At 44.2% G+C, this 144,179-nt stretch overlaps 2 protein-coding genes across 2 annotated transcripts; both read left to right on the top strand.

Moving 5' to 3' along the window:
* Positions 1–3,946: 3,946 nt before the first annotated feature.
* Msgn1 (mesogenin 1) lies at positions 3,947–4,693 on the top strand. Its single transcript, XM_051153478.1, has one exon. The coding sequence runs from the start codon at positions 3,947–3,949 to the stop codon at positions 4,514–4,516; it is 570 nt and encodes a 189-aa protein (XP_051009435.1). The 3' UTR covers positions 4,517–4,693.
* Positions 4,694–49,271: 44,578 nt separating this feature from the next.
* Kcns3 (potassium voltage-gated channel modifier subfamily S member 3) lies at positions 49,272–103,752 on the top strand. Its single transcript, XM_051143432.1, has 3 exons — positions 49,272–49,428; positions 77,457–77,647; positions 101,958–103,752. Exon 3 carries the CDS (start codon positions 102,017–102,019, stop codon positions 103,490–103,492), a length of 1,476 nt encoding a protein of 491 aa, XP_050999389.1. The 5' UTR covers positions 49,272–49,428; positions 77,457–77,647; positions 101,958–102,016; the 3' UTR covers positions 103,493–103,752.
* Positions 103,753–144,179: the final 40,427 nt, after the last annotated feature.

Raw genomic sequence — 144,179 nt, 5'->3', positions numbered from 1 at the left:
TTAATACTTTTCGAGATCTATTTCAAGCTTGGATGCTGGCCTCACCAGATCTACAAGAGATGCCCATCTGATGTCTTTAGTTGCCCCAAGCAAGTAGCAAAACCAGTGGTTACTATCAAGAGTCCAGTCAGCTCTAATCCAAGAGATATCAGACTTCGGGTGTGCTACATTGGAGAAACTACAGAGAAACCATATGCCTCGGTTTCCCTTTTACATAGCAGGAGTGGTGGTGATAATGTTAGACATTATCAATTCTCCATAATCACATTCATTGCATGTGTGGGTGGTTAGCTTGTTACATCTCAGCATGCTACAAGAGGCCGAGAAGATTATTTATTTAATCTATTTGTTTGATGAAGTCAAAAGATGTTTAACTTACTTTCTGTCCTTGGCACCCAAAATGAGCCAAATGGGAAACATAGATCTATAGAGACATATTACCATAATGGCAGGCAGAAAGATGTGGCCCGATCAAGTGTTGTTTATTGGAGAATGGCAGAGATCTGAGGTCTGATGCTGGCAGGAACAACTTCCTGGAGAGGCTGGGCTTCGAATCAAGCCTTGTACCTTGTAGTTATCAGCTGTGTTTATGCTCCACGTGTGACAGATTCTAAGGTGGAGACCCTGTACAATATGGACTCTATCTGTAAGTTGTTTCTCACAGGACAAGTTTTGCATCTGAACCATCCTCCATAAGGACTCGCCTGGTGTAGCCTAGCACAGAAATGCCATTGTGTTTGAAATGGATAATTCCATAGTGAGACTAATTTTTTTTATTAGCCTTGGAAATATTAGGACAGTCTGTGATGATCATAGCCACAGACACTCACAAGTACCAGAAGAATGATGGGCATTAAATTAAATACTAAAGCCTTATCCTAGTAACTCACTCAGTGGGAAGTAAGCAGTCTACTTCGTATGAAAACACAGCACATAGTCCACATCAGTTCCAGGAGAAGAGAAAAGCTGTGTCTTGAAGCCAGGTAGTTTGGGATCATCTTTTGCTCCCATCCCTGTCACTGACCTTCCCTGGAATGAAGAAGGAACCAGGGACTCTGCTCCCTAGGCCTTCATGCTGTTATGGTACTCTTTGAATTAAGTATGTTCACACTCTAGCGACAAGCAGACTTTTTCATGTTTTAGAGCCAGGAAAGAGTTTGATGGAGCATTTCATATAGAAGATAAGACAGGTCATAAGTCCATTATCCCAGCACATACACCTGAGAGGGTAGGACAGCTACTGTGAAGGAGGCTCACCCTTCCTCTACAGTACACTCTGGGTCCCAGCTAGGCTGGATGAAGTCTCTGCTTTAGGACACTTGATAGACAGTAGTGAGGAGGAAGAGGAACCAGCATCATAAACTCAAAGATAGGCCTTCTAATTCTAGGGATCCCACATTGCGTTTCACCTTTTGTTTTCTTCAGATGGAGCAAAGAATGACTCATGGAGACAGGCCAGATCAGTGCGAATGTGGACCAGCATTGGAAAAGCACACATTCAGAACATGGAAGCCAGGCCATTTTCTTATTCTAATTATATGCTTTTGGGGTCAGAATTGTTAGAGACCCAGGTCAGAAGCAGTACAGTCAATGACACCTGTACTAATGGCATGGCTGTGCTAAGTGACAATAGTCACAGAACCAACTCCAATTCAGCATCTACAATGCACCAAAGATTTTTTTGTTGTTGTTGTTAGTTTTGTTTGAGACAGGGTCTCATGAATCTTAGGCTGTCTTTGAGTTTAACGTTGGTTGAGAAGGATCTCGAACTTCTAATCCTCCTGTTTCCAAGTGTGTGCAACTGTACCCAGTTCATTCTGCGTTGAAGGTCCAACCCGGTACCTCAGGAGTGAATGCTAGGCAAGCATTCTACCAACTGAGCTACATTCCCTGCCCATGTGAACCAAGGATTTAAAAGGCATTTTCTTATATAGAAAATGAAACTTGGGCTGGGGATGGTGTCACATGCCTTTAATCTCAGCACTAGAAGGCAGAAGTCAGCACTTCCTAGAGAGAGCTTGTCTCAAAACACCAAAACTAAAATAAAAAATAAAAATAAATAAATATATAAAAGAAGAAGTTGCTTAAGAATTAGTTATTTGAGACAGAATATATGGAAAGGGGGAAATATGAAACTTTTAGAGCAGAAATGGTATTATAAGTTAACCTGTATAGAAAGAAGATGGACAGTTCATGTTGACTCAGGGAGTGGCCATCTGAGCCACTGGTGTTCTTAAGTCACACTCATGTCACCTGCCTGACGTGACTGGCATAGGGAAGCATTACTTTTTAAAAAGTTTTGGAGTTTTATGTTTGCCACTTTCTGCTGAGTGTGCCACTTCCTGTTGGGGATTATAACTTAAGTCTCTTAAGCTTTGAGAAACTCAACCTTATGTTTACAATGTTGGAAAATTTAAATCTGGAGATTATTTATAATACACAAAAAGTTCTTGGAAAATTTTCACTGCACTCTGGGCTTCTGGACCAGAGTAGAACGGGGGGGGGGGGGGGGGCGGGGAGGGGAGAGAAAAAGGTCGGGGAGAGGGAGAGAGAGAGAGAGGAGAGAGGAGAGAGAGAGAGAGAGAGAGAGAGAGAGAGAGAGAGAGAGAGAGAGAGAGAGAGAGAGACACAGACACAGACACAGAGAGACAGAGACAGAGACAGAGGACCTGGTTCAGGGTTCTTCAGCAAATGGTAAAGCTATGTGCATTTTTCTTCAGATTACATGCTTCAGATGTTTATTTCCTGAGCCTTGCTAATTAAGAAATACCACAACTGTTCTAATTAGGTCCTTGACATTTCTTTCTAACAATTGCAAAGGGACTGAAATAGCCATGTTAAAGGACAAGTCCATGTGAAGCTGAAGGTGACTCTGATGCTAATAGTCTTTTGAACAATGAGTTGCACGCAGAATAAGTTCTGTTCCTGGGACAAATGGGGGAATCTGGAACTCCTTTTCCAAAGTGCAGGGTCTGTAGGAACATATAGGAAATGAAGCTAACTAGCAAGGCCATCCAACTTAACACATTTGGTGGCATTTGGAGCGGTGGTGGGGGAAAATGACTCTCTTGTTAATTTCCCACTTCCTCTATACATTTCAAAAAACGAGGTGTGACTGGATTTTTAAAAAGACATTCATCAGGCTAAATGCCAGCCAGGTACACTTGCAAGTTGCTGGTTTTAAGGAGTGTTGTGTCTTCTGGCGCCTGTTTGCTACTGGGGTTCCAGCCCTGATTATTTAAAGCAGGGGATATTTCTACACACTAAGGCCCTCAGCTTCCTGGATCTGCTGCTTTGTCCTTCTGTGGATAGGAAGGAATTCTTCAAAACCTGGGGCGGTTAACCACAGTGGAGGGATAAGAAGTGTGCGTCCACAGCCTGTGCCAGCCCCAGGAAATAGGAGCCATAATTGTCTGCATTTGACACAGGAGAAAATCAAAGCTCAGGGGACTCGTGTTATTTCAGTCCTGCGCTGCCCCTTCTCTGGTACCACTTCATATATTCTGTAATACCCCCGCAGTGTGGGTGGGGGAGTCCTCCTGGCCCAAAGTCCCCCAGGAGCCCCTCCTTGCCGCAGATGCACAGGTTTGTTTTCTTTGGCTCCCCCATTAATGAGTTCCACAGGACAATGTTAAACCTGGTTATGCAGCCTTAATTGGTTTAGTTACAACAAGATAATTCCTTTTTTCTTCTCTTGGAGGCCGGTCTGTTTAAAGACATTTTAGCTGGAAGATGCTAATTATCAACGAGGAGAAAGTGACACCTGAGGAGTTCATCTTCCATCTTGGTCCTTGGTTCTTCCTTTGAACTCCCTCCAGCAGGGGCCTCTTTCCCACTTTGTCCCGATCCCCCACCATCATAAAAGAAAGCTGTCCTCTGGCCAGGCAGCACAACTTTGTTTCACATTTGCCAAGGAGTCCTCCTTCTACTGTGTTGCCTCGGGGGTATGGACAACCTGGGTGAGACCTTCCTCAGCCTGGAGGATGGCCTGGACTCTTCAGACACTTCAGGCCTGCTGGCCTCCTGGGACTGGAAAAGCAGAGCCAGGCCTCTGGAGCTGAGCCAGGCATCCCCGGCTCAGAGCCTCTCCCCAGTTCCTTCTTTGGAGTCCTACCCTGAGGTTGCACTGCCCTGTGGGCACAGTGGGGCCAGCACAGGAGGCAGAGATGGCTACAGCAGCCACGGGACTGGTGGCTTAGTAGAGCTGGATTACAGCATGTTAGCTTTCCAACCGGCCTACCTGCAAGCTGCTGGTGGTCTCAAAGGCCAGAAGGGCAGCAGCAAAGTTAAAATGTCTGTCCAGCGGAGACGCAAGGCCAGCGAGAGAGAGAAACTCAGGATGCGGACCTTGGCAGATGCCCTCCACACACTCCGGAATTACCTGCCACCTGTCTACAGCCAGAGAGGCCAGCCGCTCACCAAGATCCAGACACTCAAGTACACCATCAAGTACATCGGGGAACTCACAGACCTCCTCAACAGCGGCGGGAGAGAGCCCAGGCCCCAGAGCGTGTGACCTGTGCTTCTGGAGAATCCCACCGGTTCCAGACCTATGGCCAGGCACAGAGGAGTTCTGAAGACCCGGAACCTGTCTTCCAGGACAATAGCACAGCGTTATCTGTGGACACTTAGTGTGGCAAGTCGTGAGATCTACTAAGTTGAAAGGGACTTCCGTCTGACCTATTGGAGCTGCCAGGACATTCACTTGACAGACAAACAGGACACTTCCGGTTGTCTCATCATGTCTCCAGTGATGCAGCTTTTTTGCAAAGAGACTATTTTGCCCTGTGTCTTTTCAAGGTACTTTTAAAGGGTCAATACTACTTAGACATACTCTTCTGTTAGTGTTAAATACCTGCAGTTACATTCCCCTACCATTTTCGTGTTGGCAGTTTTCTTTCTCTTGGAACTAAACTTGTATTTTGTACAGGACCCAGTGTGGCATTTGGATTCCTATTTAGAAAGACTGTGTCAAGTGAGGAGTTAGTGGTCTCTCGGTTCTCTCTTTCCCTCTCCCTCACTCCCCCTCTCTAATCCTCACGGTGTGGTGTGTGTGTGTGTGTGTGTGTGTGTGTGTGTGTGTGTGTGCGCGCGCGTGCGCGTGCGCACGCACGCGTTTGAAAGCATACCTTTACTTTTGCTGAGAGTAAAATTACTTCAGTGCAGAAGGAGTTTCTATAGCAACAAGTAGGAAGTAAGGAGCAGGCCGGACAAGTAGGAAGTAAGGAGCAGGCCGGCCGACTGGGCTGAGCTAAGACATTAAAGATACTGTGACCAGAGTTTCCCCTGTAAGGCACAGGAAGGAAGGACTGGGGCACAGACTACTGGGTCTTGGGGAACAGGAGAAAGGAAGAAGGCAGGAAGGGTCCCAGCATCACAGGTGCCTCTTCTTGTCCCAGGCCTGCTGTGAATGTGAGCTTGTTGCTTAACATATTCATTTGTTTGCTTTCTTTCTTTCTTTCTTTCTTTCTTTCTTTCTTTCTCTCTCTCTTTCTTTCTTTCTTTCTCTCTGGTTTTCGAGACAGGGTTTCTCTGTGTTAGCCTTGCCTGTCCTGGACTTGCTTTGTAGACTTATAGCTAACCACCTGCCTCTGCTTCCTGAGTGCTGGGATTAAAGGCGTGTGCCCCCACACCCAGTCCCACATCTTCATTTCTTAAAACAAGAGATTGGCTTAAAACAAAGTCAACTTGGACTCCATAGATAATAAGTGAAAAGGCGTTCTCTGACGTCTCGAAAGGAATTTGCTTCGAGCAAAACATCTAGCTGCCCTGCCCACTCACGCCCTCCATCCCATATCCTCCCTTCACTCCATGTCCCCCACTATCTCACAAGTCTCTATTCGGGATCACATGCTCTCTTCCAGGTGCCTGTCCTGCTGGGTTTAGTTAATCTGGATACACAGGGCATCCTATGGAAGGGGCTTCAGTTTAAGTAGGTTCTTTTCCTTGTTGGGGTCCTTCACCATCTGCGTCAGTCCCCAGTGCCTCACTAGTCTGTTCATCTTTCCTGTTGATGGGCTCCCCGCTCCCCCCTTTGTCTTTTCCTTTTTAATTATATACATTACAAAAAGAGTAACTGTGTTTACAATCTCGCATATAACCTCTTCCCATTATTTCTTCATTGATGCAAATACACACAAATAAATATGTGCACATGTATACTTTGAGGAGTACATTCTGATTTTGACCTAGTGATGTAAGCTTGCATAAATATAGGTGTGACATAAGTACCTCTACTATTTTGATTTTATAGAAGAGAAAATTGAAGCATGGCTTTCCTAGTCCAACAATGCTCCCAGCACAGTTTTGGCATAATTTTCTTAAGTAGAGCACCTTCTGAATGATATTTAAGTTCTTTTGTGCTATTTCATCACACACAAAATATGCTTTGACAAATAGAGACAAAAGCTTTGTATAACAGTAATTTTAAAATTACCCTTAGAAGTCCTTAGGAAGAGCATTCCGAGGTCAGAATGTGAGCATGTTTTACATTTTAATAAATATTGTTTGATCACTTTCGTAAATGTTTGCAGTTCTTTATCTTTCCACTGATTTCATGTGTTGAAACTAGTGGTCCCACATGATTTCTGCCTAGAAACCACCTCAAAAATTGGCAATGGGCAAATAAAGTGACATCATTGTTGTGGTGATTGTAATTCATCCATCTATTTGTTGAGATGGAATGTCTTTATTTGATGAAATTACTACTCATTTTGGTTCCTCTGCTGTAATGTGGCAATTTATATTCTTTGCAATGTTTCAGTTGATTATCTTCTTGTTAATTTGAGAAAGTGCATTACATTGGAAAATATTTGCTTACAATTTTTTGTTTGTTTTTAAACATTTGCATTTATGTTTTATATATATATACACTTTTGATTATGTTTATTTTGCTCTTTAAAGGTTTGCATTTTTATATGATCATATCTTTTTGTTGTTGTTTTATGGTTTATATGATTTGTTTTCCTTTGCTTAATTTTTCCTAGTTCTAAAAGGTTAAAATTTCTTTTTAAAACATTTTTTATTGTTGCAATTTTAACAATTGATTCTTTAATGCAACTGAAATTAATTTCTCTGCATATTGTGTCTAGGAAGAATTTAACTTCACTTATGGACTGGTGTTTTTGTAACTGAAGAATGGTCTGTATTGTTTCCAAGGGGTAGTAGATGCTGGGGCCTGGTGATTAAAATGCCATACTATTTATGTGAATTTTTTATCACTTTTTTATATTTCAATTTTTTTGGTGTTTGGTGAAGAAACTAAGAAAGATTGATCTATATCAAGATTTTTTTTCTTAAGGGACTGTGGATGAGATAGTATTGCACACGTGTGTTTGTGTGTGGGCTTGTATGCATTGCACACATGCTGTGCCACTGTGGATGAGATAGTATTGCACACGTGTGTTTGTGTGTGGGCTTGTATGCATTGCACACATGCTGTGCCACTGTGGATGAGATAGTATTGCACACTTGTGTTTGTGTGTGGGCTTGTATGCATTGCACACATGCTGTGCCACTGTGGATGAGATAGTATTGCACACGTGTGTTTGTGTGTGGGCTTGTATGAATTGCACACATGCTGTGCCACTGTGGATGAGATAGTATTGCACACGTGTGTTTGTGTGTGGGCTTGTATGCATTGCACACATGCTGTGCCACTGTGGATGAGATAGTATTGCACACGTGTGTTTGTGTGTGGGCTTGTATGCATTGCACACATGCTGTGCCACTGTGGATGAGATAGTATTGCACACGTGTGTTTGTGTGTGGGCTTGTATGCATTGCACACATGCTGTACCATGTGTTAGAATAGAAGAAAGCAGAGAGTAATATGGGGCTTACAGAGAGCCAGCTGGTCTTAGAACCAACTTTAAGAACAAACATTATTTTCTTCTTCTTTTTTCTTTTTGTTGTTTTGGGTTTTTCTGTTGTTTGTTTTGTTTTGTTTGAGACACGGTTTCTCTGTGTAACCCCGGCTGTCCTGGAACTCTCTTTGTTGACCAGGCTGATCTCGAACTCACAATGATCCATCTGCCTCTGCCTGAAGTGCTAGGATTAAAGGAGTGCACCACCACACTTAGGCCCCACCCCCACTTTTTTGTTTTTGTCCCCCGCCCCCAGACGGGAAGTGGGGGGGGGTGTTTTCCTTGCTGACTTAAACTAGTGAGAACCAAGAGCCAAGAGTTTGCATGTTCAATATTTAGAATGAGTCAGTAATTTGGGACATTTTGGTTGTTCTAGGGTCAAGGTAATGCAAATGAATTAGAAACTCCCTGCTTTTACTTTCAAAAGTTCGAGCAAGGAGTTGGGAGGGATGGGAGGCAAGGGGTGTCAGTGAAGTGCTTGTCATGCTAATTTAAGGGCCAGGATTTGGATCCCAAGCATCCGCATATAAAACAAACAAACAAATGACAGACAGACAGACAAAAAATTGGTGTGATGGTTCAAGTCTGTAATCCTAGTTCAGGGATGGTAAAGACAGAAAGATCCTGCAGTTTACTGGCTATGCTGCAGGCCTGAAGGGGTGAACTTCAGGGCTTTGTGAGAGAATCTATCTCAAGCATAGGATATTGTTGAGGAAGACACTTGAAACTGACCTCTCACATCCACACCAGAACACATCAATCTGTATACACACAGATTGAGACACACACACACACACACATACACACACACACACACAGAGAGAGAGAGAGAGAGAGAGAGAGAGAGAGAGAGCGAGCTCCGCTGTCCCCTGCTAGTTGGGCCTGAGCTCAAGAACTTCTAATGGAAAAGGCCTCTGAAAAGCCAGGAGAATTTGGACTTCCGGAAGGTTGCCTATGGCACAGAGCTTTGCCCTCACTCACCCCAGGCAGCCGGCTTGCAGCATAATTCTATTATGGAAAGGCAAAGGTCAGGGGACATTTGATCCTGCAACAAGCCTCCTCTGAGAAGCTGCATCCCTTGTAGGGAGCAGAACTGGAACAGGTCCCTGATCTCTCCGGGGAGTGGCAAAAAGCATTTGGCCCAGGCAAAGCTTCAGAACAAGGATATGCTATTTCCGGTGCTTGGAGAAGGAAGGGGCTGTGGAAACACTATCCACGTGTCTGGCTATGGGTTATATTTCCGTACTGACTCTTTTACACGATTCTCCTTGACAGCCCTGGAGGCAGGCGGACACTGAGTCTTCTATTTTGAGTGCGTGGAAACTGAGGTTCAGGCTGGATAAGCCCCCACTGTTAGCTGGCAGCATGCTTCATGCTTAACTCATGGCTCAGCTCAGAGCTCTTGGCCTGTTGTTGTACTGCCTTCCTTCCCAGCTTGCTTTGCGAGCTCGGCTTGGCTCTCAGAGGGTTCTCAGCAAAGGCTCAAGTTCCTTGGCTTCCCTTCTTCTGGGGCCCTCGTCTCTCCCACCACATGGAGGATTTCATCTCAACCTCTGAGTTATTTCTCTTTGAACTTCTTCCCCCATCTTCTCTAACGTTTCCGCAGAATTTCCTTTTGTTTCCTTTGCTGGCGCTTAGAGTCTTAATCAAAAGATGCAATCTGCCATCTGGTCACTTGTGTTCAATAAAGTGTTCCACAACGCAGCAGAGCCCGGGGTCTCCTGTTCTGCTTGCACTTGGGCCACTGGAGCTGAATAGCAGAGAAACCCAAAGCAGGGTTGTGAGAGGCACGCAGAAAGGGATGAGGAGTGGGGAGCTTGCAAAATGGCAAGCTGGCAGGATTTCTTTTGTGTTAAAATGCCTTAAAAAATATAATAATAGTGAGAGCTGGAGATGTAATTTAATGATGGAAAGCTTGCTGGCCTCCATCCTGGGTACTGCAACAAATGAACACCCCCAACCACCAAGAGAGCAGGAGACAGACGAATGCGAGTGTACCACTGAGATTTTCCTGCATGGGCTTTGCATACAAACCCCAAGTCCCTGGCGGCGGGGATGGGGATCTCTGCCAGGCTTGGGCCTTGACCCCTTTTTGGGCTCAGCTCATGGTGGCTCGAAAGGAACCAAAGTCTGGCTACCTCCTCCTCCCCCTTCCTCTCCCTTCTCCTTCTCTCCCCTCCTTTTTGCTGTTGTTTGTTTGTTTTCTCCCTTCCATAAAGCTGCCGAGAACCTGGGAAGATGCCTGATGGCCAAGGAAATGCAGACACTAAAGAGCACCTGTGTCACTACCAGGGAGGACTTGATCTTGACATTTTGCTCCCACACAAAACCTTGTACTCCAAGAAGAAAGCACAGAGTTCTGAGATGGCTAGGCAGAGGCATCTGGGCAGCGACTTGCCTCCTGGTGTAGAAGGAGAAAGACTAGAAACCATTCTCTATCTGGAATGCTAATTTAAATGACCTTTATAGGACTTTATGGCCCAGGGCTTGGAGGTTTTTCCCTCATCTCACAAGCCCATCCCCATTCTCAGGGGTGTTCCCCTCTTTTTTGTTTTTGTTTTGTTTTGTTTTGAGACAGGGTCTCTCTGTGTAGCCTTGGCTATCCTGGACTCGCTTTGTAGACCAGGCTGATCTCAAACTGACAGCGATTCGCCTGCCTTCACCTCCAGAGTTCTGGGATTAAAGGCGTGTTCCACCACACCCAGCTGTTTTCCATTCTTAATAAACTGTCCCTGGCCTAAGTCTTTGCTGCGGAACAGGAGAACCCGTGTACTCAAGTCTGTGTCTCTAACACTGCATATGGATATGGAGGCTGTTCCCTCCTGTCAATTATTGTCTTCACATGAACCCTACTGACTTGTTTCTTTTCATTAAGCTGATTGGACAGACCTGATAGGGGGCAGGACCAGGGACTTTGCACAAGAAGTGTGCTTTGAAAGCACTGAATGGGCTATTCTAGTCTAGCCCAAGAGAGCAGTGTAGACCCATTGTCTGAGGTGTTAGCTTCGCTGTTCACAAGATCCTTTATTGGATCTTTCCTTTCATCTCTACAGTCAGCATTAGGAAGCAGTTACCCACAAACCAAGAAACCTTGCCAAAAGTCCTATAGCTGGTGCAGAGCCAAGTTCCACCCAGGTCTGTGTGACCCATTTTCTCATCAGTACTAAGTACATGTGGCCAAACTATGTAGCAGTGAAGAGAGGTTGTGGCATTCAGCTTTCTCAGGCTGTGCCTTCCCTTGGTGAAACTTTTGAGCTAGTCCCCAAACTTAGTAGAATATAGTTTATTTTGTTACTGTTTTTATATGTATTTGTGTATATTTTGTTATTGTTTTTGTGTGCGTGCATGTGTTTGTGTGTGCACGCGTGCGCATTTGTCTGCGTGAAGTCAGAGGAGGATGTCAGATGTCCTGTTCTATCATCCTCTACCTTACTCCTTTGAAACAGGCTCTCTCACTTGAATTCGAACCTAGGCTGGTGGCCAACTAAGTGTTTGTTCTTCTTTTCGGACCATGGTGGGGTTATAGGCATCTGTTCTGGATAGTTGTATGTCAACTTAAGCTAGAGTTAACTGAAAGGAGAAAAACTCAGTTGAGAAAATGCCCCTATAAGGTCCAGCTGTAGCACATTTTCTTAATGATCAGTTGGGGAGATCCCAGCCCCTTGTGGGCGATGAGATCCCTGGTCTGGTGGTCCTGGGTTCTATAAGAAAGCAGCCTGAGGGCTTAGCTGTTAAAGGCTAGGCTTATAACCAAAAATATAAGAAAACAGGCTGAGCAAGCCATGAGGAGCAAGCCAGTAAGCAGCACCCCTCCATTGCCTCTGCATCAGCTCCTGCCTCCAGATTCCTGGCCTGTTTGAGGTCCTATCCTGGCTTCCTTAGGTGATGCACAGAGATGTGGAAGTGTAAGCTGAATAAACTCTTTCCTCACCAACTTGCTTTTGGGTCACAGTGTTTCATTGCAGCAACAGAAACCCTGTTAGAAAAAACAAACAAATAAACAAACCCTGTTAGACATCCAATGTGGCCTAAACTGACCCCAAAGACATCCTCAGAGTGTGCTCCACGGAACACTAATTCAAGGTGGACTTTTCATTCTTCCTTTCAGAATTTTTATATTTATTTATTTATTTATTTATTTATTTATTTATTTATTTGTCACTCAGTTCTCTCTCTCTCCCTCCCTCCCCCCTCTCTCCTCATCTCTTTCTCCTCTCTTTCCCCTCTCTCTCTAGGCAGAGATATGCCTGCCTCTACCTCACAAGTGCTGGCATTAAATGCATGTGCCACGACACCCAGCTTGTTGTTTTGGTTTTCAAAGCACGGTCTTGAGCAGAGAGGGTCCTTTACTAGATTTGCCCTGCTGTGCTGGGAAATTGGATGTCTGGGCCTCCACAACTGTGAGCAATTAACATGCTGTTTACACATTGCTCAGTCTAGCTGGGCATTGTGGCGCACACCTTTAATCTCAGCACTCAGGGAGTCAGAGGCAAGCTGATCTCTGTGAGTTGGAGATCAGCTTCTGGTACACAAAGCAAGTCAGCCAAAGCTACATAGAGAAATTCTGTCTTGAAAAATCACCAACCAAACCAAACCAAACCAAACAAAATAAATTTTCCAGTTTTGTATTTTCACAGCAACAGGAACAGACAATGGCAGAGAGAGACAGTTCTGTTTCGTGGGTCACCTGTTTCCTGGATGAAATGTGCCTGGACCTAGAGAAAAAAGTGATACTTGGCTAGGGGAGAGGAGCCTTGAGGTGAGAGAGTAAGGACAATGGACCGGCTCCAGGAGTCAGCAGGAGGCCTGTTGTGGTGCAGATAAGAACAGTGACAGAAGGCAGGAAGTAAGTTTAAACACAGATTACAAAGGGCTGAGATTCAAGGTGAGGGAGTCACCCTCATTTTTGAGACTTTGTGAAGATAGCGCATTTGTTAGCTGAACACACGTTTCATAAACTGATACCATGAAGCTCTCAGGAGCTACAGAGTCCACAAACTCAGATATTGATGGCCAAGTCTTAAAGGGGTGGATTCTGGAAACTGGAAACTGAGGAGCGTCCCTTTGAGAATGAGTCACTAGTAGCTTACCTTGGAGGGACATCTTTGGGAACCAGAAGCACAATAGTGGTTTAAGGTGACAAAAGGAGAGAGGTGGGCCAAAGTGTGTGTGTGAGTGTTGCGGGGGTGGGGGTGGGGTGGGGTGGTGGGTGGGGGTGGGGTGGGTGGTGTGTGGGTTGGGGTGGGTGGTGGGTGGGCTGGGGTGGGGTCAGGAGCAGTAACACAGAAAACATTTTCAGTAATGCTGGGGAAATTTTGGTCTTTTGAAGTCCTTGGTCTCATTACTAAAAGAACTTAAGAATTATTATACAAGTGACAGCGCAAGGACAATTTTATTAGAGTGTAAAAGAAAACTCCGAGGCGGGGCAAGCTGAAATGTTAGCTTTCACCCCAAGAGGACTGGAAGAGAGGAGGAAGAACCTGACCCATGCCCTTTAAACAAGCAGCCACAGGGCAGGCAGGAAGAAAGGCTTTAGATAAAGAGTAAGGAACCCGCCCCCCCCCATCTCTCACCCCCCCCATCCCCACTCCCCACTCCCTGTCAAAGTGTTAAGGAAAGTAATGTGACTGTGGCCAGTTATCTTCTGCACTTGGGGGAAGGGATTCTGGGAAGGAAAAGTAGAATATCTCATTAAAGAATAAACTATCTGGCCTATCTCTTATCGAGGCTTGCGGTGAGCCATCCTTCCTCTTAGCTAAAATAGTTGAACCACCACCACTGAATGTGAGGTCTTCCCCAGGCCAGACAGTTTTTGACCTGGAGGTGTTTTTTGTTTTGTTTTGTTTCCTACCCTAATACTTGAGAATAAAGCAAACAAGAGAGCCTGAGAAATAGTCACCAGGGAAAGGTACATGAAGTTTTGAGTGCATTGGGAAATACAGTACCAAAGATGCTACATCATTGTGATCTGTGAGGTTTGCTTCAGGGTGTAAAGGCCACACCCTGTCTTTTCTACCAACACTAGGAGGTGAGCGCCAGTACCCCAGCTGATGATGTATGGCTGCTTTCTTTTTTTGTTTGTTTTTTGTCTTTTGCTTTTGAAGACAAGGTTTCTCTGTGTAGCCATGGCTGTCCTGGAACTCACTTTGTAGGCCAGTCTGGCCTCGAACTCACAGAGATCTGCCTGTCTCTGCCTCCCGCGTGCTGGGATTATAGGTGTGCGCCACCAGGACCGGCTGAGTTTAGCACAGGTGAAGCAAGGCCTTCAAGCTTCCCTGGAGTACCTCCTGGGGCCTTATCAGCAGTACAGACCCCACGGACATGGCAAATCTCAAGGCGACTAACTTGGCCTCTGTGACCCAGTCCGGGCGCAGATATACTTAAGAAAATTCAAAAGCCAGATGGGTTCGCAGGAAAGAATAGGTGAGAGTTGGTATAAGTAGCCCAGAAGGTATTTGGCAACTGAGACAATAAAGAAGACCAAAGAGCCAAAAAGGTGGGGCAACCCATGATGGCAGCACTGTATAATCCAGCTGCTTCAAAGAAATCAACGCGCCTACTGTAGAGGGATGGGGCATTGGAAGAAGGAATGCCAAGAGTGGAAACAAATGAACTCTAGTGGCTAGTACTGGAAGAGCGGATGCCCTCCCAGGAGGCAGGAAGGGGTTTTAGAGAGCAGCCTTGGTACTGGCGTTTTTTGAGGTTCCTTATACGGAGATAAGCTAAGGTTAATAGGAAACAGCTGCAAACATGTTTCCTGGTGTGAGATAATTGCTTTTTTTTTTTTTTTTTTTTTTTAAAAGAAGGGAGACAATGAAAGGTAAGAGTAAAAGGGAGGGGGTAGATCGTGTGGAAGGGGAGTCATACATTCTGGGGTAGGTAGTCACAGGGATAGATCAAGGAATCCTGAAAACATGTGGTAGGGAAGACAAAGGATAGTCACATGTCATGAGGTGAGTTCAGCAAGGTACTCATGGGGTCACGAGGTCAGTGCTGGTTGGAAAACACGTTTCGCAGCTTACATCAGCTTTAGGGAAAAAGCTTAACTAAAAATGGAAACCGATTCTTGTGCGGTATGGGGACTTAGTGACAAAACAAAAACTGGTTACAAAGCTTCTTTATAGGATGGCCCTTAACTTAGATGAAGGAGCTCAGAGCAGAGCTGCAGGCTTCTTGACGCAATGTGGCTCCTGTTCTGGTTTCACACTTCCACGAAGGGAGCCACAGTTAGGCCACTTTACAGATGAGACAACCCTGTGTGCGGAGGAGAAGAAAGCTTCCCCTGGGACTGGGAAGTTGGCTAGTTACGGCCTTCTTAAACTCAAGCTAATCAAATTTTCAGCAAGAATAGGGGAGCCCCTCCCCCAACCTTGTCAGTTGATGCCTGCTGAGGGAGAGTGCCCAGAGGTGGCCCACTCCCCAGTGGGTGGCCGTGTGTGTGTGTGTGTGTGTGTGTGTGTGTGTGTGTGTGTGTGTGTGTGTGTGTGTGTGTGATGAAATAAGGAGGAGATGAAGTCAGGGTGCTAGGAAGTAGCAGTAAGTGGATATGTCCAAAATACAGTATACAAATGTATGAGGTTTTCAAAGCATAAATATGGTGGCACATCCCAGCACTAGGGGAGGCAGAGGCAGGTGGATCTCTGTGTTTGAGGCCAGTTTGCTCTAAAGAGTGAGTTCCAGGTCAGCCAGGGCTACACAGAGAAACCCTGTCTGGGGTGGTGGTGGTGGTGGTGGTGGTGGTGGTGAAAAGCCTGAAAAACAAGGCCAAGCTCGTGGCCATTTGACCCCTGCCCTAGTTCCAAGAAACCAGCAAAACAAAACACCACCTGCAGCTTTAGGAAAACACCCCTTGAGGAAAGCCCCCCCCCCCCACAGCTTGCTCTCTGCCCCCAGTTAACCCAGCCCAAGCCAATCATCCTGGTCACACACCTCAGATACAGCAGCCCAACCTATCAGTTTAAAGGGCAGGCCCTCCCCCTGGCTTGCGGTTTTAGCCTTTATAAGCAGTCTGTAATAACTACTCGGTGTCCTTTGCCTCCCGAGTGCTGACAGACCCTGACACATCAACAATTGGGACTTCTGGTGTGTCAGTAATAAATTTTACCTATACCTCTCAGCTGGTGTGACTTGAGTGGTTTCTCCCAGCGATGCCCTTACCTAATTGGACTCCCAGGGTCCAACATTTTGGGCCAGGGTCCAACAGTGGTGGTGGTGATGGTGGTGGTGGCCCATGTGGTGGTGGTGGTGATGGTGGTGGTGGTGGTCCAGGTGGTAGTGCTGGTGGTGGTATAAAACACATTGTCTCCCTTAAAACAGAACAAAAACTGGTTATACAGCTTTTTTAGCAGGATGGCCCCTAACTTAAATGAAGGACCTCACAGCAGAGCTGTAGGCTGATGACCTGGTTGGAGGGCTTGTGAGCTCAGTTGGTTACTGTTTTGAGCCCTGCAGCAGAGGAGAGCCCTGAGTCTGTGTCCAGGCATGTCCACACCTCCTTTAGTTCCACTAGTGACTCTTTCCAAAGATTTAAACAGCCGCAATTGTTTATTTGATCTGATAAAATTTCTCAAGACTTCCCCAGGCTCCACTCTTGACAAAGAAGCTTTTGAAGTGTGTAATCCCAGTAGAGTCAGGCAGATCTCTGTGAGTTCGAGGCCAGCCTGATCTACAAACTGAGTCCAGGACAGCCAGGGCTGCACAAGGAAACCCTGTTTAAAAAAAAAAAAAAAGGCTATTGGAGTATATCCTACTTTCCCAACTTTCTCCGTTACGAGTGTCCGAAGTGCCCCTACCGTTTATTTTTCTCCCTGTTAAAGAGTCTGCTGGATACACCAAAGTGTGACCTTGGGGGCCAGGGAGACTGTGAGGCTCTGCTTAAAAGGAACAAAAGGTGCTGGCAAATCAAGGGTTTGTTTTTGTTTGTTGTGTATTTTAAAAGGACAGAAGGAATAACTGAGGCCCCCATTTCTCAGCCCCATCTTTGCCAGTGGGAGCGTGAGCTGTCTGCTCTGTCTGTCCTTGACCCTCCTTTGTCTTTTTCTTTGGCCGCAGAGCTCCTGGAAGCAGAAACCTTAACCCCACTTTTGTAAGCCTCTCTTGGTTGCCTGAGCAGCAGCCGGCCTCTTGGCTAGCGCGGCTTGCGCGCCCCCTCCTGAGCAGCACAAGAACTGCAGATCCTAGTTGCAGAGGGTGAGTGATCGTCACAGTGATCAGAATGGGTGACAAAGCTCAAGGAACCTGCTCAGCAGTTGATTTCTTTTGGAGGTACAGACTGTTATTCAGACATGGTTCAAGACTATAGAAAGCAAAGAGCAGGGAATGAACCGGAGGGTGCAGCCAGCGCGAGCCTGTAGTGTCCGGTGCTCCTGGGATCTGCGGGAGGGAAGGGTGAGCTGTGTCCTGCCTGTCACGGGGTAAAAAGATGAGTATCAGAGTTAAAGGACCAGTTTCAAGGCCCTCATTGAGAAACCGAGACGCTGAAAACTCGCTTGCTTCAGGGGAAAGCACAGTGTTAAAGCTAATTAGCAAATCTCTAAAACCGACGTGGTTTATAAAGTCTAGGTAAATTTCGGCAAAACAGAAACAAAGTTTGCTTTCTCACTGGTGAAGCAAGAACATTAGTCTCCTCACTCAGTGACTGATGGAGTAAATGATTTTTTCTTCCGATCAATTGAGGAGCTCTCACAAATGATCTTTCTTTAATTTTTCCTACAAAAGTTTGGTCAGCATGCTTGGTGGAGGTTAGTGGGTGGCGAATGATTTCTTGCCCAATGGGGTGTGTAGGGAATGCCAAGACGTTGGGGGTTGGTCACTGTAAGACAAGGGAGGCAGAGAGACCAAGTATCAATCGCAAAAGAAGCTGTTGTCCTTTCTCCAGTGTAGAGATCATGAAATCATTAAAACTGTATTCAATGGAGTATACATGAAAAGAGAGAAAGAAGTTTCAGACTATATGGAAAACTGAAAATAAACCCAAACTTTGCACCTCATCTTTACCTAGACAGTACCCATACTTTACTTCTTTGAGAGGTTACTGCTTTGGGAAACGGCACGGGTCTGGAAGGCTAGTTACTAGCGTGGGAAATTCTTTTACTAAGAGAGAAAAAGGGAAGAGTTTATTAGATACACTGTAGCACCGCAGTAGCCAGCAAGGCAGTGGGGGGCGGGGAAGACGTCAGTGCAGAGGCATCCTGGAGGCAGTTTTAATGAGGATTTCTTCAGGAGCAGTGAGCTCCAGTGTCACTGTGTCCTGGAGCAATTACAGCTGGGGCGTATCAGGGTTAGCTTTCATTCTAGGCAACGGTCCTGGTATGAGGCAACAGTGGCTTTGCTCTGAGCCCAGCCTGCTGTGGGCAATAACAGCCAGCCTTGTTTGTGAGGCTAGAACAGCTTGAGACAGCTGCTGACCTCTACCAGTTGCTTGTGATTTAAAAATGATATGAAACATTAAGTTTACATTTCTCCCTTTATAAACATTCTGTCTCATCTCCTAGTTAATTCCACTTCTCTTAAAAAATTAAAAAAAAAAGGGGGGGGGGAGTTTGCACAAGTTGACCTCAAGCTTGCAATACTCCTAATCCCCCTTCCATTCTGAATGTTGAGACCACAGGTATGTGCCACCGTGCCTTATTTGACTTACAATTAATCATATTTACCATGGGTTGCTTTTACTCATTTGTTTGTTTTTGCTTACAGAGTATTGAACCCAGAGCCTCACACATGCGAGGCAAAAGCTTGACCACTGAGCTATTTCCTCCGCCTGTGCTGCTGCTGTGTTAACCCTTGCTCACTCAGGCGCCCTCCTTGTATAATACTGACCTAGTTCATTCAAAGACTTAAATGAAATCACATGATGGTAAAGATACACTTCGTAAGGTCTGGTGTTTCTAAAGTTTTGGAAGATGGTAGCCATTCAGAAGATGTTACATAGTTTGTTGTGCAAATATTCAAATATATGTATATGGTTATAGAGAAAGACTTCATGTGCTAGGCGTAAACTACCCTGAAATGTCTGAAGTAAAAAGATAGTAAGTGGGCTGCGTGGTGGTGGCCCACAACTTTAATCACAGCACTTTGGAGGTAGAGGCAGGTAGGGCTCAGTGAGTTCGAGGCCAGCCTGATCAACAAAGCAAGTCCAGGACAGGCAAGGCTACACATAAAAACCCTGTCCCGGGAAACAAAAAAACAAACAAAAAAAAGGTAATAAGTGGAGCTGAAGAGGTTAAGAGCACTTGCTCATCCTCCTGAGGACCTGAGTTCAGTTCCTAGCACACTTTTTTGGGGGGTGGCGATGGTAGTGGTGGAACCTTCTCACTGCCACAGAAGACTCTAAGTGGAGATTTCCTTTCAAGAGGAGCGATAATAAATCAATAAAGCAGACTGTGTTGCCTTCTGATTGCTACAGTTCTGAATGAGTGAGCCAGTAATGCAGTACTCTAAGCCTTTGTCCGTGAAGCAGACAACAGCTACTTGTGACAACAGACAGGAGAAGTGACGGGAAGGACTGTGAACTCCCCATCACCTTCTTAGTATCAGAGTGCTGACAGAGCTTACCCATCAGTGGCAGGACGGGAAAGCACCAGGGAAGAGGGATGTGTTGAATAGCCTATCTCTCAGAGGGAGTCGGCTGAAGAATTTGTTCCTTGGTTTCCGTAAAACATAAGAAAGCCACAAGTCACAAGATTAGCTCAGATGACAGCAACTGTTTCGACACGTGCATTGGAAAACGTTACATCTGAACAGCACCACACAAGATTGGAAAAATGAGTGAATAATGGTTTACTGTGACACAATTCCATTTCTGGACCTGTGATTTGCTTTAGGTTTCCTCCAATGGGACATGAAGGCCAAATGCCTAGAGAGACGCAAATTGGAAGGTAGGCTCTTCAGGGTTGCCTGAACTTGCTGGAAAGTATAGAGTGCTATCATGTGCCTGCAGTTCAGGAACCAGAGTGAATGGTAGAACTGAACTGAGCTGTTTATTGCAAGACAGGCAGCCATATTTTGGACAGGATGATTTCCAAGTTCCAAACTGATAGATGGTGGTTAGACAGTGTCTGTGATGCCTTCCATCATCTGTCAGCCATGTCCCCAACACGAGCATGCCCTACTCTGTACTGATTCCTGATTGCATGTGGCTCTACAGAGCCTTGTCCTCTGGACCTACATCATTTGTCTCCCCCTTTGTGGCTTCTATTTGCTTTATTATCATATGCAGTGTTGTGTAATTTCTTCCCATTGAAACAGAAGTAAGGAAAAAATAGAAGCTTCATCTTTTTCATGCACTGATTCATACCCCAAAGTTATACCTGGACATAAGCAAATGAAAAAACTGGTTTAGACACAGAATGCGTGGGTCTTCATCAGAACAACTCACCTGGATATACAGGTCGTAAGTGCTGATTGCCAGCAGCTTCATAGTTTACTTTTTTTTTTTTTTTTTTTTTTTTTTGCTGTTGTCCTTACCTTAAGACACATTACAACACAGAATAGTAGTTGCACAAAGCTTCTGGTTTTCCATAGCAGAAGCTTCTGCAGGCCAACAGATTTCTCTCCCCAGGAAGGGAGAGCTTAGAACCAAGGGCCATCATTTGTGGTGATGTGTTGAAATTAATTTCTACTCCGCACATGTTTATGTTGATTTGTCAGCTTCATAAAGATCTTCTAATGCTTTCAGGACACGGTTTGGTAAGTGTTTTAAGAAGCAAGGTGGAGGATGTTCTTCATACTCAAGGCTTTGGGTCAATTTAAATGTTTGTTTAGTTTGAAGGATGGTGGGAAGAGTAAAGCACTTAGACCTCAGTGTTAGAGACCACCTATGACCATCTGCAGCTGAAGTCTAGACATCAATCCCAGGAATGTGTAGGCATGCCGTAAAGGCCAGCAGGCTGTGAGGCCTGGAGTCAGTTTGGCATTACTTGTCAATAGTGCTGTATGCATGCTTCTCTTGGGTTGTTGGCCAAGGGTAAACCTGCAGTCCTTTAGACACAACCCAGGAGTGGGCCTTCAGAGTGCACATGCTCAGTATTGATAAACAAACAAACAAACAAACAAACCAAAAACCAACCAAACAAAAACCCTCCTTTCTTAAATATCTCATGACCAGACATTCTGCAGCTGTGTAGAATTTGGATACAATGAACTTCTAAGAATAAATTTGGAAGTCATTCTTTTTTAAAACATTTTTTTACTTTTTATATATGCATTTAGATTATTACACATATATAATAAACTACCTAAAGCAAGAACTATGACACAATCAGGAATTATATAAATGTTACATTCTTAGTGTTTTGGCTATTTATATTTGTCAACCTTGAAGAAAACATCTTTTCTATCTTGGTGCATCTAAAATTCTGAATGTAAATCAGTATCTATCATATCTTGTCATTATCAATTTAAAACATCTATCTAGACCTAAAAACATCTTAACCCTTAAACAACTAAGCTTAATTGTAAAACTAAATTATCTGGTCTTCAACCCAATCAGAGACTTGAGAAGGAATAAAATTGATTACCTGAGTACAGCGGGAGTGCAGGTTAGTAGCTTTCCAAATGAGAAGATGACAGAGACAGTTTGCTACCTGAATAGTCACCCAAAACTCTCTATAACATTGGAGCATCATCTTCAGCCTTCTGGCCCAATATATCTGATAGATATATTTGTGAGGCAAGAACTATTGAGGACCTACTTACCCTGTCTTGGCAGAGTTTGGCTGTTGATTCTGCCTGCATCCAAGCTTGCCCTTTTTTAGGCAGAAGTATGTCTTTGGTAGAAATGAGGACATTTTGCTGAGTGGCTTATTTGCCACACTTGAAGCCATCTCCATAAGGAGGTTCTTTGGTGCTCATCATCCTCTTTGAGGTAGGCTGGGTATTGCCAGGAGTTAACCTGTCTTATTGTCAGTGAATCTTTAAAATAAAAAAAATAAAAAAATAAAAACATCTTTAAATGCTGTTTTTGAAGATGGAAGACATTCTTTCAATTATAGACTTAACGGAAATTTTAGTTTAAAAGTTTATTGACAGTTCACCATTTTGCCTGTGTGTATGTCTGTGTACTGTCTATGTACCTGCCGAGCCATCTCTCTAAGTCTCCCTAAAGTATTTTGAACCACAGTAATGAAAGCATTTTGTGCCTGTTAAATCTGTTCCATTCCCATTTGCTGACATGGGCTAAGTCTTGTGATTGTCATACTTTAGGAATGTGTAGGCATGTTGTAAAGGCCAGCAGGCTCTGAGGCTAATTCTGATGCCAAACCAGTGTGCACACATGGGTCGCAAATCAAAAGTCTATGAGTTTAAGTGCTACAGCTGACATGAACCAACATGTCTCAGTATCATGTGTGTAGGTCTGCAGCCTTCTTTCTAGTGCTCCATTACGGTTAGATAAACCAACGGCAACAAGTTCTTTGGTATACACATATGGTGGAAAGTCTCAACAGGAAGAAAAGTTTCTAGTTAACATTCAATGGCTGTAGAAAGTTGAAAAGTATAAGGGAAACTTCAAGTGTCAGATGTTATACCTTGTAAATAATGAGAAATGAGGAGTCTGAAGGCCTAGTTGCCTGAGATTGTCTTGGAACCAGCAGCCATGCTTCTGTGCAGCATTGGGCATAAGGCACAAAACAGGCGTGAGACCAGTCCTAGTCAGTGTTATCTCTAGTGACAGTGAGGAGAGGTCAGTGTTAACCATCTCAATGTCCATCCACCTTGGCCAACCCTAGCCTGAGGACTACATTGGCTACTTTTCTTTTGCATTGTCTTTTTCTTTTCATTTTTATTGAAAGCATTTTCCATATAATATATTTTGATGATGCTTTCTCCCTCCTGCCAATTCCTTTCAGATTCTTTCTATCTCTTACCTACCCAACTTCATATACTTTCTCTTTAAAAAAACAAATGAAGCTAAAACCAACTAACCCCCCCCCCAAAAAAAGCACAAGAAACACACACAAACTCCTCTCAATGACATGAAAATAGAAACCAAAATGAATGAGCAAAGGCCAATAAGGAAAAAAAATCCCAAACAAATTAAACGACACAGAAATTCTACAAAAATGCCATCGAGTTCATTTTGCGTTGGCCAACTACTCCTGGACATGGGGCCTTTCCCAAAACTCCATTGGCAGAAGCTGATTTCCCCATACCAGCAGGTATCAATTGCAGATAGCTTTTTGGTTAGGAGCAGGAGCCATGTCTACCCCCACATCTCAGTGCTGCGACCTCCATCTGGCTTGAACCTGTGCAGGTTAATTGTACAAGCCCTGCTTACTGGGGTACTCCAATGCCAGGAATTTGCTTTTAAAAAGCCCCCCCCCCCCTTTTTTTAACCTACTATAGTAGCAGAAAGGACTATGAACATTGGAATAGATAGTGAGTCTACCATGAAGTTCAAGGTCCTGTTCAGAACAATACCCCGTATTTCCTGCATATTGACTGTGCTGATGCTTAAGGGAAGCCTCCTGGAAGGAAATAGGACAGAGCGACAGACAGTGCGACTTCTGGAATCATTTAAACTAAACTGCAGACCAGCGCAGATACAGATGACAGAGTCTGACCACAAGGTGGAGCGTGTGGCTCTCTGATGGCATTTAGCAGGCCAGAGCACAACTGCTATGCTCAGGCTGTGAGTAGACTTGGGATCTGAGAGGGCTCAAGCCTTTATAATCCGATCTGGCCTCATTTAGGGTTGGATGCTAATCACCTCCACCTTGTGGTGTGGCTCTGTGGCAAGCCACCAGGCCTCTGACTTACTCTCTTGAGTGTTCAGGGCTGTTCCTTTGCTGTAAGCACTATAGGAGTTAGAGTGAGGGGGAAAAAAATAACAGTGGAAGAAGGTGCACTTATGGCCTCTCACATAGGAAGTGAGAGGAAGGTGAGCTTGGTCCCTGATTACAATGGCACGCAGCTGCCAGGCTGTGACTGCAGAACTGTCTCCAGAGGCCAGTTACTAGAGAAAGCACCAAGAGTTTCCGGTGGGGTCTGTCAGAGGGGAGGAAGCAGTGAAGGGTGATGCTTCACCCTTACCCTTTTGTGTGAGGAGGAGGATGGCTTTTCCAAGGCATGCTGGGAAGGTTTCCCTCAAGGAGACTTGTGAATTTGTGTTGTGGAGAGGCAGGAAGATAGTAAGAGAAAGGGGAAATGGGTAGGGGAGAGCAGAAGATCTAGACCCGAAGCTCCCACCACAGTCAAAGGGTAGGGACTTCCCTGAAGTGTGCAACAACTAGAAACATGGGTCTCTCCTACTTGTACCCTTTACCTCTGCAGAAGGTGTTTGTTACACAGAAGCAAAGATGACTTCTTGGTGGTGCCCAGAGAAGAGTGATCAATTCAATACCTCCTACTCCCTACACAACTGCCTGTTTTCCTTCTCCAAACCACAGCAAGCTGGAGGGCTGGGCCCTAGAGAGAAGAGGACCTGAGAACAGGAAAGCACAAGTCACCTTAGATACTGCACGGTGCTACAAGGGCAGCCCGTAGGTCAACGCCACACCTGTCTCCCAGCTTGACTCCCCTGCCACAGGGAGAAAGGAGAAGCCACCAGCATCTGCATATGAAATATGACTGTTTATTAGCAACTCAACAACCAGTTTACCAGAGAGGTTGCAAAGTTTTCCCAGTACACCCCAAAGGGAGGGAAAAAGACTCATTTGACAGTGGAAGTTGAAGCTGGGGCTTGAGGTAAATATGCCCTCCCCCACTGAGGCATTTGCTCTCAGCTTTGTTTGTCCTCTTGGTTGTGAAAATTTCAGAGTATAGCAACTGTGATCCTAAGTGACCACTAAGTGGTGTCCTGAAGGGGCAGGTGTTAAGAGTCACACAGCTTCCACATGATGGTGTGAGAAGAGCTCCGTCTGAGCCAATCACCTTGCCACAGAGGAAGACAGCTGGCAGATGTCATCAGCAAAGACAATGTGTAGGCCCAGGAGCCAGGCAAGGGCTAGGGTGCAATGGTGGGAACAAGTGTTCCTTCCTGAGCTCAGCTTAGCTTCCTGCCATGCCCTGCCTGCTGGGAAGACAGAGGAAGCATCCCAGGGCCTCTCTTCATTGTATGTAACAAGGGCCATTCCTTACAATCGCGGTCCTTAGCTGCGGCACAGTTAAATTCCTGTTCAGTAGCCACATAGATAGATTTCATTCATTTATTCAATCAGCTCAACTTGGCCATGCATAATGGCAACCTCATGTGTGATCCCCAAGTGGTTAGCAGAGTCTGCACCCTGTCTTCTGTGTCTCCTCCTCTGTTTGCTCTCCCTAGCACAGCTTTTCCGCCAGCAGTGGGCGGGGAACAGGTATACCGTTAAGTGGTCAACACAAGTTTTCCCGGTTCAGCCAAAAGTGCATGTCTCTTCCTGACATTCATTAGTTGAAATTCTAACCCATGGCACATGAAGCCGGTGAAACTATGGGGAGTGGTGGGGTCCTTAGGAAAGGACCCAGAGAGCTGCTTTGCCCTTTTGGCCCCATGTGACAAGTGAGACAGAGTCATCTGAGAATTGAGAAGTGGGACCACACCCAACATTGAATCTGCCAGGACCTTGATCTTGGACTTTCCAGCCTCTGGAGACTCAAGGAATGAGTATCTCTTGTTTATGAAGTATGCAGTTGGTGGTAGTTTGTCATAGCAGCCATTGAACTAAGACAAGCCTTCTACTCTTTCCTGTATCCTTCATGCTCTTTAGAAGCCCTGGAATAGGTCAACAAATCTGTATGCCAGTGGAGCCAAACCAGGGAACAAGCTACTCCACTGTTTCCTGGAGGAGCTTCTGAATAAGGGGGGATGTAGAGGGGGAGTGTTGATGGAGAGGCAGCTCATTCAGTATAGTGTCTGCCCAGCGTGTAGGAACCACTGCATTCTGTCCTCAGGATTAGGCATGGTGACATGAGTCTTTAATACCAGCTCTTGGGAGGTGGAGGCAAGAGCATCATGACCACCCTCTCCTACACGTCAAGTTCAAGGTCAGCTTAGGCTACTCATATACATACTGCCTTGTGTTAGAATTCCAAACGGGTGGTAGGAGGACCTGAGTTACCTGGGAACAAAGTACTTACTCGGTTCTGTCCCAGGGCCAGGCCTTGAGCACTTCTTCGTTCCTGGAATGCAGCTCTGCTGCATGGCCTGAAGCTAATGATGGTGCCTAAGAGCTGTCAGACACTGAAAAACTGTCTAGCTTACTAAGGGCTCCATGGAGTTAGCTACAGTCATCATTGCAAAGCCCTCTTTTAATTATCTGAACTTGAAAGTCTGATCTTTCTTCAGGAGGGGCCGTTCAGACAATACCTATCAAGAAGGCGACTTGGCAAGTGGAAATGCAGTCATCTTGCATGTTGTAAACACAGTTGTCTCCCTGCAAGACCAGTAGCACACTAAGGGTAGAAACTGTCGTACCCATCTTTGTACTCCCGTTTCCGTTTGCATTCCTCAGTAGCCTGCGTCTTTGATTTATTGGAGTTTTTTTTTTTTTTTTTTTTTTTTTTTTTTTTTTTTTTTTAATGCTGAACTGTCAAAAGCCTTTGTAAAGCTAAAAGCCTGCAGTACAGGAGCCTACCATTTCTGCTGAAAGGCTGGCAGAGTCCCCCAGTACTTGGGTCCAAGGGTACTGTAAACTGGAGTATGGCGGGTCTTACTGTGACAGCTCCTAGCAGCGTGATGCCCAGGAGGCTGAGAAGTGAGGACTCACCCTGAGCAAGGTTCACATCTCAGCATCAGAGCCTTGCTGAGAATGGATGTTTCAATCAGGATCTTGGACCTTGGTTTTCCCGTGTGAATGATCTGGCAGCTACCCGCACACAATCTCCTACGGAGGAAGTGACTCATAGGGGTGCGTTTAGAAATGGGCACCCTTCCATAGGAGATCTTTAGAGAAAGTTGGATTTGTTTAGTAGGAGAGGTGAGAGATCTTTTGCAATGTGGCAGAACTGGTAGAAGGATATGTATGAGCTGTCCTAAGTGGCTAGAATCATGCAGGGAGCCTGGGCAGGTTCCCAAAGGGCAGTGTAGTCTGTTAGCAGCTATCTAAGGCGACGGGTTTGTGTGCATATGGTGCTAATGGAGGACAAGGCCATAAATATATGCACAGGCAGGAGATAAATTGCCATATATATATATTTGTATGTGTGTATAAAATATATAATACATGTATGTGTATACTTATATGTCTGTGTATATGATGCATCTTTACAATTTTTAGTGTACATATATACAATGCAATGTTTGGAGAATCCTTGAAAAGAATCATTCTATCAGAACAACGATTAAAGGGAAGATAATGGAGCTGGATAGATGGTTCAACACTTAAGAACACAGCTTGGGGGCTGGAGAGATGGCTCAGCGGTTAAGAGCACCGTCTGCTCTTCCAGAGGTCCTGAGTTCAAGTCCCAGCAACCACATGGTGGCTCACAACCATCTATCATGAGATCTGGTTCCCTCTTCTGGTGTGCAGGTGTACATGCAGGCAGAACACTGTATATGTAATAAATAAATACATCTTTATTTTTAAAATAAAAGAACACAGCCTGCTCTCCCAGAGAACCCTAGTTCAGTTCCCAGTACCCATGTCAGATGGTTCATAACGTCCCGTAACTCTGGTTCTAGGGGTTCTGAGCCTCTAGCCTCCATGGGGGACTGCATGCTAATGCACAAACCCACAACGTGAATTCATGTGTATAAACAGGATTAAAAATTCTTAAAGGGAGGGTAGTAACACAATCAGTGGTGATACAGATGTTCTTTGACACCCCCACGTACACTGGGACCCAAAAGATATGAATGATTAAAATACTTGTCAATTGGTAAATGGATCGTAAACGGACACAAACCGATCTGCTCAGTGGTGACTCAGGGTTCTCAGCTTTGATTTTAGATGTATTGTTGGATAAATCTGGGTGGAAGAAGAGAAGGGACACCATAACTTCCTCCTGGTGTCATTATTTTGGTCTCCTTCAGAAAGCCAGCCTTGTTCTCACATCTGACTGAAGAAAAGTTTGAGACTACAAGGTGTTTGTGGATTTTATCTTATGGAGAAGTGGGAGGCTATTAGAAATCACTTTCTGCATGCTAGTCTTCCCAGGAGGCAGGGCTGGCGCTCCTCCGACAAGTGAGAAATTGACAGTCTCCCAACAAATCAATGGCAGACAGCTCCAGTGTAGGAGGGAGTCTTGATCTGGAAGGCTTCTTCCCTCAGCAAGGGAAGAGGAACAAAATCCAGATGACTATGTAAATAAACATGCATTTGTAGACTTTCCTCCAGTCCACACTGGACAGGTGTTGAGAGGAATGGTGGGTGGGTAGATGGGTGGATGGGTGGGTAGGTAGATGGGTGGGTGGGTGGATGAGTGGGTGGATAGGTGGGTGGGTAGATGGATGGGTGGGTGGATGGTAGGTGGGTAGATGAGTGGGTGGGTGGGTGGGTGACTGGAAGCATTAGCCTTTGGTCTCACTTTGGAGAGAGATGAACTTAGACTTGTAAGATGGAGTCTGAACTTATTTCTTTTGAGTCAGGGTCTCACTTGTGTAGTCCTGACTGGCCTGGAGCTCACTAGGTAGACAAGGCTAGCCTCAAAATCACAGAAATTTGCCTGCCTCTGCCTCTGCCTCTTTATTGCTGGAATTAGTAGATCAGTAGGGTGTAACTACCGTGGTCAGGTTTTTAATTTTTTAAAATTTATTTTTATCTCATATGTATGTGTAACTGCTTGCATGTATTCATGTGTACTGTGTATGTGCTCCGGCTTATGGAAGCCAGAATAAGGCATTAGATCTCCTGGACCCGGACTTACAGAGTGAGCTGCTGTGTGGATGCTGGAAACTGAGTCAGGAGCAACAAGGGCTTGTAATAGCTGAACCATCTCTCTGGCCTCAGCAGTGTGAACTTTGATAGAATGGGTAGGAAATGATTTGACCTTGATGTTACGTGGCTTTATTTGTTTGTTTGTTTGCTTGAGTTTCTCTGGGTAGCCTTGGCTGTCCTGGACTCACTTTGTAGATCAGGCTGGCCTCAAACTCACAGAGATCTGCTTATCTGCCTCCCTGAGTGCTGGGATTGCAGGTGTGCACTACTGCCCCTGGCTTTGATGACTTTTTTCTTTTTTTTAATTTAGCCTCAGAAGCTTGTTTATTTATTTAATTCACTTATTAATTTATATATTTACTTTATATCTGGAAAGAAGTTCCCTTCCCTCTTTTCCTTTCAGTCCCTCCTCTTCACCTCCTCTCTCCTTCTCTTGTGCGCTCTCCCTTTCTTCTCAGAGAAGGGGCGACTTCCCAAAGATCCCAACTTACCTTGGCATATCAAGTAGGACTGTGCCCATCTTCTTCTATTGATATTAGGTGGCTTTAAAAAGCGTTTTATGTATGGGGTGGGTTTGGGGCTCATGACTTTATTCCCAGCACTCCATGGCCAGGGCTACACAGAGAAACCCTGTCTTGAAAAACCAAAGATAAATAAGTAAATAGATCAATCAATTGCCTTTCATTTGATACACTAATACCAATTTCAAAGGCTTGGGCATGGCATTTAATCCAGAGAAAGATACAGAAAAGGATTTTTTGGGTGGTGGTATGATAATTTTTTGTTGACTTGACACAAACCAGAGTCACCTGGGTAGAGGGGACCTAAATGGAGGAACTGCCTCCATGGGCTTGTGGGGCAGTTTCTGAATTACTAATTGACATAGCAAGGCCCAACCCACTGTGGGCGGTGCCTGGGCTGTGAGCTAGTAAGCACAGTTTCTTTGTGGTCTCTGCTTCATTCAGTTCCTGCCTCCTGGTTTTTGATGGAGTCTATCCTCTAAAACCTAACCAGTCCTTTCCTCCTCAAGTTGTTTTCCCCATGATGTTTATCACAGCAATAGAAACCAAACAGCTTAGTTAGGAAAGCGCTTGTCTCAGAAATATGAGGAACTGATTTTGATCCTCAAAGCACACACAAAAATAATCTGGGCATGGTTGCATGTGCGTGAAATGTGAGCACTGGGGAAGCAGAGGCAGGCAGAGACTTGGGGCTTATGGGACAACTAGCCTAGCTTACTTGGTGAGTTCCAGCCATCGAGAGATACGGTCTCAAACAAACAAACAAACAAACAAACAAACAAACCCCAACACAACCCAAACAACCACAAAACCAGAAATAAAACCCAAAAAGCCCAAGGAAGGTGGCAGCTGAGGAGTAACAGACAAGGAGGTTAGACTTGTAACCCTCACATGTTCCAACCCGCCAAGACAGAGAGGAAGTGAAGCTCGCCAAGGAGTCTGCTGGACGTGGGGATGTTGGTAGCTGTAGGAAGAAAAAAGCAGGTCTCTCTGGTGTCTAATTTGATCAATTTCCTGGCTGCAAGTAACTGAAAAATGACTGGCTAATTTAATCAGAGGGTAATTTCTTGGGAGCTGACAGAGTTCACGAGAATCAAAGGCGGTCTGGATGGTCACAAAGTAAAGATCACTGTATAGAATTGGTCCCCAGATGTCACCACTGTCATTCTGAGCAATAGTGCCATATGCCCATGCTTGTATCTCATTAGTAACACAAAGCACTGGGAGAAAATGGCTGATGGTCTGAATCTGTGACTTCACCCATTTCATTCTCTTGGGATGGCATATGAACATGAACATTCCTGTGTCACCTGGTGCTGAGGATAGCACCCAGGGTATTGTGTATAGTAGGCAAATATTCTGCAGACTGTGCTACAATCTCAGCCTGAGATAATATTTTTAAAAAATAATTTACTTTTATTACATGTGCATTGGTGTGAGGGTGTCAGATCCCCTGGAACAGGAGTTACAGAAAATTGTGAGCTGCCATGTGGGTACTGGAGCTGCCATGTGGGTCCTCTGGAAGAGCAGCCAGTCCTAACTGCCGAGCCATCTCTCTAGCCCCTGAGATAATATTTTTAATATTAACTAGGAGGGGGTTTTGTTTGTTTGTTTGTTTGTTTGTTTGTTTTTGGTATGCAATCATTCATATATTTAGTCAGAGGCCTTTGGGTGGACTGGGGCTGTATTTTTATAGAAAAACAAAGAGGAAGAAAAGTCTAAGTTTCACTTTAGTCTTGCAAAATAAATTCTTAATATAACCTAAGCCCATTAAAGTGACTCTTACAGAAAGATTAACAAGAGTCTAAGTTGGAGGTCATTGGGTATGGACTACTCCCTCCACATCAGTAAAGTTAGAACAAGGAACTATGGGGCTGGAGAGACGGCTCAGTGGTAAAGAGCACTGGTTCAAAGGACCTGGGTTCAATTCCCAGGATCCACATGGTCGCTCACAACTGTGTGTAACTCCAATTCTAGGGACTCTGATGGACACCCTGTTCTGGCCTCTGGAAGCACAGCCATGCCAAGGGATGCACAGGCATAAATGCAGGCAAACACCCATACACATAAAAAAATAAAAATAAAAATAAAACAAAAAACTTCAAGACTCTCACTAGTGCTTAAAAGAACGGGGACCTGAGTCAGATTATGGCAGGAGAGTAGAGACTGAAGAAAACACAGCAAGATTAACATACATAATGGGGCTTGGTGGTGGTATATGCCTTTGCCTTTAATCCCAGCACTTAGGAGACAGAGGCAAGTGGATCTCTGAGTTCTAGGTCAGCCTGGTCAACAGAGTGAGGCAGCACAAAGAAACCCCACCTCAAAAGACAAGCAAATAAAATTAACATACCAAAGACAGTTGGCAGAGACAGGCTGGAAACCCCCGCTTCACCCAGACTTCATATAAAAGCAGGATGTGCTTGTGAAAAGCCCAGGACACACAAATATGGAAGGGGTAGATGCTGTGAATCCTATTGCGTGTGCGACACGCGTGCGCGTGTGCTGCCATTCCATCAGCTCATTAGTCTACTGCCATTCTTGTTTTCTTCCCTTTCTTTATTAACTTCCTCCTTTCCTGGCACTCTGTTTATCTGTACACTTTAGGAAGAGGCATGAGAACTTGGAAAACCCCTGCAGGTACTCTGGGGTTCAAATCTACGCCAGTAACAATATCTCTGTCTCTGATATTCTGAATTGTCTGGAAGGTCATGAGATTGAGGTCAGCAGGAGTCTGGTGAAGAACTGGGACCTACCATTGTCCCCCTTACAGTGACAATCAGTTCAGGCTGGTTTGTCCATCATGGGGCAGGAAGAAAACTCAAGAGGCTTTAGAAATAATATGAAACCAGGGTCACCCCCATAGACTCTCAGGAGCCTCTCCAGTCCTCTTTCTCTCTCCCAGGCCTCCCTGCTCCAAGTCTCCCCACACCTGATCCCCACCCATTTCCCTCCCGACCTCCTCTCCCACCCAGTTCCCTCCCTCCATCTACTTCGGATGTCTATTTTATTTCCCCTTCTGAGTGAGATTCAAGCACCCTCCCTTGGGCCTTCCTTGTAACTTAGCGTCTTTGGATCTGTGGATTGTAGCATGGCTAGCCTGTACTTTATGGTAATATCCACTTATAAGTGAATACATACCATGTGTGTCTTTCTGAGTCTGGGTTACCTCACTCTGGATGATCTTTTCTAGTTCCATCCACTTGCCTGCTAATTGCATGATGTTTTTGTTTTTAATAGCTGAGTATTATTCCATTGTATAAATGTACCACATTTTCTGTATTCTTCAGTTGAGGGACAAATAGGTTGTGTCTAGTTTTGGCCTATTACAAATAAAGCTGTTATGAACATAGTTGAGCAAGTATCCTTGTGGTATGGTGGAGCACCTTTTGGGTATATGCCAAGGAGTGGTATAGCTGGGTTTTGAGGTAGAATTATTCTCAATTTTCTGAGATACTGCCAGATTGATTTTCACAGTGGTTGTATAAGTTTGCATTCCTGCGTTATCTGGTCTCAGTGGGAGAGGATGCACTTAGTTTTGCTGTGACTTCATGTGCCAGGGTGGGTTGGTACACATGGGGCGCCCCCTTTCTCTGAGAAGAAAGGGAGTGGGAAGGGGGAGTGGGATTTAAGGATGGTATTGGGAGGAGAGGAGGGTGGGGGCTGCGATCAGGCAGTAAAGTGATTATATAAATGCATAAATGAAAAAAAAAAAAAAAAGAAGTAACAGGAAGCAGATCTGAAATGTAGGTCCCTGTAACTGTCTCTTGGAATGCTGTTTGCTCTTACCCCTCGAGTTTGCGCACTTGTGTTCTCTGGAATAGACTTGCCTTGCCTTTTGCACTGTGCTGTGTGTGCCTTATCTTAATTCTTTTGGAAGCTGAGGGGAGTCCACACAAGGTCCTGGTGATGAACGTACCTCCTCCATGGGCATGCTTCGTGCCCCATGCAGTAGCACTGAAGGAGCTGAGAGTTTCTGAGTCTTGCAGTGGCATTCCAGTGCCGTATGTGAGTTGCCAGACAAAAAGCAGAGACGTGAGACTTTGGAGGGAACAGAAAGTTCCTTTTGAGTGTGGATATCAGTGTTGAGCAATGGTGCAGGGATGAGGGTCAAGCAGTGGGAAGCCCACCCCCAGCACAGACCATAGCAGACACAGAAAGACCCACCACAGAGGCTCCGGTACTGTCAGTGAATGTAGAATGAAGCAATCGAATGGGGAGGAGAGAGAAAGGTTGTCAGTTCACCGAATTTCACTCTATACTATAGTCACTAGATTTCCCCAGAGTTACTGAGGTTGTTCTCTGTTGCTATAAGGCCACTGATAGGGGAAAAAAAAAGAAGCATTCACAAATTTGTACCCTGAAATTTACATTTAACAGTCAGATTTTTGCCCTGGGCCTGGTAACTGTGCTAACATCAGAAAACACACGTTGACTAGGGAAAAACTTCAGTGAAAATGTAGCTCCTCTGTCTGGGTGGGGAGCTGTTTGCAAACCTCACAAACAGTCCTCTACCCTAGGGTTCTCCTGTTTGTCATCATATGACAGTGCTTGCCAAGGATGCTCCAGAACGGTTTATACACAATGAAAATGTAGTTGAACAAGGCTTCTCAGATCGTAGGACTGCATTACGAAGTGGAAGGGTATGCCTTGAAGTTTGTTCAGGATTTATACTGATGATTTTCCTTTTCCAAGTAGGAATTTGTCTTGTTTATGAGAGACAACACTTTATATACCGAAAAGGAGTTTGGTTATGAAGGGTCAGGAGAAAAAGTGGAGGATAACGCTTGCTTATTACTCCCTGTTGTGCTTAGATGGACCACTGAAGCCTCAAGGAAAACGTGTAAGTTAGAATTAGCATCACTCCATTTTGTCAAGGCTAAGTTGTAGCTTTAATTAGTTCACTTACTACTCAACAGACCCTGTGATACTGGTTGAATGAATTAATGAATGAATAAAAGCTGACTTGGATGCTCCCGGCTCCCCAGGCTACTGTGGTAGAGCTGGAAGTGATCCCAAAGCCTGTGGATTTCTGCTGTTCTAGGAAGGGCATGCTACAGTTGTAAATCAGTTCTTTGGAGGCTGTCTCAGTTTATTTCTTCGGATATAACAAAATATATGATTATGATCAATTCATAAATAGCATGCATTTGTTTTTGTAGTCCTAGATGTGCCAGTGTGTCCTGTTTCTGCCTCCAAGGTGGTGTCTTCTCTACAGAATCGTCATGGTAGAAGACAGAGGAGAAAGAGTCCACTCCTTTAAGCTCTTTTATAAGGGGTTTGATTCTACTCACTAATGTGAAGATACTAATTCTTACTTAGTATAGCCTTAATATCCTCTTAGTAATATCAAAATGGCATTAAAGATTGTCTACCTGTAAGTTATGTGGATAGAAAGTATTATTTTCAAATAGTGAATGAGAAAACTGAGGTTTCCCCTACAGTCCTACAAGTACTGTGGCATTTCAGACTTGTATCCACTCTGGTAATCACCCTTAATGTTTTTTTTTTTTTTAGAAAGTTGGCTCTTAATATGTATTTCTCAAAAAATATTTATTTCTCAATAAATTATTTGATCGAATGTTCTCTTGAGAGCAGAGACTGTGGAGTCTTCATGTTTTTCCAAGTTCCTAGCGCACTGTACAGCTCAGATGGGTTCTCAAAGGATTGGGCTAGAGTTAGAGGCTCACCTCACAGAGGGGTCAAGATATAGAAGAAGTAACTGAACTTACCTCTGAGCTCTCCAAGGAGGAGACCTGGTGACAGCACAGGCTCAGGTAGGAGCTTACTTTACTCTTTGGATGTATTCACCCATAATGATGAGTCGTCATGAAGTCCAAGGCTCTATGGATTCTTCCTTTGACTGTAGAAGTCCCATGTGCGTCATCATCTTCTTCCTGTTCCATCTGTGCTCGTGCTGTGAGTACCTAGCCACCTCTACAGTCGCAATCAACTACCAAGCTCTCTTGCTCTCGCTTTTAATGACTGCAGACTTGTTATATACAAGGTTATTGAAAATAATAACTCAGCAGAACCTAGTGTTCTGATGGAAGAAAAATCTGGGGCCTTTGCCATTGTGGGAAATGCACCAAGAGCCTTCTCCTCATTATGGATACAAGGAAGTGGCACTGTGTGTGTGTGTGTGTGTGTGTGTGTGTGTGTGTGTCTAGTTACCTGCCTGAGAGCACTCAATTTATGACTTCTTTTTTACTTTATAATGCAGAGTGTATTTATACGAACCTGTTTTCTTCACTTCTACTGTAGTCGATCAGTTACAAGAGCTACTCATTACTGCATTATAAATTAGGCCATGTGTATGGCTTTGGCCAACTGTAGGCAAGTGTAAATGTTCTGACTATGCTTAAGTTTAGCTAGGTGAAGCTTTGACATTTAGTGGGTTAGTGACATTGAATGTGTTTAAAAATTATTGTTTATTACTGGGCATGCTTTTAATGGCAGCACTTGGGAGGCAAAGGCAGGCTGATCTCTGTGAGTTTGAGGCCAGCCTTGTCTGGGGAATGAGTTTCAGGATATCCAGAGCTACACAGAAAAATCCTGCCTCAAAAAGCTAAACAAGCAAACAAACAAAAATTATTACTATTGTCACCATGTGTGTAGGTTCATACATTTCAAACACATGAGTGGAGCTCAGAAGACAACGTTCAGGAGTGGGTTTTCTCAACTTCACATGGGTACTAGAGGTCAGGCCCAGGTCATTAGCTTTGTGCCGTGGCTTTCCTCATAGAGCCATCTCACTGGCTTGCAAATGCAGGTTTGACTTATGATATTTCCAATGTGTGGTGTCTTTATCAGGATTATGACCCATTACAAGTTGAGGAGCACATGATGTGTTTATCAAAGAGGATGCACATGAGCTTAAGTCCCATGCAGCTGATTTGCTGTTCTAGAAGTTTGCCTGCTAGTTCAGAAGAAAGAATTTTCCAGATTCCTCTGTCACACGATGACCTGAACCTACTCATTGATTTGGGTCCACCGACGGCAGTTTTGAAAATGCCTTCATTGTTCAGCATCACCATACTGGACCTTTTGGGTCTGGAGAGATGCCTGGCAGTTAAGACTGAGCACTGGTCTTGAAGCGGAGGACTCTAGCTCAGTTCCCAGGCTCCCAACACCCATGCTGGGGGGGGGGGGGCTCACAGCAGCCTGTAACTTTAGCTTCTGGGAATCTGATGGCTTCTTTTGGCTTCGTCAGGCACCTGAACTCATGTGCTTATGCACACACAGAGATGCACACACAGACACATAATTAAAAAAAACCTTAAAAGCATCTTTATTTTAAAATTCCTTAAGGCCAGAAGCTAAAATAGTGGCTATTTGTGATGCTAATGTTAAATACTGTCTGTATCAATTGAGATTGGGATCAATGGCATTTACGTTCATGCACACGTGCACACACAAGCAGAGACAGCGATACATTAGGTAGGTAGATAGATAGATAGATAGATGATAGATAAATCAATAGATAGATTCATAAGTACACCAGCAGTTTGCTTCCTAATTAAAGAAACATGCAACATTGACATACTAGCCTTATGATCGGGGATGTCTCCAGGTTCCTCCAGTTCATACTATGCCATCCCCAGGCTGTACCCTTTGTTCTCATGGACCCCAAGAGCTGCTAGCGTGCTAAATGGCTCACCACATTCTATGCAAGTGGGTGGAGGAAAGATGATACCTTTTCCCATACAACAGGCTCCTGGGAAGCATTACAAAGTATGAGAGATTACACCTGACTGTAAAAGCTGACATGGCTACACTGCTTCCAGGAGAAGTTAGAAAACATAATGTGTATAGTTGGACATGTGATTACCCATAAATATTGGTATTCTCTTAGTAAGACAGCTGAGAAGAATGGGCATTGGGTGGCACACGCAGTCCCTGTCACATTACCCAGTTCCCTTATCTCTCAACACAGTAGCCCTAAAGGCCATCTGAGCTCTCTGGCTCTGAGAGGTGGCATGTGGTTATTGCATTCTGAGCTCTCATGGGAAGAAATTGGCTGTCAGGCTTCTCCTTCCTGAGTTTTGAGCTCCCATCATCAGCTTAGTATCTGGTATGGTAGTAACTTCAAAACCCACATTTTCTAAGTCAAGGGGGGAAACCAGAGAGGTGAGGTGACTTACAGTGAAGATTAATGATGGTTCATCACCACCAGCCCCCTGACTATTTATCTTCCAAGGGTGCCATGACTTTCAGAGACCCAGCATCTTCCTCAAGTTGTGGAGACTCTGGGGGTGGGAAGCAGTCATTATTTTACACTGGCATATTTCAGGTTCCGAGAATGCAGTAATGTAGTCTGTTTGAGTACTTACGATTTCAGCGATGAACAACTGCATTTCTCATTGTGCCAAGAAAAAGACGAACCCTTTTCTTACATGACAAGGAAAACAGTAAGTTATGCAGCTGTTTCTTTGTTAATTTGGTTCAGACTGGATCTTATCTATTCCAGGCTGGTCTCAAGCTCACTATGTAGACAAGCAAGATCTTGAGCTACTGATATTTCCGCCTCCACTTTCTGAGTGCTGATATTAATAAGTGTACAACAACACTGGAAGTGAGTTGAGGTTTTTTTTCCCATTTAAGAAAGTTCCTGGTAGATTCCCAGCCAGAGGCCAGCACACCTTCACCCTCTTACTAACCCCTACATTCTGCCTTGGTTTGTATGAGCTTCAGCCAGGGATTAGGTCTTCATTTGTATCAACCCCTCTAACTTTACAACACATTTGTTATAGGCGTCTGTTTTAGAGACCTCAAGAGGAATAGAGCCAGTTTCAGGCTGTTAAACCACAGGTGTCCAGTCATCAATAGTAGTCATCTCCCTGCCAGAGAGGCAGAGAACATGGTAGATGCTCCAATCCAAAGTCCCAATCTAGTGATGAAGACAGAAGTTTCCTAGGCATCACTGGTGTTGAGTTCACCATTAAAGGGCTAAAGAAGCTGGGGTCTGAGAATGGGAGGACAGAGAGTGATGGCTGCAGTGGTACCCTTACACCTTCAGGAAGTAAATGGAGGTCTCCCTGTGCTTGTCAGCTCCTTCTTCCTCTAACTTTCTTCCATCTGGACCCCCAACCCATTGCAAAGTGATGTCTACATTACTTTCCCCCCATTCACTGTCTCACACACTAATCCATTCTGTAAACGCCTGACAGAGATGTGCAGGTGCACTCCAGCCATCCCAAACATCTTAATTCAGTCACGTTGACAACCAAGAGCAACTACCACGTCACGTGCTCTACTTAGCCACCCACTCCACCAGTTAAGGCTCCTCTACCTTAACAGTATGAGATGGAGGAGCACAGAACCCTGGACTTCAGACATGTGGCACTGATGGCAGCTTGGCAGTCACTTGTATGAACAGTCCTGAGGAGGAGGGTGCTACATGTTTCATGGGTCTGCACACGGTGGCACCCAGGGGCAGACTGGGCTCATAGGGACTCGGGAAGCAGGCTGTATAGTGATAAGAACATAGGCTACCTTCTCTCATCTTTGGGGGAGATGTCATGGACTGGTTGAGTAGTTCTGTTGTCTGGCAGGGAGGTGAAGCCCATTAGGTTTAGGACAAAGTGAAGTACAGTTGTCCCAGCTGGCAGAAAAACTAGCTAGGGGGACTGCCTTTCCCACTGGACGGGAGGCATATATAAGGCACAGGAACTACAGCTAAACCTCTGGGCCCCTGACGGGCTCGAAGATGTCACTGCAGCATATAGAACCTCAGATGTTGTACTATAATGCGCCATCTTCATTTTATATCAGAAGAGGCAAGACAAAGAAAGTGCCAATATATGTGATGTGGAGTTTGACAGCAAAAGACATTTTTATGGCTCTAAATTTCTCTGCAACACATTGTTATCTTATGTGAGTCACATTTTAACTCCATGGAAGAATGTGTGTAGATGAAGAGACTAGTCGGGGGCGGGGGAGAGGGAGAGAGAGAAAGGGAGAGAGAGAGAGGAACAGAACTAAGTTGTCTTAGGGTTTTATTGTTGTGAGGAGACACCATGATATGGCAACTCTTATAAAGAGAACATTTAGTTGGGGCTGGCTTACAGTTTCAGAGGTTAGTCCATTATCATCATGGTGAAAAGCATGGCAGAGTGCAGGCAGCCATGGTGCCGGAGAAGGAGCTGAGGCTTCTACACATTGATCCGCAGGCAGCAGAAGGTGACTGAGTGCACACTAGTTCTGGCTTGAGCATCTGAGACCTCAAAGCCCACCCACAGTGACACTTCCTCCAACAAGGCCACACCTCCTAATAATGCCACTTTCTATGGGCCAAGCATTGACATACACAAATCTATGAGTTTTCAAACCATCACAGAAGTTGAACCTTAAGGTGTTTATCTTGGAGCCCTTCACTCGTCAGGATACCTGTCTCTAGTGTTGAGCACTAGGAGAAGAGAGTCAGCAGTCTGCTGTCCCCTGCAGATGAAGTAGGATACAACCTAACAATATAGATAGACATACCAGTGGGGATCTATATTTCTGAGAATTTCTAAACTATAAGACAAGTGACTAAACTGAACTCTTCAGGGAGGTCTTCACTTTCAGCTGTTTTATGTCAAAATAAAGCCCAAGAGGGTCACACTAATAAGATGTATATGCATGGGTGAAAATAAAGATATTAAGCAGAGTACTGTCAGTGTTAGCTGGTGTAGATATTGGCCTTATGGTTTATACATGGAAGAATGTTCTGGAGGATCCTTGGGAGGACAAAGGACATGGCTATTGATCAATCAATGTAGAAATGATTTCTGTCTACATCAGCCATACTCTTACCCTATGGCTACCAATCTCATTTTTCTTTCTTTTTTTTTTTTTTTTAAAGATTTATTTATTATGTATACAGTGTTCTGCCTGCACACCAGAAGAGGGCACCAGATCTCATTATAGATGGTTGTGGGCTACCATGTGGTTGCTGGGAATTGAACTCAGGACCTCTGGAAGAGCAGACAGTGCTCTTAACATCTGAGCCATCTCTCCCGCCTCATTTTTCGATATATATATTCCCCTCAAATTCTCCACAGGTCTAAAAGGTGATGTGTTCAAGGCTGTTCAGGGTTGCCTGTGGTGGAGCATCACTTGTCCATCTCTAGGAAATAGATGTTCCATGTGAGTGATGCACATGATAACAAAGAAACTGAGTAATGCTGGCCATGGTGGCACACGCCTTTAATCCCAGCACTTGAGAAGCAGAGGCAGGTGGATCACTGTGAGTTTGAGGCCAACGTGGTCTCCAGGACAGCCAAGGCTACACAGAGAAACCTTGTCTCGAAAAACCAAAAAAATAATAAATAAATAAATAAATAAATAAAAAATAAAAAAATAAAAAAATAAAATAAAATAAATTAAAAAAAAAATAGAAAAGAAAAGAAACCAAGTAATCATATGCAGAGCCCTAGGGCTAAAGTTAAAGCAGCCCACTATCTTGAATGGAACCCAAGAGAAGAGCCAGAGGAAGGACAGATCGCCACTTAGATCAACTAAAGGTGTATGCATTCTCAGGAGCTGGGGAGATGGCTCAGTATGTAAGGTGCTTGTCATGTAAGCAGGAGGACCTGAGTTCAAATGCCAGCACTCATGTATAACAATCCAGAGACAGGAGGATCCCTGCGGCTTGCAGACTAATTAGTGTAGCTGAATCTGAGCTCTAGGCTCAGTGACAAAATCTATCTCAAAAAGTGAGATAGAGCAATATAAGAAGGCTGCTGATGCTGACCTCTCACCTCTACATAAACGTGTACACACATGCACATAAATGTGTACACATAGGCAAGTATGCATACGGGAAGGAGCACAGGGAATTCCACTTAGAGTAGCACAAAACTTCAAATTGCAATAGTTTAAATAAGACTCAAGTTTATTTCTCTTGTATAAGTGAAGGGACTTCAGGGCTCAGATGACCCAATCCCTGCCTGTGCCCTTGCTCTGCCTTTCTTATTACATGGCATTTACTTGTGGGTCCAGACATCAAGTCCATGCCCAGCTGTCTTTTCTGCATTTCAAAGAGCCTGAAGGCAAAAAGGAAGAGGCACTCGCCCCACTTCCTTTGAGGATACGTTCAAGAAACTGAATGCACCATTTCCACTGATGTCCTACCGCGAAGAGTTCCGTTATATGCTTTCTTGCTGCTCATGGAATGCCAGAATATGAACGTTTTATCTTGCACAGAATTATGTCTGGGAGGATAGCCAACCGTCCCAGTTTGCCCTGGGCTGATGGTGTTCCTGGGATGCTGGACTTTCAGTTTAAAACTGGAATCTTTCCAGACAAAAGACAAGACTCACTCACTTAGGCAATGACTTCAGACACTGTTACTGAGAAAGCAGAAAACCCCGGTGGGTGTGTCCAGCAGTGTCTGCCCTAGAGATACCCTTCACTCTTCTAGTTGTACATAGGAGCTAGACCCTAAGTTCCAGCCCACAAGTGAAAGCTATTAAAGGTGAGAGCTCCCCTTGGGGAAAAGTTATGAAGTTAACATCACCGGTCTTTGATGGCCTTAGCTTGATTTTCTGCATCTTTTAAAAAAATTCTCTCACACAACACATCCTAATCACAGTTTCCTCTCCCTCCCTCCACCTACCCCAACTCCTCTTCCCAAGATCTACAGCTCTTCCATTTCCTTTCACAAAACAGCAGATCTCCCAGAGATTATCAGCCAGACATAGCATAACAAGATACAATAAAATGAGGCACAAACCCTCATATCAAATCTGATTGAGGCAACTGAATAGGAGGAAAAGGGTTCTAAGAGCAGGCAAAGGAGTCAGAGACATTCGACTCCCACCATGCCGCAAACCCACCAACCTAACGACTTTAACATATATTTGATTTTCTGCCTCTTTCTCTGCAGTCTCTGAAACATCCACCCACCATCTATCATCCGTCATCCTGTTCAGCATCTGTAATGGATTCTGAAGGCACTGACACTAATGGCATCAGATAGTTCTTGCCCTCAACGAGCTCACGAGTCAACACAAAAGACTCCAATGAAAAAATGCACAGTGGTACAGGAGTGTGACTTTGATGAATTCTGTAGGAAGTGTAACGGAGAGGAGCAGAGAAAATGGCTACATCTGTTCCATGAGGACATCAATTGCTTTCCTCATAAATGGGACAGAATATTTCCATAAACAACACACTGCAGACACTGTTACTGAGAAAGCAGAAAACCCTGTTGGGTGTGTTCAGCAGTGTCTGCCCTAGAGATACCCTTCACTCTTCTAGTTGTACATAGGAGCTGGGGGGGGGGATATTTATTTAAAAATTTCTATTTTTATCTATGTGTGTGCACATGTCTGTATTAGTTTGTGTGTACCACATGTGTGCAAGTGCCTTTGAGCTAGAGGGTGTTGAGTCTTCTGGAACTGGAGTAACAGACGGTTGTGTGTCTCCTGACCAAGGTGTTGGAAAAACAACAACACCCACCACAATAACAAAAATAAACCCTGGGTCCTCTGCAAGAGCAGTAAGTGTTCTTTATGGATGATTATCAGTAGTCATCCATCACGATTTATCCAGCCCTGGAAAGGTTTATCTTAGCTCATGGCTTCAAAGGTCTCAGTCCACAGCCTTTGGCTTCTTTGATCCTGGGTCCATAGCGAGGCTGAATATCATGATGGCTGGAGCATGTTGAGGAGTAGTATGTTCATCTCATAGACACTAGGACACACAGAGTAAAGGAGGTACCGGGGTCAGGTGAAACCTTCAATTTGCAGCCCACAGTGACTTCCTTTTGCCATCTAGGAACAATCGTTGACGTTTCCACCACTTGCCAAAATAGCACCATGTGGGAAGGATTGTAAGCTTTGTCCCAGGTGAAAGCAGTCTTGGCGGGCTATATACCTTTTGGAAACACCACAGATAGTCTGAATGGAGCCATCCTGGGTCTGAAATTCAGGCAGTGAACTGGGGTACTCCAGCCTGGCTATTGTGTTTCTAATTGACACTGATGGGGGCAGGGATCCTGAGCCAGACCAGCCATTGCAGGCCCGAGAGAGATGCAGGCACAGGCAGAACAAAGAGGAGAAGGCTGCAGTTTTTGGAGCAGGATCGCATGTGGATTTGGGGAGAGACCAGCTTACAAGCCAGACCAGCGTGCAGGCCAGACACACCTGGGGATCCGTCCTGTGCAACAGATACCAGAAGATTTACTCTTGTTTCCCTTTAATCCCTTTTTCCTTCTTGTACAGGATTGTTGGATTGTATAATAAAGTCTAATTGTTAAGAAACAGAGCCAACAGCACCATAAATTGGAGACCAGGGGCTAAAAACCTGGCCCCCAGGAGACATGTTCTAATCCAACTGTAACATCCACCACGGGCCCCCAAAGGATTACTGCTTTTCATTATGCAAACTGTACTGAGTTCACCTCCTGGAGTCCCCCAGAGAGTCTGAAAATTTCCAGTATTATTCAAAAGTCCAAGTCCAAAGTGTTTTCTGAGACTTGAGAAAAGCCTTTCACTGTGACTCCCTGTAAAGGAAAGGAGCAAGTCTTGATTGTAAGGTACACAAGCACAGGGTAAACACACTCATTTCAAAATGGAGGACCGAGAAGATGCCTCCAACCAAGGATCAGACCACACGAAATCCTGCAGATTCATGTCTATCATCCAGGGCATGTGGACTGATTCTGTGAGCTCCTGAGTACTTCTGGAAGGTTCCACCTCTATGGCCTGGATGCTTATGGCCCAAATGGTCTTTTCTTGAGCTGACTCTGCTTATTGCCTATGACTTTCCTTGGCAGTTGTTCCATTTGTTTGGCATCTTCAACATCTCGTCATCTCTATGGTAGGTGCATGACCTAGTCTTCATCCTGTATCCATTGTCCTCTCAATGGATTCCCTGTGGGGACTCTGACCCAGCCATATATTGTTTGGCCCCCTAACCGGTTGCTCCTCGAAATCTTGGTGGATACCTCTACGATCAGAAGGCTGTGGCGTTTTCAGATGCTTACAAAAGCAGCTCCACATGAGTCCAGTCTTTCCACCCACATTTTATCAGCATTCTAATATCTTCAAATCTCCACAAAATACCACATTAAGCTACATTTACAGTGGTCTCAAACATTTTTAAGCCCTGTCTCTAACCTCTTCCAAATTCTCCCCTCCACAAACCATTTACAAAGTCCTAAGAACCACACAGTCAGGTTTAGTCACAGCCATGACCTTGCTCCTAGCACAATTTTTGCACAAGTTGTTACTTCTTGTAATTTCTGTACAAAAATCCTTGGCACAAATGAATTAATGGGGAATGATTATTTCAGCTCACACTTCATTGTTCTGTGAGTGTGCTTAGGAGCAGGAAGCAGAGAGAAAGAGAGGAAGGAATTGGGGATGTCCTCCTATCCCCAAGACCCTGAACCCATCCTATAAGCTTTATCACCTATTATATTAGCAAGTCTTGGGACCCAACATTCAGTGCATAAAACTCAGGGGGACAGTTCATATTCACACCATAGCAGTGAGTGAGAGAAAGCCATTTTGGATGAGCGACCCTGAGTTTTACTTTGTTTTCTAAAAATTAAATTTTATTTTATTTATTCATTTTCCATTCTGATTCTAGCACCGCCCTCCCTCCTCTCCTCCTGGTCTCACCTTCCCTCCCTCTTCCTGTACTTCCTTCCTTACTCCTCAGAAAAAGGGAGGCCCTCCCACATTAAGTGACATGAGGACTGAGCGCATCCTCTTTCCCTGTGGCCTGGCAAGGCAGCTCTGCCAGGAGAAAGTGATCAAAAAAGCAAGCAACAGAGTCCATGTTAGAGACAGCCCCTGCTCACCTCACTGGGAAACCCACATGAAGACTAAGCTGCCCGTCAGTTACATATGTGTAGGAGGCCTAGGTGCAGTTCATGGTTGGTGCTTCAGTCTCCATAAGCTCCCTTGGGCCAAGGTTATTTGACTCTGTTGGTCTTCTTGTGGAGTTCTTGTCCCCTCCGATCCTTCTATTGATACCCCTGACATTTTTTTCTTTAAGTATAGACAGGAAACATTAAGGAACAGCATTAAGCACTGACAAGGCCAAGACTCAGAGCTCTGGAGTCCGAAGGCTGATGATGGGATGAGTAATGCAGAGAGAAAGATGTAAAAAGCTGGAGAGGTGATGAGAAATCAACTGGTATCCACTGAAAGGCCACTCACTTAGGGTGTTTTCATGGCCTTACTTGTCAAAGTCCTTGTTTAGTTAAGTGGGTAAAGAATCCCTACCAGGGAATGCAGGGAATACTGTGCTCTTCAGGACTCACCTTGGCTGGCTCTATGGGGCCCTTAAAGGGTGTCCCTCCATACCCAAAGAAGGGTGTATTCCTTTGTGCCTAGAGACTTGAGCCATATTCTGTCACAAGATTCTTTCATTAATAATTTATAAACTGTCTCCTTTTATCTATAGAAGTATAAAGCTTTTAGAGCTGGCAAAGACCATGAATATCATATGGCCCAAGCCCAAAGCTAGCCAGGAAGAAATACTGCTGAGCTTGTCAGAGGCGGAGGAGAGTTGGACTTCAAGTCTTTGTACCTTTAAGAACAAAACTTTAAGGTATGCTCAATGAAACAACAACAACAACAAACAATGACAACAACAGAACTATAACATAAGACACCAGGTAAATACACCATAGTTTCATGAAAGAGGCATCAGCATCATTGAAATAATATGGAACAAGAACACTTCAGCTAATTAAGTGCTAAATTTAATTTATATAAATTTAGTTCTGAGCTTCCCAGCAACCAAGCGAAACGAGAGTTGTGATGGCTCATGTTTCCTTTCTACCTGGCAAAAGGCAGCATAGAAACAAAAGATTTAAGTACCCATGAGGAGCAGATGGAACTTGTGGGCTCCCTGACAGAGCCTTCAGTCAATCACTGCACAAACATGAAGAGCCTACATGCCTGAAATGTGGTTGCCAAGGAGCTCCTTAGCTAGTGGGGGACAACAGTTAAAAGCCAGCGTGTGAGGGGCTGTGCAGTGGGGAAGCACAGGGTGCTGAGGTTGGGGGGAGAGGAGATTCATAACCCACGAGGGGGGCGGAACCTCCCAGGGGATCTTAATTGTTAATGGAGTCCCACCAACCATCTGTGCTGCAACGAAGGTACCTGGGAATAGAGAACCAATTGTGAGGGGGGCAGACCTGAAGAGCCTGGTGGCTTGGGGGAGGTGTTTTCTGCACTCACATTGGCCACAGTGGCACTCACACTGCAGGGTAAAGAGTGGCGATGAGCAAGGCACCAACTTGACACATGTTGCCCATTGTTACCAATACACACGCCCTCTCTGTCCTGCTGCCTGAGATGAGGACATCTTCACCCTCACTTGCAGACCTGTCCCTGTTTCATACAGGAACAAAGGTGGACCACTAGTCTCTTACCTTTAGGGGTGGTGCCCAATTTTTCTGTCATTTGGACTTTGGAAATGAAAAATCAAGGAGAGGTTTGGGTAGGCAGAGGAAGGATGTGAGGATGTGAGTTGATGGTAGTATCTGGAGAGAGAGGGGGGGGGAGAGACAGAGAAAGAGAGAGAGAGATTGAGAAATTGATTGATTTAATTTTCATGAGCAAATGTGCTTTCTTGTTTATTATTTCATGTACTTTACTTGATGAAGGAATTTCCCTTTCAGGTGACACACCACAACTGCAGGACTGTGTGGCTCCTCACAGGATTCAGGAGGATAACAATGGCTGACCCACTGCCTCAGACCGGTGGCCCCTTACACGCCCTGCACTAGATGCTCACAGTGAGTCTCACACCCCTTACATTCCCTGCACTAGATGCTCACAGTGAGGCTCACACCCCTTACACGCCCTGCACTAGATGCTCACAGTGAGGGTCACACCCCTTACATTCCCTGCACTAGATGCTCACAGTGAGGCTCACACCCCTTACACGCTCTGCACTAGATGCTCACAGTGAGGCTCATACCCCTTACACGCCCTGCACTAGATGCTCACAGTGAGGCTCACACCCCTTACACGCCCTGCACTAGATGCTCACAGTGAGGCTCACACTCCTTACACGCCCTGCTCTAGATGCTCACAGTGAGGCTCACACCCCTTACACGCCCTGCTCTAGATGCTCACAGTGAGGGTCACACCCCTTACACGCCCTGCAGTAGATGCTCACAGTGAGACTCACGCTTTCTGTGCCTGGCTCCTTCTCTTCTGTTCACCCTCGCCACCCAGATCTCAGGATAAGGATCCACAGCCCACTCTGCACTGCAGACGCCTTCTGCAGACCACAGACTGACGATCTGCGCTTGTCCTTCTTAGGCAAACAAGGCTGGATTTGCAGGATAAACTGAGTGCTTTAGAAATTCTCCAGTAGCTAACTGCTGGGGGAGATCCGGGATTATTGATTCCATGACGCTGATAAAATGTAAACGTTTAGAATTAATTTAGATCTTAGGTTAAAGACGATGAATTGTTTATGAAAATTACCTACCACAGACACCTGCAAACATCAGAGTAGACAAATGCCTTGGGTCTTCTGTGATGTGAGAGGGGCAGGCCTGAGGGAATCAAACGATGAAGGTGAAAGGGGCAGAGGTCCAAATAGGCCTCTACAGTGGCCTGCAACTTCGTTTTGTCTTCTGTGAACCAGAGTGTTCAGGGGCTTCTGCCCACTGCTTGCGACCCTCTTCTCTGGGCCAGACCTCCTGCGAAGATGCAGGCTTCAGGGGCTAGTAAGATGGCTCAGTGGGTAAAGACACCTCCCACCAAGCCTGACACTCTGCATTCAATCCACAGCATCTCAATGATGGAAACAGGGGACCAACCACTGAAAGTTGTCCTCTGAGTCCCTCCTTTCATGTGCCAACATGTGAACGCACCCACACATATAGATACAGATAAATAAAAAGTAATAAAAATAAATAAGGAACACGGTTCACCTTTTTGACTCAATTTAGGGTTTGATGGACAAAGGGCAGTTACGGAGCCCACAGACACCATAGGGCCCTTCCATGAGATCAGAAAAGTATCTTTCTTCTTTTGTCCCCATCCTTCTTGTCTCCATGGTAAAGGTGCCTGCTTTGGCTAGGTGTCTGAGGTGACTGTCATCAAGTCTGGGTTAGGGGCAGCCAGCAAAGCTTCTGATGTCTGGTGGGAACCTTGAGAACACTGGGCGCCCACACTCTGAGCAGCTGGCCTTGAGGAAGGGTTGCGTGTCTGCACAACTTAAAAATCTGCAGTTTGGGGGCGGGAGGGGGAGCGCGGGGGGGGGGGTGAGTCCCCGCGCGCGCCTCATTTCTCTTCCGGGCTGTTGATTGTGTTTTCACTCGGTGCCAGTGCGGGTAGGCCAGGCGTGTCTTCTGGACCACTCGCTGCCCTTGCAGAGGTTATTAATTCAACCCCAACTGGAGCCGTCTCTGGATGACTCCCTCTCCCCTTCCTGGCTCTCCACTCATGCAGTTCCTTTCCTTTCTCCACACGCAGAGCATATGTTTGGTGCATATGTCCAGCCATCTCTTCTGACTTGGTAAGTCGAGGAAAGGAACAAACCAACTTGTTCCTGTGTATGAGTCTTCAGGGAGCGGGTGGTGGCAAACAGTGGCAGAAAGGGGGTCGTTTTCTCCTTCGCACTTTGTTGTAAAACAAGTTGGGGCCTCGTGACAGCTCAAGAAAACCCCGGCAGTTTTGCAAAGTGTTGCTTTGGACACGACTTTCGAGAGTCATTTTGCTCAGGCCACGCGAGAGGTTATTTTTCTTCTGCCCTACTGCGGTTCTCTCCCTGGCGTGCTCTAGGTGGGAGGCGAAGGACGTGAGGCTTGGGATGTGACCTTGGCCTCCCTCTGGGGCAGGGCGGGACACTCCTGAGGTGACTCGGCAGTAGGGCCTGGACCGATATGCCGGTCTTGCACTGCTGTGTCTGGGTCCAAACATCCGTGCGTGGGGCTCGCCGTGGGACCCCCTCAGTCCCCAGCGGTCCGCGTGGGTGCGAGCGGCGCGCCCTGGGCCGGGGAAACCCAGTGGGAGAGATGGACGCCAGGCAGCAGGAGGAGCGGAGGGCAGAGGGGCGTTGACTGAGAAACTGGCCCCGCCCGGTCCCGCCCGCCTCTCTAGGCACCCTGCTTCGGCCGGGCGGGATCCGCGGACTCTACGACTCACGCGGGCTATGCCGCTCTCCTGCCGCCGCGGCGGCCGCGGTGCCGGGCCGCGCGGCGAGACCGAATCCCTGCAGCGCGGGCAGGCGGCGTCGCAGAGCCCAGCCATCCAGACGCGCCAGGACTCCCAACTCCTGCAGGTACCTGCTACGGTCTCCACCTCCCTGCGCCCGTGGCACTTCTCCATGAGACCCCTCAACTTTATTCTACCTTCCCCCACCTTTTGCTGTTCCAGTCTCAGGTGGCTTAGGTCGCAGGTGCACGACTTCACAGGTCTCTGTTGCTTAGGGACTTTGCATCTAGCCGGGCGCCTGGTTTGCGGCTTCAGTCCGGGAGCCGGTAACCCGCCGTCGCTGGATCCTCGGCTCTGCCTGTTGCGCGAGCTGCAGACTACCCAAACCGAGTGTGGGTCTCTTTGGGCACCTGGGGAAGGCAGCTAGGATCAGCTTTTGGGGCAGGAGGTTAAGTGGAGGACCGACTGGAGACTGGAGAACGGGTGAACCAGGGAAAGGCGGCACCTCGCGTGGGGGCATCCCCGGGGCGTTTCCTAAGCCGGGAAGCCCTTCCTTTCCTTTCTTCGGAGGAGGCGCTTTCCTGGCAAATGTTAGTATTTCCCCGGCCGCCTGCTCCGCCTTCTCTACCATATCTCCCCCTCCCCTCTGCCCTGCAGTATTGCAAGGCGCCCCACGACAGTTGCAGGCAAGAGAGTACCCAGGGCGCTTGCCCTGGTGCGGCGCTGCGCCCGGGGACAGTCAGCGCGCGCTAGGTGGGGCGGATTGGGGCTCACTGGGCCCTTGTGGAATGGTCCCCAGACTCTCTGCACTTGAATCTGCAGTAGTGGCGCGAGGTGGGTCCGCAGAGTCTGGAGCTCTAATTTCTTTTCATTCTCGCTGGTGGCTCCAGTCAGACCTCAGGGGGGCCCTGGAACGAACTAGACCTGCCGGCAGGGGCCGCGGCGAGCCTGACCGGGACGCCTTTCGCATTGCAGAGCTTGTGTCCCCTTGCGCCTCTCTCTTCCCCATCCCAAGCCTTCTAGTCAGATTTAGGATAGGAGCACCTTATACGACCTTGGTTCCTCCTTTACATCTGTCTCGTCTGGAGAGACCAAGGTGATAGCTTAATTTTAGCGGCTTTGGCAAGGACAGAATTCTGCCGAAAATTCTGTCGAACCTGTGAGAGTGACTTGGGGGGCCCTGGTGCTTAAGGAGAGGACGTGTGTGTGTGTGTGTGTGTGTGTGTGTTCCTTTTGGGAGAGTGGATTTGTGGTTCTTCCAAGCTGTTGGGTTTTCTCTCACTGAGTCTGCTGAAGGCTGTGAGACCGGTGAGAGGGGAAACTCTATTAGAAACCTTCCCACTCTTTGCATATATTTGTTTACACTATTTGCATAACCATCAGTGTAGGCCCATGTGTTACTGCTCTAGACTCCTTGCAAATACCCTCTCAGGTAAACAGGAAGCAAGCCTTTGCCTCCTGCCAAGGTACTGGTTTGCAAGAGTATCTGCTGAGTCTGGGTCCATAGCTCTTTGAGGAGACCGATTCCTTTGGTGTGCGCTTGGCTAGCAATAGTGAAAGATGCCAGAGTTAGCCTTGCTCTTTTCCTTCCTCACAGTTGTCTTCCCTCTCCTCTTACACTGTTTGTCATTTCAGGACTAGCAGTAGCCAGTGTTGGGATGAGGAGGAGAAGGTTATGCTGAAACAAATAGGGCCTCTTGAGTCGAAAGCATGGTGTGCACACACATGCTAAGGGTTTTGTGTGGGAGCCCACAATGCCTACACACAGCCATGAATGAAGGCAGCCTAGCTGTGTGGTTTGCTTGGGTTTGCCTAGGAGATCAAGTCAGGGAGTCCAAACTGTCTTGGACTTGTTCAGAAATGTTAAAATTCTAAAAACCCCAAGTATGGAATTGGTGTCCCAGCTCTTTTCTGATAAATTACTCACAGAGCAACTTGAAAGTGCATTCAGCTTACAATTCCAGTGCATCGTGGCAGCCCCCAGCTTGAGAGAACTGGTCACATTGTATTCGCAGTCAAGAGCAAAGAGGGATGGATTACTAGCCACAAGTCCAGGGAATGGTGCTGCCCAAGGTGGACAGGTCAACTCACATCAATAAATGTAACTGAGACAATGCTTCACAGACATTCTTAGAGGCCCATCTCCCCGGGTGAGTCCAGACTGTGTCAAATTGACAGTTAAAAGTAACCATCACATTTGGAGTTGCCAGCAAATCCCCAACCAAGGGTTTCCCTCTCCTCTTTTTTCTTGGGAAATGGCAAAAAGGCGTTTCCTGTTTTTGACTGATGAAGTGTTCTGTGCACCGTAATCCTTTACAGACACAGCATGGCCTCTCTCTCTTCTTCCACAGATTCCAGTCTGCTCTTAACGCGGCATGCGGTATTGGAATGTGTGTCTGCTTGGAGAAAGTAGGTACCATAGAGCTTTCCTCCTCTTTCTTTTAAAATAGATAATATTTATTGGCTGTGTGCAGTATGGGCTGGGTACCCTGCTCGGTGCTTTTCTGGGGATTGCCCCATGCGGAGATGTAAGGCTTACACTCTTCATTTCACTGCAGCATTGATGGAGGAGCTTGCAGTGACCAGAGCTCTCTAGGTGCTTCGGGAGTCTTGACGGAGGCCAACCAGAGGGTGGCCTGACGTTTCCCTAGGAGGGAAGGATTGCTGTCTATGTAGGTCCAGGCAGAGGGATAGATGGGTCTTAGGATTACTTCTGTTTTTCAGACACCAGGGTAGTGGATCCTTACGTCACTAGTAAGACATATCTTTTCTAAAACCCTTTTTAAATTTTGAGGCAGGGTCACGTGTACCCCAGGCTAGTCTCTGACTCATTATATAGTCAAAAGATGACCTTGAACTTATGACTGACCTCTGAGTACTGGAATTTCAGATGCATGATCCATGCCTGGTTTATACTGTGCTGGGGGAATCTACCCAGGGCTTCCTGTATGCTGGGCGAACACTCCACTAACTGCACTACAGCGTCTTCCCTCTTATGTGAAATATCTACAAGAAGGCATCAAAGACTTACCAACCCTGATAGATGGTTCTTTGTGGCTCCTTGACATAGGTCACTTCTCTGCATCTTTTCTGCTTGGCTACAAAGACTTAGATTGCTAATATTGGTATCTTGTACTAAGTGCCAAATACTAACTTTTTTTCTTTTTTAAACATGGCTTGACTCATTTATTTCTGAGGATAACCACAGGAGATAGGCTTTAATCATTGCCCTGTTTCAGTTCAGTACAAAGAGACAAGGCCACCCAGGGAGGAAAATGTAAAGGCAGAAGTCTGACTCCTGCAGTCTGCCTGCAGAGCCCCTGTGAGTCTCCACACCCTATGTGTGGTCCTGTGGCTCCAATTCTGTGTCTTCTCTGTAGTGGAATTTTGGACTGAGTTTGGTGAAGGGACTGGGGGAGGAGGCCCAAATTTATCAAGTGCTTGTGTGTTCTGTGTCTCAACCTTAAGAGGAAGCTTGAAGACTAGAATTTAATTTTTATTTTTTGTAAATATTTATTTATTTATTACATACACAGTGTTCTGCCTCCTTATACACCTGTACATCAGAAGAGGATACCAGATCTTATAATAGATGGTTGTTAGCCTTCATATGGTTGCTGGGAATTGAACTCAGGATCCCTGGAAGAGCAGAAGTGCTCTTAACCACTGAGCCATCTCTCCAGCCCCGAAGACTAGAATTTAAAAGCTCAGCTGATGCTTAAAAGAACTAGGACCTGAGTCATATTATGGCAAGAGAATAGAGACTGGTGAAAACATACCAAAATTAATAGACAAAGTCAGGCAGTGGTAGTGCATGCTGAATGCCTTTAATCCCAGCACTCAGGAGGCAGAGGGAGGCAGAACTCTATAAGTTTGAGGTCAGCCTGGTCTGCTGAATGAGATCGAGGACATCCAAGGCTTCACAGAGAAACCCTGTTTTAACCACTACCACCGCTGCTGCTTCCGCCGCCACCACCACCAAAACATAACAAAACAAACAACAAGAAAAAGATAGAATTTAAAAGCTTTTGTCTTTTCCAGCCTGCTTCTCACTGGTCTCTGCTTGGCTGATTTGAAAGGAAAAGAAGGAAGGCAGAAACTAAAAATCACCAACTAGACAAACATCATGGTGGTTTCCAGATAATACATGAGAAACTGAGAAAACTCGAAGAGAATACTTCATCCCTGACTTAAATTCATTAAATTCAGTACGCTGGGCACTGAGGGCAGGTGGCATCTGAGATGTGACCTTTGTGGATCTGGGTACTGAGGAGAAACACAGGCTGAGCAACTTAGATGCTACCTGTGTGATACCTGGGCGCAGCCACGTGGACACATGCCCTAACTTTACCCAGCTTTGTCTCATGGAGGCCTGGGGGCATCTTGAGTATGGTAATTCACAGCGGGGCAGGGCTGGGAGGATGGCGGGATAAGCCTCCAGTGTGGACATAGCCAGGTCCATCCTGATTCTCAAGCCACTATCTTTCAGCCCAACTTCTTTCTCATCTCCAATGGGGAGGTGCCTCCAATGGAGGCAGCTGAGTCAGAATTTTATTCTGAAGCCGACGTTTTTCTTTCTCTGTCTTCTCTTTTCTGAGACAGGGTCTAAAGTATCTTGGGCTGACCTCTAACCTGCTGTGTAGCTGATGGTAAGTTTAAGGTCTTGAACTTCCTGCTTCCCCTTCCCGAGTGCTGGGGTGATAGGTGCACACCACTATGGCACCAATGCAGAAGTCAGGCGCAGACTTAGGGCTCTGTGTATGCTAGGCAAGTACTCCTTCAGCTGAGCAACAGTGCCAGCTTTGAAGTTGATTTTTCAATTCTGACCTTGGTCTGGTGCTAAGTGGGCACAATAGAAGTGGAAGAAGAGAAAGTGTTTTTGATGTTATTTTACTTTGTCATGGGGCTGTTATTGCAGGATGCAAGGTGGGAATAGGAATTAGGCTGAGCGCAGTAAAATGCTTAGAACGTGTAATGAAATAAAAAAGCTGGTTGGGACCTTCTAATTCTTGATTCTATTTTTTTTTTGACACCATCTTTTGAAACTTAGAAGGATGAGCACATTATAAAAAGTCATCTTTAGTAAAGGTAGTTACTAGCCAAGATTGGAGCATTTTTCTTCTTTGTTTGGGGCTGGGGTTGTCTCACTTTCTTTGGAATCCTGCAGAGCCTTGGATCATGGATTTTCTTGGAGGAGATATGGTATAAATATTGTCTTTAATTACACGAGTGTTGAATGATAAAGGCTTCTGGTCGGCTTGCTTTTAGCCAGCAGTTGAGCAATCAGTGTTTATAGCAGCTGGCTTCAGTGAGCTTGGGAACTTTCCAGATGAATGAAATGTCCTGTTTACTGTCAGCAGAGCACCTACTAGATGCTCATTAAAGCTAATAATTAACATGTGGAGTCAGAGATCTGCTCTACAAGAACTTGAGTGCCTTTCTGGTAATATATACTGTGGTAGCAGCTGGGCATACTGTGGGTACACTGTGACAGATATGGAAGAGAGGAGGTAGGTGCATGTATGTGTGTGTGTGTGTGCACGTGGGGGAGAGACAGACATTAAGCTGTTTTGATGAGACCAACACACAATGGATGGCAATTTGTTACCAGTTTGAATGTTATTCTCATTCAAAACCCCCATGGAAACACTTGGAAGTACTGTTTAACTAAATATCTGGGCATCTAGTAACCCAGCCAAGTTGCCACATAAAACTAAACCTACCATTCATGTATGTTTAGCAAAGTATGCTAACCTGAAGGTCAATAGTGAACGTCACCATTATTTTGCTGTTCCTTAAAGAAAGAATTCTCACTGATCCATTTAAAGCTATAGGTAATAAGAGTGAGCTAGGACCGTATAATCGAAATTTATACAAAGAATCCATTTAATCCTTTTGCTTTTTTAAGCCCCACCCCACCCCTTCCCCCTTTTCCTCTTTTTCAACAGGGTCTCTCTGGGTATCCCTGGCTGCCCTGGAACTCTCTATATAAATCAGGCTGGCCTCAAACTCAGAGAGATACACCCATCTCTGCCTCCTGAGTGCTGGGATTAATGTGAGCTACCATGCCCAGTGTGTTAAGATTTTTTTTGTCAAGAAGACTTAAACCCTAGCAAGTAGTGTTTCCAAATAGAAGGCAGCCAGCAGACTGGATCTGGGAGCTTGGATATGCTTACATCTTTTTCTTTTCTTCTGCTATGGAGAAGTCTGGCTTTCTTAAACTCTGATTTATGTGCCAAGGTAAACATAAAAGTATCCTTTATGATTTATTTGAGGTAAAATTTATAAACTGGCTAAGGAGATGGGAGACTTTGTGGTTAAAGGCCGTGGTTTGTGCATTTGGACTGAGAAGATGCTTTGGCTCTGGCAAGGATGTTTCTACATTCTGGTCTGTGAAGTCAGTAAATAACACACACCACGCAGTGGTTGTCTTGTGGGTTTTCATGATGCCTTTTTAAAAATAAGTGTGCAAACTTCATGAACCCAGTGAAGAGAAGCCATTTTATTCTAAGGGATGGGTAGGAATTCGTTAAGGAAGGGTTGGAGCAAGAGGCTCCTAAGCTGAGGATTGAGTACTAAGCATTGGGAGAAGATTGTAGGAGGATGTTTGGGAGGAGCCTGAGAAGTGGGGCAAGAGCTAGGTTATGCTGTGGCTTTTAAGTCAAGTTCAAGGTGTTATGGCTTATCCAGAGGGCAGTGCGCAGATGTGAATGGGTTGGTAGGTAGGGGTTCTGATCACCTTGGTGATTCGACTTTACTTTACCAGAATAATTATTAGCTATGAGACTGTGCTCTGGGGTTGAACCTCTTTGTTTTTAAAATATATGTTTTCTGCGACAAAGTATAAAGGAATGTGTCACATAAGACAGTGTCAATTTTTTTTTTTCATGAGCTGTAGAGACAAGTTTATTATAGATACAGGCTTAAGGTGGAAACTGAGGTAAGGCTTAGAAAAAAAGATGAGCTCGCCCAACTATGAGGTATCCAGGTACCTCCTCTCTGCTTGGGTCACATAGTCACAGTCAGCCTCCAGGTAGAGGTGCTCATTTAGGAGATTGGAAAGAAATGGGAAAAAGAGCTCTCTTGGCATTCCAGGGACATTCTTAGAGTAGGACAGTGTCAATTTTTATATTTTCTTTCTGTCTGTCTTTATCTATCTATCTATCTATCTATCTATCAATCATCCTTTATCTATTTTCCTTCTTTATGAATCAGTATATCTATTTATTTTTATTATCTGTCAATTATCTATTTACCCATCCATCCATATGTGTCTATTAGTTTACCCTTGGTCTTTGCCAAAACTAAAAATCCCCCATTATTCTCAGTCCTCTCATCATCTCCTCCAATCCCATTATCCTTTGCCACCGTCTTCTGAAATTTGTAGTAGGGTACAGTATAAAGGTAAACAACCTCTAACAATCTAAGAAGAGTTGCTGGACTAGATTACAATTTTTTTTTTTTTTTTGGGAGGGAGTGTCTTTAGATGGTAAATAGCAGTCTGATGAAACTTCCTTTCTGTGCCTTGAGAGCTTTGCCCTTTAAGCCAACTCATGGACATCTTGTGATGATCCGAGAGTGAATGTCAGTCTGCTGTGTCTTTTTAGTGGCAAACACTGCATTTTTCTCAGCTCTTCTAGACTTAAATTCTGTAAGGTGTTACACATGTTTCCTCATGTTAGTTAGTGCCTAGCTTTCATATGGGATGGTAAAATGAAAAGCTTCGTATGCTCAGTTGAATTATATGATCATAACTGTTAGTGGAGCCATTGCTTTTTCCTAGTCATTTTTATCAACAGAATTAAGAGCTCTGGAGTATACTTGTAGCCTTCATCTGTCCCTTGGTGGGAACAGCTCAGAATCCATTTTCATGCAACCGTTAGATCATGAGGCCCGGCTTCAGACTGTTGAGCAAATGGTCCTCCATGTTGGGACTTGGGTATTATATGGTGTAGAAAAGAGGAAATAAGACAAAGCATCAGTTATATATATTTTTTCCTGCTGTGATAATACCACGAGTGAGAGCAGCTTACAGAAGGAAGAGTTTATTTGGTTTATGGTTCTGGAGGGGAAGTTCATAAGAGTCGGGGAGCCACGGCTCTTAAGTGGATGGAGCCAGAAGCTAATAGGTCACACTTTAAACCACAAATGTGAATCAGACGTGGATTGGGACTATGGAATTTTAAAGTCCACCCCAGTAATGTACTTCCTTTAGCGAGGCTGTACCACCTCTCCAAACAGTGTCACCAATTGTTTACCAAGTGTTCAAATACCCAAGCTCATGGGAGGGAGTTCTAATTGAAACCACTCAAAGAGGGCTACCTACTCAAGCTGCGGACGCATGCACACAAACATAGGTCTTTAAGGAGACAACAGTGCTCATGCATGTTGACTGCTGATTTGACACAAGTAGACAACCTCAAAGAGTGCAGTGCTATTTTATCCACATTTGTTTTATGAACATTGCTTTTACCACCCTGTCTTCAAGAATTTCTTTAGGAACTACTCTAGTGGGTAAATGCAGAGTGGTTGTGATTTTCCCTAGTTATTTTAAGTGGGAAGTACATAAATGTGATCCTTTGTGCAAATTAGGTTAGGAAAGCCACCACATTTTATTCTGGGGGCACCTGGGGGTTTATGTTTTCAGTATGCATGCCTGTCTCCTCTTCGGTGAAGATTTTCTTGCAGTGTGGTGGAATGGGAGGGAAATGGTCACCTGCCCAAAGGCACTTGGTAATGCTGGTTTCTGTGCTTTAGCCCTTGAGCCACCAGTGTCCCTGCTGGCTGGCAAACACAGTGCTCCTTGGATTCGCTTTGCCTTCCAGCTCTCTTCTGCCTTGTTCTCTCTTGTATGAAGAACTGGGAAACCCAAAGAGAGGTCGATGCGTGTAGGAAGTAAGTTGGAAAAGAGGACGTATGAGAATTAATTTTAATAACTCAAATGAAAAGCATTTTAAAACTTACATTGCCTGGGGAATCACATTATTTTATATTTTTTTATATTCATAAAGTGTAGAGTTAGTCATAACAGACTGGGCAAAGCAGTGGGAGACATCCCTCTAGGACAGCTTCCAGCACCTGGTGGATGTTTTGAAGTGTAAACACACACTCTCTCTTTTCTTTTTATATAATGGTGTGAATACTACACAAGCCATAGTATTAATTTTATTGTATTTTAAGAAGTAAAATTTGTTTTTCACTGCACAGAGTAGTCATTGTGGCAACATGTTACAGCAAAAGACGCTTGGCCCTCTGAGAATTTCGTGTAAATATACTGAGGATTTATGGTTTGGCAAATGCACTGTTTTCGTTTAGCAGCAATAAACATTTTTTTCTGAAACCCTTTGGAAATGCCACAGCATGTCAGGGCTCAGCCTCGGTACAGAGAGACAAGAACTTACATGATGTCTTGCATAAGACTCTCAAAATTCATGTCTTGAAATTGTAATTGGAATGTGGTGGCGCACGCCTTTAATCCCAGCACTCTGGAGGCAGAGGCAGGTGGATTTCTGTGAGTTTGAGGCCAGCCTGGTCTACAAAGAGGGTCTAGGACAGCCAAGGCTACACAGAGAAACTTTCTTGAGCTGCCTCCCCCCTGACCCCCCCAAAAGAAATTGTAATTGTGATGACATTAAGAGCATGGAGTAGCCAGGAATGGTGGTGTATGCCTTTAATCTCAGTGCTCAGGGAAGCAGAGGCAAGCAGATTGCTGTTACTTGTGAGTTCAAGGCCAGCCTGGTCTACAAAGTGAGTCCAGGACAGCCAAGGCTACACAGAGAAACCCTGTCTTAAAAACCAAACCAAACCAAACCAAACCAAGCAAGCAAACAAAAGAGCATGGAGGGACATCTAGGTTGTTTCCAGATTCTGGCTATTACAAATAAAGCTGCTGTGAACGTAGCTGAGCAAATGTCCTTGTTGCGAGGTGAAGCATCTTTCGGGTATATGCCCAGGAGTGGTACGGCTGGGTCTTGAGGTAGCACTATTCCCAATTTTCTGAGAAAGTACCAGATTGATTTCCAAAGTGGTTGTACAAGTTTGCACTCCCATCTGGAATGGAGAAGTGTCCCCTTTTCTCTACATCCTTACCAGTGTGTGCTGTCACTTGAGATTTTAATATTAGCCATTCTGATTGGTATAAGATTGAATCTCAGGGTTGTTTTGATTTGCATTTCCCTGATGACTTGTTAATGCCCCGCTGCTGCTCTGAGGAGGTCCAGGGTAGGGTCTCTGGGGTAGGATGAGGATTTGCTTCAGTTCACTTCATCTCTTGGATCGCCAGAGCTGATGGCTCAGGCAACTGAGCAGGACTGAAAGAAGAAAGAAGAAAGGGAGCCCAGGGTTTCTGCTCTAGGGACTGGCTGTACTGTGCCGGAGGAGGAGAGCTTAAACTGACCACAATTTTTCCTATAGCTGAGGCTGTAAAAGCGGCTTCTACCTAGAAACTGCAGGGTTGGGTGGGGGTCATAAAAGGAGGCTCTTTGATCTGTTGATAGGCCTCTTGGTGGAGGTCTCCAGTAAGCTAACTTAAACTTAGGCCTGCTAGCCCTAGAAGGCAGATGGTAAAGCCCTGAGTTGGCTAACTTATTTGTGAGTCTACAGGGAAATAAGAAATAAGAGAGAGATAGAAAGTAAACCATTCACACACACACACATTCAAGAGAAGAGGTGGAATGATGTTAGGCATCTTAACTTCAACTGGTTCAGCTTCCTAATTTCAAAGCTGTTTATTGTTGGTTACGGTACTTATACTTCTGAGAAAAGGGAATTACCTCATAGCCAAAAAAGGGCAATTAGCCACAAGAACAGATGGATTCTAAAATACAACAGGTTACATGTTTTAAAGCTAAACATTTCTTATCTATGTATCCATTACATAAGATCACAGTGAGTTCAGAGTGACAAAGGTTGGCAAGGCCTAAAGGTTAACAGGCTCTAAAACTTACAAGAATATATGACTTTTCAATTAGGACCGACCTAACCATACACTATCCAGCTATCTCTTAGTTCATAATGAGTGCAGGACAGTAAGTTTATCTGTCTTTCATTCTAAGAAACAGTAAATTTAAGATGACAGCATATGATGTCAGAAAGTGACAAGGTATAAGGAATTAATTTAGAACAGTTTATATATTTAGACTTTAAGGCTCGTGCTTAGTTTAGACATTTCTAGGGGGCCCCATTATATATTGGGTTCAAGGGAAGTTTAAACCAACTTGTCTATATTAGTGGTGAATACCAGGATTCGTGGTGCCATCTGTAGCGAAGGCCTAGCTGAGGCCACAAATCTGCTTCAAGTCTGTCCCCTAGTGAGACATCTGGAGGTCCACAATGATATTTATTGCAACCATAAACTCTCTAAAATTGTTTTAGAAGATCTAAAACAATTTAGCTTTTTAAACTATTTGAATCAAATCAGACCTTCCATAATCAGGGATTAATTCATCTGAACTATAAACAGTACATCCTCAACAAGATCCTGTAGGAAGTTTGCTCAATTGGAGCTGGTTAATACCCAGAAAGTGACTATTCACACTGATGCCAGATATCTTTTTCTTTCTGGTTTTTCAAGAAAGGGTTTCTTTGTGTAACCTTGTCTCTCCTGGACTCACTTTGTAGACCAGGCTGACCTTGAACGTATCTTCGTCTGCCCTGGACTTGCTTTGTAGATCAAGATAGCCTTAGACTCATATTGATTCACATGCCTCTGCCCCCTGAGTGCTGGGATTAAAGGCATGCACCACCATGCCTGGCTCTAATGCCAGATTTTAGAGAGATGGAGCAGTGCACAGTTGATGGGGTTGTCAGAGGTTGGAAGCAATTCTGAGGTGCATCACCGTATGTACCTTGTAAAATACTGGATCGCCTCCTACAAAACTCACATGCCTAATGAGCTCCTTTAACCGGATGGCCCTTGGCCATGACTAATGACATTGAGCATATTTTTAAGTGCTTCTCAGCCAATCAAGATTCCTCTGTTGAGAATTCTGTTTAGCTCTGTACCCCATTTTAAAAATTGGATTATCTTGTTTGTTGATATTTAATTTCTTGAGATCTTTATAGACTTTGGATATTAGCCCTCTGTAGGATTTAGGTGAAGGTCTTTTCCAAGTCTGTAGGCTGTCATTTTGTCCTATTGACAATGTTCTTTGGCGCTCTGACTGAAATTCACATGCCGGGGGCTTTTGGAGGTGTTGTGGGGGTCTTTGAAAGGTCATTAGGATTAGATGAAGTTGTGTGGATGGAATGCCTGTGATGACACTGGTGGGTTTGTAATGAGAGAAGGAAAGCCATGACCTTGCACGTGCACTCTGGCTCACTATGTGCAGCTGCTGCCGGGTTTGCATGCAGCCAGGTCCTCATCGGGGTGCTGCAGCACGTGCTTGGACTTCCCAGACTCACAAACTACGAGCTAAGAAAACCTCCACTCTCTATAAATTACTTGGTCTCAGGTGTTTTGATAGCAGCAGAGAGGGCACTTAGCTTAATATGACATCTTAACACGCTTGCTTGTTACAGTCCCCGGGAAAGCTGGTATGGTGTGAAAGACACTTCCCTGGCAGCCTCTGTTCCGCTAGGAGCAGGGAAGCCCTTTAAAAAATTTCTAATTTTATTATTTTTGTGCAAGTGCGTGCGTGGGGGATGGTGTTGTGTATGTATGTGTGTGGACCCAGAGATTGAAGACAGATGTCTTCCTCAATTATTTTCCACCTTGTACTTTGAGGCAGGGTCTCTCACTGAACCTGCAGCTCACTGGTTCTGCTAGAGTTCCAGAAATTCTCTTGTGCTTCCCTCCCTAGGACTGTAATTACAGGTGCTTGCTGCCACGCACAGCTTTTCATATGGGTGTTGGGATCTGCATACTGGTCCTTCTGCTTGAGAGACAGGCTCTTTGCAGATTGAACCATCCCTCCCACCCACAGTGCGCTTTTTTTTTTTTTTGTTTAAAGTAGAACATTAATTTAGTCATATTTCCACTAGACTTGTTCTACTTGTCTGCTGTGAATCAGACATTGATATCATGGGATGTCAGGGATATATATTACTGGGAAGTGGGATTCTACAAACTGGTTTGTGGAGATACCTCTTTAGCCTTGGATCTGTGTGTGCTGTGGGAAGGGAACAGGGAACGCAACGAAAGCACTTGGAAAAGGTGACGTTTTAGCTGATATCTTTAATTTAAATAAAAAAAATTGGCAGCTATTTTGCCTGCATTCATGTCGGTAATACCACTTGTGTGCCAGGGGAGGATGTCAGATCTGTTGGAACTGGAGTTAAGGATGATTGTGAGCCACCATGTGGGTACTGGGAATCAAACCCACGTCCTTTGGAAAGCAGCTAGTGCTTTTTAAAAAACTGCCCAGCCATCTCTCCAGCCCCTTCAGCTGATTTCCTAAAGACAGAAAGAAGATACCCATTAGAGGGAGTTGATTCAACAATTTGGAAACAGTGAGTGGGAGCATTCCTGGTGTAGCTGGGGATGATTGGGGCTGCAGCCAAGAGGTAGACTGCAGGATGCTGAGGCCAGAGGAGCAGGAAGTAGTGTTCTTGCTTGATGTCCAGTGAGTTTGGCCTCTTTCCTGATGTTGAAAATGTACAGAGGAGATGGGAAAAGCCCTGTGGCCACATGACAAGAGGGTGTGGGCGGGAGCGAGAACATGATGACGTCACTTGCTTAGCTACTGATTTGAGAGGCATTGGAGAGAGGCCTCTGTTCCCTGATGTGTGAAATTACACACACACACACACACACACACACACACACACACACACACACACACAATCCTCATACAGTATTTTTTGCTCTAAGATAAGGAATAGAGGATTCTTGGAGAGGGTTGGCCATGTAACTGCGTCCTCTTGACCCAGTTTCTTGGGAGTAGATATTCGTCCCTATTTAAATGTTTCTAGATGGATGCTAACAGCTGGGGTGTCCTTTGACATTCCTGCAGCTTGTGCTATCGTATAGGCAGGTAGGATGAGCTCAGCTAGCCACCTGCTTTGTGACTTTCAGTTTTTGTCAGGAGGGTCCCAGCTCCTGTTTGTTCCAAGTGAGGTGCCTTCCCTTCTTTGATTCCAGAAACATCCCAGAACCTTTTGGGGGAAAATCATGTTTGTGTTGGTTCATCACAACAAGTTCCTGTTACATATGCCCAAAGATCCACAAAAGATGTAGGAGATATGTGACGCCTATTTTACACCATTTAAAAGACTCGTTTTATAGATTTTCCCCACTGAGTTGAAAAGGGATCAGGGTGAAACTGAAGATCATTATTTGCAGAAAAGAAGCCAGGGATACCTGGAATGTACTGAGAGAACAAAGTCCCTAAGGATCAACCCTGATGTTGTTCCCCAGGCTTAGTCCCCAGGGACTTCTCCTGTGTGTGCCTGGTGTCTTTCATATTAGCATCAGATTTGTGGGAGAAGTGCTTATGTTAGAACTCCAGTTCTTATTTAGATGACTCTTAGGGTCCTTGTAATATTTAGTGATAAAAATAGTAGACATTGGGGCTAGAGAGATAGCTCAGAGGTTAAGAGCATTGTTTGTTCTTCCAAAGGTCCTGAGTTCAATTCCCAGCAACTACATGGTGGCTCACAACCATCTATAATGAGATCAGTGTCCTCTTCTGGTGAGAAGTCACACATGGGAGCAGAATACTGTATAAATAATTAATAAATGAATCTTAAAAAAAGTAAACTTTGATACAAGACTTGAAGTGCACCAGACATTGGTATAAATCTGATGTACACATTAATCTATTTAGTCATGCTTGATTGTAGGTACTATTATCTTATAGTCACTATTGTCTCTCCCCTATCAGTAGTTATCTGTGTTAAAATATTTTTATTATTGATATGTTAATTATCTGTGTGCCTATGTATCTATATGTAAGGGTTAAAATTGATTGTAAACTTGACAAGATCTAGGCCAGTGCTTCTCAACCTTCCTAATGCTTTGACATTTTAATGGACTTTAATACAGTTCCTCATGTTGTGGTGACCCCCAACCATATAATAATAATAATAATAATAATAATAATAATAATAATAATAATAATAATAACAACAACAACAACAACAACAACAACAACAACAACAACAACTACTACTACTATATTATTATTATTATAGACAGGGTTTCTGTGTTATCTTGACTGTCCTGGACTCCCTTTGTAGACCAGGCCTGCCTCGAAGTCACATTGACCTGCCTTCCTCTGCCTCCAGAGTGCTGGGATTCAAACTTTTAAGGCAAAATAAACCCTTTCCCTAAGTTGCTTTGGTCAGGTAATTTATTGTAGCCATGAGAGAAGTAACTAATGTTACGTCTATCAGTCTATTGATATCAATCAATCAATCTATCTATCTATCTCTGTCTATCATCTATCAATCTGTTTATCATCTATTTACCATCTATCATCTATGATATTTATCTATCCATCTATCTTTCATCTATCTACCTTCCATCAATCTGTTGGTCATCTACTTACCATCTTGTCTGTCTGTCTATGTATCTAAGTATCTCTCTATCTCTCTATCTGTCTATGGAAATCTCAGCCGTACTGTGGGGAAGCAGGTGACTGGGATTCTCGTGCCAGCTGACTGGTTACAGGGTCTTGCTCCCCCTGCTTTGAGTCAAATGCCTCCCTCTCCTGGATGGGGATGCTTTTTATCCTTGTTAGTCTTGGTTTGCTCATTTGTAGAACAGGAATGACAATAGAAACGTTTAGCTTGCACAAGGCAGCATCCAGCAAAGTAATTCACGCAGTGCTTGGCACAAAGTAAGCCGCGTATACATAGGCTTTTAGAAACACTGTTCGGTGACACACTGTTAGATGGCTACCTGCACTCACTTACTGCAATGGTACAGAATTTCTCTGTGTTGGCCCCTAGTATTTTGTAGACATTTTGTAGAGTCTCACATAAACAGTTGTGCAGTGCACTCATTTATGGAGATGAAGTTGGTTTGTTTTAGGGACAAGAACTTTAGGGACAAGCCATAGCAGGAAAGGCAGAATGATGTCTCCTCCCATTCCCTTCCCTGAGCCTGGTATTCAGTGGGCTCTGGCCTCATTTATTCTCTTCTGGACCCATTAACCTATGTGCATTTGTGTAGTCACATGTACACACGTGTGGAGGTTGGAGGTCACCCTTGAGTGTCACTCTGCAGGTACTGTCTACCTTGGTTTTGACACAGAGTCTCTTACTGGCCTGGAATTCACCACCCATGCTAGGCTGACCAACAAGCCCCTTGCATGCATTCAGTTCCACCCCCACCCCCAATGCTGGGATTACAAGCATACACCATCCCACCCCGCACCATGTCTGGCATTTTCACATGTGTTCTGAAGATCAGATTTGGATCCTAATGTTTATATTGTAAGCAGTTCACTGAGAGCAGCATCCGTCAGTGGTGAACCATGAGTATGCCTGCCTCTCTGGGTTGGCCTGGGGATTCAAAGGGTCATTAATTTATTCATGCATTCATTATTTATTGCCCAGCATTAAGGATACAAAGAGTAAGGAAAATGAGACAGCCCCCCATTGCCTTTGAGAAGCTTCCAGTGCAGGCTGGCAACAGTAAACCAGTTACTCTGTTACAGAGAGCAAACTAAACACCATGGCCAGGCAGACACAGGGGCTGTTGGTTGCAGGGGTGAAGTAGGCATGGTTTTGGGAAAGGAAGGAAGCAGAGGTCAGGGAGAAAAGGATGGAGGGAGTCTTGGGGGGGGTGCTCTGAGTAGACAAAGCAAGTGTGGAGACCTGGGCTCATTTCGAGCTGGGGGAACTTCTGGCAAATGTCAAGCCATTCTTCAGTAGTTTCCGGGGTATGAGTTGGGTTGTGGCAGGTGAAGAGGATGGATGATGAGGAATGTTGATACCAGCTAAGACTGTGTTGATCATTTATTATGTCGGAAGCACAGAGAACTCCAGGTCGATGTCCTCCCTCTTCTCCTTCCTACCTGTTCTACATGAGATATGGTTGGTGTTCAGTTTCTGTACTTCAAGAATCAGGAAACTGAGGCGGACACAGCTTCATCAGCTTTTCTAACACCACTTACCCAGTCTAGATCTAGTGTTCATCCTGAAGGCTGAAGAGCCTGCTGTGTGTGGGCTGGAACAGAGTCCAGCACTGGGGGAAGGAATGGAAATAGGCCAAAGGCAGTGGGCACAGTCAGAGTCCACGCTGGCCAGCCAGAAGAATCATGCAGAATACCTTCATGGATCAGAGATGGGGAGGATGGAGAAAGGGAGAGATGTGAGGGGCTGGGAACATGGCTGTGTTTATCCTTGCCACTGGCTCGGTTTCAGTGGTGTGGGTAGTGAGGGGAAGAGCTACACCCGGCTGGCTTGGTTCATGGATGTCTAAGCTGAGATTCAGGTGTGGTGGGAGTAGAGAATGAATGGAAGATTTGGGTGTGTTTAATAACACTTGTAAATGTTCCTGATAAATTGGATGATGTAGCCTCCAGCCAACCTATGAGTGAGGAACAGCAGTGAGCTCAGTCTTCTGCATGGGCTAGTACACTCCTGTTTCTGAGAGTGGCCAGGGATGCTCCTACTCTCACTTGGGGCACCTGTCTGGCCCCTATTTAGTCTCTGGCCTTCGATTTAAAATCTGAGCAGAGGAAGTAGACTTTCCTAGGGACCTAGCTATGTTATGGGAGAAGTGGGAGGAGCAGTTAAGAGTGGTTTAGTGATAGGCAATGGCAGGGCCTAGGGAGTTCCAGACTGATGAATGCCACTGTCCTGTGAACCACATGCAGACTGAGAGGCATCTTTGGGGTTTGGCTCCTTGGAGATGCCTTTAGCAAAACCATATGTGGTAGAAGAGGAGTGAAGAACGAGTGTAGAGGATAACTTCAGAGAGCTGTGTCGTGGACCCAGGGGTAGGGTTTAGTGGTAAAGTGTTTCCCGAGAAAACACGAGGGCATGAGTTTGAACTCCAGAACCTACAGATAAAAAATGGGCATTGGGGACATGGAGACAGGCAGGTTCTGGGCTGGCAGTAGGCGTTGCTGAATCATTCAGTTCCCTGTTTAATAAGAGACTCTGTCACAAAAAACATATACATATATATATATATTTGTGTGTGTGTATATATATATGTTCATGTGCATATGTACACACACATATATACACACAAATATGTATATGTGTGTATGTATACACACACACACACATTCATACCTACACACACAGCCCCACAGCTGTGTTTCATTGAGGCATTCAGGAAGGTTTTAGTGTGCGTGGGTGCACGTGTGCGTGTGTGTGCGTGTTTCATATTTCAAGGACTTAGAACATTTTCATCAAGAGGTATGTGATTGATGTCACTTAGAACTTCATTTGTCCTTGATTTACATTTTTTGGGGGTTGTGATAGTAGAGAGTACTGAAACTAGGTCCTTGTGCACGCTAGGTTAGCACTCCACCACTGAGCCACACACCTTGTTACGTTCTTTAAGATACTGGAGGATTCCAGTCTTAGCAAGTGTTAGTGGATTATTCCGAAAGAAGCAGTTCTTGCTATTACAACAAAACCTTTCCGGAGACAGAATGGGATGGGTGCTTTTGAGTTCCTGTGATGCTGGCTCTTCCGTGTCAGGTCTTCCCATGGCGTCACTAGTTTGCTGTGGTGAGCCTTAAAATGCTGCCTTACATGTTCATCGTCTGTGGGCTACTTGAAGCCCTGACCATGTGGTGATTTATTCCCAGCACCACGAATCAGAACACTGCTCCTTTCTGTTCATCGTGTGCCGGGGAGAGTCTGTGTGATGGTTTTATCAACCAGCTCCACCCTGGCTACAGAATACCCAGTGTGCTTTTCCTGGTTTTGTTCTCTATTACTAATTTTTCATTTACTTGTTTCTATTTGTTTTACAAAACACTTGATTCAATGGTGTGTGTGTGTGTGTGTGTGCGCGTTTGTGTGCATGTGTGTGCGTGTACGTGTACGTGTGTGCGCATGCATGTTTGTGTGTGTGTGCGTGCGTGCATGCGGGCGTGTGTGTGTGTTACAGCTCAGGTGTCTTTGATGACTGGAAAATGTATTTTCCATCTTCAGCACCTGATAAATGAGCTTTTTTTTTATTACTTGGAGTGGTGACCATAATTTCAAAAGCACATTGGTGGTGATTTCCCTCTTTTTTCTCATTTAACATAATGGGCAAGAGAACTTTAAAATTTAATGTGGAATGGCAGTAGCTCATGGCTGAGCTGTGTGAAAAGTGTAAGTTAATCAAAATTTGTCAATTGATTCAACAAATAATTTTGCTTTGTTTTGTTTTTCTTTTTCTTTTTTTCTGTGTAGCCTTAGCTGTCCTGGACTCGCTTTGTAGACCAGGCTGGCCTCGAACTCACAGTGATCCACCTGCCTCTGCCTCCCAAGTGCTGGGATTACAGGTATGCACCACTGTGCCTGGCTCAGCAGATAATTTTTAAGAACCTATTATGTGTCAGATGAGGCTGTAGGCACTTGTAGTATTGTGGTATGTGCATCAGAGTGAGAATTTTAATAAACAAGATAAAGATATAGAAAACACATGTTTGTAAGTGTGTGTGCATTTATTAATTTTGTTTCATTACATTTTCATTTCTTTTGTGTATGCGTGCATGCATGACACATGCCCACACTTGTGCACCATGGCTGGTGTGTGGAGGTCAGAGGACACTTGTGGGAATTGGTTCTTTTCTTCCAACATAAGGCTTCCAGGCATTAAACTCGGGTTTTTGGGTTTGGCAGCCATTGCCTTTACCTGTAGAGCCATCTTGCCAGCCTGATTTCTAAGCATATTTTAGGGAGTGACAAATGAAAATGATTAAAAATAAGTCAAGGGAGGAAATAGTTTGAGGAGATAGTGATGTTTTCAGTTATTGATTTAATTAAAAAAAAAAAACTTTGTGTGTGTGTGTGTGTGTGTGTGTGTGTGTGTGTGTGTGTATGAGTGTTCTACCTGCCTGTGTGTCTGTGTACCATGTGTGTGTCTTGTGTGTCCAAGGTCCTAGAAGGAGCCATTGGATCCTCTGGAGCTGGAGTTACATAAAGATGGTTGTGAGCTGTTGTGGGGGTGCTGGGAATTGAACCTGAGTCCTCTGGAAGAATAGCCAGTGCTCTTAACCTCTGGGCCATCTCTCCAGCCTCAGGTGATGACATTTCATACTAGCTAAGCTGAGGAAGGTCTCATCAAGGTCATATCTTTGAACTATGGACCTGAAGGAAGTAAGGAAGCAAGCCCGGATCACACCTGTGACTAGAGCATCCTGGGAAGAGATCTGATAGTGCAAAGTCCCTGAGGCAGGCACACACTGTACTGGCGGAAATAAGCCTATCAGAAAGAGCCTTGTTGAATAAGAGCTTGAGGAGCTAAAAGCAAACAAGAAGAACAACTGACAGGACTTTGACTCTGAGATGGAAGCCACCAGAGGGTGACACAATAGCAATAAGAGGAATTCACAACCTGGTTTTGTGTGCCAGAGGCCTTTGTGGCCATCAGAGAAGCAGTGGGCCATTTTTCAGAACAGTATTTCTTTTTCCTTCTTTCATATATTCTGACTGTTTCCTCTTCTCCCAACCTCCCCCTCCCCCAGGCCCTTCCCCGTTGCCCTCAGAGTAGAGCAGGCCTCCCAGGGACATCAGCCAAACACATAACATAACACTGTAAGGTAACAAGATACAATAAGACCAGGCACATAGCATCACATCCGGGCTGGACAAGGCAACCCAGTAGGAGGAAAAGCATCCCACAAGTAGGGAGAAGAGTTAGAGACAGCCCTTGCTCCCAAGGTCAGAACGGTGCTTTTAAAGTACAAATAGGATGCAAAACAAAAGCCGCAGGGTAAAGGACTCCTACCATATTGAAATGCATTTATCAAAAGACTAAAACCAATTTGTGATTGATCCATATGTGTGTTCCTTTATTAAATTGTTCAAGTAGACTTAGGAGGAGGTATGTAATTATTTTGGACTCAGAATAAGTGTAAGTTTAAGTGGCATTCTGTGGCACCTGCAGCAACTCTTCCTGGGGCTGGAGATTACCTACACCTTCTTAGGTTGCAAGTGCCATATTGTTCCTACTACCCCCCTCCTGCTTAAATGGACGGAATCACTCAGTTTCAGCTGGAGTGAGTAAGGGTCAAGATACATCCCTTCTAAGATGCCTCTGCAGCCCCTGTGCTGCCTTTTGTGCAGAGAGGGGCCCCATGAAAAGAGGATGAGTTACTGAACCTAGTTCAAGTTTCTGTTCCTGCTTGCGTTTTGGATGGCTCTCCTAGAATTCGCTGTTGGCCATCTTAGATCCAGGAATTCCTGTGGACAGAGGTACCCCGGGGAACCTTTTATTCTAGACATCCAAGGACCAGTACTAATGTCTGGAGATTTTTGCCTTTTCAGACTGGTTTTTTATTGATAGAAATTTCTAGGGGTCTGGAGGATAGACTACTTGTTTCAGGGGAGTCTCTATGGCTATGGGTGACCCAGTTCCTTCTTCCTGGGGCATCCCTCTTGCCAGCTCTGAAAAGGAGTGACCTGTACAGGTGCAGTACTTTGGACATTTTAAGAGGAAAGAGTGTGTCAGTGTCTTGAGTTCATAGGCTTCGTCTTGGCTGAACACTTACCTGCTCTTTGTAGCCACCAGTGGCTTTCCTCTTCCCTTATTTGGCACAAGCATCCTCATTTGGAACCGCCTTCCATCCTGTGTCCTTTGCCTGATCACACCTGTTGTGCCCCTGAAGATTTGCCTCCAATGCTCTTACCCACATATTCTTTACTCCCACCACAGGGACTACCCCTCCTCTGAACTAACCAGGCACCCACCTTCCGTGGCAGTTTCTTATTTACCTGTTTGTGCTATAATACACTCCTACGAGCCCTGAGGGCAAGCTCTGCATTGCCCCCTTCTCTCTGTCTTCACAGGTGAAGCAGTTTCCAGTGAGTTAAAACAGCTCACGATTCTACTCAGGACACAGGGCAGCGAGCTGAAGACTCTACCACTGGCAAGTCTGTAAGTTCCCCACATGTTATAAATCCCCCTTATGTCTGTCTCTCTTTTTCTTCCCTATCAACTACTGACCCAGGCTGCTTGTGTACTTTATAGTTCAATGTTGATATAACTGCTTCCTAAGTATTTTATAAGACTTAACACACTTCAAGAAATTTATACAACATTGACAAATGCAAACTCAAAAGGGAGACTCATGCCAAATTCTATCATCCAGAAAAAAAAATGCATACATCATTTAGGTCTATGTTATTAGATTTTTTTTCACTCTATAGTGAACTCAGGCATATGTTACAAAGCAAGGGAACACACCATACAGTGTATTATAATTGTCTTACTTTTTTGACTAGGCCTATTGTATCAGTGGCTAGGAAAATGACTTTAGAGCATTGTTTGAGTTGAAATCATGTCGCCATCATGAAGTAGTTATTGAACCTTGGCCTGGGTTTGTAGCTCAGTTGATAGCATCTTTCTCCAGCAAGCACAGGCCCAGGGCTCAATCCCAAGCATGCACTAAGCCTGGTGTGGTGGAGCATGCCTGTCACATCAGCACTCTAGTGCAGGCCAGGAAGTTGGAAGTTGGAAGCTACACAGTGAGTTTGAGGCCAGCCTTGGCCTGTATGAGACTCTTTTTTAAAGTAGTCATTTAAGTACTAGCTCAGCAGAGCTAGTAACTTCTTTCTTCACTGGTTTCCCCATCTGTAAAATAAATGCAGAAACCCCATTACTTGTAGGCCGTGTGTTTTGTTACATACATACCTGTAATGCCAGTATTTGGGAGGTTAAGATAGGAACATCACAAGTTCAAGGCCAGGCTGGAATTCATAATGGGCTGAAGATCAGCTGGAGTTAAACACTGAGATCCTGTCCAAGGAAACCAGGAAACTAAGACCCAAAGCCAAGACAGGGACATGATACATGAGCCCACACATGGAAGACCACAGAGTAGGGCCCACGGGATCCCGGAGGTTCCTATGCTTGTCTCAGTGGGTTTAGCTGGTGCAGAAGATTCCACTGCATGCCTAACTCCCGGTGTTGTGGGGTCTCACCACTGATGGACATTTAGGTGGCTTTTGGCATAAGCTTATGAGTAATTACTGATGCATTAGGCATCTTCCTCCATGCATCTTTAACACTTTCATGATTTATTTTCTCAAGATACCACTGGCAATGTGAAAGGTGAGCCCTCTGGCTACTATGTCCTCAGGAAAAGCTGTTGCAGAACCAGTTTATACTCTGCTATTCCCTCTGTGTTAAACTGTTCCCCTGCACCGTGCAAAGCTGCTGGCTGTTTCTTTCCTGTCTTCATCAGAGCTTCAGCACCATGGATTTTCATTCATATCACGGAAAGAGAGAGATAAAGCTAGAATTAGGCTGTGCAAGATCTCAGGCCCCCAGTTGGGCTAATTTACCTTCCTGCCTGCACTGGGAACCTTTTTCTTCAGCTACCCTGGGCAAAGCTGATTATAGCAAGCTAGGACAGTTGCTTCCTGGGGCCAGTGGAAGAATGCCGGTCACATAGACCACACAGAGTGACTTGAGAGGCCTGTTAAGACTTAGGGGTGACTGGCTGGGGTCAGTGGTTGTGGGATGTTCTTATCTATGTGGGGCATATCTCACCTCCCCAGGCAGCTTTTGGCCTGCTTTTTGTGTCATAGATTGTCTTGGGGAGGTGACTCAGCTGTGTGCCTGCTGCTCTCTTATCCCACAGGGGAGGTTGTCTGGAAACCCAGGACGGGAGGAGAGAAAGGTAGTGTTGAGTTACGTATGCCTCAGGCCTTAGGGATTGCGGGAGATGCTTTTACATCCACTCATTTCAGATACTCAAGAGAGAAACAGAGCTTATGTGATCTCCCAGGTATAATTTAGAGACTTTGCTCTAGAAAGCTCTAACCGGGCTTCTCATTGAAAACCAGAACATCTATACATTTATTTTTAATCCTTGAATATATTATAACCCGAGAAGCTTTCATTTTCCTTCTGGGGCCGAATGGAAAAAAAAACCCACATGTGAATTCAAGGATTTTTCATAGTAAGGTAGTTGTTGAAATTTGATAATTTGGAGGAAGAATGTAGTTCAGGCATATTGGAAGCAATCCACTGTCAGCATCGACTAGAAGGTGGGTTCTTTGGATGGCTTTGGATGATAGGATTTAAATATCAGTACAACTCTTCCGGCACAGTAAATGCAATTATGGAAGCCTGATTGTGATATTTTAATATTACTGGAGCAAAACACTGGATGAAAATTCTCATTAGTTAAGCAAGACACAGGCAGGATAGAATTTCATCTTCCATTATTCTTCCTATAATTTTATTACCCTCAGGTTTTTATTAAGAATTGGTGTTTGATTGATATGTAGTGGCAAGGCCACACAGCTGACATGCATTTGCATCCCCCCCTCCCCAAGATGTTCATTGAGTTTCTACAAGGTGAGAGCTTTGGCTAGGAGTGGGCGTATTCAGCTGGAGCAGTATTATTGCAGAAAGTGGGCTATATATTTGAAGTCATTATACATGAGGCTTACATATTTGAATGTATGTGCATGATACATCATCCTAGGGAACACGAGGCAGGCTCTCATAGAGAAAAATCGCTGGCCTTATACTCAAGTCACCAAACATGCTTAGAGAGGTAGCAGGTTAGGCTCACTTTGTGCATGCGCATGTATGTTGTGTGTGTGTGTACACATATATACATGTTTGTGCGTGTATTTATGTGCACATGTAAGAATATGTGGTAGAGATAGAAGTCAATGTTAGATGCTATTCCTGACCAGTCTTCACCTTAGTTTTTGAGATTGGGTCTCTCCCTGAACCAGGAACTCACCTATTTGCCTAGGCTTGGCTGACCTGTGACCTCCTGGAATCTGCTTATTTTTGCCTCCCCGTGGTTGGCCTTATAGGTAGATGTCATTCATCCCTGGCTTTTACGTGAGTGCTTGGGATCTAAACTCAGGTCCTCATGCTTGTGTGGCAAGGACTTTGCCTACTAAGCTACCTTTGCAGCCCCCAAAGTTCTTTTTATCTTTCCTTGCTTTCAGATTTTTGGTTGACTGACATCATGGCATGAACTGTGATGACTGAATCTAAAGGAGTAAGTGTTGAGGGACAGTCCCTGATCCTGTCCACAGGGAAGCACTATAGCTTGCCCAGTTGCAAACAGAGTTTTGAACATTTATTTGTTTTATAGAGCTCTTGTTTTAACTGGAGATCATTTTGCTTCCCAAGCAACACTTGATAGGGTCTGGAGACATTTAAAAGAATGTCTTAGTGGGATAATATGTGGTGTGTACACACACACACACACATGCCATGGTGTGCTTCTCATGGTCAGAGGACATGGGAAGTCGTTCTCTCCTCCTTGTATGGTTCCCAGGGTTTGAACTCACATCGCTGACCTTGATGACAGGCACCTTTAGCTGCTGGGATGTCTTGGCTGCTCTAGAGAGATTTCTGACTGACATAGCCTTGTTACTTAGTAGGTGGGGCCTATCAATGCTGCTAAACATCTTACAACTGTGGGGCACTCCCACAAGAAGCAATCATTCTGCCATATAGTAGCACTGGTGCCAAGGAAGAGACATCTACTGTGAAATGTGTAAGGTCAAGATGCCTCCAGGGAAGTTGTCATCTTATAGGTGCCATTTCCCATGGTCTTTTGCACAGATCAAGGCCAGCCGTGTAACTTTAGAAACTCATTTGCTGGCATCAAAAAATTGACCAAACTCTGCTGGCTAGTTTTATGTCAACTTGACATAAGCTAGAGTCATGTGAGAGGAAAGAACCTCAATTGAGAACATAGCTCTGTAAGATCCAGCTGCAAGGCATTTTCTTCGTTAGTGATTTGAGCCATTGTGGGTGGGGCCATCGTTGGGCTGGTGGTCTATAAGAAATCAGGCTGATGACAGAGTCCGTTGCCTTATAGAAGCTTTTCAGTTTCATGAGGTCCCATTTATTAATTGCTGATCTTAGAGCCTGAGCTGTTGGTGTTCTGTTCAGGAAGTTGTCTCCTGTGCCAATGAGGTCAAGGCTCTTCTCCACTTTTTCTTCTAGCAGACTTAGTGTGTGTGGTTTTATGCTGAGGTCTTCACTCCACTTGGACTTGAGTTTTGTGCAGGGTGATAAATATGAATCTATTTGCATTTTTCTACATATAGACATCCAGTTAGACTAGCACCATTTGTTAAAGATGCTGTCTTTTTTCCATTGTATGGATTTGGTTTCTTTGTCAAAAATCAAGTGTCCATAGGTGTGTGGGTCTATTTCTGGGTCTTCCATTGATGAACCAGTCGATTTCTATGCCAGTACCATGCAGGTTTTTTTTTTTTTTAAATTACTGTTACTCTGTAGTACAGCTTGAGATCAAGGATGGAGATAACTCCAGAAGATCTTTTATTGTGCAGGATTGTTTTAGCTATTCTGGGTTTTTTGTTTTTTCATATAAAATTGAGAATTGGTATCTCAAGGTCTGTAAAAATTGTGATGTCATTTGTTCAGGACAGATGACTGAAGGCATCCCCTGGTTACAGGTTTCTGTGAAAAGGATACACTTGGCTCATCTCACTATGTGTCCCTGGGTCAGCCCTGACCTTTCTGTGCTGAGCTCAAGTGATGAACTAGCCAAAAGTCCAAGTACTCTTTGCTTTCTTCCTTCCATTATGAATACAATGATACCAAAGCTACTGGGGGTTAATTAATTATCTCCCAGCCAGGATAACTTACTTTCTCTTAAGCTATGCTACAGTTGGAAATGTATCTAAGAGTAAGGATTAAGGACAGTAGCATTTTTGCCTTTGCCTGGGAGGCAAATGTCTAAGGTGTTGCCAGGAGGCAGTGAAGAAGAGAAAGGAGAAGAAGAACGGAAGCCAGAGGGGATGGGGGAGGACACAGGAGCCTTTGACTTCTGATATCTGGCTGTTCATCCTTATAAAGAAATCTCTCTGCTTTTCTACCAAGAGTTCCATGTAGCAAGCTCAGTTCAGTTGGAGCTTCATCTCACTTCTGGATCATTTCCATGACCTAGATCTGTTAGAAGTAAACATCTACCCTGGAGGAGTGTCAGGGTTTGCTCTGTCCCTTCTGGGACCAACCTGTAGACTATAGTCCTCCCACGCTCTGCCTGCACTGCCCACAGGATGCAGACATGTTTGTTTTCCATGTTTACTTGGCTTAAGACCTGTGATTTCTTGGTGTGTTGGATAGCTGCTGTGTCCCATGTGAGATCCCAGGGTCTTAGAAGATCTTCAACCACACTGAGTGTTTGTTCAATGACTGATGTAGCCACAGGCACTTCATGCGTGTCTTCCGCTCAACACCAATAGTTTCTTCCCCCCATAACTATTCCTCTCCTCCTTTTGGACTGGGAGTTGATTGGAAAACATGAAGAACATCAGTGGATAGATGTTTGGATGCTAGCAGAGACCTATGGGACTACATCAATATGAGGCAAGGCTCACTTGGTTGGGATTTTTTCATTTTTGCTTTCTTTAACGTATGAAGGGAGAGTAGGTGGGAACAGTGTTATCTCTTTGTTTGTTTTTACATAAACTTAGCCTCCCCCCAGGCCATGCATAAACATACTCATGTTTGTGAAGGACTTCATATTAAGGCCTGAAATAATCTCTGGCCTGTGACATATAGCAATGTGCAAATAAAGAGGAATTGAATTTGGCCAGCCTTTGAAATCTATTGATTTCAAATTGTAGCAGTAGAATTAATTCTGTTAGAGCAGTAACCCCTATAAATTTGCCTCTGAAATGGATTAAAGTATATTCATTTAGAAGGTTACAAGCATATCCTCAATGGATTGGCTAGGCAAATAACACTCTTAGAAGCAGCTGTGAGGGAAGTGAGGGAAGCCCTGACTCCAGTGCCCAGTTTCTCAGTTGAAACATCAGTGCCCAGATGTTTCGTGGCCTGTGACAGATGTGGTGCTCCAGATGTTCTGCTGAAGTTGAGTTCTAGGAGTCCTTAATCCTATCCGTGAGTTCAAGTGGAGCAATGGTTCATAGGGTGAAAAGACCAGTTTCTCCATGAAAGTTCCATGGGACTTGAAAGTTTGTATTGGTAAAAAATGACAGAGCACAGAGTTGGTGATGGGATGTCTTGGTTTTGTTGCCACCTTGTAGTGACAACATGCCTGGTGCTTTCATCCACAGGTGCGTTTCACTTTACAGCATCTGCTTTGACTTGAACAACCAGAGGGCCGCGTTCTTCTCTTCCTTGAGGCACTAAATGCCAGTACGAATCCCATACTCCAGCAAGGGAAGAAGGGAGGAGCTTCTTGGATGACAATGGACGTTCCACTGTGCAGGATGAGGGCAGAGTGTGTGACATCACCACCACGAGGGTAAGAGCTGTCTTTCTGTGTCAGTTTCTCTGATGGTCATTGTTATCAGAGGAAGAGGAAAATATTGCAGTGATAAAGTAAAATGCAGCGATGAAGAGGAAAGCCACAGATGGCAATTTGGGAGGAAGTTCTTCTGATTGTAAAATCTGATGGGCAGTTGAAACAAAAAAGAGTATAGGTCTGGAAGGGTCACATCAGGGTCAGTGCCAGCTTTAGAAGGTTCTGGGTGGGGCTGGAGATACAGCTCAGGGTACTTGCCTATCATGCATGAAGCCCTGGGTTTGATTCTCAGCACAGCATAAAATCAGGCATGGTAACAGACTCCTGTACTCCCAGTACTTGAAAGCAGAGGCTAATTATCCCTGGGTGCTTGTGAGTCAGAGCCAGTCTGGAATATATGAGGTCCCGTCTCATTGTCTTAAACCAGAAAAGAAAAAAAGTTTTGTGTGGTGTAAATTCCATCCCTCAGTCTCCACTTTTTTTTTTTTTTTTTTTTAAACATTTACACTTCAGACTTGAAGGAGCAACACTGCTGCTCTTGTAGTAAAAGCCTTCTTATGTTTAGCTTAACATGAGGGCCACAGAGCTGAACTTGTCAGGAGCCTGGCTCAGGTAGCAATGTACCCAGAAGCACATTTCAGTGGACATTCATCTTTAATGTCCTATGGGTCAGCTCAGCTATCCTACATATGCATGAGAGTTTCACACTGATAAGTCTGTCCGCTAATCCCCCGAAGCAGTGAGGTTCTCTGCACTTTTTCCCTGTTGAACTGTGGAGAATGCATTACAGCCATCCCTTTATTTGCTTGGCTTTACTGGTGGCCATTGGAGCCACTGAATTTTGCCATGCTTGCTCTAGGTCTGTCTCCTATTATTTTTTTTTTTCCAAAAAATGGCAATAGATTTTAAAAATTCTTTCAGGTAAAAATTAGTGTCTTTACCAGATAAGGACCAGGAGTTGTCAAAAGAGGCTGTAGCTGAAGAGAGGATGGGAGAATGCCAAGGGGAAGCGAGATAGTTGACATTTGTGCAGAGTAAGGACCAGGCTCAGAAGGCATGACTCTACCTTGTGACAAATGCTGACATAAGGCAGACACAAAGGGACACCTTGGAGAAGGTGAGCAGAGCAGGGGAGTTCAGGAGGAGGCAGCTATGAACTTGACCCAGTACATTCAAAGTTTTCAAAACCCCTTCCCCTGAACACCAGAACTACTGTTATACACATTGTACGGAGTGCCCCTCAATGCAGCATGGCTCAGGTGGAGAATGGGTTCTCTTCTGATACGCAGAATCTAGACAATAATGGATGTATCTATGTAAGCAAATGTGCATGTGGGTATACAAGGTAACACGAAGAAAAGAGAACAAGAAAGGCTAAATATTAGGGAATGTGGATGGATACCTGCATAAGTTCTGAGGGAGTACATTAAGTTACCTGTTTTTATAGTTCTGATTCTATTACGGAGTTTTTCCTTTTTGGTGGTGGGTGAGAGCATAAAATATATTTCACACTGAAGGGGTAAAATTTTAACATGAACGCCACGGTTCCCATTCTCGATGCCTGTTCTGATTGTGTGTGATGTTTACAATTTATTTGCCAGTTGTTCTTATAATACAAAGTATAAAAAAAAAAAACACAAAACAAAAACATGGCTCAGGTGGACTATGGATGGGACATCTAAACAGGATTAGAAGCCCCTCTTGGGGTCAGGCCTACACCTTACCTTGACACACCATCATCTGTGATACTCAACCTTTTTATAAATGGGACAGCCTTCTGGTTATTTGGCTTACAAAGCCTGAGCACACACTGCTTGAGATGAAGTGTATAATAGTACAGAAATCCCTGGGGTTCCAGAGAGGAGCAGCTAACCATACGAATGACTGGAACAAACACTCAAATCCAGAAGTCTTTACGAAGTGACGAAGTGACCTAGTCTGTACATGCTGGCTCTGGGCCTGTCCTTGAGTACTCAAAAACACCAAGAAGGAGCAAGAGCAACTCTGATACACATTAACTGTCCTAGTTAGAAGGAGGAAGAGTTAAGAAGGAAATAGGACCAGAGTGGGGAAGGGCAATTGTTGTATCAGGTTTTATGTTTCCAAAGGTTTTTTAAAGTTTTATATTTGTTTTGTTGTTGTGGTTGTAATTTTTTGTTTGTTTGGTTTTGGTTTTTTTGAACTTGTTATTTGACCCTCAAGGCAGGTGTGCTCCTCCTATGGTTGAAGAGTCCCTACTTAAGGTCCTGTAGCTGAGAAGAGACAGTACAAAATCAAACTTCCTGAGACCTTGCCTTTCCCTCTGATGGTCACCTGCCCTAGCTCAGCCAATGAGGGGCCATTTCTCATGGCAGCAATAAAGTATCTGACAAAAACAACCTAAAGAAGGACAGCTTCTTTCAGCACAGGCTTGAGGGTACGGTCTATTAGAATGGGGGTGCCATGGAGGCAGGGGTGTGAGGTGTCTGCTCACAGTGTGTCAGCTGTCAGGAAGCACAGAGAGGTCAGTCAATCCCGGTGCTTCGCCATCTTGCTTCTTTTTGTGGAGTCTGGAACTCTAGTCCATAGAATGGGACCACCCACGTTGTGGGCTGTGTCTCCCCACCTCAATGAAGCCAATCTAGAAATTTCTCTATGGATATACTGAGAGGCTTGTCTTGTAGTGTTTTTCTAGATCCAGTCAAATTAGCAGCTGCTGTTAGCCAGCATAGGGCCCTAGGAGGCTCTTTTTGTTTAGTTCATCAAAAGAGACTGTCATTTATTCTGGCATACTTCCCAGTTGCTTGCTAGTGTCCAGGTACAGTGTCAATTGCAGGGCACAGAATGGCTGAACAGTAGCATAAATAAAAGCACTTGCCACAGTGGGTTGCCTCAAAAATGTATACAGTAAAACTTACTTTAAAAAAATTTTTAATATATTTTATTAATTTACTCATATTACATCTCAATTGTTATCCTATCCCTTGTATCCTTCCATCCCTCCCTCCCTCCCATTTTCCCCTTACTCCCCTCCCCTGTGACTGTGACTGATGAGGACCTCCTCCCCCAGTATATGCTCATAGGGTATCAAGTCTCTTCTTGGTAGTCTGCTATCCTTCCTCTGAGTGCCACCAGGCCTCCCCATCCAGGGAATGTGGTCAAATATGGGGCACCAGAGTTTGTGTGAAAGTCAGACCCCACTCCACTCCACTCTCCCCTCAACTGTGGAGAATGTCCTGTCCATTGGTTAGATCTGAGTAGGGGTTTGAAGTTTACTGCACGTATTGTCCTTGGCTGGTGCCATAGTTTAAGCAGGACCCCTGGACCCAGATCTGCCCATCATAATGTTCTTATTGTAGGTTTCTAGGACCCTCTGGATCCTTCTATTTCCCCATTCTCCCATGCTTCTCTCACCTAGAGTCCCAATAGGATGTCCTCCCCTCTGTCCCCCTTTCCTGGTAAGTGAAGATTTTCATGGGACATGCCCCTTGGGCCAGTGTCCTGGAATATACCTAGAAGACGCTCTAGCACACAACAAGAACAGTAAAATTTTCTTAAAGGGTCTTTTGTGTGGCCCTGGATGGCTTTGACCTTGCAGTATTTCTGCCTCAGCCTCCCAAATGCTGGGATTGCAGATGAGAACCACTATGCCTGGTTTCTTAATTTTTGTGTTTTGTTTTTTGGAGACATGATTTCTCTGTGTGTGCAGCTTTGGCTGTCCTGGAATTCACTCTGTAGACCAGGCTAACTTCAAACTCATGGAGGTCCACCTGCCTCTGCCTCTCTAGTGCTGGGATTAAAGGCATGTGCCACCGTCCAGCCTTAAATAATTATTAATGGAAAAATTTAACATGTGCAAAAGTAGGATGAGGCATTAAATTTCATGTAGCCACTTCCCAGATATAACAGTAATTAGCATGTGGTCTATTTGTATGGTCAGTGTTACTGTCTTTTAGTTTTAGAAATCAATCCCAAATGCTCTGTAGTATTATCTATAAATATTTTAGTGTATATTTCTAATTAGAATATCATTAGAACATTGAAAAATTAAGTCTTTTATAGCAGACATCTAATTGGCATTTGATGTCCCTGTTTACATGTGCGATGCAGATATAATACATATGTAAATACAATGCAAATAAACCTATAATGAAATAATATGCATTTGACTTATTAGAATCAAAATCCATATAAAACCTACAGACTGATTCTATTTTCTGCATCTCAATGATCTATGTCATTTTTTCTGTGTGGGATCCTATAGCCTCAATTTTGCTGCTAGCATCCCTTTTGATATCATTGAATATGTTCTTCTGAAATTCTTAATTTTAATTAAGAGTTAGATCTAGACCAGGCTCAATCAAATCTAGGTCTGTGGGATTGTTTTTGTACTTCCACCAGGAGATGTTTTGCCTTGTGTCTCTTTTGTTACATTGGGCATTGCTAAGGAGACAGATGATGTAGCTTGGATTATGTGTTGGGAATTTCCCACTGATTTATTATCTGGAAGCCATTGATGACCATTGTCCAAATCTTGAAAAAAATTTTAAAAATTGAAATAGAATTATATCACTTCGCCACTCCCTTTGTTCCCTGTAGCCCCTCTCAGCTATGCTCCCTTGAATCCTTCCCATGTTCTCCCAGCCACCCTCAAATCAATAGCTTCTTTTTCTTTGATTATTGTTACATACATATGTATGTGTATAAGCATGCACACACGTATATATGTATATATACATACACATTTTAAAGGGTATATTTTAAAGAGCATATCTCTCTCTCTATAAAATCTTCTGGAGCCATTTTTGTTGTTGGTGTATACATGGTTTTAAGGATTATCACCCAACGTTGGATGGACAATCAATGAAGTTGTCACCCTTGGGAGAGGATAATTCTCCTACCCCCACCAGCCATTAGATGCCTGTGATTCTTTGTGTAGGGGAAGGAACTCATAAAAATCTCCCCTTTCCATGTTAACATGTGCATTGATACTGCCATGCAAGAAAGGTTCTATAAGAAAGCAGGCTGAACAAGCCATGGGAGCAAGCCAGTCAGCAGCACCCCTCCATGGCCTCTGCATCAGCTCTTGTCTCCAGGTTCCTGTCCTGCCTTAGTTCCTGTCCTTTCTGCTGTTGACATGAACTATTATATGGACGTGTGAGTGAAAGAAACCCTCTCCTCCCCAAGTTGCTTTTGCTCATGGTGTTTCATCACAGCAATAGAACCCTAATAAGACCTGCTAGTGGATCTGGTTTGCTAGTGATTTGTTGATCATGTTTGCATCTGTATCCACAGAGACAGACAGTGGTCTTTAGTTTCCTTCTCAGGTCTGTTGGTAGTTTTGGTATGAAGGGAATTTCATAGAACTGGGAAGGGCGTCTCCCCCCCCCCCCCACTTGGTTGGGAAAGGTTGTGAAGGATCTGTGTGTGCGAAGGAGTGCTGAGATTCACCAGAGGAACAGTTGTTGCCTGACTTGCCCGGAGTTTTTAAGTTGCAAATTAAATATCTTGTAAATTCATTAAGAGTCCCTTTCTCCTCTCGAGTCATCTGTAAGTTGTATATTTCTAGCAACTTGATTACGTCATCTAGGTTATAGGTTCTCTAGTGTGTAGGTATAAATCTGTTCACAGAATGCCCTTACGGCATTCTGTGGGAACACTCCTGGGACTTAGCCTCTTCCACTGCTCACTGTCCTAATTGGGGGTTTCTTCCATCCCTTCTTGGCTAATGTGGCTGAAGATTGGTCAGCTTTATTGATTTTAAAAAATGTCCAGTTTTTGGCATTCTCAAATTTCATTTTTATTTTCTACTTCGTTCATTTCAAGTGTAATAATCATTTTCTTACTTAAGCTGAATTTGACCTTAACTTTTCTCTGTTCCTATGCTTTTGAGGGAGAGAGTTCTTAATTTAAGATATTTTTTTCTTTGACTATAGGTATATAAATCTATATGTTTTTCCTTACTCACTGTTTCTTTTTTTAAAAATAATTTACATATTCTTATTTTATGTGCATTGGTGTTCTGCCTGCATGTATGTCTGTATGAGGGTGTCAGATTGTCTGGAACTGGAGCTACAGACAGTTGTAAGCTGCCACGTGGATGCTAGGAATTGAACCTGGGTCTTTGGAAGAGCAGCTAGTGCTCTTTGTGGCTGAGCCATCTCTCTGGCACCCCCCGGTCACTATTGTATAGCACCCTGTAAGTTTGGAGTCTTGTTTTTGTTTATTGCAATTAAAAAAAATTCTCCTTTGAATCTCCGGTCCTTGAGGAGTGGTGTTCAGTTTCCACATTAAAAAGTTATTCCCAGATTTTCTTTTGTTACTGAGGTATAATCCTACTTCATTGTGGTTGGTGAATGCTACTATTTCAAGTATTTTGTTGTTGCTTTGTTTGTTTTCCTTTTTGTTTTGTTTTGCTCTATTTTGGACCTTGAATGGCTCCTTAGTTATGGTGCTGCTGAGAGGTGATGTAATCTGTAGGAAGTGAGATGGTAGTAGGAAGTTAGTTCACTGGGGAGATGCCCAGCGGTGAGAATATTTAGCTCCCTCCCTTTGTGTTTATTGGCTTTGCTCCCTCGTTGCCTTGAGGTTGACCACATAATTCCACAATGCTCTGCTGTCTGTCTCTCCATAGGCCCAAGACAACAGCACCAAGTGATGATGCACTAAAGTGTTGGCCACAGTGAGCCCAGAGGCAAACCTTTTCTCTTCTTAAGTTGATTACTTCAAGTAATTTGTCAGAGTTATGGTAGATGGCTAGTGCACTTTAGAATCTACTCAGGCTGTTTGGTGACTGAGCCTTTTTTGTCTGTACTAGAGAATGTTCCATGTCAGAGAGAGAGAGAGAGAGAGAGAGAGAGAGAGAGAGAGAGAGAGAGAGAGAGAGAGAGAGAGAGAGAGAAAGCACGCTCACTGTCCTACCTGGGATACTCAGTCTTTGTCAGCTCTTGTGTGTTTAAAATGATGTTTGAATCTTCTATATTTCCCTGTGGATATTTGCATAATTGTTCCATATGTTATTGAAGGTGGGGATATTGAAATTCCAATAATTCCTCCCTCTAGTTCTGCCATTATTTTTACATCATGTATTTGCTGGCTCTATTTCATGTTATAGTGCTCACACCTCCTTTGGTGGACTGGCATTTTAAAAAAATTTTTTATTAATTTATTCTTGTTACATCTCAATGGTTATCCCATCCCTTGTATCCTCCCATTCTTCCCTCCCTCCCATTTTCCCCTTATTCCCCATCCCTGTGACTGTTCCTGAGGGGGACCTCCTCCCCCTGTATATGCTCATAGGGTATCAAGTCTCTTCTTGGTAACCTGCTGTCCTTCCTCTGAGTGCCACCAGGTCTCCCCCTCCAGGGGACATGGTCAAATATGAGGCACTAGAGTATGTGTGAAAGTCATATCCCACTCTCCACTCAACTCTGGAGATGTTCTTTCCATTGGCTAGATCTGGGAAGGGGTTTAAAGTTTACCCCCTGTATTTGTTCTTGGCTGCTGCCTTAGTTTGAGTGGGACCCCTGGGCCCAAATCTGCCTATCATAATGTTCTACTTGTAGGTTTCTAGGACCCTCTGGATCCTTCTACTTTGCCATTCTCCCATGCTTCTCTCATCTAGAGTCCCAATAGGATGTCCTCCCCTCTGTCCCAGTTTCCTGGTAAGTGAAGGCTTTCGTGGTACATGCCCCTTGGGCTAGTATGCAGATATAAGTGAGTATATACCATTTGAGTCTTTCTGCTTCTGGGTTAACTCATTCATTATGATCATTTCTAGCTCAATCCATTTGTCCACAAATTTTGGGAATTCCTTGTTTTTAATAGCTGAGTAGTATTCCATAGTGTATATGTACCACAGTTTCTTTATCCATTCTTCTACTGATGGACACTTAGGCTGTTTCCATGTTCTGGCTATTATGAATAAGGCTGCTATGAACATGGTTGATTAAATTTTCTTGTTGTGTGCTGGAGCATCTTCTGGGTATATTCCAAGGAGTGGAATAGCTGGGTCTTGAGGAAGCCCTATTCCCATTTTTCTGAGATAGCACCAGATAGATTTCCAACGTGGCTGTAGTAGTTTCGTTTTGCAAGTATTTTATTTAGTATTTTTGCATCGATGTTTACAAGAGAAATAGGTCTGAAATTCTCTTTCTTTGTTGAGTCTTTGTGAGGTGTAGGTATCAAGGTGTCTATGGCCTCATAGAATGAATTTGGTAATGTTTCATCCATTTCTATCTTTTGGAGTAGCTTGGAGATTATCAGTATTAGCTCGCCCTTGAAAGTCTGGTAGAATTCTGCACTGAAACCATCTGGCCCTGGGCTTTTTTTTGTTGGGAGACTATCAATGATTGCTTCTATTTCTGTGGGGGAAATGGGACTATTTAGCTTGTTTATCTGTTCTTCACTCAACTTTGGCAAGTGAAATTGGTCAAGAAAATCGTCCATTTCCCTTAGATTTTCAAATTTTGTGGCATATATGCCCTCAAAGTAGGATCTTATGATTCTTTGTATTTCTTCAGTGTCTGTTGTTATGTCTCCCTTTTCATTTCTGATTTTGTTGATTTCAATACTGTCTCTCTGCATTTTAGTTAGTTTGGCTAATGGTTTGTCTATCTTGTTGATTTTCTCAAAGAACCAGTTCTTGGTTTTGTTGATTCTTTGGACTGTTTTCTTAGTTTCTAATTTTTTAATTTCAGCCCTGAGTTTGATTATTTCCAGACGTCTACTCCTTTTGGGTGTTTCTGCTTCTTTTTTTTCCAGGGCTTCCAGTTGTGTCGATAAGATGCTTATGTGCGATGTTTCCAATTTCTTTTTAACGGCACGTAGTTCTATGAATTTTCCTCTTAGCACTGCTTTCAATGTATCCCACAAATTTGGGCATGTTGTTCCTTCATTTTCATTGAATTTCAGAAACTCCTTGATTTCTTTCTTTATTTCTTCCCTGACCCAGTTGTCATTTAGCAGAGAGTTGTTTAGTTTCCACGTCCATGTAGGCTTTTTGTTATTTCTGTTATTGAATTGCAGCCTAAGAGCATGGTGATCTGATAGGATACAAGGTATTATTTCAACCCTCTTGTATCTGTTGAGGCTTGCTTTGTGACCTACAATGTGATCAATTTTGGAGAAGGTTCCATGGGGTGCAGAGAAGAAGGTATCTGTTAGATCCATTTGACCTATGGCATTGGTTGATGATGTTATTTCTCGGCTTAGTTTCTGTTTCAATGACTTATCCTTCAGTGAGAGTGGGGTGTTGAAGTCTCCCACTATTATTGTGTGGGGATCGATGTGTGGTTTAAGCTTTTTTAGCAGATCTTTTACAAATGTGGGTGCCCTTGTATTGGGAGCATAGATGTTCAGAATTGTGATGTCATCTTGGTTGACTTTATCTTTGATGAGTATGAAGTGTCCTTCCTCGTCCCTTTTGATTAATTTTGGTTGAAAGTCTATTTTGTTCGATAGTAAAATGGCTACGCCTGCTTGCTTCTTGTGACCATTTGCTTGGAATATTTTTTCCAACCTTTTACCCTGAGGTAATGCCTATTGTTATGGTTGCGATGTGTTTCTTGAATGCAGAAGAATGTTGGATCTTGTTTATGCACCCATTTAGTTAGTCTGTGTCTTTTTTTTTTTTTTTTTTTTTTTTTTTTTTTTTTTTTTTTTTTTCGAGACAGGGTCTCTCTGTGTAGCCTTGGCCATCCTGGACTCACTTTGTAGACCAGGCTGGCCTCGAACTCACAGCGATTCGCCTGCCTCTGCCTCCCGAGTGCTGGGATTAAAGGTGTGCGCCACCACGCCCGGCTAGTCTGTGTCTTTTTATTGGAGAATTGAGACCATTGACTGACGTTGAGAGATATTAATGACCAGTGACTGTTAAGAGTCTTAATTTTGATGTTGTTTCCAGTCGAGCATTTGTGTAGTTGTGGTTTTGCCATGGGATAGTTATCTATTTCCTGAGTAGTTTTGGTTGTAGCTTGACTCTTTGGGATGTAGTTTTCCTTCTAGTACCTTCTGTAAAGCTGGATTTGTGGATAGGTACTGTTTGAATTTGTTTTTATCACGGAATATTTTGTTTTCTCCATCAATGGTTATTGATAGTTTTGCTGGGTAAATTAGTCTCGCCTGGCATCTGTGGTCTCTTAGGGTTTGCAGGATCTTTGTCCAGGTCCTTCTGGCTTTTATGGTCTCTACAGAGAAGTCAGGTGTAATTCTGATAGGTTTGCCATTAAATGTTATTTAGCCCTTTTCCCTTGCAGCATTTTAATATTTTTTCTTTTTTCTGTATGTTTTGTGTTTTGATTATTATGTGACGGGCAGTTTTTCTCTTCTGGTCAATTCTATTTGGTGTTCTGTAGGCCTCTTGTATGTTTATAGGCATCTCTTTCTTTAGATTGGGGAAATTTTCTTCTGTGATTTTGTTGAGAATAGTTTCTGGGACTTGGATTCTGATATCTTCTCTTTCTTCAATGCCTATTATCCTCAGATTTCTTCTTTACATGGTGACCTTAATTTCTTGGATGTTTTGTGTCAGGAGTTTTCCAGATTTGGCATTTTCTTTAATGGTTGCTTCAAGATCTGTGATTGTATCTTCTAGACCTGAGATTCATTCTTCCATCTCTTGGATTCTGTTAGAAAAGCTCACCTCTGTGTTGTTCGCCTTCTTCTCTGAGATCTCACGTTCTTGTTTTTCTTCTGTGTGTTTATCATTGAATCCATTTTCATCTTCAGAACTTGAACTGATTTTTTTATTTCTTTCATCTGATTGTTTGTATATTCCTGAGTTTCTTCCATTGCCTCTTTATAGGTCTTCAGAGCTTGAACCATTTCATTGATTTCTTTCATCTGGTTGTTTGCATTTTCCTGAAAATTTTCCTGTTCCACTCTATGTGCTTCTTTTTTGTTTCTCACCTGTTTGGCTGCGTCTTCCTGCATTTGATTACGAACTTTATTTGTTTCCTCCATTATCATCCTCATTACTAAGGATTTGAGGTCATTTTCTTGTATTTCCATTTTATTTGAGTTCTCTGGGTTGTTTTCTTTGGGATAGCTGGAAACTGGAGACGCCATTTTTTTTGGTTTTTTTGTTTTGTTTTGTTTTTTTTTGCATATGCTTTTACGCTGTCCTTTAGACATCTTGCCATCTTTTTTTGGTTGGGTAGCTTCTAGAGTTGGGTGGAGGGAGTCTGATGATAGATTCACTTGTTTTCTCACGATTTCCCTAGGCTGGAAGCTCTGATGCTTCACTGGTGTGGATGGCAGGAGGCTAGCTCTGTCGTTTTGGACTCTCACAGCTAGTGATCCTCAGCTCCCCTGTGCTGTGGGTCCTGCACTTGTTCTGCATCTCTGAATGAGCGTTGGGTCAGGCCAAGGTATCCACAGCCTTCTGGGTCCCCGGCCATGTCCAGCCAGGGACACTGGGCCCGAACCATGGGCTCAGCTAGATTCTCAGGGCCCGGCCCTTCTGCTGAGCTCAGCTAGGGACTCTCAGCCCAATCCGTGCACTGAGCTCCCCTAGGGATTCTGGCTCCAAAATGTACGCAGAGTCCAGCTAGAATTTTTGGGCTTGGACTGTGCACCAAGCTCAGCTAGGCGCTTTTGGCCCAAAGTGCGTGCTGTGGTCAGTTATAGACTCAGGTCCTGAACTATCTGCCAAGCTCAGCCAGGAATTCTGGATTCAAACTGCACACTGTGTCCAACCAGAGTCTTAGAGCCGGAACTGTGCCAAAAGATCAGCTAGAGTCTCCGGGCCTAATCTGTCCGCCCAGAACAGTTAGGGACTCTGGTCCCAAACTGCACGCCGAGCTCCACCCGAGTTTTTGGGGCGGAATTGTGCACTGAGCTCAGCCAGGGACTCTGGACCCACACTGCGCGCTGAAGTCAGCCCAGGACTCCGGCTCTAAACTGCGTGGAGAGTCCAGCCAGAGTCTTAGGGCCGCCGAGCCTGTGCGCAAAGCTCAGCTAGAGTCTCTGTGCCCAATGTGCCCGGCAAGTCCAGCTAGTGACTCTGGGCCAAATCTGCGTGCTGACCTCAGCCTGTGTCAGCGCCACAGAACTGCCCGCTGAGCTGAGCTAGTGTCTAGGGCAGAACTGTTCGCTGAGCTGAGTTAGTGCCTCGGGTGGAACTGAGTGCTCTGTCCAGCCTGTGTCACAGCAGGGGAGCTGTGGTTGAGCTGAGCTAGTGCCTTGGGCAGAATTGCTTGATGAGTTGAGCCAGCGTCTCCACGGCACTGCGCACTGAGCTGAACCCGGGACTCTGGGGCTGAAATGTCCGCTGAGTCCAGTTTGGGTCTCAAGGCACCGCGCGACCCAAATCCTGCCCAGAGTCCCCTCTCTCACAGCAACTCCCACCGGCCACTACACCAATCGCCTCCACCGGAAGGCTCTGAGCTGCAAACCTCAGCCACGCCACTGCTGACGCTGGTGTCACTGCTGGCCACTGCTGCTCTGATCTGAGAGAATCTGTGCTACTCCCGTGTGCAGGGGCATGCAGGTCCTCCGCACCCTGGTCCCTCAAAACCGTGGAGTACTCCTGATGCCATGGTATGGGGACCTCGGTGTTCCTGGCTCAGAAAACTGTGCAATTCCCTGAATTGTTCACTGGAGCTTCCAAACATGATCCACATTGCTCGTCGCCATCTTGGATCCTCCCTCTAATAAAGTTTTAATGGTAAAGCTGTTGGGTAATTCTTTAACAAAATACTTGGCAAGTATTCATGTGTTTGGAGGATTCTTGGTAATTGTTGAGGAGACCAGCCTCCCTCGGCGGCTGTGCATCGGCGCTCCTCTTCCCTTCTCCTCGGACTAGCATTTTTTGTCAGTAGAAATGCTCTTTGACCCTGGAAACAATTTTTATCTTAAATTTTATCTTGTGTGACATTCAGTTTAGTCACAGCAACTCCTTTTTGGTTATTATCTTCAACTTTAAAATTTTCAACTTATTTTTAAATGTAAATAATTACCTTATATTATGCCATTTGATTATTTCCACTGCTGTGTTTTCAAATTATTGGAATATTTTTATAAAGAAAAATTTTCCTCATTAACTCTTATATTATTTTTCTGAAGTATAATTTGCACAGGACAAATATTTGATTTTTTTCTTTGCTTTCACAAAATAATGAGTTGGTGCTGGTAGTCTCCAAAAGTGGTTTAAGTATTGCTTTCTTTTTAAACATTATTACTGCAGGGGCTGAGGAAATTATCAGTAAAGGGTGTGCTCTGAGAGCCGGAGGAGCTGAGTTCAGTTCCTGGAACCTATTTGAAAAAGTCAGACGTGGTGGTGTGTGTTTGTAATCCCAGCATTGAGGAGGTAGACACAGACAGATCCTTGGGGCTTCTGGCTAGCCTAGCTCAACCTGTGAGCTCTAGGAACAAGTGGCAGACCCTTTCTCAGAAAATAAGGCGGAGGGTGCTTAGAAATGGCAGTAAGGTTGTCTTCTGGCTTTCACACTCTTGTGCACATATGCAGGTGCAGGCACACAAAACATACATACATACATGCAGAGGCGGAGAAATTCTTGCTGTGAACTTAAGAATTATATATCATATTTGATATGATACAATTTGTTGAGGATTTCTTTCCTTTTCTCTTTGAGATACACGCTTTTTCTCCTCAGCAGGTGGAAGTCTTGTTAGTTTTCTTTGAGTCCTTTTGAGTCCTTTGTCTTTGACAGCCTCCTTGTTTTCTGGTGTAGAAGGACATTCCAGGTTCCTCTTGTGTATTTCTGTCCCAGATGGATTTGGCAGATCATCCAAGGAACCCTTGTTCTTGTGTTTTAAAAAAAATTTTTTTTTATTAATTTGTTCTTGTTACATCTCAATGTTTATCCCATCCTTTGTATCCTCCCATTCTTCCCTCCCTCCCATTTTTCCACTATTCCCCTCTCCTATGACTGTTCCTGGGGGGGATTACCTCCCCCTGTATATGCTCATAAGGTATCAAGTCTCTTCTTGGCAACCTGCTGTCCTTCCTCTGAGTGCCACCAGGTCTCCCCTTCCAGGGGACATGGTCAAATGTGAAGCACCAGAGAACGTGAGGAAGACATATCCCACTCTCCACTCAACTGTGGAGAATGGAACCCTTGTTCTTTTAGGGAGAAATTATCTTTGCTTGTTTCAGTCTCACTAAATTAGTGTGCTTTGAAGTTGATGTCTCTAGATGGGCCCTTTCAAATACACAGAGGCAGAATATATACAAGAATTTGTTGGGTGTTCTTGGGATGAGTGCCCGTGGAGACGTGAGAAAAGGAGGCTTCAGCAAAGCGAGGTGCTGAACTTTGGTGAGATTTAAATACGACCTCGCTTGGCTGTCACAGAACTCAGAGCTGGGTGGACCACCTTTATATAATAAAATAGTGGATTATGGGGTATGGCAGGCCTCTTTTTATTACTTTTTTAAAAATTCCCTTTACATCCTGAATGCACCCCGCTCTGTCCTCTGTTCCTGGTCTTACCCTCCCACCCTCTTCGCCTTTCTCACTCTATTTCTCCTCAGAAAAGGGAGCTCCCCCTTAACAACCCACCCTGATGCATATCCAGTTGCATCAGGGCTAAATACTTCCTATTCCACTGAGGTCAGATAAGGCAGTATGGCAGGCCTCTTTTATAGGCAAGTCCTTGACTATGTGTCTGACCTTGCGGAAAGCAGCTGTCTTTTAGCTGAGGGTGATTCCCAAGTGGGGACTGACTTAGCTGAGAACTCTCAGCTGTTAGTCCTCCCAGCAGGCGTGAGAATGGACACCTCACTTTCCAGGAGAGAGTAGCATCTATCATAGTGTCATCTGTTTCAGGCTGTTTTTTGTTTTTGTTGTTGTTTCTTTCTTTCTTTTTCTTTTTCTTTTGGTAGACAGAGCTAAGAAATAAGACTTTCTATGGGCAAAATAAATAAATAAATAAATAAATAAATAAAATTAAAAAATAAATTGTATGTTTATGCTGTCATTTCCAATTCAGATTCAGGATCATTAAACTTTTATTTAATTTCTTTGGTTCTTATATTTATATTTCTTGTATTTTGTAACTAAGATCTTGGCTCCTTTAAGGACATTAACATAGTACATCCTTTGCTTGATCCTATATGTTTACAAAAGTTTAAAAATAAGTATATGGGGCTGGAGAGATGGCTCAGAGGTTAAGAGCACTGGATGCTCTTCCAGAGGACCCTGGTGCAATTCCCAACACCCACAAAACTTTAGTTCCAAGAATCTCCTGGCTTCAAGGAGCACCAGACATGCATTTTGTGCACAGTCATAATGCAAGTAAAACACCTATACATGCTGGGTACTGTGGCACACACCTGTGATCCCAGCTCTTTGGGGAGCCAGAAGCAGGTGGATTGCTGTGAATTTGAGGCCACAAAGCGAGTCCATGACTGTCAAGGCTACACAGAGAAACCCTGTCTTAAAAAACCATGTTGGGACTTGCTGCTGGACTCTGGGTGAGAGTGGTCTTGAAGAATGGGAGGATGGAAAGATCCAAAGGGTTCAGAAGCCCCGCAAGAAGACCATCAAGGCCAGTGGATCTAGACCCAAGGGAGGGCGTGCACAAACTGCTGCACCAATTAAGGACAATGCATGCAGTAAACCCAGACCCCTTATTCAGATCTAGCCAATGGACAGCTCATTCTCCATGGTTGTGGGGAGAGTGGGGATTGCCTCTGACATGAACTCTGGTGTCCCTGATTTGATCACTTTCCCTTGGTGGGCAGGGCTAGTGGCACACAGGAAGCAGGCTATTGGGATGAGACCTGATAGGCTGTGGTCAAATGGTGGGGAAAGAGGTCCTCTTCTGTCAGAGGTCTAGGGGAGGGAAATAGAGTAGAAGAGGGAGGGAGGGTGGGAATGGGAAGATACAAGTGAGGGGATAACAGTTGGGATGTAATCTGAATAAACTAAAATTAAAAAAAGAGGAAAACAAAAATCTAAAACCAAAAAAACCACCTATACACATAAAATAATAAAAAATAAGTGCATAACTGATTGCTAAAAATATTTTAATACTTTTATTAATTTTCATGCTAGGCTACATACCAGTAGGATGTATAGTCAGTTCATGGAATTAATTCATCCATGTGAGGTTAAGCCACCAGGTTGATACAGTAATGTTTAATTTTTAAGAAATGTTTGCTTTATTTTAATTTAGTTTTGTTTCATAATTAGGCAAACATTAACACGGCTCCTGAGTTCACCTTCTGACATTGTCCACTATAGATGTCTTATGATTTTTGTTTATTTACTATTGTTTCCTTTTTATATTATAAGCACATACATATATATAACACACATGCATATTTATATATCTATATAGTATACAATTGTAATTTCCCTTGGTTTCTTTATTTAAGTACTTATTTACTCATTTACTTACTTACTGTAAATATATGATGTGCGTGTGCTTGGAGGACAGCTTGAGGGAGTTGTCTCTCCTACAGTGTGTGTCCCAGGGACAAAGCCAGGTTGTAAGGCTTGGTGGCAGGTGGCTTCCTTGGTTGAGCCATCTCTTGGGCCCAGTTTTACCTTCCTTCTTAGAAAAATTGCTGCATCTCACTGATATTTTCTATGCTTTGCTTATCCCTCTTACCTAAAACAAATATTCTGAAAGCCACTCTATTACGTACAGACACCTTCTCTCTATATCCACATATACGCATATGTATATATCTTCCTAATAGACACACACATACACATAAATGTGTGTATATGTGCTTTGTGTGTATGTGGTGTTTGTGTGTGCACTGTGTATGTGTGGTGTGTGTGTGTGTATGTGATGTGTGTGCACGTGTGTATGGGTGGTGTGTTTGTATGCGATGTGTCTATGCTTGGTGCGTAGACATAGACCGCAGTTTGTTTTTCAGCTGTTGCTCTATTGACAGGCATTTGGGTTGTTTCCAGTTACGGGCAAGTGCTTTCCTTGTCTTACTTTGGAAACAGAGTTCTAGAAGAGAGATTACTAAGTCAGAGGGTGAAATCCCATGCCATTCCATACAATATTGCCAAGTTCCCCCCCCCTGCCCTGAGCCCCCTTTCATTATGTACTCCCTGCACAGCGTGCAGAGGCCTGTCTCCCCACAGACTGGCCAGGACCACAGGCTCACATGCTGTTGGATCTTTCATCAGTTTGGTGCCATCGGTGTAATGAGATGTGTCAGTGTGGTTTTCTCATGCACTCATGAGCAAGGTTGGGCATTTTCTCCTGGCTTCAGTCTCATTTGTGGTTTTCTCTGATGAACTCCCTGTTTTTATCTCTTGCCCATCTCCCACATTTTCATAGTAAACTTTCTTTTTCTAAAAAAGCCTCTTAAGCTGGGCGTGGTGGTGCATGCCTTTAATCCCAGCACTTGGGAGGCAGAGGCAGGTGGGTCTCTGTGAATTCGAGGGCAACCTGGTCTACAAAGTGAGTCCAGGACAGCCAAGGCCACACAGAGAAACCCTGTCTCAAAACAACAGACAATCAAAAAAGCCACTTCATATGTCAAGTGCACCAAACCTCTTCTGTGTGATATATGAGAACATATATAGTGATCATAAAATTCATTTTTATGTTGCTGTGATATTTTTCCCTATACAAAGTTACTTTCATGCAACCAGAATTTTGAGATCATAAAAATTTGCCCATTTATGGCTCACATACTAGTTGACCCATATTTGTATTTAGAAGACGTATGATTCAATGTATTCTACATGTTGTAGAATAACAATCATCCCTTGGTTTCCAGAACTCCAGTAGGTTACCCATCCTGAAACCCCATCCTGGGAATTTTAATGATATCTGCAAGATATAAGTTGCTTAATAAATTACCTCTCAGTGGGTCAACAATGGTGTGGTATTTGCATAAAAACCCACGCACACTCTCCTGCACACTTTAAATGCTCCGTAGATGATGTGTCAACAGTTGTTATACCTCCTATTGTTCAGGGAACAATGACAAGAGGAAACTCTGCATGTGTTCAGTACACACATTTTCTAAGTTTTTTAGTCTGTGTTTTATTTCCTAGCCATACATCAAAATCCACAATTTCCTAGTTATAAAATAATCTTACTCTTTTCTTTGCCTTAGGTACTGACATTTAAAATTTTTTTTAAATTATGTTTTTTTTTAACGTATACATTTATGTTATGACACACGAATAAAATAAACTACATACAGCAGGAAGAACCACAAGATGATCAGGAATTATATAAATGTTACATTCATAGTGATTTGGCCATTTGTATTTGGCAGACTTGAAGTTAACATCTTTCCTATCTTGTTGGGCCTAAATTTCTGAATGAAGATCAGTATCTATCATATCTCAGCTCTATTAACTTAAAACATCTATCTTGATCTAAAAACATCTTAACCTCTAACCTACTAAGTTTAATTGTAAGACTAAACTATCTGGTCTTCACCCCCATCAGAGATTTGAGAAGGAATAAAACTTAAATACCCAAGTGAACCAGAAGTGCAGGTTAGCAGCTTCCAAAATGAAAAAAAAAAAAAAAAAAAAAAAAAAAAATGACAGAGAGGTTGCTGCCTGAACAGTCACCCAACACTCTCTGTAATGTTGGAGCATCAGATTCATCCTTCTAGCCCAATAAGTCTGACAGACATATTTGTGATGCAGGAACTATTGAGGACTTGCTTTCCCTGTCTTGGCAGAGTTTGATCGTCAACTCTGCCTGCATCTACGCTTACCCATTTTTAGGCAGAGTTTTGTCTGTGGCAGAAACAAGGACATTTTGCCCAGTGGCTTGTTTGCCACATTTCAAGCCATCTCCATAAGGAGGTTCTTTGGTGTTGATCATCTTCTTTGAGGCAGGCTGGGTGTTGCCAGGAGTTAGCTTGTCTTGTTAGTACTGACATTTCTTAATTTAATTAATATCTAAAATGTCCTATAATACAATTAGTCAGGATTAAAACATTAAGTGAACAAATTGTATGCTCTTAAATGACAGAATTTACCTTCTTTCCCGCTTTCTCTTTTGACTTTTTATTGATTCTTGGTGAATTTCACATCATGTACCCCAGTCCACTCATCTCCATCTCTCCATATCTGCCCTCTGCCTTTGCAACCACTTTCCCAAAAGAAAACAAAAGTCTTACCATGGAAGTGGAGGTGTGCCACAGCACACCCTTTTACTCAATCAGTTTTTTTTTTTTGCAAATGTTCATTGCAGTGAGTCTTTGGTGTGGTTCGAGGCTGCTGGCTTCTGTTACACCATCAATACTGGATCCTCACTGGGACTTCTGTAGGATGTCTTGTTGTTGCCCTGGCATGGAGATCCTGCATCTTTGGTTCTGTTGGACTAGGCTCTTCATGTGTTCTAGCAGTTCATGGATGGGGTGGATGTTGGGGTGGGCCAACTCAAAGCCCTGGATCCCAGCTCAGTTGGTGGTAGCTGAGTTGGTCAGCCTGCACTCAAGCCACCAGGGCCAGTCTTTCCACTTTTCCCAGGTGAGTCATGGACCAACTATAGCTAGTAAGAGGCAGGACAAGCTTTCCTGCTCTCACACTCTGGGAAGACATTCAGGTCTCCCACATTGCCTGGGAGAAGGGTGGAGCCTGGTCTCCTGCCCACTGAAGCTGGCAAGATGGCAGGGAGGATGGCATTTATCCTGCAGCCATGCCACCCCACAGTCACTGAGGGGGTGGGGCTGTGTGGCCTGGGTGTGGTGAGGAACTGAGGAACTGCTCTCCCTCTGTATCCCTGTGCTCTCAAAGGGGCAGGACCAGCTCCATGCAGCCCTGGGATATCAACATGGCCCCAGGTGGCAGCCCAGACCAGGGCTGTCATCTTGGTCTTAGCTAGTAACATGGGCCATGACATCAACACAGTTGCTGCAAGGCTATGGACCCAGAGATGGTCCTCAGTGGCACCACGGTCTGGGGCTCAGGTGGCAGCACAGGCTACTCACATCAGGCTGATTGCTCACCACCCTGTGTGTCTCGGGTTCTGCCTCTCTTCATTGTGAACACATGGTTCTATTTGTCTTTTAGTCCCGTTCCCATTTCTCCACTACATACTTGCTCATTTTCGTGGCACATGGGCCTCGGGGTGTCTTCCTGTCCTGCATACACAGCATGGCGGCTGGCGGGGGTCCTAAAATTTACCTTCTTGGAGAAGCCTTTAATTTTAGCAGGCAGGATGCAGAAACAGATGGGTCTCTATGAGTTCAAGGCATGAGCTACATTGCAAGTTCAGGGCACCTGAGGCTACACAGGGAGACCTTGTGTCCAAAACCAAACCAAACCAAGTCAAACCAAACCAAAACGCCTAGCTGCTTGCTTGCTTCCTTCCTCTTTTCTTTTATCACCTCCTCCCTTTCTTTCTCCCTTTCTCCTTTTTTTGCATATGCTTGTATGTGTGTGTATGGATGTTTGTGCATGTGGATATGCATGCTCATGTGTGTGGTACGTACATGTAGGTGCATGTGCACTCATGTGTGCACAGAGGCCCAAGGCCGGTGCTGAGTGTCTCTGTGGAGCGTCATCTTTAGATATTGAGTCAGGATCTCTTGTTGAACCCTGAGCTCACTGTTTCGGACAGTCTGTCTAGCCAGCTTGCTCTGGAGAATCCCCTGTGTCCGCTTCCCATGTAGCTGGGGTTACAGATGGGCTGTAATACCCACTTAGCTTTTGATTGGGTGCTGGGACATGAACTCGCGCACTGCTGCTGTTGAGGCAGGTGCTTTTTAACCTGTGGAGCCATCTACTCAGTCTTGAAATCCAGCCTCTTGATGGCATTGTCATGGTTAAGAAAACAGATGTTAGTACTGAGGTATAAAATACAAACCCTGCAGGATTAAACATATTCCTTGTCGTTTATTGCTCTGATTTAAAAGAAAATGGAAATGTGTTCAAATTGATACATTTAAACTGATTTTTAATATTTATAAACATTTATAAATTTATGTTGACCTTAAAGTTAAAAATATCTAATTGGGTATATTATTATAGTACTGCATTTTTCTAAATTAAAAAGGCTTACTTATTTTTATATTTTGTATATGTATGTGTGTGTGTGTGCACAAACATGTCATCATTTGTGTATGGGGGTCAGAAAACAACTTTGTGGGAGTTGATTTTCTCTACCATGTGGGTCTTAAGGTTCAAGTAGCATTGTCTGTCTTGGCAGCAAGAACTTTTACCCACCATGGTGTCCTGTCTTATTGGCTTCTTTTCTGGATATTATTGATCTGCAGTTGGTAGAATCATCTGGACATGGAGAGCCAAGTGTGTATCAATGCCTGTGTGTATAAACACGAGCCATGTCGTAGTACAGAAGCATACTCTTGATTCCTGAGTGTTTCCTGAAAGGAGCAAATGAGTGGACTTTAATGATCTCTAGCCTGAATGCAGTATCCTTGGAAGCGATGATGTCCAGCAGCTGAATCTATGTGGTCCTGAATGTGTGAGCAGGAGTGCTGAAGTGTGGAGAGTACCAAGTGCCCAGCTGAGGCTTCTGCCTCCATCCCTTGACTCAGACTCTTTGTTTCTGTAACTGCCAATCCCCAGGATGAGAAGCAAACCATAGAGAGATGTTCTATAATTGGAAAAGGACTGTCGGCACATAGGGACTCTTGCTGCAATCTGTAAAAGTGGAAACCTCACCTTCCCTGCTCCAACTAGGCTGCTGTGGGCCAGATGCAGTCAAGGAAGCCTGCCCCGACTCTGCACATCCCAGCTTCCCTTGTGATCTGCAGTGTTGGGTCTGATCCAGCAATACTTTCTTCTGTCTCTCTTTTGAAAGCCCCCCTAAAGAGATCTTTGGTTTTGTGATGTGTGCTGCTTTTATGGTGAGACCCTGTGAAGTCGATGGATGGATCTCATCATGACCTCTTCTTTACCAGTGTGGACTAAAGTAAATACAGGAAGACAAAGCGTGGTGGGTGGTCACATTCTTTAGAGAGGTCACTATGGAGAGACTGGGTAGGTAGATTTCAGGCCCTGATTATGAGACCTTTATAAACCTGCAGTGTCATGAAACATTATGTCACTGTGAGATTCCAGGACAGCCAAGATGAAAAATAATCCACCAGAAGACAGCTTCCATTAAAGTCTTAGTGTGAGCTTAGCTGAACTAGCTCCTAGGAACATTTTCCTACTCTATGTGCCATTAGCTTGCACCAGCCGTCAGAGACCTGACGTTACATAAATATTTGGACCAAGGCAGCAGCCCTGATTTAGGCCTTTCAAAGAAGAACCCTAATTAAAAGCAGAAAGCAAAGGGAGACAAAGTGAATTTTTGGAAGAGGTCAGCAAATCTATTGAAGTTACACTAGCTATGCTCTGGTCTCTGGCTTCATGATAGTGTGGGGTGTATTCTCTGTGACTGGAGACTTGCTCCTAGAGTAGGTGGCATGGGCTGTGTTTTAAGGCTGCAACCTGTCAGCCTTTCAGATCAGGAATCTTTTTTCCTTTGCTGATTGCTTTTGCCGGCCTCAGCATAAGGGAAGAACAGTTCCTTCCCTCCCTTGTACTCTTTAATGGTCTTACTGTGCACAGGCATGAGGTGAATAGAAAGCTATTCTCCTTTACTCTGTCTGTGCATTTCTCTCTTCTCTTGAACCAGGTGCCATGTCCAGTCACTTTTGCTTTGTAAACTCCTGAACTCGACACTTTCTGTTCATAAGCATCCCTACCACCTGCGTTTTGAGTCCCCACTTCACCCCGGTGCTGTGCACCCCTTTCTCCTGTACGTCATCTTTCCCTGGGAGGTCTTTCATCACTTCCTCATTGGAACTGGTATTTTATTACTGGTTTTCAAGTTTTAAGGAAAACCATGATAGTTCTGGAGGCCAAGGAGTTTAAGAGTGTGGTGACATGCACTGAAGTACCGAGGGCCGAGTCTGAACTGCTCTAAGTCATGGTCACAGACACACTTGAAAAGACCCTTACTTGGAGGCATGCCCACTGGCTGCATGCAGCTCAAGACAGCTGTGAATGGGTCCAATACCAACACTGAGATAGATTATTTTTTTTTTCTTGTAACTCATGACTCTTGAGCATGAACTCTGTAGATGCTGGCATCATGTTGAAACGTCATACCTGCTTGGGAGCTCAGTTCCTGGAAGCCTTTCCAACACAGTCAAATCCAGTTTCCTCAGACCAATGTGCCAGCCCCTTCTCAGCCCTCACTCTGCCCACCTCTGGTGTCCTTTGCTCAGAGCTCCCTTTCCCATTCTGTTTAGTTAGCCACATTGCTCTTATTGAGGGCCCAGGTTCAGGTCCTGTCACTCACATATGACTGCGTACAACCGCCTGATATTATAGCTGTGGGGATCCATGCCCTCTTCTTGCTTTGAGGGGCACCTGTATACATGGGGCACACATACATATACAATTAAAAACAAATCTTTACTCCCGCAGACCCCATATATTCTAAGGACCTTATGCTGGTTAGTGTCAGAACTAAAAGCAAGCGATGTAGACAGAGCGATAATCCTCAAGGACATTGTGTAGGAGACTGTAAGGAGGCAGAGGTGGGAGAAGAGACGGTTTGTGTCAGGAAACATAGTACGTTTAACTTGAAGAAGTTCTTCCCGAGCCAGTTTCTGTCCATTTGGATAGTCCCGAAACCCCATCCCGGGAACTGTAATGATATCTGCAAGATACAAGGTGCTTAATTACGGGGAGATAATTAGATGTCTTGAGTGCCAGTGTCCCAACATAAATAATGGGTTCTTCTAAAGAGCACCACAGTGGAGCATAATGTAAGACCCACGGTCACCTTAAGAGGCTCCGTGGATCGAACATGGACAAGGGGAAAGCGCTTTCTCTCTGCGTACATGGCTGAGTTTGGGATGGACAGGAGTGGGCTGCAAGCTGGACAGCTGCTGACTTGTCGCCTGCATCGGGGTTAAGACTAGACATGTTTAAATGCTGTAAGTAAGTGATCCAAAGGTCACTGCTTTGTGTGTGTGTGTGTGTGTGTGTGTGTGTGTGTGTGTGTGTGTGTGTGTGTGTGAGAGAGAGAGAGAGAGAGAGAGAGAGAGAGAGAGAGAGAGAGAGAGAGAGAGAGAGAGAATGTGTGAGGGGGTGGAGGACAGGGAGGAGAAGATGAGATTTGAATGCTTCATAGAGAAATGGGAGAGTTCATGAAATAATATTACAGATTTTCTTTTCATAAGACTGGATTTTTTAAGCTCACGTTTTTTAGTGCCCTCCCCACCCCCACCCACGCTCCCAGACAGACACCCTTGAAATGCGTTTTGTTATGCTTTTCTTCTTGTCATTGCATTTCCTGTTCTGCCTTCAGTGCAGTCCGTCATTCTAGAAAGGGCAGATTGAAAATGAGCCTGATCACGAGGCGGGACTGGGCACAGGCTAATCCTGTCTTACGCTCTTTCCAGGTTCAGCGCCGTCTTCTGTGTCTCCCTTCGCGGCCAGCACTCTGCCTTCTCAATCCATCATGGTGTTTGGTGAGTTTTTCCATCGCCCTGGACAAGACGAGGAACTTGTCAACCTGAACGTGGGGGGCTTTAAGCAGTCTGTGGACCAGAGTACACTCCTGCGGTTTCCTCACACAAGACTGGGGAGGCTGCTTACCTGCCACTCTGAAGAGGCCATTCTGGAGCTGTGCGATGACTACAGCGTGGCCGATAAAGAGTATTACTTTGATCGGAACCCCTCCCTGTTCAGATACGTCTTGAACTTTTATTACACAGGGAAGCTGCATGTCATGGAGGAGCTGTGTGTGTTTTCCTTCTGCCAGGAGATAGAGTACTGGGGCATCAACGAACTCTTTATTGACTCCTGCTGCAGCAGCCGGTACCAGGAGCGCAAGGAGGAGAGCCACGGGAAGGACTGGGACCAGAGGAGCAATGACGTGAGCACGGACTCATCCTTCGAGGAATCCTCTCTGTTTGAGAAGGAGCTGGAGAAGTTTGATGAGCTGAGATTCGGTCAGCTCCGAAAGAAAATCTGGATCCGGATGGAAAACCCAGCTTACTGCCTGTCGGCCAAGCTCATCGCCATCTCGTCCTTGAGCGTGGTGCTGGCCTCCATTGTGGCCATGTGCGTGCACAGCATGTCGGAGTTCCAGAACGAGGACGGGGAAGTGGATGACCCAGTGCTGGAAGGCGTAGAGGTCGCATGCATTGCGTGGTTCACGGGTGAGCTGGCCGTCCGGTTGGTTGCTGCTCCCTCACAAAAGAAGTTCTGGAAAAACCCTCTGAACATCATTGACTTTGTCTCCATTATTCCCTTCTATGCCACTTTGGCTGTGGACACCAAGGAGGAAGAGAGTGAGGACATTGAGAATATGGGCAAGGTGGTCCAGATCCTTCGGCTTATGAGGATTTTCCGAATTCTGAAGCTCGCGCGGCACTCCGTAGGGCTTCGGTCTCTCGGGGCTACGCTGAGGCACAGTTACCACGAGGTGGGGCTCCTGCTTCTCTTCCTTTCGGTGGGGATCTCCATCTTCTCTGTGCTTATCTACTCTGTGGAGAAAGATGAACCCGCATCCAGTCTCACCAGCATCCCCATCTGCTGGTGGTGGGCCACTATCAGTATGACCACCGTGGGCTATGGAGACACCCACCCGGTCTCCTTAGCTGGGAAGATCATTGCAAGTACATGTATTATCTGTGGCATCTTGGTAGTAGCCCTTCCTATCACCATCATCTTCAACAAGTTTTCCAAGTACTACCAGAAGCAGAAGGACATGGATGTGGACCAGTGCAGTGAGGACCCGCCAGAGAAGTGCCATGAGCTACCTTACTTTAACATTAGGGACGTTTATGCACAGCAGGTACATGCCTTCATCACCAGTCTGTCTTCCATTGGCATCGTGGTCAGCGATCCTGACTCCACAGATGCTTCGAGCGTCGACGACAACGAGGATGTTTACAACACCGCGTCCCTGGAGAACTGTACTGCAAAGTGAGCAGGGGGGGGGGGGCATCTGCACAGATATCTTGTGTCCCTTCCTGACATTAGGTTAACAGAGCTTTATGAACCTCAGTGGGTTTGTTCAAAGAAATCATTTAATTCTCAGGGTGTACCTTTTAGCCATAGTTGGACATTCATTGCTGAATTCTGAAATGATAGAATTATCTTTATTTTTTCAGTGAGGTCAATTAAATGCCTTGTTCTGAAATTTATTTTTTACAAGAGAGAGTTGTAATATGGATTTTTTTTTGGAGGGGGAAAAGTAAATGATATTGGGAAAGGTTTATTGCTCCGGCTTACACATCATTCTGTATTTGCCATTCACTCACATTGAGCTAACTATAAATTACTGGTGATAGAGCAGAAGTCCAGCTGAAGATGACATGCATGTGAGATCTACAACATGAGACAATGCATGTAAATCCATGTTCATGTTCCAGACATGGGAATTAGGAGCCAAATAAACTTCTGATTCAGTATGGAGAATACCTTGTTTGTATGTTTTTATTTCAAGTAAGTATATCCTATTACGCTCACAATGAGTTTGAAAGGGACATGCTCCTGTCAGAGTATCGAGAATTATTTTCGTGGCAACTGAAGTAATAGCTCATTTGGTAATATGCTTGCAAGGGGGAACTGAGTTTTTAAGCCTTAGAAGCTACAGTTTAAAGAAAAAAGTCAGGCATGGTGTTGAATGTACTTAATTGCTGAGTTAGGCTCATTGGTGTGCCAGCCTAGCTTTCTTGGTGAACCTCAGACCAATGAAAGACCCAGCCTCAAAAAGATGGATGGCATTGAAGAACTATACCCAAGCAGTCTGTTCTCTGACGTCTGCACACGTACGCACTCCTGTACACATAAACACACCCACACACGTACATCTGTGTGTGAATGTGCACATACACAAAGTTTATTCTCTTTGATTTGAATGTACCCAATGATATAATAGTTTTTTGTTCCATATACTTGTGGTTGGCAGGTAGACGAACATATCAGAAATCAAACCATTCTGCCTCTTACAAAATAATTACAACAGTCAAATATGTAGATGTTTGAGACATATTAACAAATTGCATACCTTATCTAAGGTGAATTTCTAGTGCATTTTGAATTTTACAATAATTTGTACTTCTAGGATAAGGCCTGAAAAGTATACAGACATGGCTAAGCCCACCCCCTCACAAGCAGAGAGCCACTTGGTGAGTGGAAGAAAAGAGAAACAAACAAACACACAGCTGTGCGTCACTATGCCGAGCAGTGAGTGGTAAATCTCCAAGGCAAGGGTGCTGACAGCTAGAAAATGAGCCTGCCTTTAAAAACTGCCACAGACAGAGGGATGGTTGCTTCAGCATAGGAGCTCCACGCCACGACGGGAAAAATACTAATCATTGCCAGAGACCGTGGCACGGTTCCATCCCATATGGCGGGAATATAACCTCAGACTCCATTTTGGAGATGTGGCAGGATGCTAATGAGTCCTGTCAGGTTGGCTGCCAGTTCGGTCCCTGAGCTCTTTCAAATGGAGAAGCCACAGGGATTTGTTGCACAACATTTTATGTGTGGAAATGCATCTCATTGAAAGTCTATCTATAGGTTGTCAGTACCTATAGAACGCCTCATGCCTCTTCTGGACATCTGTGATGTCCGAGATAGACAGGAAGAAATAGTTTGCTTCTTGTGTTTACACATGAGCATGTCATCAGAATTCTACTCATTTGGGGGAACCATTTTTCAACAAAATGCCTTTTTGATGTTGTCATAAATGTAGTTTCGTAGTATAAAAGTAGGAGTTGGGATCTTGTTTTATTAAAGACTTCCTAACTAATAGAGACATAACCAAAGGTGGGCATTGTTGTAGTAATAGTAAGAGCGGAGGTGGTGGCGGCAGCGGCGGCGGCAGCAGCAGCGGCAGCAGCAGCGGCGGCGGCAGCGGTGGCAGCAGCAGCAGCAGCGGCGGCAGCAGCAGCGGCGGCAGCGGCGGCAGCAGCAGCGGCGGCAGCAGCAGCAGCATAATCTCATTTATTCCTTGCAACTTCCGCAGCACCTAGAGTTTATTTCCATCTTTATCTGAAGATGCGGAAGCTGATGTTGGCAGGAAGGATGGCTTGCTTGGTTCACACAGTAGGTAACACATCTAAACTTTGTGCTCAGGGAGGCCGACTCTGAAGCTGGCCTCTGAATTGCCACAGGGGAGTGGATTTGAGGCAACCACTGATCAGGTAGGTGTCTCTGAGGAGAGGAGGAACAGCAAGCACAGGTTTTGATTTTTTTCCCCCCGTGCCTGAGTCAAAGGGGCATCCTGACTTCTGCACCTTTCCTTTTATGACCCAGAAAGCAGATACAGCTATTTACAGACTTTTCAAGAATATTTGTGAAGCTGGAACAGGCTCCGAGGGACACTCAGTAGGAGACACAGTGGGAAAAAAACCTAGTTTTCCAGGAATTTGAGTAGGTTTTAACTGGTAGGAGTGGAGGGGACATTCTGAGCACTAAGCAGGGACTGCGTCTGCCAGTGCTCCTGGGAGGTCCATCAGTGGCTGTCCTGTGGCCTGAGTGCCTCCCGTGGCTCCTCTCTGGTCTTCGTCGCAGCTCCCCAGTCCCTGGTGACACGTAATTACTCCTGGCTTTCCCACACTACTCACTGATCTCTCTTGTTCTCAGAGAGTTATAGGCCCCTTCTTTCTGGAAGAGTGGACTTGGTGGCTAAGCACCAATGTCAAGTCATGGGAGGCTGGTGAGAATGTGAGCATGAACCGGGAGCAAGGGAAACCAGACAAGCATCGTGATGTCTGGTTCTGTGTTGATGATCCTGGGGTTCATTTGAACCAACTGCTTTTGGGAGTGTTTGTTACTGTATAACTCGGGCTCTTTATTTTTATTTTACTTTATTTTATTTTTACCTTTTCTGTGGAATCTCTCTTGTTCTGCTTTGTTACACTTGTTTCATCATCGTGAGGCGGGACTTGGAAGGCTGTGAACTGGGCTGAAGGACTGATCTCCTTCCCATTCTTTCACCCTGGTTGCAGAGAAAAAGGGACAGGAGGGTGAGAAAGGATGAAGGGGCGAAGGCACAGCTTCCTGGGGGAGTCGGCATCAGAGATGTTTGGGCGGTTCTGTTCTGAGCCTGACTGAGTTCAATGAGGGTTAAATGCTCCCCTTTCTTTTTTCTTCCTTCCTTCCTTCCTTCCTTCCTTTCTTCCAAGACAGGGTTTCTCTGTGTAGTCTTGGCTGTTCTGGACTCCCTTTGTAGACCAGGCTGGCCTCAAATTCACAGCGATCTATCTGCCTCTGCCTCCTGAGTGCTGGGATTAAAGGTGTGCGCCACCATGCCAGGCTTAAACTTTTCATCGGTATCGGCAAGCTCCTAGTTCTCTCATGGACTCTAACTCCTGCTGCATACACTGTTCCCTAACCTCCACCCCTGTTCTCTCTCTCTCTCCTTTTGTGGTATCTTTCATCTTGAGGTGGTCTGACCTCTTACCCCTTTTTTTCTGGTGTGTGTGTGGTGGTGGGGGTGGTCAGTTTGTGTACGTGTGTGTATGTGTGTTTGTGTTGGTCAGCTGAGCTGGTATAGGTAAAACTTTGGCTGCTTGGTCTTCTTGTTTTGAGTCAGAACTATTTGCATTTAGTCTCTCAGATGCTTTTGTGCATATTCAGCACTCAATACTGTGTTAATTTCATATTTAGCTCAACAGTTTTGGGGGAAAACTTTCTGTTGTCCCCATCTGGAAGGTCATAGTGTACTATTCATTGCCTTGGGGGTTTAGAAATCTCTGTTGTATTTTGTGAGGGTTGATTTATAGTACTATTAGGAAGTGTTTGCTAACATTTAGAAAAGGGTGGTTTGGACCATATGGAATTGTCAATATCTATTATTTTTGATGTAGGATAATGGCAGTTTCAGTAGGGTTCAATTTAGTGTTGTGAGCTTGCCTTCTGTTAGGGAAAAAAAGTGTCTCTTAGGTTCTTAGACAGACGTGTGCTGTCTCAGTGAGAAGTAGGCATGGGGAGCTGGGGTTTTCCATTAGCCCCTCAGCTCGTAGCTGAACGATCAGGAAGAGGGGAACACTCAGAGCTGGTGTTCCTCTGTGGAGGAGAATGGTTGAGTGCTAGGATTTGTGTCTCTCACACTCAATAATTTATGTTCTCCCCAAGCCACCTAGGCCCCTTCCAACTTTGTTTACATTAAATTTACATTTACGTTACCTTAAAATTATTAAACCAGCTTTAATCTGTCAACTGATTTTTGTTTTGTTCTCGCCCAGCGGAGTCCTAATCACTGAGGTGTGACTCTGTTGTTGTTGGGGCCCTGGGAGTTGGCTGCCTCAAAGCTCCAGTTATCAAACACGTTTGCCAGAGGTTGTTCATCATCCTGTGCATGGCGGCAGGAGTGACGGTGCCCGTCGTTCTGGTAGCCAGGCTGGGTGAAAGGTTTCCTGAGAAACTGTGGGTGCGTGGCTTTGATTTGTTGTTACATCACTGGCAGCTTAACCTTGGCCATTTGCAACATCTGTTAACTTTGTCCTTCCCAGGCAGGATGCCAGAGCATTTAGGGGAGTAGGGAGAGGAGGGGGGAACTGGGAGAAAAAAAGACAAAGAGGTCTGAGAAGGTTAAGCACTGCCTAAGGTCATGGGACTTGACAACATGAGGCAGCTTGGAGGAGCCTTCAGAAGTCATATCACTGTTAATTTTACAGTAGGGAAGAGGAATGAATGGCTCAAGGTCATGTAGCAACATAAAGACAAAATCCGTACTAGAACATACTCACAGCTTGGGTTCCTGCCTTTCCCCATCCTTCCCTGTTTACAATACACACACACACACACACACACACACACACACACACACACACACACACACACACACACCACATATACACACACAAAATACACTTTAAAAAGTATGTGTGCATGTTGTGTGTGTGTTCACATATTGCACATGTATGTGGTGCCTCAGTTTACATTCAGTATCTTCTTTAATCATTCTTTTTTTATTGATGCAGAGTCTCTCATTGAACCCAGAACTTGCCAGTTCTGGCTTGTCTAGCTAGCCAGATTTCCCTCAGGGACTCTTGTCCCTGCTTTCTGAGCGTAAGATTATATGTGCCCACCATACTTGCGTTGCTTTTTACATGGGCTATAGGGATCCGAATGTTAGGCCTCCTGTATAGTAATTGCTTTTTCCACCAAGCCATCTCTCCACTCCTTACTTCTTTCTATTATGAAAATTTCATATGCTTCAAAGTATCAAGAATGATATAGCACACTTCCCCATAGATATTACCTAACTTTAGCAGTTATTTGAACTCATTAGAAATTTATTTCATACATTCCATGGCTCACTTTTTCCTTCCCCTGTTATAAGGAAGAAGCATTTTGATCCACAACCATTTTGCTGAATATCTTCAAAAGAATTCCCCCCCTTTTCTGAACAAAATTGTAGTGCTATCAATGAAATAAAAATCTGTGGTAATTCCTCAGTATTGTGAATACTAATCTTACGTAGTAGTGCATGGCTTTTACTTTCTAGTTATTTCATAGCCAGAGCTCTGGTTCCTGTTTTCCCCCTCACTTCTTTCCTTTACACACACACACACACACACACACACCCCGTGTCTTTGGTGTGTGTGCATATATTTGTACATGTGTGTGGTGCCTCATAGGAAGGATAAATTACTAAGTTTCCTAGCTTTATAAACATCCAAGTGAGGCCGGTATTTCAGTTGAGCGCCTGACAGCTTTTCCAAGAGTATGTGCTTTCGATTACAGCTATAGCAAGTTACCGCTTACTTGGTGGTTTGAAGCAATGGAAATTGGTTTTGTGATTCTGAACTTGAATTCTAGGAAGCAAAATTAAGGTACCGTACAACTGAGCTGGTTTTGCTGGAGGCTTTAGGAGGACAATCTGCTTCTTGCCTCTTCCAGCCTACAGTGGCTCCAGGCGCCTTTGGCTTGCCTCCACATCCTCTGTGTCACACCGCGTGGTTACCCTTTCTACATAATAATCTTCCGCATATCTGCGGTCATTTTGTAATACAAGGTGACAGTTACAGGCACTAGGAGCAGGGACCTGGATATCTCTGAGAGCTCTTACATCCACAGGTGAGGACAACTCCAAGTAGTTATGCAACCACTAAACAGCCTTCATTTTAATAGTGTGCTAATATCAATGTATCTTATAGGGTAGGAATGATAAACAGTGGCAACAGTGGATAAGAGCACAGCTTTTTGTATCAGACAATCTAAATTTTAATAATTGCTTTGCCTTTGATCATGGGTGAGTTCTTTTGAAAGCCTTACTATTATTTATTTAGATAATTACACATAGGTATATAATGCATCAGGATCCTATTTCACCCCCACTACCCTTCCTTCCCCCTCTTCACTCTTTCTTGCTGACTTGCATCTTCCCCACTAGTTCTTTCTCTTGAACCCTGTGTCTTTTTTTATGTGTGCAGGCTTTGTGCAGGTAAGCACATCTGTGTGTTTATGGTTGTAACAGTCATTTCATATCCAGAAGGCAGCACTTCTTAGGGCTCATAGCCATTCTCTGGCTGTTGAATGAAGTCTTTCTTCACCAATTTTCTGTGGTGCTCTCTGGGCCTTTTAGGGGATAACACAGACATTTTGTTTAGATCTGAGCACTCTATAGTCACCTGCCTTCTGCATTTGACTGCCAGCTGTTGCCTTCTGCAAAAATGAGGCTTCTCTGATCCAGGTGGCCAGCAGCCTTATCTGTGGGTGTAGCATAAATGTTTAAGAGGCAGTCAGGCTACTTGTTTATTAAGAAAACATAAACAGTAAATTCTAAAGCCTGTGACATCCTCAGCCACAGGCTTTTGACCAGGCATATAGTACCAGGTGTGTTTCTTCCTGTGTGGAAGACTTCAAATTCAATCAGAAGGCAGTTGGTTAACTCTATAATAGCCATGCCATTGTTGCACATGTGATGGACTAGCTCTTTATCCTCTGTGAGCCTCCATTTTTGATTTGTGTAAGGAGATAATATCAGTCATATCATAAAAATAAGATACAAGTTAGATGGGATGGCCTGTTTATAGTTCCCAGTGTAGTGTTTGGCATGCAGTATATAACCATAAATGTATTTCCATATTGTAATACATGGCTTCACTCAGCTCATCTCAGCTGGCTCAAGAACTGCTGAAATGTCTACAAGTATCAAAACAAAGATAATTTAGGACGTTCAATTGTATGAAAACCCGCTGTTACAGATTTTAAACTATGAAATGTAAAACCCTAAAGACCAGAACAACAAATAACAGTATAGACATATAACTTTAGGTTGAATTGTAAAATAATGTTTTAAAACAAAAAATGTTAGAGATGAAATAGATTTAAAGAGAGGAAATATCTTTTGTCTGTGCTCCAGATTTGTTTATTTTTCCTTCAGGGGGCTCAGAGTAGGCACCAAGCTTCATGTCCTAATATATGAAAAAGATCATAGTTGTGAAGATATGAACATGTTTCCAGTGTATGCTATAAACACGTAATAGTAAGCTTTTTCTGTCAGGACACTTTTTTCCCCTTATAAGAAGGACAAAGAAGAGAAACAACTACATGTTGAGTTCTCAGTGGATTTTAGTGCATCATTAAAAACAAATAAACAAAAATTATCCGGAACATTTGTTTCCTGAAACATTGTGTAGCAGTTGAACACAGCTTTCCACTTAAACGTACCCTGCCAGCCACCAACACAAATGTGCATTGTACTGGGAAGTTCATGCTACTGTAAAGGCAGATGTACAAGGGCACACACAGGGCTGTTTCTCCAGTTAGCAATTAGCTGATGAAATTGTGTGTTGTCTTCAGCGGGCCAATGGGCTGTATTCCCATTGGAGTGGGAACACATGCTATGGTATTTATAAACTGAGAAAGATGTTTGTCAGCATGTGTGGTGCGTGCATTCATCGCTGAGAGCCAGTAAGAAGTAGCCTCTTTGTTTCCAAAGAGCTAATGATGGATTCATAAGTTCTGTCAGCAACTCTATTGTTGCTGGGGAGTGTCTATACAGATGACAATTCTAAGCTTCAGCCAGGCAGATTGCAAGGCCCTGAGTTGGATGCTTGCTCCATCTTTCTTTGGGCCAACTCAGCTGATTCTAGAGGCAAAGGGTCTTTGTGCAAGAAGCATGGTGTCACAGAGGAAGGGCTCATGAGAGCCAGAGTAGTCAGAACCCTCATCTCTGTTTCCTCTTTTTCCTAATACCTGTGACCTGGAGAGACAGTACCGGCACAGTGTCACCTCCTGGCTGGGGTCTGCGGGATTTCAGAATCCTTCCCAGGTTCTCTAGAGTGTATTCCAAATCAACTATAAAAATGCACATCTCATCTACCCCTATCACTTTTGCTTTCCTATCCTAAGCCAAGCTTCCCAAGAATGGTAAGCTATGATGTCTTTCCCTTCCTCTCTGTGTGTTTCCTTCTAGTCCCTATGGCTGAGCCTCACCTCTATCTCTCTTCTGGAGTTGCCCTTTCTGAAATATCACCACTGAACACATCTGTACCCACACCTTCAGAAACCTTGGACAATAACCATGCTCCCTCCTTATAATTGTCTGGCCATTCTCTTGTGCGCGCGCGCGCGTGTGTGTGTATACACTTGTACATGTGTGTCAGGTACCCAGGCAAGCTTGTTAATGTGCTTGTGGATGCTAGGGGACAATTCAGGTGTTATTATTCTGTCACAGTCTCCCTTGGTTTTTGAGACAAGATCTCTTATTATCCTGATTCAGCTAGGCTAGCTGGCTAGCCAGCCCCAGGAGCCACCTGCCTTCTCCCAGTACTAGAACTATAGCACAGGTTTTTGATATAGCTCCCAGGGCTCCCACTCGTGTTTTCATGGAAAGCACCCAATGACTGGCCCATGTCCCCAGCCCTGACTATTATTTCTGTGCTTTGATGGTGATTCATATTCTACCTGGTGTACCCCTGTTGTGTCTTCCAGCTTCGTTCTGTTGGTGGCTGGTCTTGTTTCCTTGATCATTTTCTCTTATATGATGGCGTCCTCTTACATCACTGTAGCAACTATTGATATCCCAGTCCTTCCTTCCCTTCCTTCTGTATTTATCACATCTTGTGCTAGTCAGTGCGATAACAAGAGTTACGCAACAAGGTAAGCCCCAACCTCTGCTCTAGCAAACTCTTTCGTGGGAAAGATGGGCTATCATGAAGGAACTATAAATCTAAAGGAAGCAGTTCATTTATGACCAGTGTTGGTATAAGACCATCCAGTAGCCATTCTTCCCACGAGAAATGAGGCGCAAATTGAGATAGAAGGAAGAATATGAGTTAAGAGGTAGTTAAAGGGAGTTAAAGGGGAATGTTCTTGGCAGAGGCAATGGCATATACAGAAGGCCTGGGTAGGAGAGGCCACTGCATTGCTGAGTCAGGCTGGGGTGGCTGCCTGGAAGCGGGAATGAGCGAAGCTGAGACGTGGCTGGGCAGACTGCATATGGCCTGGTGCATTAGCAAGAGTTCTCGCCTTTGTCCTCTGAGTATTTGGGAAGTCACATGACTGAGTTTTAATTTTGCCTTCAAGTGTAGAGAACAGAGAAAGGTGGGGACCAGCTGGGTATGTAGATGGGACAGCACAGCATATTGTAATTCAGCATACTAGTCACCAAGAACAGAGACTGAAGATCACTAAGCGCCTGTCGGTCTGGGAGCACTCAGACTTCTCAAACTTAAGTTTCAGCTATGGAAAAGTTCTGTTCCTTAGAACAAGGGACTTCATGGGATTCCTGAGAAACTGCTGTCACATAAGGCTGTTTCTCTAGTCATTCCTTTATCAGCAATGAGACCCCAGCCAGAGCCAGACACAAACCTGCCGCAGATCTGTGCCCAGAGGGGATCGGCAGAGCCTCCCTCCCAGAAAGGCATTCTGGGCAGCACCAGTTCTTGGGGAATGCTGGGGTTCCATCTGCTCTCTATGACCTTTGCAAAATGAGTAGCTGTCCCTTTTGTGTTCAGAATATGATACCCCCGGGTCAGCTCGGGGAGTCGCAGGCAGTATATGAGATCACGTTTAACATCAGGCCTAGGGTTCTGCACGTGCGTGGTGAGTGCATGCATCTATCGTCATTAAACTCTGTCACTGAAATGTGCAATGGGGTGAGTGCTTGATTGTGAACTATCTCTCTCATTTTCCTGGTGGTTCCCCTCTCCTCCAGTTATATGGATAAAGGAGGAGCTCAGAACCTTAATTTCACGTCTGTTTCTGTGATAAAAAAAATACCCCGACACAAAGCAATTCAGGGGAGAAAGAGTTTCTCTTACCCCACTATTCTAGGTTAGGGCCCATCACAGCAGCGAAGTCAAGGCAGCAGCAATTTAAAACATCCACGGCCATGAGCAGAGCGAGAAATGAATGCTTGCATTCCTGACTGCTGCTCGGTTTGCTTTCTCTATTTGTACACAGTTCAGGACTTAGCCATGAGAGAGGTACTGCCCACTTAGGCCCATGTCCTCCTACATCAGCTAGCTTCATCGAAACACGCTCCTTACCCCTGAAGACACACATGCTCCAGCTCAACTTGACCTAAACAATTGTCCTCATCGAGACTCTTCCAATGTGAGTCTAGACTGTATGAAGTTGACAAACTGAACCACTATGCTTGGTGAATTTGGGTTGCATTCGTATGTAATTTATTTCAGGAAACCTTACCTTGCAAAAATATGCAGAACCAGCAAGTAGAGGACAAATGGACTCAGAGCGCACTGAGGAAATCCTAAGTCTAAGGAAGGGCTTTGGTGGGCACTGCGTAGGTGTGGCACACGGAGAAGGGATGGTGTTGGGAGATCATTTGCAAGAATAAGAAGTGGACAGACAGCTTTGCTTCCAAATGTGGGGAAAGAGAGGGAGAGCGTCAATATAAAAAGATTTCAGGGGAGGCTTTGCCCATGTCCTGTGGAGTAAATCTGCTTTGAGTTCCTTCTGCATTTTGTACTGAGTTCCACATTGTTGTTCAGGGTCTTGTCTTTGCGGATCCCTACCCCATGCATTGCATGGACGAGAGGCAGAAGCTCGGCTCGAGGAAGCCCAGACACTCGCCTCTCCAAATCTATGCTGATGTCTGGATCGTTTCTCTGCTCTGTTTCTGGCTGGATCTTATGGTTGGCACCGCGCTTCGTAGGATTGCAGGGTACAAGGGGAACATCAGCAGAGCAATTTTAAATAAACACATCCATCAGCCCCTTCTGAGCTCAAAATAAAATTATAAGCTGTCGGAATTGGAAAACTTGGCAGAATCATTTAGCATTTCACAGACGAGGGACCTGAGACATACCGAGGAGCTATGGTATGACGTCATGCCACTCCCTAGACATACCGAGGAGCTATGGTATGACGTCATGCCACTCCCTAGACATACCGAGGAGCTATGGTATGACGTCATGCCACTCCCTAGACATACCGAGGAGCTATGGTATGACGTCATGCCACTCCCTAGACATACCGAGGAGCTATGGTATGACGTCATGCCACTCCCTAGACATACCGAGGGGCTATGGTATGACGTCATGCCACTCCCTAGACATACCGAGGAGCTATGGTATGACGTCATGCCACTCCCTAGAAAGAAACAAAAACTTAAAATTCCTAATTCCTAGGACAAAAAGATCTTCCCTTTTTGTGCTTCTCCCGAGTTCTGCTCCCATGCTTAGGTCCAGGAGTCTTAGTGGATGAAGAAGAAACACCCTGCATCTACTGAAAGTCTTTTAGTTGTAAACAACGAACTATGCCACTAGCTAACAAAAGCTTCAGGAGGAATTCATTAGAGAACTAATGGTGAGCAGCACATAGGTGAAGGGGCCAAACCCTGAGCCACCGCAGGGCCAGGGCCTATGTGCCGACTGCCTCCAGCTATGGGGACTTTGAGATCCACATTACTCATGGGGGCTCTTTAAAAATAATTTTCTTCCTCTTATTAAAAATCTTCAACTAGAAGCATGTTTATGAACCAAAAACATTATAATGGGGTTGGGGACAGGAGTCAGTAGGTACGGTGCTTTCTAAGCCTGAGGACCTGAGTTCGAATCCTGAGAAGCTGGGAGCAGTAGTTCCCAGGGTCTCCATATTCTCAGTGCTCCTACAGAAAGATGGGAAGCAGGGACAGGACAGTCTCCAGAAACTCACAGGTCCCCTAGCCTGTCGTATGCAGCAGCAACAAACAACAAGAAGGACCATATCTCAAGCAAGGTGAAAGGCAAGGATTGCGACGCAAGGTTATCTTCTGATCTCCACATGTGTATGAGGATTGGGATTGCAAACAGAACATAACACACACACACACACACACACACACACACACACACACTAAATATGAAAACCATTACCATGATTCTTATTTATTAAAAAAATGTCAGGACTTTCATGGGTAAAAAGAACTTCTGCCATCCTATAGATTGAAATTATTGTTTAGGGACACAATATTTATGTCTTATAAAAATTCCTGTGTTGGAGCCCTGCCTCACAGTGTTACTATGGTCGCCATTGATTGGGCCTTTTGGAGGCAGTGAGGGCTTGTGGAGGTCAGAAGAGTACGGTCCTCATGACAGAATTAGTGTCTCTGTGAGGAGAGACAGAGAACTTTGCATGTCTCTTTGTCATTGGGAAGATGCCTAGCACCTCGATCCTGGACCTTTCCATAAACCCATGATGGATAATGTATGAAATGAGCCACATGAAAGGGTCACTTCCTGACTGGTTGGCTTGCAAACCCACTGAAGACGCGGATGTTAGGAAGCCACAGCACATGTGTCTGAGGGACTTGCCAACACTGGGAACTTGAGCTCCTGCCGTTTGTGCTCATTCAGCAGAGCCAGTTTACACATAAGGAGTGGTTCGCTTCCTAGTCTTACTTTGGCTGCCTTGGTTGGCATTTGTGGCCGAGAATGCCGTGAGCTTACACGGGCGGTACAAACTGTTCAGGGAAGCATAGGGGTGATGGATCTTTACAGACCCCTGTGCTCCTCTCTCACCTCAAAGACTTGCATCTTTCTTTGATGTATGGCAATTTTGCTTCTGCTTCCTTTGAACGCAACTCCATGCAGAGGCTGGCCCATGTGAGGCTCCCCAGAACGTATTAAATGCTTTGCTGAGGTAACTCAAGATGCGATTTCACCCAGTTTTCCCTCTATTAAACTTCAGAAACCTCTTGCCAAGCATCTAGGTATAAAGAGAATTTCCTACATTCTAACTCTGAGTAGCCAACATAAGGAACTTTGGCTAACTCTTGCCTGCTGTTTGATTTCATACATCCAAAAGACTGTTACAGAAAAACGGTTCTCATTGGTACAGAAGCAGAAAGAGCTGATAATCTAGATGTAGGGTGAATCTGGGTGTTCCTGTGTTTGCTCTGTGCACCAGGGCTGTGCAATGCCAAGCTATCTACTGATGACCCACTGGGTACTTTCCGTGCATCCTTTAAAGGGATATCTGTCCATCAAACTTGCATAATCACTTGTCTGAATTCTACTGGTGATTCCCATTAATCTTTTCTTTGAGAGGCACGGCTCCCCTCCCTTTGTCCTAGCTTCCATCTCTAGCCATCGTTTTGAGCTATTTGTTTGATTTCAGAGCTGGCTGGTTCCTGGAAATGTGTTCCCTCCCCCCTTTCCTCCATTAAAGCAAGTAATTTCAAGCTTGCAGCATTTGTTAATTCTTCCATTCAGACAAATCTCTGTAGGACATGACTACTAGCTTAGGAGAAGGCCACGTTAGAAAAATCTGACATCTGTAGAGCCATGTGTTTGAGAAAATGAGGGTGTCTTCCTGAAGAATTTATATACATTTACATGCTTTCTTTCTTGGCATTTTACAGACGTCAGTCACCTCCTTCGATTATACTTTTGGAGGTCCAGCTAGCAGCACTAATAGAATCTTAAGATCATTTCGTTTTCTGTTAATGCCCAGCAATTTATAAAGATATTTTCCCATATAGTCTCATCATTATTTTGGGAAGAAAGAATAAGGGAAGTAGATTTGTATCTATCATTTTTGTGGCCTGATACAAGGTTGGATCGCTTTATTTCGATGATTGCAGTTCAATCCTGACTGAGTCATCATAGCTCCTTGTTGACTCTTTCCTTCTGTTAGTCTTGGATCATTAACAAAGAGAATCTCTCTTGTTCCTAGAGGACTGACTGAGTAGCAAACTTTGATTAAATAAGACAGAGAAAAGCACAGCTAGGGGGAGATAGATGGAGAAAAAAAACCCACAGATTTTGTTTGGTGTTGGTTTTTAGAGATAATTTTTTCATGTAGTCCCCAGGCTGGCCTTAGGCTTGCAATGTAGCTAAGGCTAGCCTCGAACTCCTAATCCTTCTATATCCACCTCCCAAGTGCTGAGACTATAGATGTGTGCCACCACACCAGTGATTCCTAATGATATCATCAAGCCTTTTGTTCTGACAAATCTAAGCCACCTCTAGCTCCTATACTTTCAGCTACCTTGGCCTACATAGACCCTACTTATGGGCTACTTCCTTTGAGTTAAGTTTTATTTTATTTTTTTGCATCTGAAAGATTCCTACCTGATATAATTGCTAAGCGTTTTGTCATGAAAGCATTTTTTTCAAAAAATTTGGTTCAATTACTTATATACTTTATTATTTTCTTGCCTTTGGATATCAGCCAGTCTAATGGCCTGCAGAGTGGACAGTAGTTGGGACACCTGCCTTCTATATAGGAAAACAGGCAGGTGATTTTTAGAAAGATGGGGAGGCCTGCTACTCAAGTTTCTAGATACAATATAAGCCAATTAAATTTGAATTTCAGGTAAATGAATATGTAGGCAATATTTTATGACCCCAAGTTTATTGTTCACCAAAATTTAAATTTAAGTTTCATGTATTTTTCTGGGAAAATATAATCTCATTAAACGACTGTTTTCCAAGTGCGTTTATTGTGGCTTAGGTGTGAAATGTTCCCTTAGAGGCTCATGTGTTTGAATCTATGATTTCTAATGAGTGGCACTGTTTGGGAAGTTTGTGGAACCTTTAGGAGGCAGAGCTTAGGGTGGGCCTTGATAATTTATAGCCAGGCCTTACTTCCTGTTTATTCCTCTGGGCTATATACACAATGTAGCCAGACACTTCTTGCTCCCACAATGCCTTTCCCACTGTGATGGACTGTATCTTCTTGGAACTGTGAGGCAACGTGTGAAGTTAATGATTTAATACATAGGTAATATCTTTGAGATTTCTAAAGTTGGGGAATCATAGTAGTCGAGTGTCTTTCAAACTTAACAAGTCATCTTAAGGTGTTTTTTGTTTTTGGTTGAATCTGGCTACCTTATCCACCACCCGCCTTAATTATTTGCTTGCTCCAGATGACATGGTGTCTATGATTTTGGTTCGCAAGGACTCATCCTATCTTCTTGCTTCATAGTCAAAGAAAAAACACCTGTATTCAAGCTTCCTCAGTGGTGATTGCAGAGGAGAGTGTCAGAGTTCATGATGGCCTGTTGTGAGCCTGTGTGGGTCGGGGAAGGCAGCCCCGGCAAGTAAACAGTTTAGGAGTGTCTCCTGCTTGTTGGATGCTGAGGAGAAGCTTCACGTTTCTTTAACTCAGTCATTCTTATATGAAATAGAGAGATTTCTTTCACCTGTTCTCATTCTAGAACTAAAGAAATCAAGAGCTCCAAGGGCGATTTGCTTTAAGTCTCCAGGTTAACGTGATTCTAAGCCCGTGCTTACAGTTTCTAAGGGAGAGGATGGGGCTGGTGTCTGGTTGCAGAGTGCATTCCAGGGCTTTGGGACAGAGGGCCAAGAAGACAATGGCTGATTTTGGACCAGAGAACCTGTGATCCTTTCTTTCTGCCCACACGCAGCTGGGGGGAGTAGATATTTTGTTTCTCTTCTGTGCTTTTCCTTAGGATGTTAATTAAAGCGAGACAGATGGTTCTCAAATGATGAAAAATGCACAAACTCATTCGTGATTAGAGAAATGGAAATGAAATCCCACAATACTTCTTCTCATGGATCAGATGAACAAAGATTCAGAAGTGTAACAACACATCCCATGAGCAGGAAGGACGGGGTAGGTCCACGTGCTGGTGGTGGGAAGCCGCCGCTGGAACAGGTCACTAGGCAAGAACTTGGCAACACCACAGAGGACTATCTGTACATTTCCTCTCTCTGTCTCTCTCAGACTCTGTGTATGTATGTGTGCATGTACATGTATGCATGTGTTGGCCACATGTACACATGTGTTTGCTTGTTCCTGCATCTGTGCAGAGGTCAAAGGTAAATGTTAGGCATCTTACTCTATCTGTTTTCACGTTAATTTTTAAGGGAGGGTCTCTCACTGAACCTAGAGTGTCCTATCTTGTGTAGACTAGCTGGCCAGTGGCCTCCAGGGACCTATCTGTCTCCCCTTCATGTTCTAGGGTTACAATGTAATGCCCAGATTTTATTTGGGTGTCAGGGCTCTGAATTTAAGTCCTCACCTTTGCACAGCAAACACTTTTCCATACAGCTGTCTTCCTAGTTCTTGCAATTATCTTTTGTTTCGTTTTGATGTTTGAGACAGGGTTTCTCTGTGTAGCCTTGGCTGTCCAGCACTCACTTTGTAGACCAGGTTGGCTTTGAACTCACAGCGATCTGCCTGCCTCTGCCTCCCTGACTGCTGGGATTGCAGGCATGCACCACAATGCCTGATTTGCACTTATCTTTTGGTTCAGCAAACTCACTTGTACATGCAGCTTGAACATGTGAACATTGTTTTTTTTTTTTTTTTCATTGCAGTATGACTTTCAGCAGTAAGACACTGACCTCTGGTTTAATTAATATATTGTACCAATGTTAATTTCCCACTTATGTAGTCTTATAATTTTTTTTTGTGCTTGAGTAAGATGCTGACATTCAGGCAAGCTGAATGAAGGATTATTTTCTTACTCAATAATGTTTCTGAAAATTTAAAGTTACACCAAAAGTAAAAAGTTCAATAATAAAAGCAAAGCATATTTGCCCTCACCTGATCCTGATCATGGTCAGGGATGGGAAAACCATGAATGAAAGCAGCTACTCATTTAACTGAGTCCTGGGCATTCTGGAGGGAGGGGTGAGGTTGACTGGAGTCTGGAGTTTGGGGAGTGTCTTCAAGGGGGAGGGCCGAAAGCTTTAAGGAACTGTAGCTTATTGCAGGGCAACCTTGCCCAGACAGCTGGTGTCTAAGGCTCAAAATCAAGTCTGTGAGCAACGCTCTTGGGAGCAGCTCCATTACTTTAAAGTCTCATCTCACGTGTGAGAGAGATTTCCTGTCCCTTCCCAAGTCACAGGTTATTTGGGTCACATATTCAGATGCCCTGAACTATCAAAACAATGTGCAATCCCTCTGGTTCAGTGGCATTTTCAGTCCTACAACGAACAGAAACACTATGAAATACTTCAGTTGAAGAACACGTGTGTTTTCTTTTCTCCCACACGCTTTGCTCAAAATGCAATGCTCCTGGTTTTCAATGCATGTGGTTGACAGATAGGTCAGAGTATCCTCAGTCAGGGTGATGTGGGTGGTTTTTTTTTCCATTCATTTATTGGAAAAGACAGATTTCTGTTTATTTGCCATTCTGAATTATTTTGCCAGAGCTGGGCTTTGGATTTCAGTGATAACTCCCCAAAATATTAAATCCTTTATCTTACGGTGACAGAATGAATTAATGAGTGTCTGGGGACTCTTTTAACTGGGTAGAGCGCTTAAGCTTCTATTGTGCCATTGCTGCTAGCTTCGGGGAGTCAGCTAAGTCATGGGTGGCCTTGGGTAAGATGTCCCTCCCTGTGATGTAGGTATAACCAACAAGCCCTCCTTTTCTGGATCCGTTTTGGAGCTAGAAGGTATGTGAGCTTGGTTGATCAGGTTGACGACTCCCATAACCCTGCTGAGACTCAAGAAAGTTAAATACCTTGCCGAAGGACACACGTCTATTAGACACTGGAGCTGGGAGGTCTGACCATCACCCTTCAAGCCTGGGGAGCTTTTCTCTAAGCTTACCACGTATGAGAGAGAACAACTTGCTGCAGTTTGCCACTTGGCTGAAGTCTGCTATGAACGCTTTCCTTTGTTATTAATAAGTCATTCTGAAAGATGTCACATTTGCTAGCTCTTACAGATTGGTCCATGCAGGGAGCCCCAGAGCAAGCCTGGCCTTACCATCTGTGAACTTCAGAAACGCATGGTCTAGCACATCGCAGTGGGAAATGCCAGCCGAGGCTTCTCCCTGCTCTTGCTAGGGGAAGGGTCTGTGTGTCTTTGGAAAAGAAACAAAAACAAACCCCTAAACAAACAAAATACAGGCAGGGATCACAGCAGCCTCTGAGTTCAACATCATTGTTTCATTCCTTGGATAAATGAATGCAGCCATCACTCAGTTGGCATTGAGTAAACTCTTGTAATTATTCTGAGAAGCACAAGTAATTCTCAACCTCACAGCGCCCTATCTGTTCCTTCCCAGGGCGCGGGGTATTTCCAACAAAGACCAAAGTTTCAAAACACACTACCTCTTGAAATAAATTTTGCATCTAGAAGACTGGAACCTTACAAAAGAGAAAATGGTAGCTAGGCCAGGCTTTTGTGCAGGTTTTATTGGTATGCACAACCGATCGAGCCTTCTTTTCTGGAAGATGAATTTCATTCTAATGGTGCCAGCAGAGCTTTCAGTCTCCTAATTGCCATTCTTCACATGCTCCACCCTGAGACAATAAAAGCAGGCAGTGGCCAGTTTAGATTGGAAGTGGAGACGGGTGTGCATTTAGAAACGGTTCACCTTCCCTGAGTCATCCTGGTCCACAGACATGCAGTTATGTTGCAGAGTCAGCAACCCCAGCTGTGGGTGCTGTAGATGGTGCAATGGCCCCAAGCCAGGCTTGAGGGGACACAGAGCTTCCTGGTCTTGTCGTTTGTCATCTATTGCTATGGGATAGTGTGTGTCCCAAGGACCCATGTTTGAAAGCTTGATCTTCCAGGTGGCAATGCTAAGAGGAGTCAATAAATGTTGGCAAGGATAGGAGGGCAAAGGGAACCATACACGCTGCTTGTGGGAGTGCCAATTAGCATGAAAGGCTCTCAAAAAAGCCTAAAGCTGGAAGTCATATGAGGTAGCGATACTGTGTCTGGGTGCCACGACTAGGGATATTATTCTATGAAGAAACACTAAAGCAAGTTGGGGAGGAAAGTGTTTAATTGGCTTACGTTTCTACGTCATAGTCCATCGTTGACAGAAGTCAGTGCAGGAACTCGAGCAGGACTTGAAACTGGAGGCCGGAGCTGAGGCCATGGAGGAGTGCTGTTTACTGGCTTGCTCCCAAGGCTCCCTCAGCCTGCTTCTTTATAGCCCCCAAATGGCCCCACCTACAAAGGGCTGGGCCCTCTTGCATCAATTACTAATTAAGGAAATGCCTTACAGGCTTATCTCCAGCCCAAGCTCATGGAGGCATTTTCTCAATTGAGGATGCCTCCTCTCACATGACTCTAGCTTGTGCTGAGTTGACATAAAACTAGTCAGCACACTAGGTGTGTACCTAAAAGGTTCTTTTTAAAAATATATTTTATTAATTGATTCATATTACATCTAAATTGTTATCCCATCCCTTGTATCTCCCTCCTCCCTCCCTCCCATTTCCCCCTTATTCCCGTCCCCTATGACTGTGACTGAGGGGGACCTCCTCCCCCTGTATATGCTCATAGGGTATCAAGTCCCTTCTTGGTAGCCTGCTATCCTTCCTCTGAGTGCCATCAGGCCTCCCCATCTAGGGGACGTGGTCAAATATGGGGCACCAGAGTTTGTGTGAAACTCAACTGTGGAGAATGTCCTGTCCATTGGCTAGATCTGGGTAGGGGTTTGAAGTTTACTGCATGTATTGTCCTTGGCTGGTGCCATAGTTTAAGCAGGACCCCTGGGCCCAGATCTGCCCATCATAATGTTCTTCTTGTAGGTTTCTAGGACCCTCTGGATCCTTCTATTTCCCCATTCTCCCATGCTTCTCTCACCTAGAGTCCCAATAGGATGTCCTCCCCTCTGTCCCACTTTCCTGGTAAGTGAAGACTTTGATGGGACTTAAGCAATGTAGCACAGAGATACTTGTCCACTCTTGTCTATTGCTACATTGTTGACAATAGCCACGTTATGGAATTGGCCTAGGTGTCTGCTGTAATGAATGGAGAAACAAAAATTTGGTTTCTCTATATAATGGAGTTTCACTTAGCTATGATAAAGAATGAAATTATGTTGTCTTCAGGAAAACAGGTGTGACTAGAGATTAAAACATTAATAAAATTGAAATAGAAAGACAAATATAGCATGTTCTGCCTCATTTTTGAGTCTGATATTAAAAAAATACATAAATATATGTAATCATATGTGGTACCTGGGAAATGAAATTAGAGTCAGGTCTCTTTGAGGGAATGACTATGAGTAAAGGGAGTGGAGATGTGAACGTGGTCAAATTACATGATGTGAAATGTCTCCCACTACGAAAATCTCTCCATGTACAATGAATATATGATAAACAGATTTTGTCAGCATGTGTGTGTGTGAGAGAGAGAGAGAGAGAGAGAGAGAGAGAGAGAGAAGAAACAGAGAATGATAGTTCTCATGAGATTCTGAATTAGCTTTTAGAAATCAAAAGGGAAACTCTTGCCCTTCCCCTCAATTCTAGCTTCCTGCCTCACACAACGTCTCCTGCTCTCCCAATCCTCTTTTCCTGTCTTCCCCTCTGTCCCTTCCCCTGTATGCTCCCACTACGCTGACATCACTTTTGTATGATAAGTGCTTTACCCACTGAGCCCTCTCCCAAGCCCTGTAATGCCATGAAAATCGCTAACATTTTAAGCTTATATGATGAGACCTGGCCAGGTTGCTGTGTACTGTCCTAAGATGTCATGATCCACCACTAGACAGCAGAAGCCTTGGGAAGTGGGGCAGAATGTTCTGGAGTTCCTTTTGCATCCTCTTTCTCTCTTCCTCTCCTATTTCCCTCTCCCATTGTGCTCCTTTTTATTTAGCATCTCCTTATATAGAAACTTAAACTATGATGGGCAAATTTACTTGAAGATTTAGAAAATTAAATTAAGTAAATGTCCTGTGAACTGGATCACAAGGTTGCAATACAGCAAAGATATATATAAAACAATGTAAGTCCCCTGACATCAGATGTATGGCCACAAATAAGGAAGAGAGAAAACAGAACATGATTAAAGGCAAACAAACAAGCAAACACTTCAGGAAAACTGATTAGAAATAAAGAACCAAATATGTTTTCATACTTAAAGAGCCACATGGTTGGAAATCTGGTAAATTTTAAAGATGTAAATTTTTAAACCCCTGTCTCAGGCTGCTATGAATTTCCCTGCAAGGAAAAGAGCAGTTTACATAAAAAGAAACTAGAAGTAAAACTTATTTTGTGTGTGTGCGTGTGTATGTATGGGGTGTGGAGTTCACAGTGCATGCATGTTCATATGTGAGTGTGCATACGTGTGTGTGTGTGTACATGTTTGTTTGTGTGTATGTGCACCCCTGTGGAACAGAGGTTGGCCAGGGTGCAGCAAGAAACAGGCACCTCAGAGGTGGCTCCAAGAAGTGTGTGTCCATTCCTGTGCAGCAGTGCACGTGCCTGCCAGCTTCTTCACCACTATGCCAGAATACCTGGGAGAATCAACATAAGAGAGAAAGGTTTGTTTGGCCTTTGGTTTTAGAAGACTGAATCCATGGTGGCTGCCTCCTTTGCCAGTCATGAAACAGAACGCCATTGTGGGAAGGTAAGGAAGCTGTTTACCTCACCTCGGTAGGGTAGCAGAGTGAAACCAAAAATGAGGGCAAAGGGCCCAGGGCAATGCCTTCAATGGTAAGCACCCTGAGGCGAGGCTCACTTCCTCTAACTGTGTGTGCCCCACCTCTTGTAGCCCATTCAACTATGAACTCATCAATAGATGAGGTTATCACCATTATGATCGAGTAACTCCCAATAGTACCTCAACCTGAGAACCAAGTCTTAAGTACCCAATTATCTTTAGAAGGACTACTTCTTGTTTGAACCACAGTGCAGCATACATGAAAAGAACATAGAGATTACTTGATGCATCTGATATTGAGAAGACTATTTCCTCATAGTTGGGAAACTATGAAGGAAACTGTATGGTAGGTAGATGCATTTAGAAAACCTAAAGCAACTATTCTTTTCCAGGAAAGGAGTCGGGATCACGGTGCCTCTCTCATCTCTGAATAACATTCCCATATTCTTCTAATGTGAACACTGAATTTAACTGGAAATGTGACAACACATATTTGGAGATCGGACAATGTGTGTGTGCACATCTGGTGCTCACCTCTGTATTCTCATTAGCAATAAGCCAGCAGATAACATCTGAACAGCACAATAATCAGGGTATAGTGAGCAAGCTCTTCAGAAGTGTGCCTTAGAATACATTAGATGGCTCAGAACAGAGAGCTGTGGCCTCGGGGCTGAGGGCTCAGAGGAGGAAGACTCAGGCAGAGGACTGAGTTTCTTCCTTTGCTTTAATTTTCTTTATCGTACCTGCAAACATTCTACACCTGTCAGCCCCTGCCCCTGGATTTTATTGCAAGATCCTAGAATGAAAAGTCTGTCATTAACTCTGCAATGCTGCTGCCAAAAATGTCTGGCTTCTCCCACTGTTATTCTTACTAGGCTTCTAGACAATCATTTCTTCTTCTCTCTCTCTCTCTCTCTCTCTCTCTCTCTCTCTCTCTCTCTCTCTCTCTCTCTCCCCTTTCTTTCAAGAAGAAATCCGAAATTAACTGTGAACCGAACAACCTGAGCCATAAACTGGCCATGAACTAGTCCCTGGTAAAAAGTGACCTGGAAAATCTGCCGCGGCGACAGGCCATGTTTATTGTGAAAATGCTGGTTGTGCTATGACAACACTTCAAGAAGTTTACTTGTCTCCATGCTTTTAGAAAAGAGATCCTGACTGGATTCAGTGAGTAGAGGTAGATAGATGATGGATTGGAAGGTTTTCTCTGTTCTGGGAATTGAAGCCAGAGGCAGTGGGGTGTTGGCATTTGGTTTTCTGCGTAACCTCTCTGTCTGCCTCTCTTAACCCACTAATGAATGCTACCGGGGCAGTGAGGAAGGCTTCCTTGGGATCAATGTACTTGCTCTTTTTCTTACTCTCTTTAACTCCTTGCTCCCCCTTTCCCTTCTGCACCCAGCATGATTTTTGCACCCAACAAGCTCCCAGTCTTTCTTCTTTGCAACTCAGACTACATGGATCCTGATGTCACCAGCCCAGGATGGGAGAAAGACACTGCCTTAGTGTCCTATTGCTGTGGGGAAACACTACAATCAAGGCAACTCTTATAAAATAAAGCATTTAATTGGGTAATTGGGTCTTCCTTACAGCCTCAGAGTGTCAGTCTATTATCATGGCAAACTGTGGGCAGCAGCAGGCAGAGAGAGAGAGAGAGAGAGAGAGAGAGAGAGAGAGAGAGAGAGAGAGAGAGAGAGAGAGAGAGAGAGAAGGGGGCCACGGCTGACTAGACATGGTGTGGGGGTTTCTCACATGGGGACTAAGCACGCAGATATATGAGCCTATAGGGGAAGGGGGCCTTCTCATTCAAACCACCTCATACACTTTCATGCTTTCACTCACACAAATGTGGATTCATCAATATATAGTGTGTTGGTTCCAAACAGTCTTTATGGACATCTTGCCCATTAGGGAAAATCCTACTTACTTCTGAGTGATGATAGCTGAGGGCTCAGGCATGTATTGCGCCACTGGCTAATTGAAAACTACTTCCTGTCCTCTGCTGTTTCTCGCCACAGACAAATGAAGATGCATCTGACAGACTCCTTGTTGTGGGTTTCATGTCTTAGCTCAGCTCTAAATATTTAAAGTAGCCCATTCTTTATTAGAAGCCCTGACGTGAGTTTTCAGTGCAGAATGTCTTGTCTCTCTATTAAAACTTCCCGAGCTTCTCTAAGTGGCTGAATAAAGGAACAGGTATTCAGAAGCCTGGGCTGCAGCTGGCTGGTGGAACCACTAAGAATAGTTTTTTGTTTTTTTTTTTTTTTTTCCTATAAGTCTTCTGAGGAGCATCCAGTTATGAGTATTGCTCATTTTATTCTTCTCCATCAGAATTATTGTGTAAAGTTTTACGAGGGTACAGAATCCTCCTTTCCTGTATATCGGTGTGTTTAAAATGTATATGTTTGTGTGCAGGAGGCATGCCAACATGTGTGCACAGGAAGGCAGGAGCTCTGGCCCTTCCTATTTAGGCTATGTTGGCTGGCTAGAGAGCCTTAGGGATCCATCTGCCTTCACTTTCTTAGCACAGGGGTTACAAGTTTACACCATGATACCTGGCTTTTTTTTTTTTTTTTTTTTTTGGCAGGTGCTGGGGATTGAATTCAGGGCCTCAAGCATAGACACCACACATTTTACCAATTGAGTCATCTCTCAACACACTCAACAAACGAACAAATCAATAACAACAACAACAACAAAACCCCAAACCAACTGTATTTTACAAAGACCCTTGGTACCATTGAGACAGAAACCAAAAGGGTGCTTCAAAAGCTTCATAGGATAACTGATCTAAACCTAGTTACCTGGTCAGATATCTGGTCCCTTTGAGGAAAGACGTCCTTGACACGCTCTACTGTGGCAGAAGTCATGGGGCAGAAGGGCTAATGAATGTTTTTCAGGTGTATGACACACAATTAGGTGTGTGGTCCAAAGGAAGCCATATCTAACGGCTGTGAGTCCTTACAGCTGAACGTATTGGTTAGTTTTACCTCAACCTGACGCTAGCTAGAGGGATTTGGGTAGAGGGAGTCTTAGTTGAGAAAATGCTTCTATGAGGTTTGCCTGTAGGCAAATCTGTTGTGCATTTTCTTGATTGAAGACTGATGTGGGTGGGCCCAGCTCATTGGAGGAGGTGCCATCCCTGGGCAGGTGGTCCTAGGTAACATAAGAAAGCAGGCTGAGCAAGCCAGTAAGCACCACTCCTCCATGCTTTCTGCTTCAGCTCCTGGCTTGAGTTCCTGTCCTGATTTCCTTTGATGGGAGACTGTATGATGGATGTTGTGGTGGTTTGAATAGGTTTGGCCCACATAGATTCCACGTTTTTGGATACTTGGCCCACAGGGAGGGGCGCTGTTAGGAGGTGTGGCCTTGTTGGAGTAGACGTGGCCTTGTTGGAAGAAGTGCCTCACGGTAGGGGTGAGCTTTGAAGTTTCCAGTGCTCGCCCTCCACCCAGTGCGGGGAAGAGAGTCTCCTCTTGGGTGCCTGCAGAAGACTGTATGCTGCGTGGTGATGAAGATGCAGAACTCTCAGCTCCTGCTGCAGCACCGTGCCTGCCTGCATGCTGCCTTGCTTCCCGCAATGATGACAATGGACTAGGTAAACCCCTGAAACTGTAAGCCAGACCTAAGGAAATCTTGGCCTTTGTAAGAGTCGGCTATGGCGTCTCTTCACAGCAGTGAAACCCTATAAAGGCAGATACCTAAGCAAAGCAAACCCTTTTCTTCCTAGCTTGCTTATGGTTGTGGTGTTTTATAGAAACCCCAGCTAGGGTATTGAAGATAAGTGTTCAGGAGACTAGGTTGCTGCTGTTGTTCTGTGACTACAACCTAGTTTCTTTAGACCCCAGTTTCTTTATCTTCAGATAGGGGTAAGTTTAGTGGCTATCTTTTTTGTCAGTACTAAATAAAATAATACATAACAGAATTTACATAAGTATACTTTTAGTGTTACTCAAATAAGCAGTGCAAATGAAAATTTGTTATGGTATTGTTATGACAGTTTGATATTTTATTGTGTATTATATCATACAGGAAATAAGAAATAATTTGAGGTTCAAGCCTTCATAGCATCAGAAAAAAGTGTTCCCCCTTCTCTCTCCTTCCCCCCCCCTCCTTTCCCCCCACTCTGTGTGTAATACAAACATAGAATGTTTCCTAGCTGGGATTTTTTTCTATTTTTCTTTTACTTAAAATAGACTTTTTTCATACAACATATTCAGATTATAGTTTCCCCTCCCCAACTCCTCCAAGTTCTCTCTTCTTCCCCTTCCATCTGGGTCCACAATCTTTCTCTCCTTAGAAAGCAAACAGCCATTTAAAGAATAATCAAATAAATACATAAAATAAGGTAAAACAAAAACAACTGGGAATAGGACAAAACAAACAAGCAGAAAAAAAGAAGCCGAAGAGAAAGAATAAGAAACACGTGTAGTGGAGAAACACACATTTGCACAAACAGGAATCCCATAAAAACACAAAACTGCAAGGCATAATATATATGCAAAGGACCTGTAAAGTGTAAAAAAAGAAAAAAAATACCCTCACAAAACATTATGAGATTAAAACAAAATAGTAAACCTTTAACGATGTCATTGAGTTTGCTTAACAGTGGCCTTCTACTGCTGAGCACGTACAAACCTTAAGAATGGTTTGTATTCCCAGAAAGACTTCATTGGAGAAAACTAATTTTTTGAACAAATAGCTACCAATTGGAGATAGTTTCTGGGTAAAGAATGAGGGCTTCCCTTTTCCTCTCATCTCTGGGACCTATCTGGTGCTGACCTGTGCAGTCCTGTGCATGTTGTCACAGTCTCAGTTGATTCATATGTACATTGGTCCTGTTGCACTTACAAAGCCTTGTTTCCTTGGTGTCCTCCATCCCCTCTGGCTCTTACACTCTTTCTGCCTCCTCTTCTACAGAGTTCCCTGAGCCCCGAGGGGAGGGATTTGATGGAGATATCTCATTCAGGACTGAGTGTTCCAAGTTCTCTCACTCTCTGTACATTGTCTGCCTGGGGTCTCTATATTTGTTCCCACCTGCTGCAAGAGGAAGCTTCTAAGATAATGGCTGAACAAGGCACTTATTTGAGTATACCAGAACATCATTAGGAGTTAATTTTTGCTATGTTGCTTTAATAGAGCAATAGTATTTGTTTTTTCCTCAATCCATGGCCTGTCTAGTCTCAGGCTCTTGGACATCTGAATGGTGTCAGGCATGGATTCCATCTCTTGGAGTAGACCTTAAGTAAAGTCAGATATTAGTTAACTACTCCTTCACACTTTGTGCCACTGTTGTACCAGCATTTCTTTTACAGGCAGGTCACCATCATTGATGTAAGTGTTTGTTTCTGGGTTAGTGCTTACCTTTTCCTTTGGTAGCATGCAGAGTACATTCCAGTATATGAGCACTGTTTGGTAGGGGTGGAGGCTCTAGGTAGACACCAGTTTGACTTCTCCATGTTCAGTGAGTTATGTGGGTGTTATCTTCAGCAATGGGGCCTTATCATTAGTTTGTGGAGAGCAACCAATAGCCGTGGCAATAGTCTGGGTTGTTTGGGCATTCCTGTAGGATGTCTTTGGCCAAAAACTCAATTAGATGTAACTCATTGCTTGTACTAGAAGCTTCATTTCTTAATGAGAGCTGTTCAGTTGGTACTCTTTCTCTTTGTTCTTTGGTGATTTCTTTTAGATCACTTTCCCATATGTATACATGTTAGGAAGTTTCTAGAGTATTAGGTTTCCATTGGGCTCCTACAGTGGCCATTACTTTTACTTGCTGGGAAAACTTTGATTGAAGTAGAGCTAGCCTAAGTCACTGAGAATTTTAAGTTCCATTGATATTTCCTCTCAGAATTCCCACAGCACTTACTCTTCTGCTACTCAGCGCTTAAGTAAGGATGGAAAGGATAGAAATGATTAACTTTGGAGTGTTCAGACCTCTTCTTCACAGAGGAAAATCTGTTGGCAACCCAGTGTGACACCCACCTCCCAATCTGCTGCCTGAAAGTTCGTCTATGCTCTAAAAATTTGTGGTGGAGCATGGAGGCAGGAAGGGGAGGGGAGGGAAATTTGTTTAGGTGAATTGCAAATGAGAGAGGAGTGTGCTGAGTTGGGGGGAGAGAGAGAGAGAGAGAGAGAGAGAGAGAGAGAGAGAGAGAGAGAGAGAGAGAGAGAGCGGAGAAGAGAGCGAGAGAAGGGGGAGGAGGGGAGGGAGGGGAGGGAGGGAAGGAGGGGAGGAGAGAGAAGAAGGAGGAGAGGGAGGGGAGAAAGAAGAAGGAGGGGCGGGAGAGAGAGAGGAGGAAAGGAAGGAAGGAGGGGGAGAGAGGGAGGGAGGGAGAGAGAAAGAGAGGAGGGGGAGGGAGAGAGAGAGAGAGAGAGAGAGAGAGAGAGAGGGGGAGGGAGAGGGAGTGAAAGAGGGAGAGAGAGGGGAGAAGTGAGGGGGAGAGAGAGGAGGGATGGAGGAAGAGTGAGTGAGAGAGAGAGAGAGAGAGAGAGAGAGAGAGAGAGAGAGAGAGAGAGAGAGAGAGCGCTCACACCTGGTAGTGCAGGTCTAGGTCTGAAATCCAGCTACTTGACAGATTGAGGCAGCAGTATCCCAACTGCAAGGCCAGAGTGGGATACAGTGTAAATTCAAGGGCACCTTGGACAATTTAGTGAGGATATAGCCCAGGGGTAGAAAGCGTGTCTACTTGTCTGGCATATGCAAGAACTTAGGTTCAATCCTGGTATCTTTTCCACCATCTTTTTAATAAATGCATTTTCCAGAATGCTCCCTTCCATAATTTAGACTTTAACTTTATTTTAACTTAAGCTTTATAAAATACGGTAATTGTCCAAGTATAGTTGTTTTCATTATTTTAAACTATGATGAATTTTAATTAAAATGATGAACTCTCAACTTGCTTTAAAGGGGGTAAATATTTGAGATTGTGACCATTTCCAAGAATCTTTTAAAAAACTGAGAGGACAATGAAAGGAGTCTATTAGTCAAATGAAAAATGACCTTAGCATGTGAATGGAAAAGAGGAGAGGGTAGGGCAAGGTCTTTGGGTGAGACCAGTTCTTAACAACAGCAAAAAGCTGGCCAAGACCTCAGAATGGGCATCACTTCCCACCCTCTGCAATCAAATGTCCACACTCCCAAGTGCAGTACAGACTTGGAACTCTGTTCACTTCTCTGCACATCTTTCTACACTTTCCCTTGCATGCACCTTGCTCTGAACTCCAGCCTCCAACAATGCAGTCTGGATGTTTCACATCCTCTCTTTCCTCAGTGCCTTTGCCCATGCTGTACGTCCCCCTGGAAAACACCCCTTTCTTCTTCCTCAGCCATCCTTTCCTGCAAAAATTAGCAATGTCACCTCTCCTGCAGATGCTTCCCCGCTTCCATTTTGTTTGCACCCCAAACACCTGTAACCTACTTGATTCTGTCCCTTCTACCTAATGCTAGTGACCTCGGGCAAGTTACTTGATCTCCCTACATTGGTTTTCTTAATTGCATAAGAAGATACTAATTATACTGCCATTTATAAAATTATTCCGGAGATAAAGCAATTAGTATGTTTGCTATAAAGCACATGGCTACCCAATAAGTGCTTTTATGCTTCTACTATAAGCTGATATCAGCTTGCCAAGATCATTGCCACATCAACACCCCAACTGCTTTATTCACACAATTTTATTCATATATTGTTTGTGCCAATTTGACCCTCTGCGCTAGCTAGTTTTATGACAATTTGATATAAGCTAAAGTCATCTGAGAGGAGGGAACCTCAATTAAGAAAATGCCTCCACCACCACCACCACCCTTTTTCTGAAGGAAAGGGAGGAGAAGTGGATGGGAGGGGAGGTTGGGAGGGAGGACTGAGAGGAGAGGAGGTAGGAAAACTGCATCAGAGTGTAAAATAATAAATATATAAATAAATAGGAAAGTATTTCCATAATATTTGGCCAGAGGCAAGCCTGTAGGGCATTTTCTTAATTAGTGATTGATGGGAGAGGGCCCAGGCCATTGTGGGTGGTAACACCCCTCGGCTGCTGGTCCTGGGCTCTATAAGAAAGCAAACCACTAGAAGCAAGCCAGTAAGCTGCACCCCCTCCATGGCTTCTGCATTAGCTCCTGCATCCAAGTTCCTGCCTTGTCTTCCTTTAGTGATAAACAATGCTGTGGAAGTGTAAGCTGATTAAACCCTTTCTTCCCTAAGTTGCTTTGGTTGTGGTGTTTCATCCCAGCCATAGTAACCCTAAGACACCCTATTTCATATGTTTTAATCTCCAGGCTAAGTGCAATATTTGGTATCAATGGGTATTCAGGAAATAGTTTTGAAATGTATTTATTGGTTTCTGTAAGTCTTTTCTTTTAATCAGCTTATCTGTTTCTTGAAGTGTGTTTTCTGCTTTACAGAAGGCAGCATGGGTGCCAGCCAGTACCCTGAGCATGGCCAGTGTTACAATGCACACATGGCAAGTGTGCAGAAAGGAATACTTGGATGTTGGCTGACAGAAGACAGGGCAGACTGGAGGTGTAAGGACATATCTGCAGCCTACGTGTTATCAGTGCCAGGCCGGAGGCTTGAAGGTAAACACTGGTGTGATCCTTTGCTTTATAAATCTCTCTCTCTGTTGTAATTAAAATGAAGATGAAGTATGGTAACCCTGCCTTCTGAGCCTCACACTGGTTTGTGGACTGAGGACATTGTAAAGGGAAGATTAGAGATTTGTGGGTGAGCTTACAGTAGGATGACTCTGAAGACTAGGATGCTATGTCCTCCAAGTTGGAGTCTGTAGTATATAAAGTCGAGAGCTCATAGTTGGTAATTCTATGTATCCGCAAACCATCTCTTCTGGGACATCTGATTAGTTGGCTTATTACGTTGCACTTATTACAAAACCAAGATCTTAATAGTTATCTCCAACCAGGGAATAGACAAAGGAATGCCTCAGTCCCATTCCTAACAGTGCGTCGTCCATATTTCCATGCAAACATTTAAAGTGGTTTGTATCATATCCCAGCAGTGTGATGCGTTTTTGGTGTAACCCATACTACCTTCTATTAATATCATTCTGAACCTTGATTATGTAATTGGACACATTAGTAAATACTATTCCTTTAAAGAAATGTTTGATAAGCTGTTTGAGCTCTAAATTTACATTTTGTTTAAAGGGTGCACATAAAAAGTTGAAATCAAGGGATTATGGGGGGAATGGTTTCAGTTAAAAATGAGGAAGTTATTTGGGTTTAATGAGAACATTTAAAGATTTTTTTCTAGGGATCTGAGATATACGGGAAAAATATGAAGTCATTAGAAATGGAATGTAAGACTTTTTGTTGCTCGTCTTTAAGCTTCTGGAAGTGAAACCTATAACTTGAAGGATGAATGAGGGAGAGGTTTGAGAAGTCCTTTATCAAGGATTCAACTTGTTTCAAATCCTAAGGGAGGCTAAATAGAGGCCTCATGAAGAAACTTGGGATAGACTTAACCTTCTAAAGAAAATGAACCTGGCGTTCTGCCCTTTTCAGTGCTCACCTGCCATCTTCCTGTAACTGTCATGGCTGTTGATAGCCCTCGATTGTGCCCAGCTGAGGCAGCTCTCATCCAGATCCTCATCATCAGTCTCCCTGTTCTGTTCCAGACCTCGTGCAAGGTGGAGTAACAGCTTGCTTAAACCCACGAGATGAGCTGTAATTTATTCACAAAGACAGTATTTCTCACGAACCACTGCTAATTGCTGCAAGTCCAGGCCTGCTGTGGTGAGGGCTCTGCTTGGCACTCATGAAGGGCTTCTCCCCCACCCCCCCATCTCAGATACATAGACAAATCTGAGTCCACTTAGGTCAGGCAAAACTGCATGAGTGGATTCTGGCTAATAGGTCTGAGAAGAGTTTCTGACTCCTAAAATGAGCTTGTATTTTCTCCCTTAACCATCATCAGATGAAAACTGAAGACCCAAAAGAGGAATTCCAGGCCCTAGGAATTCCAGACCATCTCTAAATTAGGTCCATTCGATAGTGCCACTGGAGATGGCTACATGTGTTCATTGTGTGTGGGGCTTCAGATGATTAGAAAATGTCAAGCTACTAAGATTTGAGGGTTTATTTGTTCATGGAGCAGCTATTTTATGCATGAGATGCTCAGCTTTGTCAACTTGACACAGCCTTGCCACCTGGAAGGAGTCTTACTGAGGGGTCGCTTGTATTGGCTTGGCCTATGTTTTGGGCTGTGGGGGATTCTGCTAATGAAATTAATTGATGTGGGAAGATCCAGCCCACAGCAGGCAGCACTGTTCCCTAAGCAAGGTCTTGGACTGGGTCCCAGTCTGAGCACAAGTAAGTAAGCGTGGATGCCTTCACTGCTGTCTGCTCTTGACTGTGGATGTGATGTGAGCAGATGTTGGAAGTTTCTGCCTGACTTCACCATCAGGGTAGCTAAAACAAAAACAAAAGCCCCCTTTATTCTATCAGTTGCTTTTTCTTGGAGCAGTGTAACAAAGCAACAGAAGTGAGACCAGGACAGTGCAGGTCTCCTCTCTTCCAGGAGGTAACGTTTTACAATGAGACATGTAACTAAACAATTATAAAGCATGAGAAGAACAATGTCAAACTTGCATTGATGAGCAGGGCATAGGATGGAGGCTGCGGTGGTGACAACAGGGAGGATGAAAATACACATTGTGTACGTTTTTTTTTTTTTTTTTTTTTTTTTTTTTACATTGTGTACTTCTTGTACAGGTGTTTGTATGGGCGGAGAGGACCAGGCAGAAGTGGGCTAATGAGGCAGAAATGGAGTCATTCACAATGGTAGATGGGACTGGAGAGGGAATGAGGCCACAAATTAGGGTATCTTACAATGCATACTGGGACTCTAGATGTTTGAAGACGGATCCCATTCTAGAGCTGATGTGCAGTGCTGCAAGAAGCCACAGCTAGAATGCAAGCCAGTGCTAGAATGCAAGCCAGTGCTAGAATGTAAGCCAGTTCTCTGCTTCTTCCCTCAAGTAAATGTTGCTATTTTAAAAGGTCAGATGAACAAGAAGCAAGCTTAGTAATGTGGTTGAGTCAGATTTTGGCTCAATATTCTTGTTTTGTCATGTTTAGAAAACAGGTCATTTGTTTGAGGGCCGCTGTTGGAGTAGCCTTCTTGCTGACAGCTTATTCTGTTTGTGTGAAGGCTGCATATTCAGAGCCTGGGAAACTCCATAAGATGAGGTGGGAAGTAATTCTCAGGGATGAAGACCTAAGCTGGAGAATGGTGCTAATATATTGATGCACAGCAAAGAACGACGTGAGATGTATTAAGTCTAGGAGTGGAGTATGGGGAAACTCAGAATCAGAACACAGCTGGGTGTCTGGTAAATGGTAGTTTTGCTGACTGAAAAAGAGCCCACAGGAAGGGAAGGGCGATGGGCAGACTTAGTATAGAGTTCAAAGAATGAATTTTTGGTGCTGTGGATGGAAGATGACACAGCTGAAAGGCTTCTAGGTAGACAGGCTGGAGCTGTCTGTCCAGAGTGGGAGGTCCAAATTTGAGAGTGATTACATGGAAGGGCAAGAGGAATATACCTAACTGGACAATGAGAAGGAAAGTGGCATAAGGGAATACTCTGGGGACACTAAAATTAAGAAAATGAGCATGGTCTCCTTAGCTGGATCTGGCACTATGAGGGAGTGAGGTGTCCTGGGTGTGGAGAGAGCAGGAGGTCTTAGAAATACTGAGGCTACAAAATCTGTAGGAGGCCCAGGAAGATACCAGTCAAAACGTCTCCATGGGAGTTATTAATTAAGATGTCTTTGATAAAATCTGGGACAGAGAAGAGAGTGGTGGGGGCCACAGCACCCCAGAAGTAGAACACGAAAGCTTCTTAGGCCAACCACGGAGCTGGGTGAGACCCTTTCCTCGCTCAGCCGTTCTCTCTCTGCAAGCTATTGAACCAAGGTCATAATGATGCTTTCATTCCTAACCATCTAAAAATAAGATATCACCAAATGTGTGGTGGGCACACCATCCTCATAAAAATCCCATAAGGTGCTGATAAGGGTAGCTTTTCCTCTGAGGCTGAGAGTGCTTAAGTGATGTGCCGAGTTAAGATTCAGGGAGCCAATGGGCTTTGGTACTGGAAATTAAAAACTAGGTTTGCCTCACAACAAAGCCCACTTTCTTTTTCTTATTCTGTGCCATGCGATGCTTTTAATGCAGGCTAGGTCCGGAGCGGTATGTGAATTTCAGTAGTAGATCACTTATAAGAGCCATCCTCACTGTATTTTCATAGGCAATCTCACTTAATAAAAAGCAGAATGTTCCTTTAGAGGAACATAAACAAAATTCAATGCAAAGCCCTTGAACTATTCTCACAGTTGGTGTATAAAGAAAGACCAGGTTGATCAGCGAGGAAGAGAGAAATATGGAAGTTCTATACATACAGAAAAAAATCAATAGTAGCATAACAGTTTATGGAGGCAGTACATTTTTCTGTTAAACGTCTCTGAAGATGAGTAGTAGTTGATATAGATAAGGGAACTCTGGTGCATGTAATTCTCATTTAGTACAGATAAGCCTATCTCTGCAGCCAATTATCTGATATAGCAAGAGGGAGCTTATGTTTCCTCAAGGTGTTCTCCTTGGGTGTGTGGCAGGAATGAATGTTTTCAAAGTCAACGAGCTTACTGTAGAGGGGTACTTTTTTTTTTTTTTTTTTTTTTTTTTTTTTTTATCCCGAAGAGGACATTTTCTATAGCTAACAATAATAAAGATCCAGTGGTACTATTTGGCTTTGGAGGTATTCAGAATTTTCTGTATAATCTTAGCATGTGCATGCTTTGTTCTACAGTCTTGCAATTTCAGTTTCTTCGCATGCATGCATGTGTGTGTGCATGTGTGTGTGTGTATGTATGTGTATTACATGGCATAGCACATGCATGTGAGTATGTGTGTGCCCCTGTATGTACATATGAAAGCCAGAGCATGATTTTTGGATGTTTTCTCTTATAACTTCCCACCTTATTGCCTTGAGACAGTCTCTCATAGAACCATTCACTGTTTCACCTAGGTTAGCTAGCCAGGGGCCTCTCCATAAATCCCCCACTCCGACCCCAGAAGCTTGGGTTACAGGTATACACAGCTATGCCTAGCTTTAAAAAAAGACTTTTTTGAGATTATCATATAATCCTGTCACTTTACCCTTTTCTCCCTTCAAACCCATAACGTCTCACCAACATGCCTGTCTATGCCCAGCTCTTTCTGGATAGGCTGGAAATCAAACTCATCTCCTCCTGTTTACAGAGCAAATAGTGTTATATATACATGGGGTAATCTCCCCAGCCCTTTAATTAATTTCTTTTTATGTTCCCAAGTATCTTTTCAAAGAAAATCTAGTTTTCAAAGTATTTTGGTCTCACCATACTCAGATATTCCATTTGATAGTCAAAGAAGTGGAGCCCAGGCAGGACATGCCCTGCTCACCAGAGCACAGGGTGTCTGGGGCATACACTCAAGGCAAAGTATCTTAGTTAGGGTTGTATAGAAAATGTCCCCCACAGGTTCATTTGTCTGATCAATCTGTCCCCAGCTTCTGGCTCTGCTTCGGAAGGGGAGGTGGAGCCTAGCTAGAGGAAGTAGGTCTCTAGAGGGCAGGCTTTTGAGTTTTATAGTCCTGCCCAACTTCCTGTCCTCTGTTTCCTGATTTGATGAGATGGTTCCAGGCATCCATCCACACTTGCCTCCACAACTTCCTGTCACTCCTACTGCTATACTTTCCCTGTTAGGGTCATATTTCAGACCAGGAGCCAAAATCAAGCCTTCCTGTCTTGCATTGCTTCTTGTGGGGTCCTTGGCCACAGTAATGAGAAAAGTAACCGACACCGTGGGGATTCATCTTAGGTACTATTACATCTACCAGAAGGCCTGGAAGTGTGCAGCACTGAGTGTGGTTGGCAGTGGAGAAGGAGACAGTTAAGACTTGGTGTACTGTTGGTTTCTCCTGCTCTAGTTCCACCACACTACAAAGTCCATGGACCACTCAGCCCCATCCCCACCCAGATCACACCTGTCTTATAACATGGGAGAAAGGCTGCTCCAAGGAAGTAGTAACAGGAGCCTCGGCTCACAGGCAGCTGCTGGCTTTGCTTCTTTTCTGCACTAGCTGTAATGTTTACTCAGTCCTTGTTCAGCACCAACTTGGTGAACAACCTTATTTGTAAGCACATGGGCCCACGTCTTGGATTTGATTTCTTGCTTGTTATCTCTGTTAGTCAGGCTAATCTAGGCTTTAGCACAATAACAAGCAAATCCCCAAGCCTCAGTAGCCTAATGCACAAACATCTATTTCTCACTCATGATTTGGCAGCTGGTGAGGGCAGTTCCATGTCAGGCCATGATTTAAAGATCTCAGTCTCTTGGTTTGTGTATCTTTGCCATGTGGAAAATCCGATGTCCAGGTTTCCACAAAGAGGACAAGTGAGATGGAGGGTTGAGTGCCATCTCTCAAATGTTTAGAGATTGCATGTATCACTTCTTCTTAAGACCCATTGGCTAAGACACACACACACACACACATACACACACAATATATATATATATATATATATATATATATATATATATATATATAACGTATGTCTTGTATATGTTGCATATAATATATAAATAAATATTATATATATATTTTCTATTAACTCTAAGAATATTGGAGAATTTAGGTACATTAATAGATTCAGCTAGCAGTAAAGTTCTCTGGTATAGTATAAAACTAATATAGCCACCACACTTGTGTTCTCCTAAATCTACAAGTTGAAATCCCGAGCAAGATGTGATGGTTCAGACCTGTGTCTCAGCGCTGAGGAAGGTGTCAATGATTTGATGCCAGCCTGGGCAACACTGCATAGAGTGAAAACTTTGTTTCAAATAAGACCCCCCCAAAAGCCCCAAAACAACAACAAAACCCCACAAACCAAACCAAACCAAACCAAACCATAAACCAACTCAAAGATACCCAAGTATAGCCTTTAAAAATGAGGGTTTTGGCTTTTTGACTCATTGCTTTTACGTCTCTCTGGTATGTTCATCTGCAGCATTGTTGCTATTCTTGACTTTTCTTCCTTGATACTGGAATCTAGCTTCTTCCGGCTGCCAGTGTAAACTGAAGGCCAGTAGCTCTCCAGGACCTTCTGGTCCTTCAGTGCCAGACTGGGACTGCTGAGGCAGGTGTGAGCGACTACTGGCTTCTTAGCTTTTCTGTTGTGAAAGAAAATATTTTTGGGCTACACAGACCAAATGGTGTAAGCTGATTTGCTAAATTCCCTTTTAATGACAGAAAAAGAGAAAGAGAGAGAGAGAGAGAGAGAGAGAGAGAGAGAGAGAGAGAGAGAGAGAGAGAGAGAGATTCTAGTAACTCAGTGAATTAACAGACTCATCCATTAATTTAAGACCTATGGTAGCTAGGCCTAGTGACTCACTCCTGTTATTCTAGCACTAGGGAGGTGGAGGTGAAGGTGGAGGGCTGCCAAGAGTTTGAGGTCAGCCTGGCAAACCTTTCTCCCAAACGCCAGAAAAATTGCAAAACAAAACTCCCAAACCTCACCATCACCACCACCAATAACAAAACAAATTGGGCAGCAACAGCAACAACAAAACAAACACTCAACTAACAACAAAGGGAAGGCAAGGCTGACAGGAGGTTGGAGGCAAGCATGAAGGAAATGCTTTCACAGTCACAATGTCTTATTGAGATGGGGTAGGAGAAGGCCTGCTTCCTCACTCTCTGCTCTCCACTAGGAGGACACAGCAAGGCCCGTGCCATCTATATACTGCAAGAGCTTTCATCAGGATCCACCACCAGGCTTCTACCCTGGTCTTGGTCTTTCAGGTCTCTATAACCAGAGACACAACTTCCTGCTGTTTAGACTACTTATTATGTGATGTTTTTGCTATAGCAACTAAGACAACCATACAGAACTTTGTTATGGCTTTTTGGTTAGTTTTGATTGGTTGGAGTTCTCATTTGCAAAGCCTCTGCTGGACTCTGACTTGATTTTCTTTTCCCCATGTGAAAACCAAACAAAACTTGCAAACAGATATTTGTCCCTCAGCCAATCACGTCTCTTGTCAATACATGTTGCTTAGATCCTTCCATTTGACCTTCCCGTTGCATGTAAATAAATATTAAACCAAAACTTATCAGTGGCTTAGACATTGGCGATTCCCCAAAATGGGTGAAGCCTGTAAGCACAGTTTTTTTTTAAAACTGGGATTGGAGGGATAAATGTAAGCAAGCTTCCCACATGAGTGTGCTGAGTCTACTGGGAATTGGTCCCAAGCCTGTAAGTTAATAAGTATTTCCAAGTTTGTGTCATGATACACATCGTTAATGCTAGTACTTGGGAGGTGGATCTCTGTGTGTCTGAGGCCAGCCTGGTCTTTGTTTCAAACAAAGAATAAGTGTTTCTGAGAATACTGTCTTCATTTGATCATGAACATATACACCCCAATATTATCAGGGAGCAACAAGTGAGTGAGACATGGGGAGAGATTAGCATAGCTGATTGTTTTGTTTGTAAACCCATTCATGGTGTCATTGTTACTTAGAGATGGTGTGGTGGCATCTGTCATAGTGCTGTACCATACTGTCCTGGATGCCATCTTCATGAATTCAGTTGTTCCTAATTGTAAAAGATCACGATAGCATGGCTCATTGACTGTTGACCTTCCCTCAAAGAAAGAGTGGTAGGGACAATGACAATCATGGGACCCTCACTGGAGTATCCCAGTCACCCCTTTCAACCAGGTGTGTGTAGTTCTGTTGTAATGGCACATGGTCTCATGGAAGGGCTAGGAGTATATATATGGAAAGACTGCAGGAGGGTTCTATCTGTAACCATGGGGGAGTCATAATTCATGCTGGATGCAGACCTTCTAGTGTGCTTGCTTTAAAGTTACCTGCATTGTTCTATATAAGCCTAATAAACTTGCTGCTTCCTCAGAGTGAAATTTGGTGCTAGCTTATCTCATTATGAAGGTGGGTCTCTTAGAAGAGGGGTAGATGTTGTTTTTGTCTCCCCCAGGGAAGGGATTCTAGCAACATATAGTCAGGGCCCATGCTTTCAGGGACCATTCAGGGCAGAACATACTTCACTCCCTCTTCTATCTGCATTGCTACAGGGCTGGTCTCTGTCTGTTTTCCTTCTTACAAACAAAAAAAACCCAAACAACAACACCACCCCCAAAACATATCCCCCCAACAGCAATAAATAAATAAATAAATAAACCACAAAGCAAAACAAAAAACAAACAAACCAAAAAACCAACCTCCTAAAGCCCTACAGTTTGTAAATAAGCTCACTTGCTAGAGTGGGAGGTTTCTGGTGGGTTATCAAGACATAAGTGATATTGGGGGCCTTAAGATTATCTCCAATAGGGATGTTGACTCTTGGGGACTTTGTGAGGGTCCCAGTGACTGCTCAGAGATGAGGTCATGTAAGTTGTCTCACTGAGTAATAAAAGGTGGGGTGGCCTGACCCCAGTTGGCTGGTTACTCAGTCCAGACAAAGCTAAAGAGAAACAGTTGTCCACTGGCCTTTCAACTCTGCTCCTTTCCCGTTATTTCCTCAGCCATTTATAGTTTAGTGTCTGGAAAGCACTAGGCTCAAGCTTGGCAGGACTTGAAACATAAATCATTTGCAGAGTGAGAGCCTGGAAGCATGACTAGGAAAGGGAATATGGACTGGGGTGGACTCATGTCTCATTTATTGGCTGAGAATGCTTTCATTTTAACTCCAGTGAAGACACAATGCCAGAACCACATTTGCCACCTGTTTGTGTGTATTCTCCCAGGTACTTGGTGGGTACGACATAAGGATGCCAGTTGGAAAGCAAGCATGAATTGGACATGATAAGCGGCATTGAAATGACACAGGTGGTCTACTATGCTGTACTCAGAATTACCTCCCAGCCTCTGCTCTGGCCTGGGCTGTTTATTGAAAGAGGTCTTTGAAAGTGTTTACCTTTAAATGCAACCAGGCTATACGTGACAAAAAGCTGAGGTGAAGAAAACATTTGTTACTCATTCCCATTCCATTGTCCTTCCTCACGTCACAATGAGCCACCTCTCATATTCCTCCCCTGATTATACTTTTGAGCACCTCACCCTCAAGGGTCGTCCTTTGCCTTGGGGAGAGTCTCCAGTGAGTCCCACCAAGAGTAGTTACAGTAGCATCCTGCCTGGTCTTGCTACCTCCAATTCTAAATTGATCAAATTTACTTTTTAATCCTTCTAGCGAAGTGATACTTCAGAGCACAAACATGACTACGCCAAAGGCCTGTGTAAAATTTCCTATAGATTTGATCACTTGTAGAATAAATCCCAGCCTCCTTTAGCTATGCAAGTCATGTTGGGTTGGAGTTCTAATGTTCCTATGCATTCTTTTTCCACTCCCAGCATGCACTGTTGCAGCACTTTGAATAACAACCTATGATTTACTCATCTGTTTAGTGCTCTTGTGTGCTGCTTTTCTCGTCCATATGTTGCTACCCACAATGCTGCTGTTTCACTCTGTCTTCTTTCAAATTCAAGTGATCCCAGGCTTGCTCTTGTGAGTAAGAGGTTCCTTCTCTGGGTTCTGGTAGCATTTATTACACTAAATTATACATTTTAGCTCATAGTCTTCAGTAGACTTAGAGACTCTTGAAAATAGACATTGCATCTACTGTAACTTTGATTTTTATCATGTGTGGCTGTTTTTTTGGACCTTCCATTATGTTCTGCTGCTGTACATGTGACATTATGCCACTTATCACATTCTCTTAATAATCAATGGCATTACAGTAAGTCTTAAGATCAGTTTAGATAAGCGCCGCAACCTGGTTCTCCCCTTCAAACCTATTATGGCTTTG

This window comes from Acomys russatus, chromosome 1 (genome assembly GCF_903995435.1).
Source record: "Acomys russatus chromosome 1, mAcoRus1.1, whole genome shotgun sequence".
Taxonomy (NCBI): Eukaryota; Metazoa; Chordata; class Mammalia; order Rodentia; family Muridae; genus Acomys; species Acomys russatus.
This window is presented reverse-complemented; position numbering and strand designations above follow the sequence as displayed.

Excerpts from the sequence above, each read along its gene's own strand:
- Kcns3 (XM_051143432.1), top strand. The coding sequence starts at position 102,017 with ATGGTGTTTGGTGAGTTTTTCCATCGCCCTGGACAAGACGAGGAACTT.
- Msgn1 (XM_051153478.1), top strand. The coding sequence starts at position 3,947 with ATGGACAACCTGGGTGAGACCTTCCTCAGCCTGGAGGATGGCCTGGAC.